The sequence below is a fragment of the Paroedura picta genome, chromosome 9, assembly GCF_049243985.1.
Source record: "Paroedura picta isolate Pp20150507F chromosome 9, Ppicta_v3.0, whole genome shotgun sequence".
Taxonomy (NCBI): domain Eukaryota; kingdom Metazoa; phylum Chordata; class Lepidosauria; order Squamata; family Gekkonidae; genus Paroedura; species Paroedura picta.
In genome coordinates this window covers 36,603,037-36,729,488 of record NC_135377.1, presented here as the reverse complement: position 1 = coordinate 36,729,488, position 126,452 = coordinate 36,603,037, and the positions used below count along the sequence as shown (strand labels likewise).

At 42.2% G+C, this 126,452-nt stretch overlaps 4 protein-coding genes across 16 annotated transcripts in view; 1 reads left to right on the top strand and 3 right to left on the bottom strand.

The window, feature by feature from the left end:
- Window positions 1-8,769: 8,769 nt before the first annotated feature.
- On the bottom strand, window positions 8,770-46,863 carry PLAG1 (PLAG1 zinc finger). 9 transcript variants are annotated; one of them, XM_077352370.1, is made up of 7 exons: window positions 46,601-46,863; window positions 26,810-26,886; window positions 26,389-26,455; window positions 26,068-26,178; window positions 20,187-20,290; window positions 15,323-15,681; window positions 8,770-14,818 (listed from the first exon to the last, which is right to left on the bottom strand). In XM_077352370.1, the coding sequence occupies exons 6-7, from the start codon at window positions 15,562-15,564 to the stop codon at window positions 13,555-13,557; spliced, it is 1,506 nt and encodes a 501-aa protein (XP_077208485.1). In that variant the 5' UTR covers window positions 15,565-15,681; window positions 20,187-20,290; window positions 26,068-26,178; window positions 26,389-26,455; window positions 26,810-26,886; window positions 46,601-46,863; the 3' UTR covers window positions 8,770-13,554. The 9 variants fall into 9 exon arrangements, with proteins under 9 accessions (XP_077208485.1, XP_077208483.1, XP_077208480.1 ...); XM_077352368.1 differs by lacking the exon at window positions 26,810-26,886 and having other exon boundaries at window positions 20,128-20,290; XM_077352365.1 differs by lacking the exon at window positions 26,810-26,886.
- Window positions 46,864-47,017: 154 nt separating this feature from the next.
- Window positions 47,018-56,784, top strand: CHCHD7 (coiled-coil-helix-coiled-coil-helix domain containing 7). Of its 3 annotated transcripts, XM_077352375.1 has the most exons (6): window positions 47,024-47,219; window positions 48,525-48,615; window positions 50,091-50,132; window positions 51,340-51,456; window positions 53,886-53,984; window positions 56,412-56,784. In XM_077352375.1, the coding sequence occupies exons 4-6, from the start codon at window positions 51,403-51,405 to the stop codon at window positions 56,514-56,516; spliced, it is 258 nt and encodes an 85-aa protein (XP_077208490.1). In that variant the 5' UTR covers window positions 47,024-47,219; window positions 48,525-48,615; window positions 50,091-50,132; window positions 51,340-51,402; the 3' UTR covers window positions 56,517-56,784. The 3 variants fall into 3 exon arrangements, with proteins under 3 accessions (XP_077208489.1, XP_077208490.1, XP_077208491.1); XM_077352374.1 differs by lacking the exon at window positions 48,525-48,615 and having other exon boundaries at window positions 47,018-47,219; XM_077352376.1 differs by lacking the exons at window positions 47,024-47,219; window positions 48,525-48,615 and adding an exon at window positions 48,448-48,471.
- Window positions 56,785-69,843: 13,059 nt separating this feature from the next.
- Window positions 69,844-105,438, bottom strand: LOC143844759 (epidermal retinol dehydrogenase 2-like). Its single transcript, XM_077352364.1, has 8 exons — window positions 105,292-105,438; window positions 100,206-100,320; window positions 97,560-97,904; window positions 94,403-94,534; window positions 79,425-79,524; window positions 77,194-77,338; window positions 74,254-74,379; window positions 69,844-72,215 (listed from the first exon to the last, which is right to left on the bottom strand). Exons 3-8 carry the CDS (start codon window positions 97,878-97,880, stop codon window positions 72,122-72,124), a joined length of 918 nt encoding a protein of 305 aa, XP_077208479.1. The 5' UTR covers window positions 97,881-97,904; window positions 100,206-100,320; window positions 105,292-105,438; the 3' UTR covers window positions 69,844-72,121.
- Window positions 105,439-114,807: 9,369 nt separating this feature from the next.
- LOC143844758 (epidermal retinol dehydrogenase 2-like) overlaps window positions 114,808-126,452 on the bottom strand; it is a 17,590-nt gene continuing 5,945 nt past the window's right edge. For 2 of the 3 annotated variants that reach the window (XM_077352362.1, XM_077352360.1), the window contains 4 exons: window positions 125,358-125,457; window positions 123,996-124,140; window positions 123,606-123,728; window positions 114,808-119,123 (listed from right to left, as the gene is read on the bottom strand). In XM_077352362.1, coding sequence (XP_077208477.1) covers window positions 119,015-119,123; window positions 123,606-123,728; window positions 123,996-124,140; window positions 125,358-125,457 — 477 coding nt within the window. In that variant the 3' untranslated portion in view covers window positions 114,808-119,014. The remainder of the gene's footprint in view (window positions 119,124-123,605; window positions 123,729-123,995; window positions 124,141-125,357; window positions 125,458-126,452) is intronic. The other variant, XM_077352361.1, reaches the window with a different exon arrangement.

Genomic DNA, 126,452 nt, shown 5'->3' with positions numbered 1-126,452 from the left:
ATGATGTACTCTGCATACAAATTAAATAGGCAAGGCGACAGTATACAGCCTTGCCAAACTCCTTTCTCAATTTCGAACCAATCAGTGATTCCATACCCGGTTCTCATTGTTGCTTCTTGACCTGCATATAGGATTCTCAAGAGACAGATAAGATGCTCTGGTATTCCCATCTCTTTAAGAACTTACCACAATTTTTTGTGCTCCACACAATCAGAGGCTTTAGCATAGTCAATGAAGAAGTAGATGTTTATCTGGAACTCCCTAGCTTTCTCCATGATCCAGCATATGTTGGCAATTTGATCTCTAGTTCCTCTGCCTCTTCGAAATCCTACCTGTACTTCTGGAAGTTCTCGGTCCACATATTGCTGGAGCCTAGCTTGTAGGATTTTGAGCATAACTTTGCTAGCATGAAAAATGAGTAATTGAACTAAAATGTGTGGTTAAGTACTTAAGATTGCACTGCAGTACACTTTGCATTTATGGTTAAAAAGCTCCAGAAAGAACAGTGTTTTTCTATGAACAGTTAAATAACATTTAACATGTTATTTGGGAATGCAACTCATGCAAACATCAAAGTTTTCTTTTTGCAACTTGTACAGTTCAGACAACATTTCCTGCAAAGCAGAGAAAGAATTACAGGACCCAATGTGTGACCTTTAAACAGCAAGAAAGTTGTTGGATTGGGGGTAGGGCCTCCCTGGGGCAGGCTCGTAGGTGGCGTAGGGAAAGAAGCAGGGCCACCGCATCTTCGATGAGGTGGCCCTGCTCCTTTCCCAGGGCGTGGCCCTGTGGTGCTCCCCCCACCCCTGGCGGGCCCCCCAGTCCCCAAGGAAGGTCCGTAGGTGGGCAGGACTCACTGCACAGGGAGCACACTGGAGCGCACCTCCAAGAACGGGCCAAGCAGCCAATGGGGGCCACTTGGCCCTTGAGTGCCACTCGGAGGGGCGAATCAGGAGCCACTTCGCAGCTCCTGATTCCCCCTCCAAATTTTTATCACAGACAGGGCCTGCCCACTCTCCTTCCCTATAGGGCTTAGCGCTTTATTTATACCGCTCCGCTGGAGCAGTGTAATGCTTTGTGTATGGCTGTCTCACCCAATCACTATATCCATCTACCGACCTTTTGGTGCTTCCCTGAGGGAAGAGACAAAATCACCTTCTTGCATTCTGTTTTTGAAATGGCACTCAAGAGGCTTTTGAAATAAACAGAATGTTTACTTGAAAGAGGAAAGGTCAGGTGGAAATGGGTACAATGTATAAGGTGAACAGAGGTAGCTCTGCATTCATACAAACACCAACTGATTTATTGCCAACAAGTGTTTGGCAATTCAACAAAACTATTCAACAAAACAAAATTTATTTCCTGTGATAATGAACCTTATAAGATTAGGGTAGTATAGAGATCCAATAATAAATAAGACTCACAAAGACTCATATCCATCAATATGTCGATGACACCCAGCTCTTCCTCCTGATGGTAGGCCACCCTGACTCTCCCCAAGAAACATTAGCCAGCTGCCTGGAAGCAGTAATGGGATGGCTGAAGCAGTCGTCAGAAGCTCAACCCTTCAAAGATGGATGTCCTGTGGCTCGGCAAGAAAGGCCCAAGCGAGGAAGCGAGCTTACCCACCCTAGATGCAGTGCAGCTATCAGTGGCCCACTCCGCCAGGAACCTTGGCGTGATTCTTGATGCCTCCCTCTCAATACCAGCCGTGCATTGAGGTCACAACAGTAGCACGGCTGGCATTCTACCACCTTCACCAAGCCAAACTACCAGCGCCCTACTTGGCTCTGGAACACCTAGCCACACAGATCCATGTGACGGTCACCTCTAGGCTGAACTTCTGCAACTTGATCTACACAGGCCTGCCCTTGATTTTGAACTGCAAACTGCAACTAGTCCAGAACACGGCCGCCAGGGTCCTCACAGCAACACCTCAGAGGTCCCACATTCAGCCCATCCTCCAGCAGCTGCACTGGTTTCTGGTTGAATTCTGGGGCCCATTCCGCACAAGGTTCAATGTGGCAAATTGCTTTCGGAAAGAAAAACAGAATTTTAAATAGTGGAATTCAGTGTAACACATACCTGCCTTTGTAGTGGAATCCAGTTGCCTTTCAATCGTTTCCCACAGGTTTCCGGTCTCGGCAAAAATCGCTAGAAAGGAAGCAATTTTTTCCATGCTTTGTCCCACCCCTGGCTGTCAATCAAACAAGCAGCCAATGGGCGGTTGTTACCATGCTCCGGAAAAGCCCCTTTGCCTTTAAGAACAGTTAAAAAACACACACACACACACACACACATTGCAACAAATATGCCTTGATTCCTTGATTCCTCCTAACGTAGAGACCCATCTAGCTGGCAGCTGGCCTGTGAGCTGCAGATTCATCGTTGCCATGCTCCCCTGAGTGAAAAAAAAAAATCCCCCCCCCTCCGTGCATGGGCGCGATTTTTGGCCGAAAATAAAGGGAACTTGCAAATGGGGCTGTGTTGTGCTTGGTGACTTGAGGTGAGATTTAAAGCAGCTCTGTGGAGGGACTCGCTAGGTGAATGAAGGCTCGCCGGTTCGTTGTTCTCTGCTTGCTCTGAGAAAAAAAATGGCGATCGCTTCGCCGGAAGTTCAGAGGAGTCAGGGGGAGGGACTTTGCTGAAACTGCAACAATAGTAACACAGAGAACTTTTTCGAAACTGTTGCAGATTGTTTGCAAGAGTTAAGCGCTTTCCAGAGGGTGAATCCACTTTTTGGGATTTTCCTGGAAGCGCTACAATGAAGCGCTTTTAGCGGGACTGTTTCAGGAGTGTGGCAGATTGTGTACGACATCATGCATAACTGCATATTAGTAGTGATTACAATTTGCCACACTCCTGCTACATTAAACTTGTGCGGAATGGACCTGGATCAGACTTAAGGTTCTGGTTATCACCTTTAAGGCCGTACGCCGTCTGGGCCTAGGGTACCTAAGGGATCGCCTCTCTGCTTACACCCCCCAAGGAGCCTTATGCTCTAGCACAGGGGTAGTCAACCTGTGCATGAGCCCCTGCCAGAAAACGCAGGTTGACTACCCCTGCTCTAGCACTTTCAACTTCCTGGTGATCCTTGGCCCCAGGGAAGCTCACTTGGCCTCAACCAGGACCAGAGTTTTCTCCAACCTGGCCCCCACCTGGTGCAACAAGCTCCCAGAAGAGATCAGGGCCCTGATGGAACTTGAACAGTTTCACAGGGCCTGCAAAAGAGAGCGCCTCCACCAGGCATTTGGTTGAGATCGACATGTGCCATCACTTCTCAAATGTCCTCCTCCTGAGCCCCCTCCTGTGGCACCCACCATAGTTTGCCCAACCCATTGGGCTATCAGTATGAGTTAATTTAACGTTTCCCACATTTTTCTATTGTTCCATGCTGCTTGTTCTTTCACTTTGTTCATTATTGTTAATCTAAGTTATCTGTATTGTTTCTGTTGTTTTATGTGAACTGTCATGAGCCTTCAGGGAGGGCAATATATAAATATAATAAATAAAGTTTTAGTCAAGGTATAAGCTTTCATATGCAAGTACATTTATCAGATGTAATGTGCTTGCACATGAAAGCTTATCATCACTAAACACTATAAAGTTGAAGTTGCATGTGGCCAACTTACTCCCCACCAGATTGGTCCTGGGAGTATGCTGCCAATAGGAAGATACTACTCTGCCAGTAAGGGCCAATCAGTTCAAATTGTACTCTGCCAATTAGGGCCAAGCAGTGCAAATTACACTCTGCCAGTGAGGGCTAAGCAATGCAAATTGCATGAATACAACTCAGTCTCTACCTGATTGGCCCTCCCTGGGAACATGTAACCAATAGTGAGAGACACTCTGCCAATGAGGGCCAATTGTTAGGCTTATCTGTCCTCTTCTTGCAGTGAGGAAGGATGTAATGAGAATCCAGTGACTTAACTTAAACATAATCTAGTCCCTACTGAAGAACCTCTTGTGGTGCAGAGTGGTAAGGCAGCCGTCTGACAGCTTTGCCCATGAGGCTGGGAGTTCAATCCCAGCAGCCGGCTCAAGGTTGACTCAGCCTTCCATCCTTCTGAGGTCGGTAAAATGAGTACCCAGCTTGCTGGGGGGTAAATGGTAATGACTGGGGAAGGCACTGGCAAACCACCCCGTATTGAGTCTGCCAAGAAAACGCTAGAGGGCGTCACCCCAAGGGTCAGACATGACTCGGTGCTTGCACAGGGGATACCTTTACCTTTACCTAGTCCCTACTGTGTTAAGTGGTAATGTTGGAGCAAGGGCAATAGCAACAGCTGGGCAGAAGTTAGGAGACCAAGGATGAAACAAGCTGGGGAAAATAGTATTGTAATCCCAACAATTACAGAAACTTAATTAGTACTAAATCATGAAAGAACTGCGAGTTGAGGTACTCAATTTCTATCCAATGTATGAAGATTAGATTAGTACTACTTTAATTAATGGCTATAAAGAATAATGGACTAAAGGAATAAAGGTAAATTTCTTCACTAATGAATTTGGACAGTTGCCTAGGTTCCAAGTTTTCCATGCGAGGTTATGCTCTAGACAAATCATAGTCAAATCAGTCAAATCTGAGGTTTGGTGATTTTTGAGAAAAAAAGTGATTCAATCAGTGTTCAGGAAAGCAAAGCCTTGGTTTTGGGTAACTGGATATAAAAATTATGTACTTTAAATGAAAAGTCCTAGTGGGTAACCATGTAGTCTGCAGCAGAACAGCTAGATTCAAGTCCAGTAGCACTGGGGGGGGGGGGGGGATGATTTTTTGGAAGTCTTTCTCTACTGACTCTTGAAAGACGAGGTGTTAATGAGACTCAAATCTACCTGTTCTATTAGAAGAGTATTGCTAGCACAATATCTGGAAGAACAGTATACTTGTTTTTGTATGTTTAACTTAAATGTTGTATGTTTGTATGTTTTGTAGGTTTTAGTTAGATGACATTATACCCCACTTTGAGCAAAGGAAAAATAAGGCAGAATACAGGCTGGAAACCTCAACTGAAAACAGCCAAAATAAACTAATGTTAGGTTATATTCTAGAAAATGTTGGAAAGATCTAGATTCCGTTCTGCAGCAAAAGTTTGTACAGGAAAAAATTAGTCCCAGATATCATACAGTCATACAATGTACATATAATAGTATGTCAAGGTATAAATATCCAAAATAAATGAATTGGACACCTGTTAAGAATAAATTATGGGGAAAGTTTCTAAGAAATATAACAATTTTTCATGTGAAGTGGTAATCTTTTATTGTATTGTGGAAGAATCAAGGATAAGTGAAAGGTTTTCAAAATGTTGGAGCCGACACTGACAATATTTTGTCCATGGTGTTTAGCACAACATTCTGAAGTTCTCAATGTCTGCTTTAGTGTTAAAATGGATAGTAATATGATGTATCTACACAAGGGGGCAACCTTGTTATCCAAAACTGTTCAGGATCAGTTTTGACACACACATCCTTTCATCCTTTCTATGTATTTAAACTGAATGTTTATTTAAAAGTTTTTGAGAAGCCATTTCAGTGTATGGTGATGTACTTGATGCACAAATAATGCACAGCAGCAGTATGTAATAAAGCCTTTCTCAACTTTTACTGTTGAGAAACCCCTAAAAGTGATGTCAGCAGGACAAACTTTCCTTTCATGCCATCAGAAGTAACATTACCCAAACACTCCTACCAGACGTGACATCACCAGGCCTCTCACACAGTTCAAATAGTGATAGCACAGAAATATTTTCATGATTTGTTGACATATCTGTTCATAGAGGAATCCAAAGTCTGGGCTTCTCCATCCACTTATTATCCAAATTAGCTCATGATCAAGCTGCATCATTAGTTAAGCAGCGGATACAAGACAATCGACGTCAACTGGACCTGAGTAAAGCTCCAACTTTTTTGGCCCCAGTTAAAACAAGATATGTTCTGGCCCCTGCCACTGATCTGTTTCAGTTGGTAATAAGCAAAAAGGGGTATTTACCCTTGCAAGATGCTCCGTCTTGCCTTCAGGTCTTGTAGAGGGTCGCTATAAGAATATTCCCCTTACACTGAGACAATGTTTTTGTGGGACTGGTGAAATTGATACAAGAGAGCTTATATTGTTCCATTGCCCTGTTTATGTAGACATTCGTAGCAACTTGATTGAACCACTCCTTAAAAAGTTGCCAGAACATCACGATGAAGATCAAGCAAAGAGGCTGCTAAGTGATGAGTCCCCCCAGGTGACAACTCAGCTGGCTAAGTTTTGTGCCGTCGCCATAAAAATCCGACACTCTAAAGTAGCATAATTGCAAGTTCTATTTTATGATGTTTTAAATTGCATTATATCAAATGACCATATTCTTTTGTTTTTTTATGTATTAACCTCATACAACTTGGTCTGAACGACTGTAATAAAGTTTGAACAGAACAGTTCAAATAGTGACAGCACAGAAATATTTTCATGATTTGTGGACAGAACCATATCTGCACTCTAGGCTACCAGCTTGCTCTTCTTCACTAAAGGAAGCCTGCAGAAACAAGACTGGGGCAGACCTATGCTGCTCAGTTGCACTCCCCACCCATGCCAGAAACAGCCAACGCAGGACTATGCTGTTCCATCACCAATGCCAGAGACTGGTCGAGGGCATATGCTGCTCTGTGCCCCCATCCCTCCTGCGCCAGAAACAGAGCCAGGGCAGGCCTATGCTACTCCCCCCCCATTAAGTTAAAATGAGAGTACTTACCTCTCTGGACTCCAGTTGCTATCATATACAACAAGCCTGTCATTTTGGTAGCAGGGGGTGGGTTGACATATATGGTCATATCACCCAAGAATTATTTTAAAATATTTAAAAAATATTTTTAATTAACTCCCACCCCATCGATGAAATCCTCCCAGGGCTGCCACAAAATCCCATAGTTTCACAAAACCCTGTAGTGTAGCACTTTATGTACCTCCTACCTTTTCCCAGTAGTTTCTGCATGTATCATGGGCATAACTAGTATCAATGGAAGAGTCTGTAGTCCAACAAAAGGTATAGGGACAGAAGGAATGTATTTGTGGATATTTGGCAAAGTTAGAAGCAGGTCAGTTTCTCTGGAAAACCACTAACCCACCATTACTGATCTTTCACTACAATCTAAATCTGGGAACATTAGGCAAGTACATCAAGTTTGCACACACAGGTGACACACTCTCAAGGCATCTTGGAACATATCCAGGAATCCTTTGCAATATACAAATAGGGTTATAGAATCATAGAATATAATCATAGAGTTGGAAGGGGCAATACAGGCCATCTAGTCCAACCCCCTGCTCAACGCAGGATCAGCCCAAAGCATCCTAAAGCAAAGCTGGCTGCACCGATTGGCCCTATTCCAACTTGGACAGCTGGACACGTCCCACCCCCTAGGCTGTTTCACAAATATATAGAGGAACAACAATGGATAAGGATAAAATTTTAAAAAAATCTGCACAGCCAATCAAGTTTCCAATCATGAATCAGGTCCTGCTGTGCAAAATCCCAACCCATTTTCTAAAAGGATCTGGTGGCCAGCAAGAAAAATGACAGAGGGCACTATGGTGCCCATGTGCACTAAAAAGCTGGAACACCCTTGTTCCAAAATTGTGTTTTAGTTAAAAAGTCCCAAAACAGCATAAAATGAGCATTTTAAAAATGAGAAAGATTTAGATACAAAAAGCAAATGAGGAACTAGCAGGAAAATAAAATGGTACACACCCATGGCCCATTTCTCTGGAAGTCTCCATTGAGAAGATTGATTGGCTAGTACCTATATCCCTTAAAGTAGCGATCCCCAACCTGTGGGCCGCGGACCATCGACTAATTGGAGGTGGGCCCCCCCGGCCCTTTACAACACACTTCGGGTGTCATTGTCTCCCATCACTCCCAGATGGGACTATCTCGTTGCAGAGAAACAAGCTCAGGGTTCCCATTGATTTGTCATTGACATGAGTTAAAATTTTCATGAAAATAAAATGTTCCTTATGTTCATTGTTGTCACGTGTCTGTATCTTATTTGGAAGGGATGTTTAAACATTACCATAGCGATCAGAGAGCGTTAGGGCAGTGGTTGAGAGTAGAGGAGTAAACTACCCCACCGGGCCTCAGTAAAATTGTCAAGCGTTGAGTGATCCCCGGTGATAAAAAGGTTGGGGACCACTGTGGTCCCCAAACTTTTTATCACTGGGGACCGGGTCAACGCTTGACAATTTTACTGAGGCCCGGGGGGGGGGTCTTTTGCCGAGAAAAGTTGCCACCACCTGAGCCCCTACGCCATTTGCTTTCCTGCAGGCGCCCCTGACTTTCCACTGCCTGCTGGGGGGCACTGCCGGCAACAGCTGCGCAGTGCCACACCAAGGGTGAGCCCCAGGAATGATGGCCACTGGAGAGCCCGCAGCAGAGTGGTAGGGCAGGTGAGCCCGCGGCAGAGCAGCCCCTGAGACAGCAGCTGGGGAGGAAGACAAGGAGGAGCCACGACCCAGTACTGACTGATCCATGGACCGGTCCCGGTCTGCAGACTGGGGTTTGGGGGCCGCTGCCTTAGACCCTATTGCCACAGACTTTGTTTTATTGACACTTTCATCTAGTTTCAGAGGGGGACAGCATCTACATTAGGTCCAAATTTAGGGCAAAGATTTCCAGTTAATTGCATCTTTAGATTAGAAAGTTGAAATACATTAGCATGATATATTCAGTTCACAGTCTTTTTGTAATATACCCACCATGTAATTTCAGACATATTCTGTACATAACTAAAACCGTTCTGTAGTTTTATTGATATTTTGTGGAGTTCACATATTTCTGTACAGCAAACATAACACTGTAGGCCACAAGAAGCTGCAGCACTATTGTTTAATAGCAGCAAGTTATATTTTTATCAGAGTATGTGGACAATAAATAGTCTGTTTCTTTGGATATGAATGTTTAAAATGAATTTCTGCTGCAGCTTCATAATGTGATAGCTAATTTACAGAGCTTATACACAAAAATATATATGCAATCTTTTGTCTATATTTTATACAAATACAACAGTAGTTTGTGAATACATTTCAAAGTACATATACATGATAAGCAACTCAATTTCCCATATCACAGGATAGTAACTTTAAATGAAATACACAAATTCATTCTGGAATGCATTTTTTTCTATTTTTGACTCAAAATCTGTGTCGTCAAATATTTTAGCACACAAGTCCAAACATTCCACTATCTACAAATATAATTTCAGCAATCCCAGTAAGGTTCAGGTGTCTTTCTTTTTACAATGTTTCCTAGTCTGTCAGTATTCAAAGGGCTCTTAGAAACAAGCATGCTCTTCACTTCACACTATATTAAAAGCCCCCTTTCCATTTCCCATCTTCTAGTTTTGAGAATAGTAGGCTTATCTGGGTATAAATTTGCATGTCCAAGTTTTTTTTCTGTATTTTCTTTTGTATTACAAGTGCATATGAATACATGGTGGTGTACAAAAATTCATTAATGACAAATTAAGTCACAGTATAAAAATATATCATACATCTATAAATCTAGTATAGGCCTTTCTCTATGGATAAAAATACATCAGTCTGAATGAGACAGGGAGGTCTGTAGCACCATGAGAGGAGTTGTATCCCACGTTACATTAGCAGCATGATCCACTATAATGATTCTGCAGGAGTGTTTCTGAGAAGATAAACATTCATTCCGGTTCAACTGTACCACTGAAGCTTATACAGAAAAGTGTTTGCATGCAATTAGCAACAGTTTTGTGTCGATTTTAGGGTTAAATAACTGATAAAAAACATAGCATTCAACACAACCACCCTTATTTAATAAGGGTTATAAGGGACTATATGATATACTTTTTAATTACTATGACATCACTCCAAATGGTCTTCTTCTGTAATGTCAAATGGGTGGCTTTGAATTGTATACTGACAGGATGCAGATAGGCAGCTGAACCTACACAATATACTTCATAACAAGTAAGTATAATGTCTAGGCTGCATTACTAAGAGGCACATCATTTTTAGCTGATAAACCAGTGTATGAGACAAATAATTAAGAGCTTAATCCTTCTCTTTACTCTAACAGGCACAGGACAACCCTATGTTGAATTCCACAGCAGCATAATTATAGTAGGACATCAAATCTTTAAAATACTGCATATCAAACATTCTGAAAATTGCAATCCTAAGCACTCATTTGGGATGTCCCATTAAACTCAGTGTGACTTCTGAGTAAACATGCATAGGAATGGGCTGTAAGGCTGAATTCCTGTGCCTAATGTAATTCCCACTGAAACACATGGGATTTACCTAGCATTAGTGGGCATACAACTGCAAACTCTAAGACTCTTGAGTATACATTTAACAATGGTTAATTACTTTTAGACTTGTATTAAAAATGGCAGTAGAAAAACAGCATAATTTGAAATATGTAAACCTAGGGAAGTCCACTGTAAAACCCTTTTAAAAGACACACTGGTTCTGTGCAATATAGCAAATTGATACGAAAACACTGCAAGATGTACCTGTTTAAAATTACATTGTTTACCATTTTGTACCCAAAGCATTATATTAAAGGCCCACATATGTCATCTAATGGCACTTGAACAATTATAATAAAAGATTTTATCATAGAAAGCATAACCTGTAAGAAATTCTCTTTTATAAAAGGTTTAGGTTCTCTTTTAAAAGTGCTATATCTTGTATTATGTGTAACAAAGAAGTTGATCGAACTTTAGTTTAACACATACACACACACAGGCACATACTCCTCAACAACAACAACAACATTGGCCTACAATACATATAGAGCTCACTAGGCAAAAGATCCTGAAAATATGTACTCTTAACATTCATTATTAGCTTAATAAAGCAATCAGGTTGGCTCATGTTTTAGTCAGTATATGGTTTCTGAAAACCTCTACTGCCAAATGAATAAATCACTCTATTCCACAATTCACTACTAATAAAACACAAGCAAATTATATATATATATATATATAAAATATATTTTTAAATCCATAGCAGAAATTTAGAAGTTGCAAAAAATGTGGTGCATGATCAGCCAGCACACGCCACATTCCACCCTTAAGAATCAACCCAGTAACTATAAAACAGGCTTTAAAAACTTACATTTTGAAGCTGCCAATAATGACTGCCTTAATGATAGCCATAAAGCACTAATATGTAAATACTGCCTACACTATCAAACTGCTTCCACATACACATACATCCTACTTCAGTGGTGCATACACAAGGTGTAGACAACTGCTGAAGTACTAACTGAATGAGGTTCAATATCTTGTCTTGAGGTCCCAACTACTAATTTTAAGTGCACCTGTCTAATTAATCCCATCTGACAACCTGAAAGAACTGCCATAATAATATGGATCCATTAGAAGTATTAAAGAGTACTGGCAAACCTGTTTTCTTTTTCCTTTTAAATCAAGTTAACCAGCAACTAACACTGAAAAGATAACATTGTGGTAGCGTGCTTCATACATACCATTCCCTGTGAAATACTATAAACAATGTAGTGGTAATCCTCTATTGGAAACGGAAAGGTTCCAAACAAGTTCAATTCACTTCTGAAATCAATGAAATGCGTTTTTTAATACTTGTACAAAGGCATTTCTACGTGAATTATACATCTGTTTCAGTGACTGATAAATGGGATAATGAAGGTCAATCCCTCAGGTGCTGATTCTGTAAAATGCTGAATATGTTCAACATCTACAAAAAGCAAATAAGGAAGTTTCATTTCTTCATGAGATCTGATTCCTTTGAAGAAATAAAGCCCTTCTATCCCTTCTAGGGAAAAGAAAAAGAAAATGAGAAACATCCAAAAAGATTTCCACTTTTTTGCCATTTGAACCATGATGTAGCTTTATAATATTTCTAATAATATTATTATTCTGACATCTGTTCTCCCCCCTTAAAATTATGGTGCTAAAATGCTGGAAAGCAATATTGAACAAATCATTCCACTAAAGATACATTTAAGCAATCTGTTTCATAGAAACTAAAGGAAGCAATCATGCAGCAGAGCTAAAGTCTACTTTGAGAAAGTATTCTCACAGCATATTGGAGCAGCCTGCAGAATTTTGAAAGGTATTTTCCTTATTAATACATCCTTATTTTAATGCCTTTGGAACACAAACATTAGAAAGTTACTATTCAGTAATAAAATTTAAATACATTTCAGTATAAAATAGTAAAATCACACCTGCATATGGTTCCTACAGTAAAAAAGTAGGAACTAATGATACAAATATTGGGAACCAAAGTTCCTTAAATGGGAATAACTTTTGTTTTTGTGAAGTATATTTATTTTAACCACTTTAAACCTTATACTCATTCATGCAAATGACTGGAGATATTTATGTCTTTTTAAAATTCATCCTAAAAGTGACAAGACTAGAATGTTACCAAGTTATAGCAAAACTACATTTTGCACTTAGATATCACAGTTTTTCCCTCTTTTGGTTATCAGGGGTAGGAAACATAAGAGGATCTTTTGAAAAGAAACAGCAATTTGACATACAGCATGAGTAGTCATTTTGTCGTTACTTTCCTAAATACCCTAGTATTTCAGATAAAAGTGGCATAAGCAATATGCTTTTACTTCACTCCTAAGAGTCCTGTTTTTTAATTCTTGGCAGTGACAAAAATCACTAACCAAATACCCAGGTGTAGTAAGTATGATCACCATCTAAGCTGTTGCTTGGGGTGATATTACACACCAGATACACAACTCAAGATATCTGCTTCAATGAAAATATGGAAAAATGGATTTCCAAATTTACATTCATTTTCTAAATGAAGGATAATCAAATGAACAAGATAGGAGCTAATTGTTCTGGCTAGACATGAGCACATCTTTGAGTGCCAGTTGGTAAAAATGAATATTTAAGGTGAAGAATAATGCATTCTATAAAATAATTATAAAGTGTTGAGATAAAACATTTCTGCTTCAAAGGCAGCTCTTAATTTTGCCTCTTGTTAAACTTAAACTTGCCAATCAGGAACATTATTTTTGCCAAATTACAATTGCACTTAATTTATATTTCTTCCTTTGAAAACTTTTGCAAAAATAATAGGACCAGACCTTTTGATGTCTACATATATATGCTGCACAATTGTAATACAAGAGTTAAATTTTTACTGTTAAAATATTTAAGGTCACAAATAAAGCAGAGGTTTTTCTGATTTTTTTCAAATCAATGTTTTGTTGCTATTCTTAGTTATTAAAATAGCCACCACTTATTGACAAACAGAATTATCTATTCTTAATGAAAATTTAAACAAGGGATACATACATTTGGTGGGAATGGTTCCATATTTAAAAGCATGGGTCTATTGGCAGTGAAAACTGATAGTAAACATCCATGAAAAAACACATTCAAAGTATTTTAAAAGTTAATTTGAATTTCTTACTGGCTTAACGTGATTGGTACTGTACAAAAGTAGATTTACAATGACATCGTAGGCACTACATTAATAAAGTCACCTAAGGCATTTCTACAAATAAACTGTTGCAAGGCTGGTTTTTCATCCTATTGGAAAGCTTGATGAAAACGTGGTAGGGTTGTGGTTGTGTTTAGACTGCTTGTGAATGCTGCTGACAATGAATGTAAAGATCCAAGACCTATACTATTACTAGGGTCTTGTGGATCTTGTGCTTGTGGAGGCAAGTGAGTCATAGAAGAATGTGCCTCCTCTTGTGTGTAACTCATTCCAAGATTTCCCACAGAAACAGAAGGATTAAAAGGAGGTCCATTGACTGGTATAAAATTGAACAACTGAGAGAAGTCCAGTGATGGGGTGCTTAGAGATTCACTAATGGAAACAGAACTTTTGGAAAGGGAAACATCCCCAGATCCATCATCTAGAGGCCCTACTTGGGGATCCAATCCTAATTTAGATGAAGATGCTTGAGAATCTTGTGATGAAGAAGGCATACCACTTTGCAGTTCCATTAAGTAACTTTCAATTTCCCCTTTCAATGGTTGCTCTTTATCAGTCATAGAAAGCGTATATGAGGTAGAACTGAGTGGATATTTTAGAGAAAGCTGGTGAGAAGGATGGACAGACTCCATATCTATTGGACAAGGCATTCCTAATGGTAATGATGTGGCAACCATTTGGTGAGCAGAAGCTGAACTCTGCATTGACTGAATTTGAGTGTTGTAAAGGTTTAATTGCAAGGTGTTTGTAAATGGCTTTGATGTCAGCTCACTGGAAGATAAAGACATCACTGGAAGCAGCTCATCCTTTATAGGCACAGAAACATTGCAAGTAAATGGGTCTAGAAGGTCCATCGGCTCTGTTTTGACCTTCAGAAGTTCTTGGTTGTGACTTTTCTTCATATGCCGTGTTAGGTGATCCTTCCGGCCAAATCTCTGCGCGCAATATTGACACAGGAAGTCCTTTCTTCCAGTGTGCACTACCATGTGTCTTCGGACATCCTTTCGGGTGTAAAACCGACGATCACAATGTTCACACTGGTGCTTTTTCTCCTTCACTCCACCTGATGATTTGCCTGCATGAGTTTTTAGATGCTCCAATAGCACCCCTGTGCTTTCAAATGTCTGCAAACATACTTTACAGGTGAGGTCACCACTTGTTGCGGCATGCAAAGCCAGGTGACGCTTGAACCCAAGTTTTGTGTTGTAGTTCTTTCCACATTCTTCACACTTAAAGGCCTCTTTATTAGGATTATGTGTATGTAGGTGATTCTTTAGATGATCTTTTCGATGAAACATTTTCTCACAATAATTACACTTGTGGGTTTTCTCAGGAGAATGAGTAGCCATATGCCTTTAAACACAGATATATTCTGTAAGTAATAATTTTGATCAAAAGGTACTTGTGTTCAATTTTAACAGTAAATATTAAACTAAAAAACTGTCAACAGTACATTTAGAGGAAACATGTCACTACAGATACTGAATGTCATACCTAAATATAATAAATCACAAACCGTTTGATTTCAAATGACATTTTAGTTGGAAGATTTTATGTTAATTTAATGGTTAACTGTGAATATTTCATTTATGTCCATAATGAAAATGCACATTCCACACAAACTTGCAACAAGTTTATACAAATGAAAAACTTTAAGCTTGCTTCTTTCAAAATAGACACAAAAACTTCAAAGATATTAGCATATAAAACTAAGCACTGTAATTTATAATACTATGATCTGATGTCTAAATTAACTCCCTGAAAATCAACTGATATGCACAGAGATATATACGTTTACAAAGCTTAAAATGGCCAACAAACTATAATATAATCTGAAAAATAAATAGAGTTTAATACCTTAGTAATTTGTACTTAGAAACAAAGGCCTTGGTGCAGTCTTGTTGTGTGCACTTGTAGGGCCTCTCTCCTGTGTGAGAGTATGAGTGAACCTTTAATTTCTCAACACTGTTAAAGGCCTTGTCACACAGTTGGCAAGGAAAGTTTTTTCTTGGTTTGGATTCACCACGCTTACGTTTCCCTGAAGGGACTTTCTGGGTATCTCTTACTTCTGACAAATCACCAGGAATGACAGTGGCCATCGCAGCCTAAACCAGGCCTTCTTGTTGGACACTTGGGAATTGCCCAACTCCACTAAATGATTTAGCTTTAGATGGCTTCTCAAGTTTCATGTGGTCGTTAAAGAAAGCAAAAGGGGACTGGAAAAAAAAATAAGAAACAACTATTTGTAACTACACTTAATTTTGAAGTTTACTTGCTAAGTGATGCTTTTGATTAAAGCTTAAATAAAGTTAGGTTCAGCTGGTCTAATGTAATATATTTAGGCTCTTTTAAGCTGTCTATCACAGCTCAAAAAATCACTGCTCAGATTGGACAGATCCACATGTGCCCTAAAGTATACTTTTCAGTTTTCTGTCAGGTTCTTGGGATAAGGTAGCAACATTTCAGGAGCTTATTAAATCTATAAAAACTAAAATAGCTGTGTATATATTTTAGCAAATATTTTCAATAGTTTTCTAAAGATCTGTAGCAAATTTAATGTAACATGTCTAAAAGTAAAAGTCATGGTTTTCAGATAAAATTTCATTAGAATAACTACTTCTACATCTTACTTAAGAGGGAGGAAAAACCACTGTGGAATCTGGATAGACTGTAGCATGAAACACGTACATAGTAGTGAAAATGAATGCCAAGTTATACAGTCAGCAAGTCTTGTTGTACAAGACTCTGAAAACAGTAGCAAAGCATGCATACATACAAGTTCTTCTTTTCTCTGAAAAGGCAGAAAATCAGGGAGAATGTTTCTAGTCATATCTTATGCCTTTTTAGATGTTATTCTAGTTTTTTAGATACAGGGTTTATGTTGTCTTTAAATATGGGCAGGCATTCACATGTGCAAATCCTTCAGCTGGTATTCCTGACTGGACTGTACCATTTCTTTTTTCACAATATGTAAATGTCCCTAGTGCTTACTGAAACAATTGAAAAATGATTCAGACAGTTTAAAGTGCTTATTCCCAAAATTATCTGGCTTCGGTTCCTAAATAGTATCACTATTATGCAGTCTTCTATCTCAAGAGGAACAGTCTTCTATCTCAAGAGTATTTCAAATATTAACATTTGTGACTAAAGATAAACATAATCAAAAACTATGAAGAAAACAGACTGGAAGCTAGATTGATAGAATGAGAGAAGGCAGGCTTAAGCACAAATGCACCATAGTAGAATTGAGGATAGGCAGCGTTCAGTTTCTCTTATTAGAATGATTACTCCAAATACTGTAAGGATCTTTTGAAACAAACCCTGTAGTCCCATGAAAACCTGGTTGCAATCCCAATACATAATTTTACAAATTAATTTATTTTTAAAGATATTGTCTTAAAGCCAGTCATCCAAAGGCAATAAAGTAAAATCTGTTTTCTGGGGGAAAGTCTGGGTTTTCGGGTTTATAGGAATTTTCAAACTAGCCCAACCATTTCTTTTTTTCCAATTCAATCCCCTGCTAATAAAAATATTTTGATCTCCACATTATGCCAACTGTTTTCTAGATTAACTAGGTAATATGAAAGATAAGATTTATAATTATTCATCTTGCCTGCCTTGAGAAAAGTGGCTGTTATCTTCCTCATACAGCTTTATCCGCACTAAATATTTTACATATGCTATCTGCACTTAAATGTTTATCCATACAATCTACCTACATGTCCTAGTACATTTTAGCCTTTTTTAGAGTCAGCAAATAGCTTTGCTGAATATGAATCTCATAGAGGTTTGAGGGAAGTAAAATGTAAATTTCATCACTAAAATATATATTTTGTAGAAAAAAATAAACCTAAACGTTCTTGACAGAGGTGTAGGGAAAGGGAATAATGTTGCTTGTATGAATGAAAAATGGGGGAATGCTCATGTAACCCATTTTTCAATGGTATTAATAGAAAAGCCTGATTATTAATTAGGTCAGGGATATGCAATCATTTTGCCCCAGAAATGCATATCTACCTGTGAATATGCTGGTATGTCAGCAAGGAAAAATAAAAGGTAGGTGGGGGTTGATGGGAATTCTTGGCCAGACATGCTTGAAACAACATAAGTCCCAGCCATTTTGTTAGTCACAGTTAATACCAGGAAATAATTCGCAGTCATTGTAAAACAGGTTTACAAATATTCATTTAGCATTAAGTATGATAAACAAAATAACTGGTGTAAACAAAATAGTAGAACAAGGGTTGTTGTGTTGCTCACCTCTTGAAAACTGAAACATGATTCAATACTAGAAGTAGTTTTAGTTCTTATATGACACTTTTGTCTACCAAAAGGAGTGTCAAAAGCAGCTTACAGTCACATTCTCTCTCATCTCCCCACAACAGACACCCTGTGAGGGAGCCCTGATATTACTACTCAGTCAGAACAGCTTTATCAGTGCTGTGACAAGCCCAAGCTGTGGCTAGCTGCGCATAGAGGAGGAATCAAACCCAGCTCACCAGATTAGAAATTGGTGCTCTTAACCACTAAACCAAGCTCACTACAAGCCTGCAGTCTTAGTTTAATCATATTTCCTACAAGGCAGATTCAGGTGGGTGGCCGTGTTGGTCTAAACCAGCCTTTCTCATCTCAACCTTTTTACCATTGAAAAACCCCTGAAACATTGTTCAGGCTTTGAGAAACTCCAGAAGTGGTGCCACTGTACAGAAGATGGTTGGGAAGCATAGCTATGTATATGCCCACTGGGGGCCCCTCCTCATTCCACCCCCTCCTGACCCATCAATGGTTTTTTTGGGAGGTGGGGGGGGGCAGGTTGACATGACCATATATGGTCATATAGCCCAATAAATGTTTAGCAGATTTTAAAAATATATAAACAAATAACTCCCAACTATTTGGAAAACCTTTCCAGAGCTATCAAGAAACCCCAGGGTTTCATGAAACCCTGGTTGAGAAAGCCTGTTCTAAAGCAACAGAACAAAGTTTGAGTCTAGGTCTCTTAAAGCTGCCACAGGACTCAAATTTGTTCATATTTCCAACAGCATACAATTGCCACTGATATGTTACCTAACGTGTGAGGGATGGAATATTTGCTATTTCCTACTCATTGATGACTAAATATTGTACAATGAAGTGTAATATCTGGAAAGGCTATCTTCTGAGATATTTACTGTGGAATCTCCTACAACAAATAAGTAACTTGCGAATGCTTGCTGGGCTGTCTACAAAGGCTTAAATGAACTGGAATGTTGTACCTGTTTCAACTATTCATTTATTATTTGATTAACAATCCAAGCAATCTCGAGTAATTCTAAACAAAAAAAGCAGATTTAATTCCTAATTTGCTATTTTATTGCTGCCATTCATACCTTTCTAGCTAATGAAAAAAGTATGATAAAGTGGAAATTAAGAAGCAGCACAGAAAAGCCCATCTTACCTCAAGATTTATTATAGGTTACTACAAGAGTGTGCAGCGCAAAACTGTGAGTTAGCAGAGGGAGAAAAATCAAACACAAAGTTTACAAAAATGCTTCACAGATCAGGAAAAAGCATAATTTTAAAGCCACATGATGCTTATAGTGTTTCAATTTCTTTGAGTGACAGTTGGCACCCTCAGGCCTTTAAAAAGTGATATCACCTAAATTTAATAGTTTATTTTGCCTAGTCATGGAGCATAAACACTTTTAAGAATTAGTCTTTCAATATTCACCTTTATGGTGTTGAACAAACTGTGTTAAACACAATCTCTAAAAAGAATCTTAGGGTAGAATTCACTCTTACTTTTCTGATATGAGGCAAAACTAGTTAATATGAAGGACCTACAATGTTCTGATATGCCTCGAAAACAATTAAGTTGTATCCAATCAGCTGTGTATGATGGGCTTTATGTATGTATACATGATTCCCCCAAGTTGTGGCCCTTCCATATTTCATGCTATTTTCCTCACCTTGAGCCAAGAGGAAAAGTGTACAAATATATTTTAATAATTTTGTATGGGTTCCCCAAATAATAACTTTTCAAGTCAGTGGAAGGAGGAAGCAAGAAAGATGTGTTCTACAAGTGGATCTCTCCTTACTCAGGTTCCTATGAACTGCTGCTAAGCTTTTCATCTTTAGAGCCCATTTTACCATGAAGGAAATGAAAAGACAAAACATAAACATAAAACTGTTTAGGATAATTGTGAGCAGCTGCCCTCACACCCTAATTAAATGTAATAGTGGCAGGACCTGATCTTAAAACTGGGAGCACAAATGGCTACATTAGGAAAGGAGCATTGGAAAAGCTTGGATGTGCACATGGAATATAACACACAGTCCTCTGGATTCTAGCTGTTTTAATCTTTTTCTACTAGTCCTACCTGAATGTCTCAATAATGCAATTTATCATTTTTTGAATATCAAGACAAACTTAATCATCTGTGGATGTACAGGCTGAGCAATGCAGACAGTGTTTGTTTTTTAACAGTGATGCTCAAATATTACAATTCTCAAAGACCAGCTGAAAAAAAAATTGAGTAACAATACCTATTTCCTGCTCAGCATACTTTCAATTACTGACATATGTTCTATCACAATTATAGAATGAATGAATGAATGAATTATATAACTTTACAAATTATTCAGTTCTATATTGCAAAACAATTCTTTTATATATTTTATACCATTTTAAAGGGTGTTCATACTCAAAACAGATTTATGGTAGCCTCTGCTCAGTGCACACCTGGTGATGGATAATGAAGAAAAACCTTCAGATTTTGGTCTTAACCAGTTCCATTGACATGTCTAGGCGCAAACCAAAATCCAGAACTTCCCATTTTTGCTGATCTGAAAAACAAATAAGAAGGGACTACACATTAGTAAAAATATTTGGCAGATGTCAATGCAGAGAAAAAACATCCATATTCACATGGTTTCACATTTGCAGAACTAAGCATGGATAACTAGAATGATAGCTATCATTTGGATTCTCTACATGTAGATAACAGGGTATAAGAGCTATGTACAAAAAAAGGACTAAAAGCCAGTAAGCAAGTAGAAGGGAGAAAGACATAATGCTTCACTACTGGTGCCAATAGTGTTGTTTGACAGTCCACTCTTTGTCTGGGCTCATTCAGTGACACAGTATTCAGATTACTGGCACCTGTAAGAGGAGCTGCTCTGCATATAGTTTGGATTCCTGGATGGGCCCAGAAGACTATTCTGTGATGTGATTCCATTGTCTGAGAGCTAGGAAGGTGAAATGACAGATCACAACAAATAATCTATTCCCAATTTTACTGGCCTCCCTCTCTCACTGATTTCCAGTTTTCTGTGTATGGAAAACAAGAGCATGCACTCAGCATAACAGAGTAAATATTTGTCTATTAAGAATAGCTTCCCATTTTAAATAATTAATTCATATAAGCAAACAAAACAGTTAACCAAAGAAGGTGGTAAGAGCAAACATTCACTTGACTCCCAACATTGAGTGTGTGATCTGAAACAGGAAAAGAGTGAAACACTGCTTTACCTTTTCTAATTCCATTCATTCAAATACCAATATATTGGGGTTTCCAATATAGAGACATGGAGTTACTTATTTTTGCATGGAACATATAGTTTAGCTGGATCAGAATTTGAAAGGTAGACAGAAAATTATTTCAGTTTAAAGTATTTACCATACTAAGCTCAGAACAGCGTACATGATTCTCTCGTCCATTTTTATCCTCACAACAACTCTGTGAGATAGGTTAGGCTGAGAGAGAATGGCTGGCATTAGGTTACCCCTTAACCCCACAAATAGGATTTTCAACCCAAGTGTCCCTGGACCAACATTTTAACCATTACACCACATCAAAAGCAATATTTATTGTGAATGTGACAGTTGTGATAAGTTAATCATGTTAATTTTATGGGCATCTGAGATTGAGATGTGCCTCTGAATATCTTTTGAGTTAAAAAAAATCACTTTTGTAGTACAACATATGGAGTTGATAGTTATAAATATTCTTCAGAAGTACACAGATCTTACAAACTACACATTACAAATCTCTGGTTCTTACTCTTGAAACAGGACTCATTTCTATGACCGTTTATGCACTGGGAACTTCACTGCCCCAGCTCTGGTGGAGGAGCACAAATCAGGGGCGGATGAGGTGCACAGCAAGCAGCCAGGCCTATGTAAATCATGCAAACTGTATCATAGCAAATTGCTCAATGCGTGCTCCAAGGGCCAAAAGAGCTCTGCAAAGGGCCCTGGCCCCTTCCTCTGCCTTTTCCTTGAAAGTCATCAATACTTTTGTGGTCGCCTAGTAATGGCCACTGAGGGCATCTATTTATGAAAACTCTAGGCAGTCTTCTATTATGGGGTGGGTGTGTTTAAATCTTGGATGTATTTTTTGTTTTAGATTTCAGATTTTTTTTTGCAAGATGGGATTTTCTGGTCCCAATCTCCAGATTTAAGTAACCACAGATGGGGCCATGTTGAGAATTAAATATACTGAAGACAATGTTATTGAGAAATAGGCTCTATTAGAACACATGAAACTGTTTGATACTGAATCAGTTCCTTAGTTCATCAAGTTCAGTATAGTCTAGTTCAGTGGTTCTCAACCTGGGCTTGGCCGGGGGGAGCACCATCCACACAACAGCCTTGTGGGGTAGATCGAGAGTGCTGGTCTGTCTGGATCAGCAGAAAACAGCAAGATCGGCATGGTGGGAAAAGAGGCAGAACTGAGAAACCCTGGAAAAATCCAATTTATATACAATCGTGAACAATGGATCTTCATGCCATTGGTCAGTTTCGGTTTAATTTCTGTGAAAGAACACTTGCATAATTTTATGGTTGGGGGTCACCACAACATGAGGAACTGTATTAAAGGATCGCAGCATTAGGAAGGTTGAGAGCCACTGGTCTAGTTAGACTGCATTGTCTTTCACATTATCTACTTCTTGATACTTTTATTTGGAGATGCCAGAAGCTGAACCTGGGACCTTCTGCATGCCAAGCAAATGCTCTACTATTGAACCATGACCCCTCTGCACTATATGCAATAACATAAATCTGCAATACATGTACCAGCCAACCGATAACATAAATCTGCAATACATGTACCAGCCAACCGATTTCTCCCATTGAGGTTTCCAGAGCCTCTCTTAGCTCATTCTATTCTTTCTCCTGGCCTCAATAACCACATGTGAGAGAGCTGCACCACTGCTCATGGCCTTTGTACACCACTAGCTGAGGTTACATTGCTCTGGTTGAGCCAACAACTAACACTTTTCTCCTACTCCCGTAAAAAGAGACAGCTATATATTTGTAGGATTCTGTTCTTAAAAACAGAGTATGATTTCTATCAGAACCTTTTATATGATCCTGATAATTAAAAAAAAAGGTTTAAAGGACACACTGCAAGCAGAACCCCTCATGAGCAACTGAAAATAATTGCTCTTGACAACAAAGGCTGCAGAGGTCACACAAGGTAGATCCCCCCTCCCCAAGTCTTGGATATATAGTAATAGTGGCAATAGTGTAGCACAGCACAGCGGACACATATTTTACTCTATGAAACCTCTTTTAAAAAGAATCTTGTTTTTTAAAGGGAATCTAAGAGCAGCAATGAGTCTAGCATTTCTTTCAAAATATACTATTTTAGAAACCTGACAGAAAGTAACATGAACCCTTTTTGCTATTAACTGTAAATTTCTCAGTCCACGACCACAGAATGCTGATTGAAGAAAGCTATGAACTGGAGTGTCTGGGAATGTGAATCAAGTTCTACTAACAGGACTTGCTGCCTCTCTATTTATGCAGCATCCCAGGTGACTTATGTAGCTCCACCCAAACCATCTTAAAACTACAAAAGTAAACCACATGCCAACAACACAGCCACAATATTCAACAACTCAAGTTTTTAATCCTAATAATCTAGATTTTAGTCCGATTGCCAGTACATGAAGACAAACTGTTAAATACAAAATTAAATCAGGGCATTTAAATGATTTAGAAGCCAAGTCTATAACTTCCAAATTAAACCAGGGCATAGAAGTAGGGCATAGATTTAGAAGTAGAATAAGTAGAGCATAGATTTAGAAGTAGAATAAATAAATAATTGTGATCAACCAAGGACATCGTTTTAGGAAATCTGTTGCTTTTGACATATGAAATTATAGATGGAAACATGACAATTTTTCTTTATGTACTGATTTAAAGTTGCAAATGACCAGTATATCATCCCTAAGAAACTGTGTCTGATAATGAGTGCAAACAGTCCCTTATGCCAGAACTGCCACAAGACAGTACTTCTTTCTATAAAGTGACAGGCCTATCTGGTAGCCTGAATATTTTGGAATATGATCAAGAAAATGATCAATAAGATAATGAAGACAAATTGAGTGCTCCAATCACAGGAAGGATGGCAGTAAAAGAAATATTCTTCTCCCTTTCTATAGCATATCGTTAGACTGAATAGCTTCCTGCTCATTTGGTCATGAACTTTTCACAGTCTAGCATTGTAATGTAATATTTTATCTATAGGTCACCATATTTCACTTCTGGCTAATAAATATGGAGGCAGAGAGCTATCACGTTTGCTATCAAAAGAAATCAATTACTGTTGAGTTCTGCAATATTCTTGCTCACTTTTAAGGTGGTACTAATCACCTATCAAGAACTGATTTAATATATTACTGTAGCAACGAGGATAAATTATGTTTCCACACTACACTAATGGGAAAAACCAAACATAACTGATCATGTTGGAGGGCAGGAAGAAAGATGAAGATAATATACAAGATTATAAGCTTAATGAATACTTATATATACAGTATATTGTCGCAAATCTTTATAAATATTTGATTAGCCTCCCAATGTAGACAACAAATTAAACATTCAAGCAAAACTCCAGGAAAAATACTACAATGCAGAAGTATACCAAGGATTTGATGGGTTTACTCCATATGTGTTCCCTAAAGACAACTGAGAACCACATGGGTGTCAATGCTGTTGTGCTGTGGTAGAAAGAAGAATTACTGAGGTAGACTGCCTCAGTAGAACACAAGCTGACTGGCCAGCAGCTATTCATTTTACATATATTATTTACCAGGTTGGAGAACAGAAATGTTCAGATTAGCCTGCCTGCTTGGGTTAAAGACAACTAAACAAGAGACACAATGGATATGAATATGTAAAAAGAAAATATTGAGAAGATGGTGACAGTAAATTTGGCCTTGCTGCACATCTGAACTGGACCATCCTTTTTCAAACAATGGCCAGTCACTGGAAGCTCTCAAGTGATGTGAAGGTCATCCCCTGTAGTTCATCTCAGCACTTGGCACTTCAAGGCATACCATCTCTGATTATGGCACTGATAAACATAGCTTCTGTGGGAAGAGCTGGGATGCAGCAGATACGAGGAGCTGAGAGGGGCTTAACAGAATTTGCAGCACCTCCTGCCCCACTCATAAACATATATGTGTTGTATAATTATAAACAATTCATGATTAGGCAAGCCCTGTCTTTTCACCAGCCACAGAGCAAGAGAATAAATTAAGAAAACAATTCATACCACAAAGCAACACTGTGACCATGCAGTCACAGGGGAACATATGGTGCAATCAGAATCTTCCACTGGCCCTGGTAGTGAAATCTTACCATATGTACTAGAAGCAAATGCACTGTACAGAAACTGTAGCCCTGGAACAGTGCAATCTTAGCACCACCTGAAGTATCTGGTTCAAACCTTGGATGTGGTCACCCACCAATGAGATGCTATCAGCACATAGGGGCACCTGCAAAATGCAGTCAACACTAGTGGGAATTCACTTTTCTCTATCCCTGTCCTTCGTTCATTAGGATGTAATAATCTCTTCTTGTTTATTATCCCACTTGCCTCTCTTCATATCAAGAAGGATCATCACACCAGCAGTAATCAAGAAGATTGTAACATCCAGTTGCCTACTACAGGACAATGGAAAATCTTTTATTTCCCTTTTAGCAACATCTCCCTTTTAGCAAGTATCTTTCATTCTCAACAAAACAGAGGAAGTAATAAGTGGAGGCAGAGAAGAAGCTCAGAAAGGTTCCCCTTCCCCTATTTTATCCTACCAACAACCTTGTGAAATATGTTGGGCTAAGTGAAAGTGACTGACACAGGGCCTCCCAGTAAGCTTCAGGGCAGAGTAGGTGATTTGAACCCAGGTTTTCTGAGTCATGATCTAACAATCTAACCACTAAACATCACTAGTTCTCCAAGGAACCTTTCTCTGCCAATCATCATTAGCACACAGATTCAGCTGTAAAACAGTCCAAACTTTTATTAAACAGCATTAGGAATGGAATTCTGTAAAAAAGACATATTAATAGGGTTGCCAGTCTTCTTGTTTTCTTATTCACATTTATTTTCATTGTTTGCCTCTCATGGGATTTTTTTTCCAAGTCTTCTTGTTTTGGCAGCACTCCTGTGCCTTTGAAACCTGTTTGACAGACAGGATGATAAGAAGCACAGCTTTCCTTATCACTGTATGTTAGGGCTGGCTTTACTGGATACTTGTCCATAAAGCAGTTTGAAAGGGTAAAGAAACCCTGCAACAACAAGAAAGATGGCAACCCTGCAGAGGAACACCTGGATGCTCAATGGTAACTGCAACTGCTGGTCTTGCTGTAAGGCTCGCTCAAGTTCTGAATTACACTGGAAGTGGGAAAATCCTTGCCTCTGCACCAGTTGGAAGGTTGCCTGCAAACAGTCAAGGGAGACACAAGGACAGTAATGAGTAATAGTGAGCAGCTGCAAGAAACAGCATCTAGGTTTAGATCCTCAGCTTGTAGTAACGTCAACTGAATAAGCAAGTGATACTACCTAAGCACTCTTCCAACTCTCATACCTTATTTCCCTCTTCCCTTGGGGTTTCCCTCACTTTCACCTGTAGTCTGAAACAATACTTACTTCTGTAGGGAGCAGCAGTGGAATTCTGCCTGTAATTTATGAGGCTCCATGTGTCCAGGCTGTATTCCTGCAAGAGAAAACAAAGGCATACTGAGAATTTGGCTTGCAGTAACAATGGTTGGAGTGAATGGTGCTCACCCACAAAGGTGGCTGTGTTCCCTGTAGTCTTTACCAATGGCTGGTAGAAGCTTACCTGTATATGGTGTTCCTTGGGCTACAGTCTCCCTCACTTTTTATATAGAGCATACTTACTTTGTGCCCCTGTGTGGGAGATATTGCTAGCAGCTGCTGAAGAAGGGCTGTTAAGCCAATCATGAGTTAACTCATACTGCAAGGGAGATATGGGAAACACTGGCTGAAATCAAATCTGGAGACATGAAACTGCTTTTCCTGTTTATTTGTGTGGTAAAACTATGTTTACCTGTTTTTCCCTACATCCCAAGCTGGAGCAGAAATTTCTGTTGGCTTGTGTCTTGAAGTTGAATACCTGTAATGGTTCTGAGAAGACAGGTGTTAATAAAGCCTTCCTGTACTTTTATTAGATTGTTTCCAGTTTCCTTGTTCTCTAGTTCTGTAACTAAGTTTTACTGCATTAATTGTTGTCAATATTATATGGGCCATTTGCACACGCACACACCCCAATCCTGCAATCCTCTTGAGCCTCAATGAGAAAGGAGAATGAAGTAAATGATAATAGTCACCAGGCTTGGCTGTTTCATCGAAGCAAGGAGTTGACATTGACAACAACAAAAACAAGTCTTTATTTTTTCTTAAGCAGAGCATAATTCAACCATGAACCAAAATAAGCCTCCTCCCATCATGTTCCGAGTTCAGAGTAAAGGTCTGCAAAAAAATCACCTTTGATGCCATATTCACTGGCTCACCTAGAACATGCATTTTGATATTTCAATTTCAGACTGTTACCAATAAAGCAGTTTTGGAAGATGTTTAGTTAGCGTGAATAAACACTTTGAATGGTGCCCAGGAAGAAATAGGAAAACAGTGTAGATCTTCTAGCACAGATTTGGTGTGATCCCTGGAATCTATCCCTGAAAATAGCCTAGTATTTGAACCAACTAAAGTTTCTGAACCATTTTCAAGTACAGCCTCATATATAGCATAAAATAATCTACTTCAGATCAGAGCATGAATCTCTAGGGACAGAACATTTTCAAGGAATGGCCATAGCTGGCAACCAGCCAGAGCTGATAAGAAGTGCTACATGCCCCAGAGAAGACCTAACCCTCCAACCAGACCCCCCCGCCCCCACACACACACCAAGAGCACCCCTGTATTTAGGACTTCCACAGATTTGTGGGATGAGGTCTTTTGCATACTGGTAACACTTAAGATCCTTGGATGATCTTTCCCAGCAATTACATATAGATGCTAAATATTATGAGGTATAAGATGAAACAATATGAGAGTCCCCGCAGCATAAATGCCACAAGGCTAAGCAGCATTTCCTCATCATCAATGAATAATAACTGAAGAACAATGCCTCCTGCTTCCATCCTAGCCAGACTCCCCGAAAGACACCATGGTGAAAGCATCAGTCAAGATAACCAAGCCCATTTCTATCTCAAAGTCAGGCCTGAATCCAAAGAGAATAGCGTGTAGACAATCCACCTCCTCCAAGATCATCTGAAGTTGTGTAGCCATTACCCAATGCAGCAAAAAATGGAATATCAGCCAGCCTGCAGTAGTTGTTTAGATTGTTTGGGTTTAGAGATGCCTTTTTCAGGAGGGATTTCACAACCACCTCTTTCAAAACTGTCACTACTACACCCTCCTGACAGAGGCAATAGCTCCTGGATTCTGTCAACCAACGCAGTCTGACATGATACTATTAGCCATGATGGGCAAGTCTGGATGTGGGGGCCACACATTTCGAAGCAGCTTGTCCACTTCATCAGCCCTCACCAACTAGGACCAGACTGTATTCCAACAGCACACTGAGATTAAATCTGTCCAACTGTCTAAATCATGGTCGATGCAACTAAAATTGCTTGTAAAATGCATTGCAAAAGAATCACAGCAAGCTTAACCAACAGCAAGCTTAACCTCATCTCTCATTACTGCTAAGCTTACACAGGACTCTTTGATAAGGTACTTTTGTTAAGGTGGTTTACTGGGTCACCATTTATCTACCTGTTCGTTCACTTACTCAAAGAACTTCAAAAGGCTGCTGAAGCAAATTTGGTGTAGTGGTTAGGAGTGCGGACTTCTAATCTGGCATGCCAGGTTCGATTCCCCACTCCCCCACATGCAGCCAGCTGGGTGACCTTGGGCTCACCACGGCACTGATAAACTGTTCTGACCGAGCAGTGATAGCAGGGCTCTCTCAGCCTCACCCACCTCACAGGGTCTCTGTTGTGGGGAGAGGAAAGGGAAGGAGACTGTAAGCCGCTTTGAGCCTCCTTCGGGTAGAGAAAAGCAGCATATAAGAATCAACTCTTCTTTTCCTTCTCCTTCAAGATTTTCCTCATCGAAAGCCATTTTGATTTCTTTATGTGCTTAATAATTCTATCTTTGATTGCAGTTTCTATTGATTTGCCTGGAACTGTTTTGTAATTTTCAAGTTCCTCTATGAACCACTATCTAAAAATTGGTCTAACATTTGCTACCCTTCAGTCTTCTGGTACAGCAGCTGATTATAGTTAAAGTTGCCTACACTGGTTAGTAGATCAACCACTTACATTTGTATTCCATTAGAACCTCAAGTGAATGCCATCAGGACCTTGACATTTATTAGTTCTTAATTTCTCTAATAGATCTAGAAAAGCATCTCTTGTTATCACAATTTGGCTCAGTTCTATAGACATGAAAATAGTTGCTCGAATCTTGGTACATCCCCATACTTTTCACAGTGAACACAGATGCAGTAAACTCCTTTAGCTTGGCTACCATGTCCCATCTTCCTTTAGTCATTCTTTTATTCCTTGTTCAGTCAAGCACATAACTTACTACATGGCTGATTTCCTGCTCCAGGTATATTTAAATAAATGCTTATCAGACCCATTCTTACAGACTTGACAGTATCTTTCCTGCATTCTATTTAAGCTTCCAATAATGTGGTTTTAAAAAGCAAGCATCTTCTAGGAATCTCTTGAATTTCCCTTTCATGTTCATAATTAGTCCTTTAATTTTTGTGAAATCCCCTCTTCTGAAAATAAATGTTACTGTTTTGGATTTCAGGAGTAATGTTGAGCTTAATAGCATTGAGGTTACTGTTCCCAAGTGGTGAAACAACATCTGCATCTTGTACTAGCTTTCCAGTTCTCCTCACAAGACAGTATCTTTGAAAAATCTATAAAAACCAAGCATTCTATTAAAACAAGATAATTAAACAACAGCAGAGGAACTGTCAGTATAGCAGCGGGATCATACTAGAAAGTCCCTAAAAGCCTCCTTTACACACCTCTATTAAAAAACCCTGAATGGTAGTCCTCAGGAAACCTTGTATTGGACAAAGTGTGCATACATACAAAAGCTTGAATAAGACTCTGCTGCGTTTAAAGGCGCCACTGGACTCAAACTTTGTTCTCCTGAAACCTGTATGTCTTCTTACAGAGTCTAAGACAGCCTTTCTCAACTTTGTTACTGTTGAGAACCCCCTGAAACATTCTTCAGGCTTTGAGAAATTCTAGATGTGGTGTGATCATGCAGAATATGATTGGGAAGTATACATGCCCACCCAGGGGCACTCCCCTTACCACCCCCTCCATGCCCATCATTGGTCAATTTGAGGGAGGGGTAGGTCGACATGACCATATATTATTGGATCATCCAATAAGTGTTTAACAAAATTTTTAAATGTATTAAAATTAATTAACTCCCTCCTAGGGCCATCAAGAAACCCTAGGGCTTCATGAAACCCTGGTTGAGAAAGTTGGATAGGTCCACAGATGCAAATTGACAGACCCTTGGCTCACAATGTTGGAAGCTACATTAGCCAGCCTTGTGAAACAGGAGCCACCCAGGATTTGTGCGTATTTGTTGTGGCCTGGAAATTTCTGCCCACTACATTGGATCTCTGGTATGTGGGGAAAGCAGAATAAATGCCTAAAAACAGCATTTTAAAATTTATTTTTGTAATAGAATGCTGTTTTTTTAATAGATTTTTCAAAGATACTGTCTTGCAAGAACTGGAAAGCTATAGGAGTTGAAATATATGTTTACAAATATACATGGAAGAGAACAAGAAAAGCACCCTGATTCAGTCTTGCTCCAAAAGAATTACCTCCAAGCTATTTCTTGCCAGTGGGTAGCAAGGCAGATTTGTTTCTTCTCCACTTCACCATTTAGTCACCAGCATGCAGATAGGCTGTACCCGACACCTAATCACCATCATCCATCAAAACCCATCAATTCTAATTTAAACAAGCATCTTCTAACCATCAGTGCAGATTTAAATAGCATTTTTTGCTATTATGCAACCGAAAAGCCTAGAGGAAAAATACATTTTGAGTTTTTGAAGAAGATTCTTACAACGAAATAATAAAATTGAGGGTATTTATAGCTGTCACATTTTCATGGAATTACCAATGGCAGGCATTGGTAGAAGCTGAAAATTGGTTCCCTAGTTCTTCATTTGATTAAAAGGTACAAATTACCTCATCTTGTTTTAGGTTGTTGCTGGACAGTTCATACGATTGATGCCATAAAGCAGCCTACCCTTATTACAAATTAGTTCTAGTACCTAAGGCAGGCGTTCTCAACCAGGGTTACTTGACAACTCTGGAAGGCTTTCCTGAATGGGTGGGAGTTAATTTTTTATATATTTCTTACATTTGTTTAACATTTATCAGGTGGTGTGAATCTTGTGATGGCCTATGGCCTAGTGCAATAAAGTTTGACCAGGTGGTATGATCATATATGGTTAAGTCACACACACCCTCCAATGGCCAATGATGGGCCTAGAGAGGATGGGAAGGGAAGGGGCCCTAGGCGGGCATGTATGCAGCTATGTTTCCCAACCATATTCTGCATGATCACGCAAGCTGGAGTTTCTTGAAGCCTGAAGAATGTGCCAAGGGCTTCTCAATGGTAAAAAAGTTGAGAAAGTTCTGCTTTAGAAAGCTGGTCTTCAACTGCTTAAAAATATGAACAGCAAAACCCACATTACTACAACTAAGAGAGAGGAATTTCATAATAGATGACGTTTTTTTAAATCCAGGAATTTACATGACTATGCTTGATATGAAGGATAGTGTACAAACCATTTCTTGGTTTTAAAAAATCAATTTGATACTGCCCAATAATTGTCACAAATATTTTCATTTTAATATTTTAATGTCTAAATTTGAGATCCTAAACAATAAAATCTACAAGATATATTATTGATAGTGGAGTGCAACAGGATTCCCAAATTTTAAAAAGCTTAGAAAGTCAAGCTAATAGAATGTAAAGCTTTCAGTAGTGCATTATTCAAATATATCCCCATACACAGAAAACGGAATACTATGATTGTTCCCTCTATTTGAAAATATGGAGGGCATCCTTAATGGATGAGAACCTCTCACCATTTGAAGAGAAAAGAATGCACAATTTCCCTTGACTAGTGGCAGGAGGTCTCCTTCTCCTTCAGCAGTTCAAATACTTCCAGAATCAACTGATAATTAATCAACAAAACAACCATATAGAAAAACTAATTTTAAAGGAAACACTATTGGATAATACAAGATATGAAGAATACTTCACTGAGCAGAATGAAAGGTATCCTGCAGAAGGCATCAGAGGAGATATATATTTAGCATAAGTTGGATAGGATCTTCCTGATGATTTTCAAGTTATCTTTTCCAGTATCCTGATTGGTTCAATGGGATACTTTCTAATTCCTCCCTGCTTGCCTCCAGAACAGTAGTTGAACAGAAGACAACAGTTATTATAGTTAGGTCTCTCTTTCTATACATAATTGTTTCTCTTCATAACTAAAACTATTTTATTCCTTAAGAGTATGGTGCTCCGCCCTCTCTGCATATTCAAACTCTGCCAACAAAAGTGAGGTCAGCTTCTTTATAACACATTACAAAGGTTTAGGCATATGCCCATGCTGTTAACTTCAGTCAAGATGTATGGCAAATAGCTTAAGCTATGTCATTACTGTACAAGGATAAAAAGTACATTTGTGTGGAAACTTTGCTTGAGAATCGTATTAAATATGAACAAATTCTGAGAGACATATACTTAATAATGGCTAGTTTTCTGCTTTCAGTGAAAGGCTGTGAATGAGGAGTCAGACTGCCTGAAACCAACTGTCTTCTGAATACATAAGCAAAGTGTGCCAGTTTGCACCAAGACTGCTGTTTAGAGAAGGCAGCCTGAGTAAAGAGGGGGGGAAATGATCTCTTGGTTAAGAGGCCAGCTTTAATCTGGAGAACCAGGTTTGATTCCCCACTTTCCCACATGAGGCTTGCTGGGTAACCTTGGGCCAATGATAGTTCTCTCAGAACTCTTTCAGCCCCACATGCCTCATAGAGTGTCTGTTGTGGGGAGAGGAAGGGAAGGCCATTGTAAGCCACTCTGAAGATTCCCTTGGGTAGTGAAAAGTAGGTTATAAAACCAAATCTCCTTTGTTCAATGGTAAAGCTTGGAACTGTTAACTTGTTCTGGCACATAACTCAAACAATTTCCATAGCATGGAGATAGGCTTCTACCCAATAAGTGTGTTTATTCGATCAATTGACCCATATAAAAGATACATCTGCAGAAACTGCAACCATCAATGATAAAAATATTAAGGCAATAAAACAATGTTAAAACAATGCATTGTCGGAATCAAATGTAATGATATTGAGGGTAGGGGGGAAAAGGGTGAATGTCTGGTGTAATGGGATAGTAAAGGTAGGATTAAATATTTTCGGATGCCTTCATAAAACGGACAGTATAATAAGATATGTGAAATTGCCTCAGGTCTGGCAGTATCACAGGGAAGAGGAAGAAGAAGAAGAAGAAGAAGAAGAAGAAGAAGAGTTAGTTCTTATATGCCGCTTTTCCCTACCCGAAGGAGGCTCAAAGCGGCTTACAGTCGCCTTCCCATTCCTCTCCCCACAACAGACACCCTGTGGGGTGGGTGAGGCTGAGAGAGCCCTGATATCACTGCCCAGTCAGAACAGCTTTATCAGTGCCGTGGCGAGCCCAAAGGGACATAAACTTAGCTCCAACGGACGATTGAGATACCTGCCCTCGAGGGAATCTACCCAATAAGAGCATTGGACTTATCAATCTTCTCCTGTGGGAGAATGATGGTGATATGCTGATACATCTGAGTATTTCATTCCATAAGCCCTGGATGCTGAAAGTAGGTTGAGTTTTCCATCTACAAAGAGATGGAAACATTCAGTCCAGAGAGTTCTCCAGCTGTCAAATGATTCCCATAAAGTATACGATGTCTACCTTGTATAGGAAAAAAGTCAGTGGACTCTTATAATGGACCTGAAGCACAATTTAGAAACTGAAGACACTAGTGAAAAAAGAATACAGCAAATTCAACATAGGAAAAAGAAAGACAGTATAATCAGAACAGAATAAGGCTGAACAAGGATCGGGCTAGAGGAGATCTCTGTTTTGGTTCAGGTAGGTCTCCTGAAATAACTTCTGATCTTTCAGAGGACTACCTGAATAAGAGAGAGAGATCAGGAACATTTCTATGTATAAAGGTTTTTTTTTATTCTTGGTCTCAGCCAAGATGTGCTTTAGCATATCCCTAAATACTTTATTCATCAAGAAGAAGATGTAGCTAGGTAAGATAAGCCCAGTTTTTTTTTTAATCACAGGTTATAGTGGCTCTAAAAGAATACTTAATTGAAGCCAAGCAACCATCATAAAAGTAAATGCCTGCTCTAGACTATGAGTATAGCTCCTCTACTTTCCATTGAACCACCATTCAGCTGCTTGCACACCCACATCATTTAGGTTTGAGACATGAAGGCTGAAATCACAAAAGATGTTGCTTCTGCACTACAGTTTATGTTGTGATCCATTGGCTCCTTCAATGAACCTTTCCAATCCTTCAGAACCACTGCTCATGATACTACTGCCACTACTAGGTACAGCTGTAAGATTTTCATACTTTGCTAAAATTGGGTATAATGTTTTAACATGGCCAATATTAAATTTGTTAACAAATGTAAGGACTACCCTGAAAAACACCCAGAACAAAAAAAAAAAAAAACACGTGGCCTGTTCTCTTTGACACATTTGAGAGTTTTGAGAGATTTAGATGACTCAAAGAGTTCTAAACCCTTTTATTGCCTTAATGTGAGAAAGCTTTGTTAAGAAAGAAGGCATCTGTGGTGAAAATGAAGTGAAAATGAAGCTCTTCTTCATCAGTTATTTCCACATCTTCCTTATCTGAAAGTAATTACGGTAAGCCTTCCAAATCCATGGGAATAACCTCATCTAAGTCAGTATGCATCGCAACAGTAGACTGGGCTTTCCTAGATTACATATGCTTTCCTTGATGATGCTCTAGGTGGCCAGGATGGCTTTGCTGCCCCCTACACGCCCTGACTGGAAATTGTGGCCAAGACCAATCTTGCTTTTAAAAAGGCACACAGCCTCATTGGCTCCTTTGGAAGAGATGATAGCTTTGAAAGGCCTGTACCTTAAGCAATTACTCTCTATGCCTGCTTTAGTAGCAATCAGCTATTGCACAACAGTTCTATCATTTCCTGAAGCCTAGGCAGAAACTTTGAACTGGACCAAACTGCTTGTTGGTCCCTAGAAGAGAATAGCTCACCTGCTATTTTTGGGCAAAGATCATGCAGGTCTCAATGAAGGCTTTCTTCACCCTCAAAGTCTGAGACCGGCAGCATGCAGCATATACTGTTGTTTTGGAACCTGGCCAACACACACTTGGTTCCTAGCAGAAGAAAAATTAATTCTTCAATGGCAAGTATCAACCCTCTCTAGTATCTCTTCTGAGAATCAATTTTCTGCCATCAACTTGGCTGCAATGACAGGCCTTTGAAATACCAATGGAAGAATAGCCTCCCCCCCCCCTCAAGCTTAGAAGAACTACAGCACAATCTACATCAAAAGTATAATGCGTATTTACTAGCCTAGCATTCAGCCATGAGATGCCTTTAAAATCAGGGCCAGGAATATCTTTTCCTATTCCACTCACTTAGTGTAGTGGCTAAGGGTTAATTTCCCCACTGTTCCACGTGCAGTCAGCTGGGCGTCCTTGAGCGAATCATAGTTCTTAGAGCTGTTCTCATAGAACAGTTCTATCTGAGCTCTCTCAGCCTCACCTACTTTACAGGGCCTCTGTTGTAGGCAGAAAGGTGTTTATATGCTGCTTTAGAACTCATTTGGGTAGTGAAAAGTGAATTATTGGGGTGGGGGGGAGAATAGTTCTGCTTTTTATTTTGTAATATTTAGCCTAAGGAAAAGTTCTGGGAAACTCAAAAAGCTTTGTAAACTTGTGCATCAATGTAATCAGTCCCAGTAACTGTATTATATGGACTATGGTGTGATTTTCGCCCAGTATGGCTACAAAGTGATTTAAAGAAACTTGTTGTCCTGACTTCAGTGAAAATCCAATCCAGCAAGGTAATAAGATATGCCAAGCAGCTAATACATATGGTCCTTTACTTTCATACCCATTGCTTTTTTACTCTACTACCCATGTACTCTGATGTGGCTTTAATCACTAAACTGAGCCATTTCCACACAATATTTGCCCTGTATTTGGTGCTGTTGGGAAGCAGGCTTTTTAGTAGTTCCCCACAGCAGACTCACATGCCCAGTGAGGCTTCCCTGGCTTTCTCCTAATCTTTCCCAAACTTGCTTTGTTCCCAAAGGTTTTCCAGGTCCTTCCCACGTGGCAACCATTTCTACCACAGTGATCATTTCCTCCCTGACAACAATTTCGCCCCCAAATAAGGAAACTGAATATCATGATACAGCATTCTCTGAATTCCCAGCTTTCTGTCTGCATTGAAAGGCAAGAGGATTTTTTAAAAATGAAAACCAAGAATTCAGAGAACCTGTTAAAAATATAGTTATAACAATATAAAATTTATAAGGACTGGTGGCTTATATGGAAGAACTCCCAGTGTGTGTATGTGGGGGAGTCGTGGTTTGAGAGGACAGGAAAACTAATTGGGATATCTGCCATGTGGAAGCAGCAATAGAGAAATTACACATGCCCTCTGTTTTCAGAAAATATCTCAGAGTGGGGTTTTTTTGCAATGATAGTTTTTTTCCCACCAATAGCACTTAGTATGTTTTAGTGATCTTGATTTTTGTTAATACTTTTGCTTTAAACTGCCTCAAGGAGGTCTCTGGAGAAGCAGCATATACCGTATTTGCCGGTGTATAAGACGACTCCCCAACATTTCCACTCAAAATATAGCGTTTGTTACATTACATTACAGTAATATGGGCCACTATGGGCAGCTATGCCTATCCCAACTGAAGTGCACCTGGTGTATAGGACTATCCCCCCCCCCCCCACTTGGAGGCATGTTTTTCAGGGGAAAGCAAATACAGTAAATAGATTCAGGAGTACACTCAACAAGTAGTATATTTGGATTTTGCCCCCTTTTTTCCAGTCCTGCTGTTCCTTTACAAGGTAAGTAACCAAATGTAAGGAAGACAAGTAAACCAGACTATTGGTGTTGACTTTTAAATGTTATATTTATGCAGTGAACTGATATCCAAAATTATGTACAATGGCAATAAAATGATGTATACATGTAAAACTTAGAAATCAGAAATGTAAATATAAACATAAGAGGAGACATCTCCCATCAGGTAACAATTTCTATTAAAGCTCCATTTAACCTAGAATGACCTAGAATAGAAAGCTGAGATTGAGTCACAAGTCTCCCAGCTGACAGTATTCTCCAGTGATGCTACTTTCACTGGCTTGTGTAGTTTTCACATCCATAAAGGCCAAGCTAAAACAACTCTAAGCATTTACTACTACCTGAAAGTTTCAGATGTACACTTTTTGTTTAACCTTCCCAGCGTATTCAAGCAGAAGAGAAAGAGGCCCTTGCAGCTGTTCTAGAAGCTTGAGCATCTGTTCACCAATTGGCACATACTCATTTGTGGATTACATTAATCCTGGTCTTTATTCTAGCAGCTGTTTTTATCAGGTACCAACAGCATGTCTCACTGCAGTTTAAGACGGATCATAAGATGTTGAAACTACTCTTTGAATAGTTTTTTTTAAGAAGGTTCTGTGTACCTTGATAAGTGTCATTCTTATTTTTAATTGATATTAAAAAGTAACAATACTACTATCAAGTTTGGGGGGGATGTAATAAAGTCATGATTTTTACTGTCTTGCTATCATTTTCAGTAAATACATTAGAGACACAATCTTATGTATATGTGAAACATTTCCAAAGATGCAATCTAATTCATGTTCAAAACGTAATACCAGAACAGCTCTTGGATGGACATGTTCAGAAATATATGAATTCTGCAATTATACAAACACACACACACACACACACACTTCCCCCCCCCCCAATGCATGTGGGAATATTGTTAAAGAATACTGTACTTAGTCATGTCAGGAGCTTCTTGTATGCAATGCCACACAAAGACAGAAATATCACTATGGAAGTATCTTTTTACAGAGAAATGACTGTATTTAAATAGGCATGCTTTCTATCATTTATACATAGCATGAAAGCTCTCTTCTTGACTCTACTGACACTTCTTAAAGAGCCACTGGACTTCTGCTTCATTTTGATCCAATAGATCCTGTCAGACAGTCTCCTTTCAGAAGCATATCTGCCCCCCATAACATCTACAGCAGGGGTAGTCAAACTGCAGCCCTCCAGATGTCCATGGACTACATTCGCTGGCAGGGGCTTCTGGGAATTGTAGTCCATGGACATCTGGAGGGCCGCAGTTTGACTACCCCTGATCTACAGTCTTCGCTGCAGCAGCACTCACCTTTTAGAAGGGTATTGCATTGGGTTAGGTTTTTCGGAAGCTGATTTTTGGTGTTGATTTATACCTTTTTGATTGTGGTTGTCTGTTTTTTAATTTTATTGGTTTATATTATTGTACTTTGACTGTTTTTTAGGAAGCCACTTCTTGTAATACTGCAAATTAAATAAAGCATGACTTTAAGATAAGTCAGTGTCAAACACTTCAATCCTTGCATTCCAGGCAGGAAAAATTACCCAGGTGGGAAAATAGTTTTCTCACATATAGTTAGTTTTCTCACATATAATTATCTCGCATATAACAATATGGACAGCACTATTTGCAAACTGTTTGTCTAGTTTAACACTGCCAAACACACCTATGGCATTAAGGGGTATAGGCTTTATAAGACAAAATATGTCAATCTTTACATCAGACTTTCTTCTTCTAAGAAGCGCTAATATTAAAAGTCTGAATTTCAGAGCAGTACCTGGATTGGCGAGATCCAAGCTGACAACTTCCACTTGAATGGGTGACTGCATAAGGAAAGTTGTATTTATACCTGATTGCCCAATTGTTTACTTAACAACTGGACTTACAGCATATGTCCACAACTGTGTCAGCCATGTTTAAACTCTTAGAAGGAATGCAATGATTATCAGATTCCTTTAGTTTCTTGCTGAGATATGTGTTTTACTGTAGAAGTAATGAATACCAACTTTTTGGGTGGAAACCATTCTCTGTTTTTCCTAACAAAATTTTCATACCTGTTGCAGAACTACTATATATTTTTGATAAACTCAGGTGTTTCATAAATTTTTGATAATTCAGTATCAATTTACAAGGTTAACATTGTTTTAGACAAAAAAATAGTACAAATTAGTCAGAATTGGAAAATTGAAGCATGAATTAATAGTTTAGAAATAATACTTATTTACTAAAGGTCTGATGGAATACCACTCCTATGCATTCCAGGAGATGAGAAAACTTATGTTGGAGTACATTTTGTTAGTCAAGGTGCTATTGCACTCCTGTTTTGTTTTCGATCCTGTGTACACCTCTTGCTACAAGGTGATACACTAATTATTGAACATATTTCCTGATTAAACTAACTGTCTAATCTGTATCTTATTGGCTCTAACTTTCATATTTTCTTTTTATTCTTAAGCAAAATAAAGACCCTGAAAAACACAGTCTGAGAACATAGAGCTGAATTTGCTTCAATAAGGAGTGGCAGATATTCACTTGCCCAACAAGTGAAATAAACAAAGCAAAAAAGAAAAGAAGGCCTAAACAGAGCAAAGCAAAAAGAAGTAGCATAGTAGATTGTAATTAACACTGCAAAAACTACATCAATTGTTAAGAAATCAATATGAATATAACCATATTCTAGGGGTACTTCAGAACATATAATCTCCATACTCAAAGCACCATACAATACAACTGCTACCTTTAAAAAAAATCAGCATATCATGTAGCATAGTCATGGGAGGTTATAAGAACAATATCAAAACATGATAAGCAAAAACAACAGTTGAGAATGATGATGAAGCAATTCTTTTCTCCACCCTGAGAAGTAAAAACAGGGCAAGTTACAAAAATCACAATGTCATTTAACATTGAAGGCTGCATCCAACTACTGTTGTTTCTTTGCTGCAATTACAAGAACACAGTCACTTAGCAATTTTCCCTTTAACCTGACCAAAGCAAGTGCATAAGTTATTTGTTAGGTTGAAGATGTTGAATAAAACATCCAACTGAGCTGGAATTTTTTTACAAGGAAACCATGCCAGAGTTGTTCTTTAGCTACATGGTTAACAGTTTTGTAGAGTCCCTAAAGTACAGCAATTAAACTTGTATTATCTGCACAGTCTTCCAACAAGAAATCAGGATTAATATCTGTTTGACTAACAAAAAGTTTAGCTCTGAAAGTTTCAGATCGTTTTGTTCACATTTATCTCACTATTTCCTTCAATCTGTAGCTAAGTTCTCATGCAGAGGCAAGTAATACCCATGTCTTAAGAGTACTAAAATGAAACTACGGTTTAATTAGCCTGTGTCCATCCTTTTCAAATTATAGAATCAATCTAAAAATGGAGGGGGCATTCTACCCTTTTAGTATAATAAAATCATATATAACCGGTTTTGTCCAAAAAGGAGTACTTTAGTAACAGACAGTTTATCATAGATTAGTATTTTTTTTGTAAAACAAATCCCCATTCTTTTAAAATAGAAAGATTCCATAGAATTATACCCTGACAAAATATATTTGAATAAAAATACTATAATTCTTCTAAATTCTTTTCTTGGTCACCAGTATACCACTAATACATATTAAATGACTTATCTTTAAACAGTAATTTGACATATTTTTATATTATTAGGATTTGTTAGTTCCATAGACCATGTACCCTGTAACACAAGGTTAGTTCCTTCTATTTCTTAAAAATGTTACTGCACAATATTGCAGCCATCATCTACTGATCACACACAAATGTATGAAGATGCTGTTACATACATAAATTAATATGGAATATGATTATTTCACTTCTCAAAAAATGGAAAGCACATTTCATAATGCAACATTTTGTTAATGACAGATTATAAAATAAATATAAATATAAATAAGAATAATTTCCTAATACAGATTACTGAATTACAACACTTAAAACAGAACTTCAATATACCAAGAAATTCCGAACAGTTAGTGTCTCCTGGCATTGAAGAATAACATTTAGTTAAAAGCAATGATTATTCATAATTATTAATGAACTCTTGCTCTATCAGCGCGAGTCAGTTTTTTAAAAGCTAGCCCAAAATACTTGCTAACTGGATTTCAAAAGATATTCTCCACTAAGTGACACATCTGGTAAAATAAGTGCCATCATGATTAGATCTATCTTTTTAAGATACTTCTTTCCACATGATACATCTAAATTTCCATAAAAACATCTTTCTTAGTTATCCTTCACTATTTCATGTTTCTCTGTCTTGGCACTTTTTCTGAGAATACTTTCATTATACAGAGATACAAAGTAATGAAGTTGATTCACACAACTTGTTCTCCTCCTGTAATATGCTTGGTATATCTAGTTATAACTCGATCTCTAGACTCATCAGAAGAACTGAACAGGTGTCAAAAGGCGCATATATACATGCAACATACTACATATATATATATATATATTATATCAGAGTTCATAACATAATTAAGATCAGGAGCTCAACTAAATATGTTTTAAGAGATAACCTTCTGTATTTACACAAAATATACCTCAATCCAAACTGCAGTATTCACAACAATCTCATAGTAATTTTTAAAATAGGGAGGGCAATTAATACATTAATTGTATTGATAGAGGGTGCCCAAGAACATATCATTTTAGATTACAATGAAATTTCACATGTTAACTATGCCCTACATAAGAAATAGCAACAGCATGGATAGCTAAAACTTAAGATACTTATCAAACAATTATGTGTAGGAACAGACAAATCCCACATTGTAATTATGGCTGCAGTTGCCCTGTGATTGTATTGCTACACAGCTACAGCCACACAACATCTCAAACAACTGTAATGTATTTAAAAACAAAATTTTTCTGGTAATCATAAAAAGAATTCCACACATCACTAGAAAATAGTATTTGACTCTCTAATGAGAAGTCACATATTCTATCTACAAAGCTAAACCATTTACAAATCAAGCACTAGACCTTAATTGCAGGTTTTCTTCCTAAGAGAGATATTCTGTTACAAAGATATTTTACCTGGTTAGTGCAGTAGTCTTTAATCATTTGTTAGATTTCAAACACACATTTTATGTGTTTCAGTACAAAATATACACTGTTAGCATACTTGAATGGCTTTAAATAGTTCTCAAACTTTTTTGTAGTTTGTTAAACCTGGCCACATATCATTAAATCCTTCTACCAACCCTAGTACAATATATTTGCATATATGCATTCAAAAGCACATTCTCATATATTCAGACCTTCCATTATTATGGTGCACTTCAGGAAAGGTATGACTGCTATAACCTCAAAATACTGTGTGTGTGCATGCATGTGTGTGCACATGTTTACAAAGAAATTTAAGACATTTTAAAGTCTTGAAATAAAAACAGATGATAAAAATCTATTATACATTACAAGGTGCAAGACTAATTTAGAACACGAATCAGACAAATTTAAGTTAGCATATTAAAGACAGCAATTCCAAGCTTCTACGCTAACATAGTAAAAATTGTGGGGTTGTAAGGACACCATTTTGACAAAAATATTTACTAGTAAGATGACTATTAATTAAGTTCCACACACACCAGATGTTAGCTTTAAATAAAGGCAAAAAATGTAAAAGCTATATTTAGAACTCAGAGGCTTTGTTTAGTAGTTAAACAAGCTCAACATCCTACGGTAATTTGATCAATAAGACTGAAACAAGAAGTTTTTGCTTTTCAGTTGTGGATTTTTCTCCAATAATGGAATTTACCTAGAATCTATATAAGTTCTTAGAACATGGTTAAAAACACTTTTAGAAGTCTATACAAATTCATAATAGTTTGATCTCTGAAAACATTGTGATTCAATGTCTAATAATCATAAATTAACTTGGTAGATTAGAAAGTGTTTTAAACTGTTAACTAGATTTTCAGTACACAAAACCTTCTTTGCCTGTATTAGTTATTAGTCCATCCCTTCTTCATCTTGTAAAACCAGTCAGATTTTTAAAGATGCCGATCTTCCATAAAAAAGAGTGAGAATGTAATCTGGTTTATCCTTTTAGGAAAATGCACTTCTTCTCAAAATATACTTGCAAGACAACTAATAATTCTGGATCTTCAAATACAAGTCATACAGCTATCCAGATATAAAAAATGTCTACAAAAGGCATACTGTAAGTACCACTAGACCTGATGTGGTACTCTAAAAGATTCAGCAGCTTATGCCACATGGTTGATGAAGATGTCATATCTACAAACACTAGTTATTCAAGTGACATATTTAAAATATATGTAGCATAGCCCGGCCATTTCTAAGTCTGTTAGCTTTCAGAAGTTAGCTTTCAGAGGCTTTCTAAGTTTCTGTTAGCTTTTATCATTTAAGTCAAAGTAGGGACAAAGGCTTATGGTGAAAGCGAAGAAGTCTTTAACAACAGCAACAACAACAACCTCCATGCATATGATTCTATAGTGTTAATAGACAACCTCTCACCTAATGAAATCTTTTTTAAGTTACTGGAAAACATGTTTTCTTGCAGATCTCAAACTTCAAAATAATTCTGTGTTGTATAACTGTACAACTCTTTTCCAAAGAAGATGCAGGTAACATGTAAACACAAAGTAGTATGGCTGAACTCCTATGCATCCTTAAAATTTATGTCCCACTGGTCTCTGTGGAGCATACAGAATCAGCCTGTAAATGAACTGGATAACAGCAAGCTAGATTTGTTGGGTATATCAAACAAAAAGCAAGTACAACTGATGAAATTCTTCTCAAAATGCAGTCCATCCTTCAGACTACCTGCTATTTGAGACCAATTTAGATTTCAATCTAGGTACTGTAGGAGCAAATGACTTTAATGAAAATGTAATTGTGCAAATGATCCGATAGCAGTCATTTTTTTAAAAGTAGCATTATACTCTCCAGAAGCATTTCAACAAACATGTAGACTACAAATAAACAGACAAAGTTTCATATCACAAAACACAACAAAAGCTATCATGGATATTTTCTGGAAGCTGACCCCAACAAAACAAAATAACCTCGTGCCAATCAATAAACATCAGACACATTTTTTAACAAGTTTGCTTTTATTCTAAATCTCATGTATCAAAACCAAGTCCAGGGATGCTGTAACTATACCATGGCACCCTAGTTGTTTAAATACTCTAAGTCTGGCAGACTTAAGGTAAGCTTCAGCCTGTGCTGTACTCAGACCCTTTATTTTAAAAAGCCACAACAGAACACTATTCCTGGGTTTAAAATAGGTATTTATCAGTTAGGTATTTATCAGAAGACCTTCAAACAGAAGCTATGCACTTATCCATGCTTACAACTGCTTTAAATTTACGCTTCAGGGACTACAGGACTTCACACATTGCTTTATGGAATTCAGAACTAACAGGACAATAAATTTGGTACCCACCTGAATCTAACAGGACAATAGTACAGTTTAATACTAAATAGCACTAAGCAATCAAAACTCAATTTCTAGGCTTCAATTAAATTAAAACACTGCAATTAAATTACAAAAAAACAAACTGAAAAAGAGTTGTTAAACATACCCCCCCCCCCAAAAAAAGAAAAGAATGCTGGAGTTCAAAGGTTTAATATCTCAGGCAAAGGGGGAGGGGGCTATGAATATTTCCATTTAGTAGCCCCAGTGACTTTACATAACTCCACTGCGTGTAGGTGGAAACTGAATGGCCTTCATCTTCACATTCTTACAAATCCAAGACCACTGGATTGATATAGCTAGAGATTATGCATAGGTGAAGACAGTGAGAAGAAAAGAGGCACTGTCTCTTTAAGATACCCTGCTCTATCGCTGATCCCACGTGGAAAATAACATCCCAGCACTTTCTTACCAACTTCAATGTGAAGTAAGACGAGGCATATTTTTTATACATATGGGAACACTGGAGATTATTTATGAAAGTCAAACAAGTGAAATAACCACTCCAGAGAAGTCATCAGCTCTCCCCCAAGAACTAGTGACCTCAGGATGGTGCACTTAAAAAGAAATCTCTACGGCACATTGCTTCAAGTCCATGCTTCTCTTAAGAACGCATTCAGAAAAACAAAACAGAAATAACCTTGGGATCGATAGGCAACAAAGGTACACCATAAACCAGAACATTTACTCTTTTGCTTTACACATCCGAACTACAACCGGAGAAAGGCAGTACACAGGTATTACATTTCCCGCCACCTTCCCCTTCTTCTATTCGCCCCCCCCCCCGAACACACACTCTCACACACACGAACAAAAGACATGAAAGTAAGGTGCAAATTGGCTAATGCATCAGTTATCTTCTCTGCAACTGCTCCACGTTGCCCCAAAGTTGTGTAGCTCGTGCATTCCCACCTCCCGCCACCATTCAAGGGAGAAGGGGGATTTTCACGTTCTCGCATTGTCGGGAACGAGCTGCAAAAAGGGCTTTTGCCTTTCCAAAGCAGTCATCAACAACAAAAATAGGCATCAATATTAACTCCTTGCTCTCTGAGAGTTTAAAACCCGACAGAAGAAGAGGCGAGGCTGAGCCTGATCTTCTAGGAAGAAACTGGAGACCGGTTTTTATTCTGGGTATTTTTGGAGAATTTTTTGGCTATTTTTTATTGAGTTATTTGCCTCAGTTCTCCCTCCATTTTGGTTGTTTATGATACTGACAACAAGCTGTCCCTGCGCTCTCTCCGGATCTCTCCTGCTTTCAGTTAACGAAACCCCCCCGCCCGCCGCGCGCCTCTCCCCGATGCACCCCACCCGCCAATCCGGCTTGCCTTCATGTTCGACACCCCACACAAGGGGAGAGGCGAAAGCCTCCCGGGCCGGCCGGAGCTCGGCAAGCAGGCAATTCCGTTTCTTTGCAGGGTGGGGAAGAAAGGGGGGAGAAACTTTTGTCCAATAAAAAGAGCGAGGCGAAGGGCGCTGCATGCCCCAAAGCGGCTCCCGATCCCCCTCCCGCCTGAGCCAAGGGGGTCCCTGGCACCCGCGCTGGAAAGCGCAGACCCTCCGCGACGTTTCTGGCCAAAATGCGCCCGGTTTGGCGCCTCGGGTGAATTTATATTAATTTTCTCTCATTTTTGGGCACCACGGGCTCTAATGTCTTCCGCTCCCTTCTGGCTGCTACCGCGGCTGTCACTGGACTCGCAGCACAGACGCTGGAGCGGAGCGGGAGGGGGGGGGAGACACACGGCGAGCAGAAGGTGGGAAGGGGGCAAAGCCGAAAACTTTCCGCCAAAGTTCCTCCGAGCCCCCCAGCCCCTGCGCGAGGAGGAGGAGGAGGAGGCAGCACGCGAGAGGAGACCCCCTTCGCGCAGCCCTCGCCAGAAGCCCAGGGCAGGGGAGGGGAGGGGAGGGGAGGGAAAGGGAGCCTTCTTTTGGGGCACTCTCTAACTTCGCGCTCCGGGACCCGCGCAAGGAGGGCGGCGGAGCCCCGCGGGACAGAGATGGAGCCGCACAAACTTTTCCCCCGCCGCCGCGCCGCTCTTTTCGGTCCCCCCTCTTCCTCCTCCCCCTTCAGAATTTAAATAACCCTAATATTTCCCTGCAGAAACCCGGCGCCTGACTCCCAAACCCACGGCAGACTCACCGCGGGAGCCTCAGCATCCCCTCAGCGCTCTCTTCCCGCCTTTTACGGGGTTCTCCGATTTTTCTGTAATTTTTTCCCCATATTTCGGGCTGGACGCGGCGGGCCTGGAAATTGTTTGCTTTCCCCTCTTTCCAGCAGCCATTGTAGTGTATGCGCTGCGGTGCAGCTCAGCCTGCCGCACACGCCGCGCCCACACCGCCTGCCGCCCACACGCGCCGCGGGTTGGACACCTCCCCCTGTCACTCAGCGCTCAGGCCCCGCCCAGGCGGCGGCCCCTCTCGCCCTGACGGCTCCTCGGGTTGGTCGGAGGAAACGCCGCTCGAAGAAGGCGGAGGCGGGACCCGGCGCGGATAGGCGAGCCTAGCGCGCCCTCGCAGCTGTCACTCCAAGCGCTCGGGCGAGATCGATTGGGTGCAGGCATTGTCGATTTCGGTCGGGTCGCGGGGCCCATAAGTGGGGTAGGCTGCGCCGCTTATAAGGTCGCTGCCCGAGCCGTTGACGTCTTTCGAATTGGAGGCGAGGGTTCGGGCTGCTCGGCAGCTGGGGTCGCGGCGGCCGAGGGGAGCTGCTGGGCGCTGACCTCGCCAGGGCCTTCCGCGCCTGACGGAAAGCCCCAGGGGTGAGTCCCCCCCCACACACACACGAGGCGGGAGGGAAGGCACTTCACCGGAGTCTGGAGAGGGGCCGAAGGGGCGGCGGTGGGGAGGCCCAGCCCCGGGGGGGGGGCCGCCTGCCTGGAGGAGGAACCTTTGCCAGTTAGCGAAGCAGCCCGTTCGGTAGAAGCTGTGGGCCCGCGAAGCCCCGGTGGGCGGCTAAGTATGTCGCCCGTGGCTGCCCTGCTGTCGTCCTGCCCGTCAGGACTTCCTCCTCCTCCTCCTTTTGCCCTTCCCGGCTGGGTGTCCTTCGGGGTGGCGAAAAAGCTCTCGGGCGAGCGAGTACCTGAGGAAGCCCTCTTTTTTTCCTGCCTTCCAGGAACAACAACAGACAGAGGCAGCTTCACTTCCCCGTGGGGGCAAGGAAGATGTGACCCCACTTGGCTTGATTTGCACTGATTCAGTACTTTCGATCCACCAGCAGCTTTGGCTTGAAGTTGGGGTGGGAAGGGGGCGTTTAGATCTCAGCTCGCAAGCAAGAGGCTTCCTCTCCATGGTTGGCCCCTTATGCACACGTTGGGTAATGCACTTTCAATGCAATTCAGTAGATTGTCCTGTTCCACACGGAAAAATCCAGTTGCAAAGTGCACATTGAAAGTGTATTACCCAACGTGTGCACTGGTTGCCAAACTTACCTTATACCTTCAAGCTACCATAGTGAGTTATGGGGAATACAACATATCTGGCATTTGGAGGGGCTGTAAACCTCCTTGTGGGCTTCCCAGGAGTTTCTGCTTGGCCACTATTGGAAAAGGAACGCTGGGTTAGAGCCTCTGGTCTAGGGGGGGCTGTCTTTATAGAGCATCATCTGGTCTAAGGGGAGCTGATTAGTTATTGCTGTATGCAGCAAGTGAAATTTTTAACAAACATCAGGGCTGGCTGCATGCAGCAAGTTTGGAGTTCTTCCAGTCATCAGTATAAATAGTTCTTAGGGCTCTGTGTGGCCTTTGACTTCCAGGAAACAAATGGTTCTGTGTTGACATCCTCCCTTTTTTTAGCTGTTTTGTTAAAAAGTTAAGGCAGATTCCTCTAAACAAGAAGTATCTTCTAGGGAGGGTAGTTATATTTCGATAGTTGATTTTGACCCAGCCAGCTTTCTCTTTTAGTGTAACATACTTTATCTCTTTTCTGCAGTTCCTGTCCCATTGCCCACTCAGATCCACAATCCCTATCTTAGTCTTTTAGGTGGCCAAAGGGGACCTCTTCCTTACTTTTTCAGTAGGTGAAAAGCTGATTTGATCCAACTTAATACATCAATATTTTCTATCCAGATATGAAAGATACAGACTGTCAGTGTGAATAATAATGAGAAAACTCCTGGGGCTATTACTGTCAGAATCTTTATCAGGAAGAATGAGATAAGTAGGTGGCTAATTTATCAGTACCAAACTATGGATTCAAAGTTAGTAAATGATACTTGTGTGTGACTCAGTGTGGTCCTATCATTTCCCATGGTAGGAAATGAAGCCTTTTCTTAGCAGGACTCCAGTGCTTTTTATCAGTAAAATGTTTTTCTCAGGCTATGTCTTTTCCCATTGTACATTTTGAGAATAGGGGAATGCAGTGGCTTTCCCACGGGTGAAGGCTTCCATGTGGAAGCAGCCTAAACTTTCATGTCAAAGTTTACTTACTGCACAAAAACAGCCTTGTAGGTTTCAAAGCTTCTGCCATTGCTGACATATTTAATTACTGTCAAAAACAGGTGAAGGCAGCAGGAAATATTCTGGTAGGTCTAAACAGAAAAAAAAACAGCCTGGGGCCAGTGGTTGTAAGAAAACTTGTTGTCTGCAAGTTAGTATTAATGGGTATGTTAAGAAATCAGATTTTAACATATGAAAGCACTCCAGACAAGTGTTTGGATTTGATCTCATGTCCATAGACTTAGACATTTCACTAAATAAAACAATTGCTCTAAAGGGAATACTGAGATTTGGTAATGAGCCATGGACAGTCTTTAATTAAAAAAAAAACTTGCAATGATAGTCACCAAATATTAGTGTCTCCTTAGCTATGAGATTTGCATTGCAATCGTAAGCACAGTTAAACGGTTCTAAGGCCATTGACTTCTTTGAATGCAGAAGAGCATAAATCTGCTTTGGATTGCAATATAGATCTAATAATACTGAACAGAATCCATACTACTGCTATGGCTGTGTGGTTACTTGAATGGCTTAAAATTAAGTATTTCACTTTTTTACTGATATTTCTGTTATAAATTTAGCTTTTTCTAGACATATTTTTTATGAACAGTGTAAAGCAAATAAAGCAGTATACATATGGATGATACTTTGAAATGAAGTGGAGAATGCCAGGTTCTCAGACATGGAAATACAGTGTGCCAGCATCTAGGAATCTGAAATATTCTTCCAATTCTATTTATCCATAATGTGTTAGAACAGCATGTGCTTTGCACATGGGATTTAAAAAGGCTACGATTGATGGTACAAAATCAGGCTTATATATTATTACTCAGTTAAATATTCTCCCACTCACCCCCGAAAATCTGTACTGATGATCCCATACACTTTTTTTGAAGAATTCTTTAAAGACAAACAGATTCCCCTGAAAGTCTATTGACAAAATACGTGAGGATTTTAAAAAATATTTCACTAAGTAATAAAATGCATACTGCATCATCAGTCTTGTTCTTTTTTTATCTCCTGTGATGGATGTGGCTCCTTATTCTCTTGAATTGCACATGAACAGGTGGCTGTTCTAAAGACTATCTTGGACTGGTTGTACATCTTAAGGAAATTGTATGTCTACTATGGCAGAGTTACTTGCTGGGAAAAGACCTGATCATTCCTGAAACACTGCTCTGTTATTTCTCTTTACAGTTGTGTAGCTTGCACTCAGAAAGAGAAGCAAAAGGATTTTATGTAAGTACCTATTCTTAAAGTTTATATGAATAGGTCTCTCATAGGGAAAAAGGGACTTACAGTTTAACACTTACAACTAAGCCCTTCGGGTCAAAAGAACAGTTTGAGTTTCTAAGGGTTGATGTATTGGTTCTTTTTTTGCTAGTGCTCTCATGTTATCTGAAAGCTAGGTGAATGCAAGGTCTCAGAACAAGAGAAAACTAATTGTTATAAAACTCAGAGAGCCCTATTTCCATGTTAGCCAAATAAGTACAAGAAGGGCTTTGCTTCCATTGTTAAAGGGCTCATGGACTACCCAGAAGTAGCTGCACTTCCAGTTTTTAAACTGGTAATCTAGAATTTTTACTAGAAAGAGTAGGATGCCTAAAATACTTTAAACTGTGCTTTAAAACAGTGGTCCCCAGCCCGCGGGCCATGGCCCGGTGCCGGGCTGCGGCTCCTTCTCCCCCCCCCCGAAGTGAGAAGCTTGCCAGGCCGCGAGCAAAGCGGCCGCCAAAGTGGCTAATTAGCTTGCGGCCCGGCAAGCTTCTTGTTTCGGGAGTGGGGGCAGAGAAGCTTTGGCGGCCGATTTGCTGGCAGCCGGGAGGGGGAGCCGCGGCTGCTGGCATGGCAGCGGCACAAACGCGCATGCGCGGACTGTTGCGCACGCACGTTTGCGCCCCTGCCGGTCACAAACGCGCGTGCGCGGCAGTCCGCGTTTGCGCTGGGGCTGCCGCGCGTGCACGGGCCCCTGGGCTGCCGTCTCCCCCCACTCCGGAGCAGCGGTCCGCGACAGCCGAAAGGTTGCGGACCGCTGCTTTAAAATATGTAAATAACATTCTAGAAGAGAAAGTATTTCGCAAAAGGTTTCTTCAGTTTTTCTTGAAAATGTCAATTCTTGGGTGGAAAAATGACAGGAGTGTTTTCCTGAATTTTCTAGTCATTCACATTTTTGTGTGGTACCTAGAACCAGTAGCCCAGATAACTAGTCACAGGTGGATATGCTAAAGGTAGTTAGCTATCCAATGTGTTAAAAGTGGCTTGCTCCCCAAAGTCATGGAAAACTCCTTAAGTTAAGAAGTGTATGAGGATATTAAATGTTAAATTTCTTGATGGAATTGAAGGCACATATCTGCTTTCTAAATATTTGCCACTTTTAACATGGTATTTCAATAGGAAAGCAATGGGTTAAATTCTAACTAAAATGGATTGTGGGTTTGTTTTTTAGGAAACTTGTCAAAGCCACCTTCTGGTAGCTGTTTTGATTTTTTTTTAAATACCAAAAATCCTCATGGCCAAGAAACTGCAGCGACTTCGAGACGATGATATTAATCCCTGTATATTGGTAAGCAACTGAACAATAATATAGTAGATTCAAGTGGGTAGCCGTGTTGGTCTGAAGCAGCACAACAAAACAGTGGCACCTTTAAGACCAACAAAGATTTATTCAAGGCATGAGCTTTTGAGTGCAAGCACTCTTCCTCAGACTAAGAACTACCATCATGACAGTGGGAATATAAAGTTAATTCTGTTAAATTAATAAACTGTGTCACAACATCCAAATACAGCCATATGACAATTCTATGCTAAAACAGCCAATCAGTCCTCTTGAATTCACAAAAACATCTTTAACCATTCCTCGCGGAGCGGATAAAATAAAAGAGTAAGGGCTCCGTTGGTGGGCCCTGTCCGGGATGCGTAAGGGTGCTGATAGGCCCCTTCCCCCGATTGGATCCACCTGATTCGTCAGTCAGGCGCGTGGCTCACCATTGGTCCCTTGCCACCGGACTGACGCTTTGCGCCTCCCGATCCGCCCCCCTCCGCGTTCGCCAGCATACGGCCGCCCCCGCCATTACCTGCCTCCCCTTGGCCAGGGCAGGTCGCCGCCTCCGAGGATCCAGCGACGGCGGTAGTGGCGGCTGAACCCGCCAACAAGACGCCTCCCCGCTACCCTGCACACGGAGGAGCAGCCCCCGGACCCGCTTGCCGCCAGTCCACACACCAGCAGTGCCGCCGGCAGCACCGCACACTGCCACCCGCTGCCCACGCACCCCACCTGCCGCTCTACACCCGCTGCCCACGCCGCCGCCTGCCGCTCTACACCCTCTGGCCCTGATATACACAGACATCAACAACGGTAGGCCGCGGCGCGCCCGTCCAGCACGTGGCCGAGCCGCTGCGGGAGGCTTCCAGGCCGCCACGTTCCCTGCCTCGCCTGCAGGGGGGCCGCGGGGAACGCTGCCAGCTGGCCCGAGAAGGGTCTCACATCCGCTAGCGCCCGCTGTATTTAGGAGACAGCGGGCTTATTTACTAGTAGGAGAAATAAAACTGTCTATGTTAGTGACTAAGGGCTTACACTTAACCATTTGTTGCTTGCCCCATCTGTCTTCACCCAAGTGTGAAACATTCCTGCAAGTAGAAGCTGAGTTGGCAACTATCTTGTCCTCAGACCATAGGTTTTTTTAATCTGACTATGCATGCTAACCTTGTCAGTCAGTAACCTTTTACTGGCATAAAGCTAACCTTGTATCCTAACTCATGTATCCACATTCCTCACAATTTATTTTAATTGGGACAATGGGACTGTAAGGTGATGTTAGTAATATATAATGTAATTTTGAATTTAACTCTGGTCTCAGGACAACTACTGGGTAGTATTAGGGCTACAGATTAATTTGTTTTCTCTTTGAAACAAGTGAGTCTGCAGTGTTCACATGATGTACTACCAAAAGAAAGTTAATGGGATTTCTTTTGAACCTATAGCTTAATGCTTGCATTATAACTTTACACTGCTTGTTAATTTGTAAGTTATCAGGCATTTTTTTCTTAGTGTACTTTTTCAAAGTTGACAAAAAGGTCGACCATTTGGCTTGCAAAAGATATAGTCTTAAATAATGATCAATGTGTTCTGTGATCAAATAATGATCAATGTGTTCTAAACCACGTTGGTTGTCTCTAGAGCTGAAAATATTAAATCATCAAATACTTTAGTACCAAGTAGGATTACTTGTATTTTACTGATGCAACTGTCCCAGTCTTAAGATGAAATATTAAGAATTGAATCTTCTCTGTTTATACAACTATATCTGTTAACTTGTAAGAAGTTCTGCATTTTATTATTATACAATATCGTTTTGACTTGTTTAACATATAAACTGGTTATATTATATGCAGTACTTTTATTCAAACCGTGAAGTTTGCAAATAGAATATTTTCAGTTATGAGCCAACACCTGTTTGCTCTTATTTCTGTACAATAGATAGAAGTTTGTTGGTGTTTCATAAATATAAGCTTCTTGACCCAAGTGTCCCTCCATTCCTTTCAAATACAATAGAAGAGCTAAATATGCATTCAACTGAAGATGTGGTTTGTTTCTAAAATTCCATTTTAAGCCGTTTTAGAAGGATAGCATGGCATTAAATTACAGCTTATTTAGTTTAAGACATTTTCATGCAGTCTCAGGATGCCCTGTCTGTAATTTAGATGATCAAACTTTGACCCTGAGTCTTAAAAACTGCAAAACACTATGAAATCCCGTCTCAGCAAGCCTTCATTTTCAGCCTATACCCAGGATGTTTACTCAGCCATATATCCCAGTGAGTGTAGCACAATTTTTTTATATGTGCAGGGATAGCAGTCTTGGCGTTCAGTGCATTTCACTCTGCGTGTACAGCATTTTTGAAAACTGGCGAACATTTTTGGTATGATTAGTGAAATAAAATTTGATCTTTGGTCTCCGTTGGCTTTTCAACTGTAACTTTTTTTGTATTAAAGGAAACAGATGCTTCTAGAAAATGCATGGAAGACAATAGCTACAATAGGGATATGTGTACCGTCCATTTTTTAAGATACAAAGGCTGCAGAAAATTTTGGGTAAGTATGCTTGATAAATGTTCCGCATTAATTGCACTGTGATTATTGCATACATGTACTATTCATACAAGAGACTCTTGTGGCGCAGAGTGGTAAGGTAGCAGACATGCAGTCTGAAAGCTCTGCCCATGAGGCTGGGAGTTCAATCCTAGCAGCCGGCTCAGCCTTCCATCCTTCCAAGGTCGGTAAAATGAGTACCTAGCTTGCTGGGGGGTAAACAGTAATGACTGGGGAAGGCACTGGCAAACCACCCATATTGAGTCTGCCATGAAAATGCTAGAGGGCGTCACCCCAAGGGTCAGACATGACCCAGTGCTTGCACGGGGGATACCTTTACCTTTACTATTCATACCCGGACATTCATTATCATTATGGTAAATGACTATATTTGAGAGTACATTGAACAGTGAAAAATATTGCACTTAAATTTAAAGTGTCAATCTAAAGTGTCAATAAAGTTACCGGGGATGAGCAATAGGGTTGTGAGTGTCCTGCATTGTGCTGGGGGTTGAACTAGATGATATTCTATTATTAATTACAGTATGTGTTAAGACCATAGAAAAACTTTCATGCCCTATGCTTTGCAGTGTAATCTTAAATTGAAGACTAAGCAGAATAGTTTTTAAAACTAAATTAATAATCATCTACAGTATATACCAATGAGCTATTTAAACCACTTAAACCAAATATATATTTGCCAGGTATGCAAACTAGATTCTATTCAGTGAGGCTGTGGAATTTAATGAGTTGGTTCAATCATAACAGATAGTCATGGTTGAATTAAACTAATCAAAACTAATTGATCATCTGGACTTTAGAGTACAGACCAGAATCTCATGCTTGGGAATGAAGCTTGTTTATAAACTATGGTTTATAAAGTATAGCATCTTGGCAATCCCATCAATGCTTTTTGCCCACCCCACCAATTTAGGTCTGATTGCCTTCCCCCCCCCCCGTCCCCCCAAGCAGCACATTATTCGCACACCATTTGAGGATGTTGTTGACATAGTCCTTTGCTGCCCAGTGGCAGGCGTTCCATTATGGGAAAGAATAGTTTTTTGCCATATTAGGTTTTTTCTATTGGTTGTTGTTTTAATGGGGTTTTATTATTCTGTTTTTTCAAATCTTCTAACCCACCACGAGTTGACTTGCTGGGAGTGGCAGGTAATAAATGTAATAATAATACCAGTAATAATAGTGCTATAATAATAATAATAGTTGTTGTTGTTATTATTATTATTATTATTCCATGGGAAGAGCAGCTCACAGTGCAACCAGTCTTCCATTACTCTCGCTAGAATAATTTCTACAATATGGTATAGTTTTTAGCCATATTTTTTAGCCATATTTTAGCCATATTTCCAAGATACATTGAGCACATTATCACCAACATAGTTACATTCACAGGGCTCATGAGGCAAGGTAGGGCAGCAGCTCAGTCTCCAGCGGGGAGGCAGAAGAATTAGTGTCAATGCGGAAGCAAAGATTTTCACTAGTCATCCATCTGTAAGTTGATCCATGGTATCACTAAACAGTTGAAATCAAACATGATTTTGTGCTGTGTCTGGGCCGGTGCACTGCAGATCAAGGGTTGGATAACTACTGAAGCCTGCCAGGGTGTAAGTTTTTGCAGATATCATAAGTTAAAGCTCTTGTTGAATAGAACTAGCCAGAAATTCTTGCTAATAGTTAAACATTATTTCCCAGGTTAGCTCAGAAAGGAAATTTTCAGGCTGCTATTCTAATAAAAATTAAAACTGAGACTTCTAGATGCCAGTGCATCTCTGACTGTTCTCTGGCAGTAAAGTCAAATGATTTATTTATTTATTTCTTATATACCACCCTCCCTTGCAGCTCAGGACAGTTTACATAGAACATAGGAGAACATGAGGATGAGTACATATAATTCAATAATATCAAACTGAAGTAGCAACAGTGGTTTTATAACAGTTCAGTAACTAGTGGTAGCAACTTTAATATATGACTAAGACCCCAAAAGTTGGTCAGTTCAGGATTCAGTTCAGGGGGAGGGGTTATGGGGGGGTCCAGTAGATGTTGATTCGGTCAACTTCAACTAAATGCCTGGTGGAAGAGATCCATTTTGCAGGTGCTGCAGAACTGTTAGCAACAAATATTATGGTTTTCTCTAGATGCTTCTGGAACCATTGCGAACTGTAGATGATGAGCAGCCTACTTGAACTTCATTCTGTTTTTAATTCTTGATATTTTTCTCAGTTTTATTCCAGTCTGTCTTTGACATTTTCATGGCAAAATGCTCAAGCATTGTAACTTTCTGTTTTAGCAAAGAGATTTTCTTCATGCAAGTAAATGTATTTTGGGAGTTGGATACTAGAAACATTAAAATTAAGTTGCTAAAAATAAAATTGATTTAAATTGGTATTAACATATGAGTTCTTGTATTACTAGAATGCGATTGTGATGCAAAGAAAAAAGGACAGAATAAAGCCAGAAATGCCTTCAGCAGAAGAAAGAAAGCACATCCTGGAATCAATAGAAAGAATACCATATTGACAGACCAGTGTTACAGGCTTTAGAAGTATGGAAGTTTTACTGTGAATAAAGTGTTCTGGAAGGAATATTGAAAACTGTCATTAGAGTCACAAGCTCTTCCTAAATTCTCCTATATTCACTATTATTTTGAATAATAATTTAGGCTATTCCCTCTACAAGCTGTTTATATTGCAATTAAAGCAGAAATACGAAGTTTGGTTCTGTCAGAATGAAGAGCTTTGATGTATGTGACAGAAATCCATTAATAAATTCTGACCTTTTTATAACATTGCTTTCAAAAAATTCTTAGTGATGAAAAGATGTTAGCATGTTTTGCATCTCATGCTCCCATAGCCAACAGCAGTTGGCCAAAACAAACTAATCCTCTGCAGCAACCGTGTTGAAATCAATGGCCTTGGACCTGAATGAGTATACCCTTGAACATTAATATGCACACCTATGAAGCTAAGCCCTCACCTGGGCAATAGCCATGTCAGGCATGAGAACTAGCTCTTCTTCTCCCCAACATAGGAGGAAGCGGGTGCTGGTAATTGGGGATTCTCTACTGAGAGGGGCGGAGACCAAAGTTATGTTGACTGGATTTGTTTCGAGAGGTATGCTGTTTACCTGGTGCATGCACTGATGTCACAGAAAGGCTGGAAAGGCTTGCAAAACCTTTTATCCCTTCCTCATTCATGTGAGAACAAATGATACTTCCCTTTGCAGCATAGAGCACATAAAAAGACTATGTGGCTCCGGGGGGAAAGGTGGAGGGCCTGGAAGCACAGGTGATGTGTCTGGTGTTCAAGCTGCCTTTCCCCCAGCTGTTTGGACTCAGCGGCTGGAAAAGGAGCAGTCTGAGCTGTTTTTCTGGCTGAATCTGGGGAACAAGGAGTTAACGGAGGAGCCCACAGACTGCTGGAGAAATGACTGTGAACCCATTTTTCCCACCTCTAGACTCCAGCAAACTTTCCAGGAAAGGGAAAAGGAGAGGCTGGATGTGGCACAAGAGGATGAAATGAAGCTACACCCCATCTCAACCCTTTAGCATCTCCTGTGCCTGCTCCAACACAGTATTTCTACTCTGAGTCCTTCACATGAGGTGGCTTCTGTGGTGCCCACAGCTGTTGGCATGGATGCCTTTATTTCTTCACATTCTGAAAGCATTTTCAGAAAATAGAAGATTGTCCACAGTGCCCACTGTGTTGGACTAGAATCAGTGGAAGGAAAGCCCTGAGTTGTCTCTCAACATCCAATCTCAGGAACCATTTGAAGAGGCACTACCAGGAAGTGCTGCTTCAGAGGCAGAGAGAAGTTGGTGGGGTGGCTGTGTGACTGACAGCCAGCCAAGAGAATAGTTGCTTCCAGGTCTCCTGTAGGTAAGGAACACTGAGCATCTCTGACAGATGTTTAATGAGGATAACATAAGTGTGCCAAAGGATAGGCAGAGCAGAGAATCACCACATTGGCAACAGGATCACTTTAGAGGAACAGCTCTTTTCTATGTTGAGAATGCTGGGTTCCACAGGCTGTTCCAAGTGCATTTGCAGCATGACCCACTTTTACCTGGTGGTGAAGGATGCTCTAGGTTTGCATTCTGCAGGCAATTCTGGATTGGATGTTGTGACTTGTGATTTCCAGCATCTGCCGCAGAACTGCCAGGCCCATACAAGCCACTTCTTTCACAGTGTGAAGGCTACAGTTCTGCTGGAACCAGAAGCAGGTACTTATAGGCATGCCAGAGTAATGCCTAATCAGTGACATCAGTACTTGTGGAAATACACCTGTACCATACTTAAGCATCTGATGGAACAGAAGAACATCAAGTCTTTGGTGAGGCATGTTATCAGAAGCCTTTTGAAATTCCAGCTATATAATGTCCACTATTACCTGCATGCTTGTTCACTTTCTTAAAGAACTTTCTTAAAGAACTGCAAAAGGCTGGTGAAGCAGGACTTCCCTTTGCGGAAGCTATACTGGTTTTTCCTCAACAAGTTTCATGGAGCAGAAGAATGTCCCGCATTCATCAATGAGATGTGCCTGACTCTATCCCAGACAGTGAAGGGCCATAAGGCTTTTAAGGAGCTCACTAGTGCACTCTCATCCGACATAGCAAGATTGGGTCCTATTTTTTCCCTTGATCTGCATGCTTTGGGAGAAGTTGGCCACTTTCCTGGACCCAGGTGCAGGACATCATGGCTTGTAAATAGAAATCACTTTTAAACTATGTCATTGTTGTCATCATCATTGTATTTATTTCCTGCCTCTCAGCAAGCCATCTCATGGCAGGTTACACAGTAAAAAAAAAAACCACATAAAAACACAACTCTGTATCCCCATTAAAATTATGCACATGAGTGGCTAATGATGATGTCATCCGTTCAGTCATGTCTGACCCTTAGCAATTCTATAGGAAAGTTTCCACCACACAGCATATGAACACTAGCTAATAGTGATGTATTTCTTATGATCTAGGTTTTATATTTAAGTTGCACTGGGAATTTTACTTTTGATTTCCTGGGAAGGGTAGTTACATTTATAAATATATTACGTTAGTACCATACAACTGGGAGCAACACTTGGATCCATCCTATTTTCCTGTAACCCTGCATCTTACCTGCTGGAAGGGAAGTTTGACTAACACCATTCTTAGCCTTCCTCAGTATCCCCATTATTACTACTGCTTCCTTGAGTTTTTCTTCTTGAAGTCCCTTCCATGCAGAGTAATAATAATAAAAAAGTTCCTAAGCTTTCTTGGATGTCCTCTTGTTTTATGCATGGTGACTGCTGAGAACTTCAAGCCTTATCTTAAAGTGTGATTCTGACCCAGTGATATAACACTGCAGTGGAATGTCAGGAGCAGCCCTTCTCCAGGCAGGAGGCAACATTACTCACCCAATAGGCACCAAGTTCAAATGAGGACGCCATCTGTGGTGTCTACATTGCTCCCAAGGCATCCTATCATTGCAACATGAGAAAAAGGAGGAAAGTTTGTGGGAAGTAAATGAGCGTGAGACCAGTGTGGGTGGCCAGGGAAAAGGTAACTCTCCCTAGTACCAGGAGTGGTTTTACTGGTTCCGGGGCCCTGGGGGAAAAGTTCACTGCCACCGTCTCCTGTCAGGACGAGCAAAAGGTGGCACACGCACACCCCGACCCTATGTGATATGAACAGGAACTACTGGTGAAAGCCAGCTACCTGAGCCCTGCTTGAGATGTTATGAATGACCTCAAGCTGCTCAAGTTCCAGAGAGGGAAGCTGGTAGTGGGAGTTTTCTCTCAGGAAGCTGGGGCTGCAGACATTCACTTCTTCCTGCAAGTGCTGTTGCCCATTGCCTAAGACATACCCACCCCCCCAACCCCCCTCTTGATTTCTCGCTGGAGACCTAGATCCTTTCTAATACATGTGAATAGCTAGAAAAGTAATGACAATGTGACTGGAGGAGTCCATTCCTTGAGCAGCTTAGCTGGCAAGGGTTTGTCTCCTCAGCTGCATTCTTTCTCCTTACAAGTTTAAAGCATACTGTCATGTCCACATAGGAACTGAAGGCTTAAGTAATATGCCTATATTGGTGGCAAGCATGATCAGCATTCCCAGGACCCTTTCACCATTCTCCAGAGTCCTTGAATTCAACAACTGATGCAGGCCAGATGAGAAATGCCCTACCTACTTCATAGCATAATTGTTGTGGGTAGAGGGAGGGAATGGTGTTTGTAAGCAGCTTTGGAACAGGGTAGTGAAAGCCAGGATATAAAAACCAGGACCTTTTCCACATGTAGGGATAAAACATGCGTGGCCTCCAGCTCGCAAACGAGATTGTAAAAGTCGCATTTACAGCCCTCCAAACGGTGCATTTGTCCTGTGTTTCTTATCTGCCGCCTTGTACCTTTTCTCCTCTGGCAGAGAAAGCAGAAGAGAGAGTAGCACAGACTTTACTTACCGCTCCTTGGCCTGTCAATCTTTGGTGTCAACCAATCCCCTCTCAGCAGAGGTGTATAGGTCTCAAATATGTGCCTGATGTGCAAAAAAATTTTTTTAATCGACACATACACATTGCTATGCGTGAACACCACAACATTGAAGCATTGCCTTGTCCTACATTATGGATTAATTTTTTTGTTTAATTTTTTCTCTAGGAAATTTTCAATTTTTTCCCTAGGAAAAAATGGGGAATAAATTTTCTAAAAAAGGTTATTAGTGTTTGGTGTACTACATTATGTGTATGTGTGTGTGTGTGTGGGGGGGGGAGGTTAAACCAAAAGTAGTCCTATTCTCAAAAAGTTCACATTCTTTAAGAACTTGAATACCTCAAATTTTAAAAGCCTTTTTTTATTTAAGAAGAAGAAGAAGAGTTGGTTCTTATATGCTGCTTTTCTCTACCTGAAGGAGGCTCAAAGCAGCTTACATTCACCTTCCTATCAGGTGACTGATATGTAAACATCAGTTTGAGCTGGCATTGCATTATAAAACAGAATAGTTATAAAACAGAATAAAGATAGTTTTTAGTTATGAAACAGAATAAAGATGCTTCATACAGTCCTGGTCTGCTTACTCAATGAGACTTAATCCCAGGTAAGTCTGCTTAGCATTGCAGCTTGACTTGTATTAATTATATTCATGCTACAAAAACATACAATGTTGCAATAAAGTGTTCCTGGTCAGAGAATGAATAGTGGTTCTCCTTGTGAAAATACACACACCCACAGTAATTTGCCCTACTACTAACTGGATCATATAAATCTCTAGTTGTGAAGAAGAAGAAGAAGAAGAGTTGGTTCTTATATGCCGCTTTTCTCTACCCGAAGGAGGCACAAAGCGGCTTACAGTCGCCTTCACTTTCCTCTCCCCACAACAGACACCCTGTGGGGTGGGTGAGGCTGAGAGAGCCCTGATATCACTGCTCAGTCAGAACAGCTTTATCAGAGTCGTGGCGAGCCCAACATCACCCAGCTGGTTGCATGTGGGGGAGTGTAGAATCGAACCCGACTCGTCAGATTAGAAGTCTGCACTCCTAACCACTACACCAAACTGAAAGGGTGAAAAAGCCTTAGGTGGAATACACCTGTGTTCCAGGTGTATGTGAGGACAGTTCAAGACAGATTGGTTTTTCTCTGGTCAAGGAAAGAGCACCTCAATGTATCTTCAATTTGTTCATGTCCACTAGTTACTATGAGTACATTCCATTTTGTAAATTATTTTAGAAATTAAATGAAGAAAGCATTACGATGGAATATTGATTGAGTGTAATTAGATTCTACAGCTAGTTTTTCAAATGGGGACTCAAAAAGTGGCTTACATCATTCTCGTCTCTTCACTTTTATTCTCCACAACCTTGTGAGGTAGGCTATACAGAACTTCCATGGCACGAGTTATAATTCAAACCCAGTTCTCCTAGATATTAGACCAACACTACTACTAACCACAGTAGCTGAAAACAATTTCTCTTTCATGTTCTCCCCTTTCCCTGAAAAAGTAGCTTGGAAAGAGCTGTCTTATGGGCTATAAACTTCAACACAAGAAAAGAGCATGAGATAATTCACTGCTTTTGATTCAGGGACTGATCTGGTATAATTTGGGTATAAAATGTCATAGGTTTTGCTGCCCATACAGTGTGAAAAGTGTAAGATATGACTATGAAATGCCTAAAAATATCAGTATTGTCTTCTAGTAATCTAGTGTATGGTTTCCCCACCATCCTGCCAGATGTCTCAATAGTGATTATGATATTTCTGATGCTGCTTTCTGGCTTGGTTCAGACACTAAAGAAGAAGAGTTGGTTCTTATATGCTGCTTTTCTCTACCCGAAGGAGTCTCAAAGTGGCTTACAGTTGCCTTCCCTTTCCTCTCCCCACAACAGACACCCTGTGGGGTGGGTGAGGCTGAGAGAGCCCTGATATCACTGCTCAATCAGAACAGCTTTATCAGCACTGTGGGGAGCCCAAGATCACCCAGTTGGCTGCATGTGGGGGAGTGCAGAATCGAACCCGGCTTGCCAGGTTGGAAGTCCATGCTCCTAACCAGTACACCAAGTTGGCTCTGTGGAAGTCTTCAGACAGTAGTCTTCATACAGTCCACCACTTGGAGACTATTGCTGCCCAACTATATTTCTGAAATGATATGAGAGCTGTTGGTTCAGCATTTTAATTTTGTATACAGAAAGCTAATGGTTGAAGTTTAATATTTCTAGATCAAAACTCAGCCAAGTGCCAAGTTAAACATGATCTTTTGTGTAGGCAAGAATAGACTGCTGTATCTCCATAAACAAGAACAAACTAATAGACTGCATATTTTAGTTTCTATCAGTTGTGAAATCTGTAACTGCAAAATTAACTCAGAATTAGGCCCTGTCTTTCAGGGTTCAATTCACATTTTCGCATTAGCAGATATTAGACTTTTCCCCTCTTATTGAAAATTGCATCAACTTAATCAGATTTGCATGAACTTTGTGAGTGTTTTTTTTCGAATTACAAGTACTGTACTGCTCTATACCTTTAGTAGATTTTCCATTTTCTTAATCCTCCCAATTCAAGATACATTCCTATAGTAAAAAAAAAAACAAAGTGAAAAGTTAAACATTCTTTCTCAAATAGCGAAGATAATTTTCTCCCATCTTGTTGGTATCAGTAGTTGCTTATGATTACCATGCTCCAGAAAAGAAAGATATATTATGGGGTGAGAGGCGAATACTGTGGAATGCAAAGTTCAGCATTGGACTTTTGAACATATATACATTCTTCTGGTTCTTCCATCATTTCCTGGTTACTGAAGCTGGAACAATGCTTCCTTTTGTTGCCAATCACATGGTTTTCATTAAGAGGGAGCTTTGATTTTCACTGAAAAGCAGAAGCATGCATTGAGTAAATTGGAGGTATTTGCAAAGTTCAGATACTCCCTTTATCTAAGGTCCTAGAAAAAGTAACCTTCTGAGGTAAAGCTTGTAAGAGCGACGGCATTTCTCAAGATGAAATCAGTTTAATTTTCTAAAATAAATATTCTTTGAGGTTTTCACTACTTAGTTGCAATATTCAAATAACTTCTTGACATTGCCAATTTGCCAGTATTGTAGAGACTCTACAAAGTGTTTTGAGGACTGTACCTCTAAGAAGAAAGAATGGACTAAAAATAATCTTTAGTGATTTAATTGGATGAGCTGTGAAAAAAAACCCAGAAAGCTCCAATGCCAAAGTTTTGAGACAGTTTCAGAATGAAGGGTGTGTGTGTGTTCATAGCCCTGTGCATTTAACAGCAATAACATTTTCAGATATTTATCAGGTGAATTTCCTTCACAATGTCCAGTACATTTCTATTGCAGACTATTGTTAAAGTCAAAGGAAAATAGCAAAGATGGTTTCTATCCATATCTCCATGAACTATGTGATCAACTTGGGTCCTTTGTAAGGATGTTGTCGGCCGATATTCTAATTACACTGTACTCACCACCTTCAGTGCCAGTTTATACATATCCTATTAAAAGCCTTTCTTTTAAACTTCTCGAGAGTACAGGAATATTTTAATAGGGGGTGATCAATTTTTCCTTTTTGCTTTGTAGCAAAAAATGAAACAAAGTCAGAGGGCAACCATAAAGTTTGTGGGTGTTTGCAGGCAAGAGCTTACTGTGAAAAACAGGAAGATGCGTGAGGAGTTCTCCATACTTCCAGGGCCAGGTACCAGGAGCCACAATTATCTTTATGTGTCCTGATTACTGTTAGAAATAGAATGCTGGACTAGGAGGATCTAGAAGCTATGTCCCAGTGTTAGAGCAAATGGATGCAAATGGTCTCAAGTTAAATCCCTAGTACCTTCAGTTTAAAGAACCCAGATCCGACGTCGAGGTATGCTTTCACCCCGATGTACATTAAACGTGAGTCGAGTTGATGGATGAAAACCCTGGCCTGTGAGGGACCACATCTTGCTGGAATAGAGCAGGCAATCTCTGGGGAAGCCTGAGGAAGCAGGAGGCAATCCTTCACTCAAGATACCAATCCTTTGATATATTCAGATCAAAATTGAGAACTTTTGGTAACTATATCAGTCTGCCTTTGGCCACAAAAAGAGACTTCCCTGTTTCTATTAGTAAATCTACTCTGAAAACGTTTCCCACATCCAAAGCCAATCAAAATTTTAAGTCAAATGGAAAAAGGACCTTTTCATGTCATTCCTCCCTGTTCTATAATTTAGGGGGAAATCCGACTTCTGAGTCTGCCTTCCTGATGTGTCTTGAATGCTTTCTCAGGGTCCCTTCCTTTGCTGAATTGTTGAATTTTTGCTGGACACACGTTTAGGCTGAAGCTCCTATCAGCCTCCCTCAAATTAGCTGTGTAGCTCACATAAACTCAAAGAGTTCTGTCTCCTCCTTGTGGTAAGATATGCAAACAGTAGGTAAAGTCTGAACCCAAGAATTTGTTTGTTTATGAATCTCAGTTTCAAGATGTGCTTGATAGGGGTGCCCTGAAAGACTTCGGTCAAATCAAGTCAAGTTTATCAAGACCAGGATGCAGAAAAACCTTTAAGACTTCAGTCAAATGTGTTTTTAATAGCTATCAAACCTAGGATAAGTAGATTAATGTATTTGTTAATATTTATGCTTGAAATGGGAAACAGAGAGCCGGTGTACATGCCATACATGTTCTTCTATATATATTTTAAAATTGTTGTATCATTTCTTTAAAAGTGAGCAGTTTTTGAAGGGTTTTTATATTGATCTTTGATTTTTTTGGGGGGGTATTTTATTATTATTCTTTTTCTAAGTTGCTCAGAGCACTGCTCTGCTAATGTTCTGATAATTCTACTCTCTTGTTCTGTCCTGCACCATAGCAACCTGCTATGTTTGGTCTGTACAGCTTTCAAAGGCACAGGAGCCCTGAAGCATCAAGGGAACAGCTACCCCACTCACCTGACTTGCATTCAGAAGTCCATTCCTGATACTAGCATTCAGTATTCAAATTGCTTCAGATTGTTTCACAGCTGTGTCTTGGTTTTAATGGTGTTTGGTAGACAGTTTCCCCCCACCTCCTCCTTATCTCTCAGCTCAGCTGTTGTCAATATGGGACTGACACTAGGAGGGTGCTAAGAGAATGTCCCAACAAATTTCCTCCAAGTTCACCAGCATCCTGATCACTGCTTGTGTATGATAAACTGTGAAGGCTATACGGCTGAGGGTGGAGAAGGGTTGCTGTGATGAATAGCTGCAGCTCTGGTAATGAACTTCCTAAATGCAGTGGAAAGATGGCTATTCAGAAAGATGCTAAGCAAAATTATTGCAGTTTGGGACAGCCAATCAGCTTGAGCAACACGACCCAAAGTCTGATGGTAATAAGCCTCCGCTGTACCGAGGACTTCTTCAAGTGCTATCCACTAATTAGCCATATCCAGTGCTTCTGCTGGAGGTTCAATGCATACTAAGCTCTAGGCCTTGTTATTCATCCTTTCTTGCCTCGTTATATGTGGCTGGGATATGAGGCATACCCTACTATATCAGGTGTCGGTTCTACTCTGGTTGACCCCATTAGATGTACATTATGTATTATCCTGTTGCTTTTCTGCATTTTCATTTTCCTGTTTCTTCAGGGGTTGTGAGATGGCATTCTGTTCCATGCATATTTTGTTCCTTCTAGTGGTCTGATATCACATTGATTTATGTTAAGCTTGTCTCTCTGCAGATTTAAACTGCAGGTTTTTATGCCGGACATAAACCGATGTTATATCAAATTGACCACTAAGGGCAGCAAAACATACAGAAGTGGGGTGGGAGGGAAATCCCTGAAGAAATAGGAACTTGCAAGTGAGGAAAACAAGAATGTGGAAAAAACCCTTGTGCCTGCAAACTTGAACATTCAAAAAGGTGCTCTTATTGATTTGAGCTTTGTGTAGGAAGGGCATGGTTTTTCTTGTGCCAGGTGGGAGTTCTGTGCAGAACTGTGGGAGGCATGGTTAGAATGGCAAGGCTTTCACTTTTGCAATGAGATTTGTTTGCAGAAAGAACTTCCATCAGCAAAACTCCTAGGGGATCAGTATTTACAGTGTGCCTGCATCTTCCTTATCGCAGTGTTCTATTTCCTATTTGCCTTTGATGTAGTGGTTAAGAGTGGTAGTTCCTAATCCAGAGAGTCGTGTTTGATTCCTTAGTCTTCCACATGCAGCCAGCTGGATGACCTTAGACTAGTCACAGTTCTCTTAGAGCTGTTCTTGCAGAACATTACTGTTATAATTCTCAGCCCTATTTATCTCACAGGGTGTCTGTTGTGGGGAGAAGGTGGTAAAGGTGTTTGTAAGCTGCTTTGGGTCTCCTTCAGGTAAAGTGGGGTGTTCAAAATAACACTTCTTGTTCAGTGGTGTTTGCATCCTCACCCTTTGCCCAGGGCTCATAGATTTTAAATCAATACTGATTATGGTTTCCCCCCCTGAATTTTTACGCAGATTGAGAATCCTCAGTTCAGTTCAGGTTTTGATTCGGATTCTTGAATTTGCCCGACAAACAGCTGAACCCTGGAGAGAAATCTGGGGATCAGCTGTGTGTGTGTGGGGGGGGGGGCAGTTCAAACCAGCAGATCAGCAGTTTCCTAGGCCCACATCACTCTCCAATGGCTGAAGCTTCAGGCAGGAGAGGTCTGTATTTGGTGAGGATTTCTCTTAGGTAACTATGCATGGGATTACCACAGAAAGATACAAAACCCAGTTTTACAGCCAATATTTCTTCCCCTCACCTATTCTGGGTCTGAACTATCATTTCACATGCCAGAGAGTGTTAGCTGCTGGTAATTGAAGTATTATAATTTTCTTTGCATCATGGAGTTCCGGCTTTTTAAACTCAGTCTGACACGATTCTCCTTATTACAGACCCACCCAGCCTTTTGTCTCTGCAGGTTTAATAATCACAAGCATCGTTTTCATACACCAATGAAAAAGTGGGCTGGATCCTACTCAGCACCATCATTCATTTTTTGCTTACAGGAACAGATAGCTGAGAAGCAAACAAAGATTACTACAGGGTTCTAATTTCAGAGTGAGACCTTGGAGATATATCAGTGTTCGGGTATACAGTGAAAACCCATAAAGGAGTTTTTAACCGTCTATGATGGCCCTAAGCTTGAGCTGTTACAACAGAGTAACTGGACGGTATGTCTGTGAAGCACTTCTGTATATCGGCATAACTAACATGCATCAATTTATGATGCAACTAGGGGCAAAGCCTGTTGTATCCAAGAATCCAACGGGCGCTAGAGCTTGGCAGTGGGAAGAGGAAGGGGAGGAGTTGTCCAGTCTGTAAGGGCATGGGGCTGAACGTGTGTGTTGTGTGGGAGGTTGTGGTGGCATGGTGGCAAATGAGGGTATGGGTGTGGAGATATGGGTGTCAAGAACCTGTGGTGTGGAATGTTCATTGATTGTGGGAGAGGACTGATCTTTGGGAATTTTGGAATAGTGGTTACAGATGATCTTCCAGAGCCATGTCCTCAGATATGTGAAGGGAAAAATCAGACTGGAGACTCTTCTTAGGGGAAGATTAAATGGCAACCAATTCCTCCCAGTTCTACGTCATTTCCCTTCTTGTGTGAATTAGGCAACATTCACCGAAATGCCCCTCTGCCCTAATACACATGGGGTAGTCACAGTACACAGGTGTCCACCCTGTTCCTTCTTCTCCCATGTTTTCACTGTTGGTAAAATGTTATGTGCCCACATGCTTCTTTCATGGTTGCTCCTTAGAAGAACGGATTTTTGTACCCTATTGCTTACTACCCAAAGGAGTCTCAAAGCGGTTTACAAACACCTTTTCCATTCGTCTCTTCACAATAGTCAACCTGTGAGGTATGTAGGGTTGTGAGAGATCTGAGAGAACTGGGAATGGGCCGCAGTGACCCAGCAGGCCTCAGGTGTCTCAAAGCATTTTCCAATCGTCTTCCCTTTCTCTCCCCATAGCAGACTCCACATAAGGGAGGTGGGGTAGCGAGCCTCACAGGGAAGCTGGCAACCCTAAGAGGAAGACTCTGTGCACAGGAGTCTTGACCTTAGTAAGGTTTTTTATACTGTTTTTTTTAATTTGCCAGGCCAAGGTTATTTGCCAGTTACTATTTCAGTTACTATGTGTCTCCAGACATTTACTTGTTCTCGGTTTACAATTTCAGGCTGTAAATATTTATTTAGATCTTCCTGCACTTTCCAGACTCACAGGACTGATGCTGGTCTGCCTGTCTGCGCCCCAGAATAGAAACAGTTGCTGGTAAGGGCTGGCCATAACCCATAGGCCAGGAAGGACAGTCCAGCACCATTCCCTACCAACTGCAGGCAAAAATGGCTCATATGAAGGCTGGACTCTGAGGCATTGTATGATTTTGAAGTCCCACCTCCAAACCTCCAGCAATATTTCCAACCCAGGGGTAGCCAACCTACAGGTGTGGCCTGGAGAGCTCCTGGAATTGCAGCTCACTTGCAGAGTATAAAGATCAGCTCCCCAGGCAGAAAGAGCTACTTTGGACAGGGTTGTGGTAGAGAAGAAACATTTAAGGCTTCCCACACAGGTTGTTGTTGAATTGAAAGACTTGAGGCCTACTGCACAGGGTTGTTGTGCAGATGAAACAGGAGACAAAAGAGCCAGTTTCCTCTGCAGAATAATGCTGTGCAGTGGCCTCAAATCTGCAGAGAGTTGCAAAGAAGAAAGACACAAGGCTTGGCTGTGTCTAACCTCTGGGCAGAGCAGTATTTTAAGTGATTTTCTGTGGCTTCCCTGTCAGGCAATTGTTTGGCAGAAGGGGAAAGTCCCCACCCCCCTCAAAAGGTAGGCCCTCAGTCTCCCCTGCGTTGCTCTTGGAAAGGCCTCCTTCCCTCAGTCAGGGCCTGTCAGAGGTTCCTTCGCAGCAGGCCTGAAGTGGGGGGGGGGAGGGGGAGCACTCTGCAGCCTCCTGCCAGCTCTGTCAGGGTTCTGAGGCAATTTGCAGTTGGACATGACAGTTAGGACAGACTTGGGGCGAAAAGGGCTGGCACAGCATGTCCAAGCCTCTGTTCTCATCCCCCTTGGCAGCCCTGCTGACCTCCTCTCCCTGTAGTGGTCAGGAGCAGACTGGCAGCCAGACTGGGATGGGTGAATGGAATTTTGGTCTATCCTGGTGAGGGGCCAATAGGAAGGCACTTTGCACGCCTCCCCATTGGCTGCTCGGCCCTGGATAGACACTTCACGGCTCCTGATTGGGCCCTCTGAGTTTTTATCCTGGACAGGGCCCACCTCCCCAGGTGGCCTTACCCTTTTATTTAATAGGAGCGGTTAAAGATGCAGGCTGATATGTTGGTACATGAACTTCATGTTGGTACATGTTTGATTTTTATATTAATTCCAACAATAATTGTCAACAGGACCTGTAAATGAACCTTGCTTATTTATTCCTAGCAGTATGTCTATTGTGTTCACCATTTCTATAACCCTACAATGAGAAAAGTAAGACAAAATGCAGGTTTTCTACAATAAAGTATACCATAGCCATAGGCTGAACATTATGATGAATAGTTAAGTAATACTACAGAAGCAGCCCTATCTTGTAGTACACTGTACCTTTGTATTTACTTAAATATAAATCCAATTATAAGACCCCTCTGTGAGTACTATCAATACTAGTACTATACACATAATAAATATTCCCAAAGTGCATTATTTATTTAAATTCTTACTGTTATTGAGTTTGTTGTTTTAAAACCATCTTAAAAGAATTAAAAGAATTAGTTTCTATCAGTTGTCCTCAGTGTGGTACCTATGGTAACCATAGCGCCTGTCAATGGGTTTCGTTTTGCTTCTTTGACAAAGCATTTAGTTTCCAAAGCATCTTCTTGGATTTCTTTTGCTTTGAGGGAGTTTTACAATAGCTCAGAGAACCACCATTCAGAAGCAGCTTCCTCCATCACATGATGATGTTTGGCTTGTAACTTCTCAACATCCTGTGATTGTATAGCAGCCATTTTGTAGTGGCACTGGCCATCAATTCTCAAAATTTCAGAAGTGCCCATTGGCTGAACAGGATTGGTGTTCTCTGCTTTAGGTTGTTTATTCATATATTAGGTCTATGTTAGCTGTTACTAAATCAAGTACCAGAGAGCTGGTTCAAGTCCAGATGGACAAAATCTTGTTTTGCCAGGTGGCACTGGTCAACACTATCTGCCATGAGTTAGCTGTTAAAAGCACTAAATTATCCAAAAGAAGTGGTATAAAACATGTGGAACTATTGAATTGGATAAACCATCTGTATGTATATGTCACACTAACAACCATAAATTATAGCAAACATTGATATAATTTTCATAAAATATAATATACCAAATCTGACCATGATAAAATATTTAACCATATACAATTCAACATATCCAAAAATATCAATTATTAGTATACTAGCTTTAAAGCCTGTTCCTAAGAACAGGCCTTGAAAGGGTCCCCTCCCCTGGCCCCTGGCCAGGCAGCTTAAAGTGGCTTTGTACACAGCTCGCAGCTGGATCAAGTGGGGTGGGCGGGGGCTGGCCAGATCATTAGCAGGCCCGGGACAGAGCTCCTTAGCAGGCAGTCAGCAGGCTGGGAGGCCCTTATTAGCAGAGCCAACCTAGCAGGTCAAGAGGCCCTCATTAGCAGGCCCTGCCTAGCAGGCTGGGAGGCCCTCGTTAGCAGGCCCTCCACCATGAACCTTTGCCCAGGACCCTCTCTCCATATCTGCTGCCTGAGAGCAAAGAGATTAGAGTCCAGGGAAGGAGGGCAGGGGCTGCAGGGGCAGGGCCAAACAAGATGCAGCCAGCTTCACAAATATATAGAGGAACTATGGATAATCATTAAAATGATTCACTCTCTCTCTCTGTTTGAGCCAAAAAATACCAATAAATATACCTAATCCAAACTTCTAATAGATTTCATGGTTCAATAATCATTTCAAATATGGATCAGAATAGTCCCATAAACCTGAAAAACAATGTAATAATTCAGATAATCCAGTATATATTGGGATCAAGAAAACCAATAAATATACTTACTACAAACAAATTAAAGGATCATTTTGGTCTTGGTAATTTGCGTTCTTGGACCAAATGCAATCCAAGGTCGCACTTTAAACTAGGGAGCTTTAATTATAATATTCTTGAATTTGAATTCTGAGTTCTGAGAGATGTGACTATTGTGGGATGCTCTAGACTTAGGCTATGGTAAAATGTTACATATTCTGAGAGATTAGCTCTGAGGCAACATACTAATAAATAACTCTTACAGAGTCATAAAACCTGTAGACAAGGGAGGAACTATTGTCGTACATCAGGGATCCTCAAACTATGGCCCGCGGGCCATATACGGCCAACTGAGGATGTTTATTTGTTTAATTTGTATGTAAAAAGACACAGCAAGAAAAGCCTACTAACATCCAAAAGACATTTGTTCCCATGAGTTCAATGATTAAGTGTAATAAAACGTGCGAATGCATAAACACACACACAGAAAATATAGACGCTAAATCTCATGATAGACAGTTTTGGTTAAGGTCAGCCAAATACCTCTACCATCAACCTAACTCGGGTTCACCAAGGAAAAATATCTGGCAAAACAGAGTCCCATACAGGCACTGAAATTCAGATTAATATTTCTGAAGAAAAATTAGTTTTTTTTAAAATTGAAGATTTATTTCTTCTTTCCCCGGCCTATGAAGGTATCCATAAAGCTGAAAAATCCAACAAAATCTCCAATGGCTTCTGACATTTTTGAAGGTAGGAAACTAGAAAGAGGAATGAAAATAGAGAGGATATTAGTTCTATAAAACTTAACACTCAGCCTAGGTTTTCAAAAGCTGCATTGTTAAATGCTCTACACCAGGGGTAGTCAAACTGCGGCCCTCCAGATGTCAGTGGACTACAATTCCCATGAGCCCCTGCCAGCGAACACTGGCAGGGGCTCATGGGAATTGTAGTCCATGGAAATCTGGAGGGCCGCAGTTTGACTACCCCTACTCTACACCATTCCACTTCTTAAACCTTCACAGTTTTGGCCACAGCCTTGTCTCTTGCTGATTCAATAGAATCTTGACTCAATTCTATGTGTCATTGCAGCTACCTTCTCTGTGAGCTGTGGATAAAGCCATGCCAGGAAGATGTTCATACCAGGTTTTTGAGGATTTCACTGCCATCACATACAATAAGCAAGCAAGGAAACCCAGTCAACCGAAAGATAGACGATGATAATCAAACTGACAGTTTTTATTGATTGATGCCAAAACGGGTGCCGGTGAAACCTCATTTTCAAACTTACTGTCTTCCTCAGTGGCTACAGGTATACAGCTTTTAAACACAATTCTCTTAATCTAATTAGAATAAGAGATACAAACGTTTTAAGGTATGCAGCATCTGGTTTGTAATGTACTTTATTACTTATTGAGATGGTTATGACAATGGCATATGGAATTTATTATATATGTAGCCACTGAAGAAGACAGTAGCTTTGAAAACGAGGTTTCACCAGCACCCTTTTTGGCTTCTATCAATAAAAATTATTCAAGTCAGCTGGATTACATATAATAAGGCAATAATTAATATTTATGAATGAGTTTCCCTTTATAACTGCACACAAATTTCCTTTAAACATCAAAGTCAGTGTGTTGTAGTGTTAGGATGTCAAGCTAAGACTGAGGATATTCTAGTCCAAATCCCTAAGTCACTTTGGACCAGTCATCTCTGAGTCCATTCTGCCTTCACTGTAGTGAAAAAAATGGAACAGGGGAGAGAAGACTAGTGTGATTTTCAACAGAGCTTCCTGGACAAAGGCAGGAGTAATGTACTATTTGGTACACTTATGGCTTTGACTTGCAGACAGCTTTATGTAGGGCATTACATAGTCAACAGTTTAGCAGGTCTTACTCAAATCATTTAGCTGCCTCATAAGGGATGGGCGCAATCCACATTTTTGCCATTTACAAACCAAGCACAAACCAGGAGGTTGGTTCACTAACTGAATCTGTTATTTTCAATTTGTGATCCATTTAACATTTAAACCCCTGCTTTCTGTTCCCCATGACTTTTTCAGGGAGTGGAAGGGAGGGCTTTAAAATAGGGTTGGGCACTTCGGCACCCAAAGCGGCCAGTCTCTCCCGCTGTAGCCAGTGTCACGGGGGGTGGAGGCACAGGCATCAGCCTGCCGGCGGGCACACACACAGGTGCAGAACTCTGCGCCTGTGTGTGTGTGCCCACCGGTGCTCTGATGTCCGCGCCTACCTTCCCCCCCCCTGCAGTGTGGCACTGGCTGCGCTGCGAAAAACAAGCGGCTTCTGGCACCGAAGCGCCCAACCCTAGATTTAAATGGCTCAAAGGCCACAAGATGCTGCCGGGAGCAGAAAGCAGGGGTCTAACTAAATTGCCGAGTGGTATAAATGGCAACTGGAGGTTCCCCACCACTCAGTTGTTTGTTGTGAAGAACTGAGAGTACGGGTTTAAGCCTTTGCTTTTTTCCTCTTCAGAAAATAGCACAAACACTATAAAAATTAATGAAAACCCAAGACAATTCTTCAGTTTGCAAACACTGCTTTGCAAAACACAAACCAGCCAAAATTTGTGACAAACTTTAGTATGTCAGCCAGTTTGTGCCCTATGCATGATATAATGTGGCTGGATGCAGCAAGTGATCCACACAGGAATCCACAAATTGTTAAGGGTTCATCTCTTGATTATATTTTGTTTCATAGGTGACCTTAAAATTATTGCTTAGGCTTGAAGCAAGAGAGCAGCACAGGAGATGGAATTAAAAAAGCAGAAAATTGCTCTTACTATTTCAGGTCAAGTAAAAAGGTTATGGATCCTGGTATGATCACATAAAACTTCTCCTTCAGAACACTGGTCACAATTTTCTCTGCTGTATATTCTGGCTTTAGAAACGGCATCAAGCGTGGGAATCTGGAGAAAGATAACCAAAACTAATGGCACAATAAGTAGAAACTGGAAAACTTGCACATTCATTTCACCCCCATCCCCCTCTCCTTCAAATATCCCTACATTGTACCAAGATCCAGAAGTCCTCACTAGCAGAATTAAGCTGTATGAACTGCCTTATACCAAGTTAGATCATTACTTAGCTGAGTAATGTCAACTGACTGCCAGTGGACCTCTATTGTTTTAGGCCAGGGGTTCTCAACCTTCCTAATGCCACGACTCTTTAATACTGTTCCTCATGTTGTGGTGACCCCCAACCATAACATTATGCAAGTGTTCTTTCACAGAAATTAAACTGAAACTGACCAGTGGCGTGAAGATCCATTGTTCATGATTGTATATAAATTGTTTTTTTTCCGGGGTTCGTCAGTTCAGTTCTGCCTCTTGTCCCACCATGCCAAACTCCCTTTTTTCCGCTGCTCCAGACAGATGAATGCTCTATCTCGATCTACCCCGCGAGGCTGTTGTGTGAATGGCTCCTCCAGCCAAGCTGCTTGCCCTGCCGCGACCCCTGTGAAAGGGGTCCCGACCCCCAGGTTGAGAACCACTGGTTTAGGCAGGGAAGAGTTTTTACCAATCTGCTACCAGAGATGCTCGGACTGAAGATCTTACTGTATTTTTATTCTTTATTAGCTCAACTAGGTGGGACCTCTAGATCTCCTGGAATTACAGTAGGAATCTAGACTACAGATATCAGTCCCCCAGGAGAAAATGGCTCCTTCGGAAGGTAGGCTTCATGGCATTATATGCCACTGAGATCCCGCCCTTAATCACACTCTTTTCTTACCAGGCTGTACTCAAAAACCTCCATGAATTTCCCAATATGGAGTTGGCAACTCTACCAAATAGTTGTCAGACCTCAGGAGTTAATCAGGGTCAGCTGCAGTCAGACCTCAGGAGTTAATCAGGGTCAGCTGCAGTCAGACCTCAGGAGTTAATCAGGGTCAGCTGCAGTCAGACCTCAGGAGTTAATCAGGGTCAGCTGCAGTCACTTAGTACTGCCTCCACTAGTCTCTTGCCTGGAATGCTCTGTGGATGAGGGTCACAATGGGTTGGTTTATACTCCACAGCATCTTATTTTTATTTATTCTTCAGATATAGCAGATATCAGAAAGACAGTCAGTATGTTGACATAATTGATAATGGGGCAAATTATGGTGCACCTTGATCAATATTACTTTTCAGTTGGTGCACACACACAGGCACACAGCTCTGCGCCTGTGCATCAACCGGCATATCAGCACGTGTGCCTGCCCCCCCTACTAAACAGCTGATCGGACGGCCCTTTAAATGCTTTCTTCCAGACCTTCCCAGGTTGCAGAGAGTGAGCTTGAGCCTCTTTAAATGCTCCCTGCACCCCCCTCTGAAACTGTGGAGAAAGTCATGTCTTCTACCATGAGTCCTCTGAAGAATCTTCTGCTCTCTGCACAGTTAGGCATTTTGCAGCAGGCCCTTTTGGTAGCAAACAGTTTGCCTCGCTTTCACTGAGTCATTTTTATCATCTGTGTCAATGTTTTAGTAATATATTTCTCAAGTTCTTTTTTGGCTTGTCTTTTTTCCCAATAGTTTGCAATTACCTCATTATCTTAGGGATTATTTCTTGATATTCTACTCAATGTATTTAAACCAAACATCTCTCAGTCTTTATTTACTTCCTTAGTAAAGTTTAATAGTCATGGTTCACATTATTTGCTTTTTGAATATTACAGCCACAATGCAGCCTTGCATCTTTTTGCTGAGACAAACCTTTACTTTTTCAGATAATTACTGTTACAGGGGGGGGCTTAAATACAAATGAACTAAATAACCTTCAGAGCTTAAATGTACTTTCAATCCTGGTTGACATATGTTTCAGTCTACCAAAATATTGTAACTCCAACTTTAGGAGTTCTTTGAATTGGCCTGATCCCACTGTCACAGCAATCTACTTTATTCCAAAGCTAGAGCATATTGTTCATTTGATTAATTTTAGTGAGAAATACTGATTTCCATTTGGAGCAGGCTTTCTCAGACAAGGTTTCATGAAATCCCAAAGTTTTTTGATGGCCCTGGACACATTTCCCGAATGGGAAAATTAATTATTTTCTATATATTTAAAAAAATTGTTAAACATTTATTGGGTGATATGACCATATATGGTCATGTCAACCCACCCATCTCTCCCCAAATGGCCTGAAAGGAGGGGCCCTGGGTGAGTGGAGACAGCTATGCTTCCCAACCTTATTCTGCATGGTTGTGCGACTTATAGGGTTTCTCGAAGCCTGGAGAATGTTTCAGGGGTTTCTCAATTATAAAAAAGTTGGGAAAGGCTAATCTAGAGTGATTGTATCTGAGCCTCACTTCTAATTCACTGATTCTCTCAGCAGTCATTCTTTCTCCCTACAACCATCACTGGAGTCTCAAGGTGACTCTCAATTTCCCCTCTCCCACTCAACGTTCTAACATTCAAATAGATGTTTCTACAGGTCTGACAGTCAAAACTCAGTTACAGGGGCCTGACATGACTTGAAGAAGAACAGGATAGCCCCCACCTAGGAAAGCCTTCCACTTTTTAAAGGGAAGCCTTCTATTTAATGGCTTCCTCAACTCTACTCATTAGCTTGTAAACACTGCTTAATAACCATGCACTACACTGGCCTAGAAACAAGATTTCTACCAGAACACAATTATTCTGAGTAGCTGCTGACAATGACTTGGTTTAAAAATTACTGAGTCCTCCTATATATACAAAAATATTGTAAGGCCATATGCATACATTGATGCAAACAGTTTACTCACTTTGGTTTACAGCCTTCAAACATCCCTGTGGAAATGAAATACGGGCAGATAATTGTGGTTTTAATGCCAGTCTTCCCCAAGTGCTTCAGCTCTGCTCTTAAAGACTCAATAAAGCCGACAGCTGCAAATTTACTTGTACAGTAATCTGTAAAATGAGAAGGATGCATGTTAGCAGCATAATACGTATCTCTATCAGGATATTAGAGACTGGCTGTCAAGTTCATTGTTGTTTGCTTGTAAAGACTCTGCATGCACATAGTGCTATAACCATCCCTGTTTGTTTAACCTTTTCAACAGTGCTGTGCGACAGAGCTTTTTACACACTGGAAAGTAATATGGACTTGCCCCAACCCCACCCAATAAAGCTTGTGGCTCAATAGAAGCTCAAGCCTTAGACTCTCTTTTACTACCTGCTAAATGGAAAATAAAGGATGAGTCTAAAATAAAACAGACACAGACTTTCCTCTGAAAGAAAATGCTATGTTGAAGTAGGGTAAATGCAAGACATTCCTAACCCACCTTGCCATCATTTTTCTTCTGCCCAAGCCATGGATCAATGAATAACCTGCCTAGCCTACATTAGGCTACACTTTTGGCATGGCCTTTTCAGATGCTGCCCCTAATTATATAATTTCCTATAATTATAATTATATAATTGGCTGTCCAAGTTGGAATAGGTCCAATCAGGGTGCAGCCAGCTTGGTCCTGATTGGTCCTGCCCCTGTGGCTCCTGCCCTGGACATTAGCCTCTTTGCTCTCAGACGCCTGGAGCCAGCAGCAGCTAAGGGGAAAGGTCCCTGGGCAAAGGGTTATGGTGGAGGGTTTGCTAACGAGGGCCTCTTGGCCTGCTAGGCTGGGCCTGAATGAGGGCCTTTTGGCTTGTTAGGCTGGGCCTGCTGACGATGGCCTGCTGACTACCTGCTAAGGAGCTCTGTCTGGGCCCTGCTAACGAGCTGCCCAGCCCCCGCCCACCCCACTTGATTTGGCTGCAAGCTGCGGCCCAAAGCCAACTTAAGCTGCCTGGCCAGGGGAGGGGACCCTTTCAGGGCCCGTTCTTAGGAACGGGCTTTGAAGCTAGTAACATAAATAAAAACCCACGAAGTAATAGAATACTGCAGCAAAATACAATCCTGATAACAAAGTTATATCTTGTTTTACTTTTAAACTTAGCAAAAATATTCTTGTGAGAAGCACATGAGAAATCGTTTGTGACTGATAAATTATCTAGCTGAACAATTCCAGCAAGTAAAGTTTCCTATGGAATTCTGAGGCTGTACACTTGATCCTTTATCCCCATTTTAGAAATGTAAAAGTTTCTAGCAGTGCTAGGCTTCTTCACAGGTGTCCCAGACCAAAACTCCTTACTGATACTATACCTCTTCCCACTTTTCCTCAAAAACCACATCTCCCCACAATCTTTTTTTAAACTCAAAAGTCCACTCATAATAAAACAAAGTAAGAGGTATATATAATTGTATTTGTGCACATGTATTCCTTGTTATTTTGTCCCAGTCCAATGTTCAGAACTATAGGAAGATCATCTCTTAGAAGTGTTCCTTTTGGTTCCATGTCTACATGAGACTTTTTAAAAGGACTTCTGGCACTTCATGCAAGAGCCGGACATATATTACTTGGTGAGTTCATGCCCAAATTAAACATAGGCTATAAACTGCATTTGTGAAACCCCAATTTACCCTTATAACACTGCAAAAAAATATTTTATCCATGGTTCCTCTATATATTTGTGAAACAGCCTTGGGGGTGGTATGTGTCCGGCTGTCCAAGTTGGAATAGGGCCAATCAGGGTGCAGCCAGCAACGCTGGACGTTCCTCAAAGACATGCCAGAGACAGAGACACACAGAGCCCTGCCAGACTGCACATGAGCCCTCAATTTCCTCCTATCACTCCTGCTGTGAGGGAGGCACAGATAGACAGAGATCTGCCCCAAGCTGCTGACAGAGACACAGAGAGAGTCGCCCCTGCTGTGACGGAGGGGGAGAGAGACAGACAGAGAGATCTGCCCCAAACTGCACACCAGCCCTCCTTCCCTCCTAATTACCTGCTAGGCCTTCTGCTGCAAGGCACACCAAGGGGGGGGGGGGGAGAGAGACACAGAGAGAGAGATCTGCGCCTGCCGGTATCCCCTGAGTCCTAGCGCCCATTACATTCCTGCTTGCAATGGGTTTTCTTGCTAGTTCCGTTTATAAAGATGCATCTTCTGCATACTAACCTGTTAATCCGCAACATCCAATCAAACCACCTGCACTAGCAATAGTAACTATGTGCCCATGATTAGCAGCCATCATTGCTGGAAGAAATGCCTTGCAAGTCTATGAAGAAAAACACAGAAGTATGAAAACAATTACAAATAAAGATGTAAGAAAATGCACACTACTAATGGGCAAAAAAAAAAAAAAGACAATAAAAGCTATAAAGACTCCTGTGAAATCACACCTCAGATATGATTCTACCAAGCCATAAACTTACTTTCAAGCTCTGTTGATACCACTTATACAGCAGTTGCAATGATCGAATCTTCAGGACCGCCTTTTCCTTTATGCCCCCCAAAGAATGTGAAGATCAGGCAGCTTATGCCTGCTTCGGGTTCCTGGCCCCAGAGAGATAAAAGTGGCTTCCACCAGGGCCAGGGCCTTTTTAGCCTTGGCCCCAGCCTGGTAAAACACTCTGCCTGAGGAGCTCTCTGGAATTTCACACAATTTTGGAGGGCCTGCAAAACTGAGCTGTTCTACCAGGCCTATGGTTGCAGCCAGGCAATGATATCATGAAATGATGGTCTCCCCACTTGAAACATCTGCCAAGAGGACTCCTCCAAACCCTGACAAACCCCAAAGGGAGACAACATTAGGAGGCAATCTTTAATGAAGGATCATTGTTTAGTTTCATGATGTATGCTTTTATGGGATGCAGAGAGCTTAACTGAATGAGCCCAGAAAATGCTGTGTATTACATTTTGTGAACATCCTTATTCCCCTATACTTGCTGTTTTCATTTATATCCTGTTGTGATTGACTAGCAGAGCCTGTTTGGCATCTGGGGCTCTCCCATGGCTTGGGCAGGGAGGGTGCCAGGGTGCAGGGTTGCTGCAGAGGATGAGCAGGCTCCAAATGGATAGCTAGGATCATAAAAAGAGGAAGCAGCAAGGACAAAGGATGTGGAGGAAGCAGAGAAAAGGCTGACAGCAGCACCATGGGTAGAGGGGTAATGCTTGGAGGAGACAGCAAAGACTGCACAGCCATTGTGGGAAAAGGCAAATAGTAGTACTGAGGGCAGCTGCACTGAGCAAAGGAAAGGATGCCCAAGAAGACAGGAAAGTGAGTAGGGGAGCAGCAGAGACTGAGAAATGAGGAGGAGGGGGGATGGTGAACCTCAACACTGGCAGTAAGGATTCTGAGACAGCTATGGAATTGCTGCCTAAGACAGCAGGTCTTGTTATGAAGGGTGGAGGATTTTGGGGACGGGACTCAAAGGACTACTCAGGGGTTTCTGGATCAGGGAAGCAGCAGAGGAAAACTGAGTTGGGAGGTGGGAAAGAACAGAGGTCTGAGGCTTCGTGAACAGAGTCACTAGGGGATATTTGCTCATTTGGGGAGCGCTAGGAGGAACATCCTGGATTGCACATGGGACCCCCTGATCTGAGACTCCATCAACCATGACAACTGCCTTTCTCCCTCATAGGGACCAAAAACTGGCTTAAATCATTGTTTACCACTCCATTTTATCCTCAACACAACTTGTATGTGAAATAGACTATGCTGAGGGTATTTAATTGCCTAAAGCAGGGATCCTCAAACTTTTTAAACAGGGGGCCAGTTCATTGTCCCTCAGACCATTGGAGGGCCGGAGTATAGTTTAAAAAAAAACTATGAACAAATTCCAACTCTGTGCTCCAGATGAGCTATGTGTCTACTATCCCAGTGCCAGCTAGTGACAAGACCTCGTCAACTTACCTGCTCTGACAAAATGTGAGCTCCTCCACCCCCCAATGCACTGGCTGCTACACTTTCAGGCAGTGAGCTAAATTTGGGAGATCTGCCTGCAATTATTAGTCCTGTCATGGACTTGCAAACTGCTCTGAATGCAAAAAGCGGTTGCAGAGGAGTTGGTTCTTATATGCTGCTTTTCTCTACCAGAAGGGGTCTCAAAGCAGCTTCAAATTGCCTTCCCTTTCTTTTCCCCACAGCAACCACCCTGTCAGATAGGTGAGGCTGAGAGAGCCCCGATGGTGCTGCAGAGGAACAGCTTACAGTGCTATGGAAAGCAAAGGTGACCCAGCTGGCTGCATGTGTAGAAGAGTAGGGAGGGATCCCCAGCTAGCCATGTAGCTGTCGGGCCACCTGATCACCCCAAAATCCTGGCTCAAGAGAAGCCCTTGGAAAGCATGCCTGCAAAAGCTCATGCAGCTGCCCTCCCAAAATGTTTCTTCCTGCTCCCCATATTGAATGTCCTGGCTCTTGAGAACCTGGGGGGTTGGGGGAGTCCAGCTCCCCTGCATCCAACATTTGCCCTAAAGGATCCAGCAAAAAAAGAAAGAAAAACAGAAATAAAAATAAAAAGGGACGGGGTGCCCAGTGGCTGCTGGATCCTGCTCTTAGCAGCTGTGCCAAACTTCCAATCCCCCTTCCCTTGCAGCTACAAAGTGGGGGGATGTGGAATCTAGCCCACCCTACAGTCACCCCTATGGAGCAGTCCCTCAATGTCCCCAGAAGCAGGGGGGGGGGGGAGATTTCCATGAGCCTAATTTTCATGGATCCAGCTGCCCTCCCAACTGCTGCCCAAGAAGAGCCACTTCCCAACTCACCCTCTCCTGGCCGCCAAGCGTGCCTGTCCTGAGTTGTTCCGTGCTCCTGATGTCTCTCCCATTGTGCTTGATAGCCTGTTGTGCTTGATAGCCTGTTGTATGAATTAGGGTGGGGTGGCAAAAACCCCGTAAGCTGACTGGCTCAAAGGGCTATACTCTGCTCTTCCCCTGAGAGGACCACCTCAGCCTCAAATCCCTTCTCCCCCCCCCCCCCCCCGTCTCTGCACAGCTGAAAGAAAAGGGGAGGGCAGCAGGCCCACTTCTGCACTTAACCCTTTATGTCAATTGAGCCTGTCGGGTGGGGTGGGATGGGGTGGGGTGAGAAACCACGAGTCTCAGCTCTGCGGAGCCAAGCCAGCCACTCTCCTGGTGGCTGGCCCTGGCTGGGCTGCACCAACACTCACCTGCTACCCACTGCCATGAGCCCACATCTCTGAAAGAGCTCTGCACTGTGGGCTAGCAACACTGTCGCACTTGCATTCTGCCGGCACTAACACGGCTGGGCGCAACGCACGGGCACTGCCTGAAAGGGGGAGGAGTGGGGCCCAAGCCCTGTGAGCCCCACCATCTCTGAGGCTGCTGCTCTGCTCTGAGGGAGCCTCTGGCTCTAGCCCCCCCCCCCCCCCCCGTGGGCCATCAATCCCCACCAACAGCCAGGCCCGGAGGGGGGGGAATGGCCTCCTACCTGACCTCTGCCACCACAGAGAGCAAGCTGCTCTCCATGGCGTCCTGGGCAAGAGGTCTGGGACCCGCACACATGGTGCCTTATATAGGCTCCTGGCTCACCCTGATGGGTCTGGCTCAACCTGATGCCGTGCGAGCTACGAAAGTCATCCACTGCAAAGCAGGACAGGCAGCAGCAACAAAAACACCCGGTGGGCCAGATAAATGCCCTCGGCGGGCCGTATGTGGCCCCCGGGCCGTAGTTTGAGGACCCCTGGCCTAAAGTCACACCCATCAAGTTTCCATGGCAGAGTGGGGATCCAGACCACCCAGATCCTATTCTTCGAACCACTACAGTATACTGGCTATATCAGGACATAAATAAAAGCACCTTTTTTCTCCTTGTTTTCCTCATGCTTCATGTGAAGGAATGACAAAACATTTCTAGGCCCAGGCAGTTTTCCAGAAGGAAAAACTCAAATTTGATCATAACTATAGGCTGCTGTAAATTCCTGTCCATGTACTTAAATAACTGCATTTAGAAGCCACTTGGATTCAGTCAGGTGGAGGTTGGGACAGAGATCACACTGGTTTAATTTTGTATCATGCTTTGTTGTTGTTAGTTGTGAAGACAATCACCTCAATCGCTCCCAGCATTAGGCTCTTCTCCAGGGAGTCTTTCCTTTTCATGAGGTGGCCAAAGTATTTGAGTTTCATCTTCAGGATCTGGCCTTCTAAAGAGCAGTCAGGGCTGATGTCCTCTAGGACTGTTCGCCTTGTTCGTTTGTTCGCCTTGCAGTCCAAGGGACTCGCAAGAGTCTTCTCCAGCACCAGAGTTCAAAAGTGTCAATTATTTAACGCTTGGCCTTCCTTATGGTCCAAATTTCACAGCCCTACATTGCAACGGGGAAAACCATAGCCTTGACTAGACACACTTTTGTTGGCAGGGTGATGTCTCTGCTTTTTAGGATGCTGTCTAGATTTGCCATAGCTTTCCTCCCCAGTAGCAAGCATCTTTTAATTTCTTTGCTGCAGTCCCCACCTGCAGTGATCTTGGAGGCCAGGAAAATAAAATCTATCATAGAATCATAGTATAATAATAGAGTTGAAAGGGACTTCATGGGTCATCTAGTCCAACCCCCTGCACTATGCAGGACACTCACATCCCAATCGCTCATCTACTGTAACCTGCCACCCCTTTGCCTTCACAGAATCAGCCTCTCCATCAGATGGCTATCTAGCCTCTGTTTAAAACTTTCCAATGATGGAGAACTCACCGCCTCCTGAGGAAGCCTGTTCCACTGAGAAACCACTCTAAATGTCAGGAACTTCTTCCGGATGTTTAGATGGAATTTCTTTTGAATTAATTTCATCCCATTGGTTCTGGTCTGTCCCTCTTGGGCAAGAGAGAACAATTCTGCTCCATCCTCTATATGGTACCCTTTTAAATACTTGAAGATGGTTATCAGATCCCCTGTCAGTCGTCTCCTCTCTAGGCTAAACAGACCAATCTCCCCCAACCTTTCTTCATACGTCTTGGTCTCCAAATCCCTCATCATCTTTGTTGCCCTCCTCTGGACACGTTCTAGTTTGTCAACATCCTCTTCAATTGGGGTGACCAAAACTGAACACAGTACTCCAAGTGAGGCCAAACCAGAGCAGAGTAAAGCGGTACCATCACCTCCCGTGATCTGGACACGATAATCCATTTGATACAGCCCCAAATCCCATTTGCCTTTTTAGCCACTGAGTCACACTGCTGACTCATGTTCAATATCACTACCTCCATTTCTTCCCCTTCTATTTGCCAGGGATTGAGAGGGCCAGATACCATGATTTTAGTTTTTTTGATGTTGAGTTTCAAGCCAACTTTTGCACTCTCCTCCTTTACCTGCATCAAGAGTCCCTTTAGTTCCTCTTTGCTTTCTGCTATTACAGTGGTATCATCTGCATATCTGAGATTGTTAATATTTCTCCCTGCAATCTTATTCCCAATCCGTGACTCATCTAACCCCACCTTTTTCATTATGTGCTTCCGCATGCAAGTTAAATAGGCAAGGCGACAATATACAGCCTTGCCAAACTCCTTGCTCAATTTTGAACCAATCAGTGATTTCATGTCCGGTTCTCACTGTTGTTTCTTGACTGCATATAGGTTTCTCAAGAGACAGATAAGATGCTCTGGTATTCCCATCTCTTTAAGAACTTGCCACAATTGTTTGTGCTCCAGATGATGAAAGGCTTTAGCATAGTCAATGAAACAGAAGTAGATGTTTTTCTGGAACTCCCTAGCTTTCTCCATGATCCAGCATATGTTGGCCATTTGATCTCTAGTTCCTCTGCCTCTTTGAAATCCTGCCTGTACTTCTGGAAATTCTCTTTCCACATATTGCTGGAGCCTAGCGTGTAGGATTTTGAGCATAACTTTGTTAGCATGAGAAATGAGTGCAATGGTGCGGTAGTTTGAACATTCTTTGGCATTGCCCTTCTTTGGGATTGGAATGTAAACTGACCTTTTCCAATCCTGTGGCCACTGTTGAATTTTCCAAATTTGCTGGCATACTGAGTGTAGCACTTTTACTGCATCGTCTTTTAAGATTTTGAATAGTTCAACTGGAATGCTGTCACCACCGCCAGCTTTATTGTTGCTCAGACTTCCTAAGGCCCATTTGACTTCACATTCCAAGATGTCTGGCTCCAAATCAGTGACTACCCCATCGTGGTTATCGGGAATGTTAAGCTCGCTCTTGTATAGTTCTTCTGGATAATTTGCCACCTTTTTAAAATCACTTCTGCTTCTGTTAGGTCCCTACTATTTTGGTCCTTTGGGGTGCTATCTTTGCATGAAATGTTCTCTCCATAGCTCCAATTTTCTTGAAGAGATCTCTGGTCCTCCCTATTCTATTGTTTTCTTCTATTTGTTTTCACTGTTCATTTAAGAATGCATTCTTATCTCTTCTAGCTATTCTCTGGAATTCTGCATTCAATTGGGTGCATCTTTCTCTTTCTTCCTTGCCTTTCACTTCCCTTCTCTCCTCAGCTATTTGTAAAGCTTCCTCAGACAGCCATTTTGCTTCCTTGCATTTCTTTTTCTTTGGGATGGTTTTAGTTGCTACCTCAGTACAGTGTTGCGAACCTCCGTCCATAATTCTTCTATCAGATCTAATTCCTTAAATCTATTTGTCACCTCTACAAGGTCTATTTATTTATATATTTACTAGAAATATAGCCCGCTGTAAAAGGGATACAGCGGGCTCTAGATACATACAGTCTGTGTTGTCCCGCGGCGACGGCTCTCGTAGTCGGCTCCGTGTTGCTAGCAGTGGCGGGGGAGGCAGGGAGGGGCCGGCAGCCGCGCGACTGCCGGGGTGTTTTGCAGCGGCCCGACGCTGCGAGACACGGCCCGATGCGGCGAGAGTCAGCCAGCTAGCTGAGGCCGCTGCCCGAGGGAGTCCTTGGCAGCCGCGCGGCGGAGCGCAGCTGCTGAGGGCTTCCTCGGCCAGCAGCCTGACGCTCCGCGCGGCTGCTGGGGGCTCCCTCGGGTAGGCGGCTGACGCGGCGAGAGGCGCTTCGCGCCTCTCGCCGCGTCAGGCCAGGAGCAACTGCGAGCCGCGCTGTGCGCGGCTCGCAGTTGCTGGGGCTGGGAATCGGAGGGACCAATCGGCAGGCGCAAAGCGCCTGCCGATTGGTCCCTCCGATTGTCTGTCCTGAGGAAGGGTCCAACCCGGACCCTTCCTCATCACGGACAAATCCCACCTCAAGAGTCCTTAACGAATTATTTAGTCCGTGGCGCCCGTGGCGCCACGGGCGGTTTAAAGATTTATATTCGGACTTCTATACCGCCCCTCACGACCAGTCGTCTCAGGGCAGTTTACACATAAAACCAATAAAAATGCAGCATAAAAGCCTTAGTTATACAAAACTAAAAAACACAGAGATTGCACACATGGGGAGTTTTTCCACAGTTTTGGGGCAGCAATTAATCTCCAAACTCAGACTGATTGACTCTGGGCAGGCTTAGACACCTACTGGGGTTCAGTTGACAACCTGTTGGTTGTTTTTGATCAGAAAGCCGATTAACTGATCTTGTGTTCACAACCTGTTTACGCCATTACACAGAGATAGTCTTGTTGCATCAGGGGATCTGAAGCAGACGCCCAGTTGACTCCCTGCTGTACATCAGAAGCTCAATTTCAGCTATCTTTACTCCTGGAAAAATAGCTGAAAGCGGGCTTCTGATCTATACACAGCTTTAGGGCAGATGGCTGTGTCTAGGCAAATCACAAGCTTCTGATAAGTTCTAGGTTCACTGTGTTTGTACCTTATACTGACACAAAACTGGTGAAGGGGTTTGTATCAGAGCTGAGAGGGGTTTCTGGTCTGTGCAGAAAAATAGTTGTATTAGGGCAAAGTTGAGACACAGTGAAGAAAGGCCTCATATGAACCAGTTCAGTGTGTCAAGTTCATAATATGGTAGAATGCCCCCATCAATGTACTAGGGACACCAAAATTGGTGCAGATCTCCATCTGACTCTCTTCTACCTGCCCTCCAGGATTGGTGATAATAGAATTTCTAGAGTCCAAGTTATGCCCCCCTGGAAGGTACCCCCACCTTCCATTGACATGATGGCTTGAAGTCCTGAGTCCAACCCTGACCCCAGTCCCCAAAGCATGCAACAACATATGTAAACATGGTGGCTTGAAGTCTCTTAAGTCCCAAGTCCAACCCTGGGGTGCTATGACATATGTAGTCATGGTCTCTTGAAGCCCCGAGGCCACCTCGGACACCTGTCACACCTTTCTCCAGCAGCAACAAAATGGGGTACACTTTTTGCAGGTATCTCTGATCCTGCCTGCCTCAATCATAGGCCTGAAGAAACATCTCTGTCTTACAAGCTCCATAGAGCAACTTAAAGTTCTGTAGGGCTCTGATCTCATTCAGCAAAGCATTCTACAAGACTGGGGCCAGAGCTGAAAAGGCCCTGTCCCGCGCTGAGGTAAGTTTTATTTCTGTAGGGCTGGGTAAACAGAGCATATTATGGTCATTAGACTTTAATACTCTTGGGGGGAGGGAGCATAGTGGGAGAGGTAGTCCCATAGATACAAGGGTCCCAGACCAAAAACTGGCAGTCTTCAATCAAAGGTTGGATACACACTTTTCTTGGATGCTTTGGGCTGATCCTGCGTTGAGCAGGGGGTTGGACTAGATGGCCTGTATGGCCCCTTCCAACTCTATGATTCTATGATGATAATAATCTGGCCAGCAGCAAAATTTCCATGCTTGGGAGATAAGAAAAAGATTCTCGCTGTTATTGAAAACCTATCTTCTCCTAGCAAGGAGAAGACCAACAAGGTGGATCAGAAGCTAGCCTTCTCATGAGTTCTGTTATCACAGTCCTATTCAGGAGCTGTTCACTTTGTTCTGCTGGAGCTAAACAAAACTATGTTTGGGTCATAGTGTGATCATGAGCATTGAACATGGTATTTGTTGAACAGGCTGACTGCACAGTTTACAGTTGGTGTTAGATTCTATGATGGCTCGGCTTCCCCAGATCATTAGGGCTCTCAAACAACAGATATGTGAAATTGTTGGAATAAAACAAATACATTCAACATTGTTAAAAGCTTGTTCACTTCTCAGAGCTGAATTTATGCACAAGCTACAAACTACAGCTTAGGGCTTCATATTATGAGGCGCCTTGAAATACAAATAAAATCACTTGCCACTTTTTGTTCATGCCGTGGGACATCTTGACTTGACCACTCAAGGTCTCATCATCTCTTAATCCAGTCCTAAGTATTAAAACTGCTGGAGTTACGTACATGCAGTGCCAAGTACTGAGCAGAAAGACTCAGAATGGGCTCTGCACAGGAAATTTCATTAGAACCTTTGTTGGAGTCCACAGACATGTAGATTGGGATGGGCTAGCAGATTTTGCAGAATTTTGTCCATATTGTCTCTTAAGGTGAGAACACAGATTCTAAAGTAGATTGGACCAAAGTTGCTTCATTTAAGGGCATTTAGTTCAGAGTGAGAGTGTGTATTCAAACTACTTCCATTTTGAATCCATTTGTTTCCATCTTATTTTCTGTACAACTATATCACAACAGTTTCTGTGTTGCTCAAGAGCCCAAGGATCAAAGGCATAACAAAGGCAAAGAACTTGGATCTCTGTTAATTGATTATACAGTCATAATTTGAATTGGGGGCTTGCAGGAAGGTAGGGAGGATTTTCCCCTTCACCCTCCGTTTGGTTCGGCAAAATAAATCAGGCCTTTCCATATTGTTAGCATTTTGAAAAGGGGAAAAGTTTGGTTGAAGAAGCAACAACTCTTTCTTTTCAAACTGTTAGTAACAGCTTAGGGAGCTGGTTTCAGTTTGCAAAATTTATTGAGACTCCCTCCCTTCATCCTGCATGGCCTCAATCCAAATCATTGCAGAATTCATAATTTACTTTCTACACACTGAAGTCAATTATGATTTCTGTCAAACAATTTTTGGCCTTAATACTGCTAAGGTAAAGAGGTTATTTGTTTCAGTGAGACAAAGAAAGCAAATTAAGAGTGTTATACTTGAAAGGTTCACTAGGAATTCTTGAGTAAATTTCCAATATTTAATAAAAAGAGACATTTAAAATAAGGCATGCCATACTTCATAAGACTACTTCAAAAGAGCTTTTTTAAAAAGAAAAAGATGATTGTTAAAAATATGTATTTTTCTATTTCCACTACCCAAAAGTAGAAAGGGAACTCTAGATGAGTTCTATTTGGGAAGGATGATGGAAGGTTCTCAGAAGAATGACTTCTCTTAAGAACTTCCGGCCACTGTTGCAGTTAAAGATGGAATTCCTGGATAGAGTCTGTAGTAGAGATCTGGAAAAAAAAATCTCATGCCTTCTGTTTTTGCTGATGGTGCCCCCCTGTGGACATTTACAATATGAAGAAAAATCTAGAAGTAGAAAGGTGGAGTATACCTCTTCAAAAACATGCACTTACTTTGTATGTGCATCATAAAATAAGGAAGGGGAATAAGAAAATAATATGGTGAATCACAATAACAAATGTTTGCAATCCTTCTCAATAATCGTCTACCAGAAAAAGCTTAAAATATTTATTCAAAAATTCTTCCTTGTTAGGATACCCAATACAGTTTATCGAAACATAAACATGACCACAGGATTGGAAAAGGTCAGTTTACATTCCAATTCCAAAGAATGTTCAAACTACCACACCATTGCACTCATTTCTCATGCTAGCAAAGTTATGCTCAAAATTTTACAAGCTAGGCTCCAGCAATATGCGGACCAGAACTTCCAGAAGTACAGGCAGGATTTCGAAGAGGCAGAGGAACGAGATCAAATTGCCAACATATGCTGGATCATGGAGAAAGCTAGGGAGTTCCAGAAGAATATCTACTTCTGCTTCATTGACTATGCTAAAGCCTTTGATTGTGTGGAGCACAACAAATTGTGGCAATTTCTTAAGGAGATGGGAATACCAGAGCATCTTATTTGTCTCTTGAGAAACGTATATGCAGGTCAAGAAGCAACAGTGAGCAATGAACTTGGTTCAAAATTGAGAAAGGAGTTCGGCAAGGCTGTATACTGTCGCCTTGCCTATTTAACTTGTATGCGGAGCACATCATGAGAAAGGCGGGGTTAGAGGAGTCACAAATTGGGATCAAGATAGCAGGGAGAAATATCAACAACCTCAGATATGCAGATGATACCACTCTAATGGCAGAAAGTGAAGAGGAACTAAAGAGCCTGTTGATGCGGGTCAAGGAGGAGAGTGCAAAAGTTGGCTTGAAACTCAACATCAAGAAAACAAAGATCATGGCATCCCACCCTCTCAATTCCTGGCAAGTAGATGGGAAAGAAATGGAGATAGTGTCAGATTTTATTTTCCTGGGCTCCAAGATCACTGCAGATGGGGACTGCAGCAAAGAAATTAAAAGAGGCTTGGCCAGGCTGCGCCAGCCCTTTTCGCCCCAAGGCTGTCCTGACTGTCATGTCCAACTGCAAATGGCCTCAGAACCCTGATAGAGCTGGCAGGAGGCTGCAGACTGCTCCCCCTCCCCCCTTTTGAGGCCTACTGCGAAGGAGCCTCTGACAGGCCCTGACTGAGGGAAGGAGGCCTTTCCAAGAGCAACGCAGGGGAGACTGAGGGCATTCCTTTTGGGGGGGGGGGACTTTCCCCTTCTGCCAAACAGTTGCCTGACAGGGAGGCCACAGAAAAGCCCCTTCTCACTTAAAATACTGTTCTGCCCGGAGGTTAGACACAGCCAAGCCATGTGTCTTTCTTCTTTGCAACTCTCTGCAGTGTTGAGGCCACTGCACAGCGTTATTCTGCAGAGAAAGCTGGTTCTTTTGTCTCCTGTTTCATCTGCACAACAGCCCTGTGCAGTAGGCCTCAAGTCTTTCAATTCAACAACAACCTGTGTGGGAAGCCTTAAATGTTTCTTCTCTACCACAACCCTGTCCGAAGTAGCCCTTTCTGCCTGGGGAGCTGATCTTTATACTCTGCAGGTGAGCTGTAATTCCAGGAGCTCTCCAGGCCACACCTGTAGGTTGGCTACCCCTGGGTTGGAAACATTCCTGGAGGTTTGGAGGTGGGACTTCAAAATCGTACAATGCCTCAGAGTCCAGCCTTCAAATGAGCCATTTTTGCCTGCAGTTGGTAGGGAGTGGTGCAGGAGTGTCCCTCCTGGCTTATGGGTTATGGCCAGCCCTTATCAGCAACTGTTTGTATTCTGGGGCGCAGACAGGCAGACCAGCATCAGTCCTGTGAGTCTGGAAAGTGCAGGAAGATCTAAATAAATATTTACAGCCTGAAAGAACAAGTAAATGTCTGGAGACTCATCGTAACTGAAATAGTAACTGGCAAATAACCTTGGCCTGGCAAATAAAAAAAAACAGTATTAAAAACCTTACTAAGGTCAAGACTGCTGTGCACAGACAGTCTTCCTCTTAGGGTTGCCAGCTTCCCTGTGAGGCTCGCTACCCCACCTCCCTCATGGGGAGTCTGCTATGGGGAGAGAAGGGGAAGACGATTGGAAAATGCTTTGAGACACCTGAGGCCTGCTGGGTCACTGCAGCCCATTCCCAGTTCTCTCAGATCTCTCACAACCCTACATACCTCACAGGTTGACTATTGTGGAGAGACAAATGGGAAAGGTGTTTGTAAACCGCTTTGAGACTCCTTTGGGTAGTAAGCAATAGGGTACAAAAATCCGTTCTTCTAAGGAGCAACCATGAAAGAAGCATGTGGGCACATAACATTTTACCAACAGTGAAAATATGGGAGACAGAAGGAACAGGGTGGAACCTGTGTACTGTGACTACCCCATGTGTATTAGGGCAGAGGGGCATTTCGGTGAATGTGGCCTAATTCACACAAGAAGGGAAATGACGCAGAACTGGTGGGAATTGATTGCCATGTAATCTTCCCCTAAGAAGAGTCTCCAGTCTGATTTTCCCTTCACATATCTGAGGACATGGCTCTGGAAAGCTCATCTGTAACCACTATGCCACAATTCCCAAAGGTCAGTCCTCTCCCACAATCAACCAACATTCCACACCACAGGTTCTTGACACCCATATCTCCACACCCATACTCTCATTTGCCACCATGCCACCACAACCTCCCACACAACACACATGACAACCCCATGCCCTTACAGACTGGACAACTCCTCCCCTTCCTCTTCCCACTGCCAAGCTCTAGCGCCCGTTGTATTCTTGGAGACAACGGGCTTTGCCCCTAGTCTTATATAATGCTCCATTTTATTCTCACAACAACCTTGTGGGGTAGATTAGGCTGAGAGAGAGTGACTGGCCTAATGTCACCCAAATGAGTTTTCATGGCAGAGGGAAGATTTGTACCAATTCTCCCAGATCCTGTACGAACATTCTAACCACTGTATCAGCTGGCTGTAAATACTTTTATTTAATTAATTTATATCTCCACAATGTAGTCACAAATTGGCATATTATTCTCCTCTCCTCCATTTTATCCTCAGAGCAACCCTGTGAGGTAGGTTGGCGGAGAGTATGTAGCTGACTCATGGTGGGGATCTAGATCCCAGTCCAACACTTTAGAAGAAGAAGAAGAAGAGTTGGTTCTTATATGCCGCTTTTCCCTACCCGAAGGAGGCTCAAAGCGGCTTACAGTCGCCTTCCTTTTCCTCTCCCCACAACAGACACCCTGTGGGGTGGGTGAGGCTGAGAGAGCCCTGATATCACTGCTCGGTCAGAACAATTTTATCAGTGCCGTGGCGAGCCCAAGGTCACCCAGCTGGTTGCATGTGGGGGAGCGCAGAATCGAACCTGGCATGCCAGATTAGAAGTCAGATTAGAAGTCAGCACTCCTAACCACTACACCAAACTGGCTCTCTTTAGAGATAGAGATAGTTAGAAGTACTTTAGAGATAGTTAGAATGCTTTCAGCAGTCCATCTACATATCTAATGGCCAATGATTGGTCCTTGAATAGATAAGTTAATTTGCATAGTGGAATCAGCTGCAAGCTACAAAGACAATGGTATCCCCAAGTTTATAGAAAAAACTTAGATGTGAGGGGAAAACCCTAATTTTGTGTAACAGCCTTATCAAAGTTAATGGCAAAGTCTGTGAAAGTGCATATGTTGCCAAGAAAACACCAGGAATTCAGGCAGCATTTGAGGTGGCACTAGACATCAGAAAGGCACATGAAAACACAATAGCAGAAGCAACCACCTGCAGTGGAGGGAGCAAAGAGGAAGAAATAAAATTTCTCTTCCCCAGATAAATCTATGCAGGTTTCATTCTTGTTAAAATAATTATTAGATTGATTGTGAAGGTTGGGGTTTTAAATGACATTAGACTAGAGGTAAAATAATACGGATGGGGAAGAAATGGAGGTAGTGACAGATTTTATTTTCCTGGGATCCAAGATCACTGCAGATGGGGACTGCAGCACAGAAATTAAAAGACGCTTGCTCCTGGGGAGGAAAGCTATGGCAAATCTAGACAGCATCGTAAATCTTAAGACATCATCCTAAAAATTTAGGACCGCATCCTAAAAAGCAGAGACATGCATTAAAAGTGCTAGTCAAGACTATGGTCTTCCCAGTTGCAACGTACGGCTGTGAAAGTTGGACCATAAGGAAGGCCGAGCATCACAGAATTGAGGCTTTTGAACTCTGGTGCTGGAGAAGAATCTTGCGAGTCCCTTGGACTGCAAGCCAAACAAACTGCCAGTCCTAGAGGAGATCAGCCCCGACTGCTCTTTAGAAGGTCAGATCCTGAAGATGAACCTCAAATACTTTGGCCACCTCATGAGAAGGAAGGACTCCCTGGAGAAGAGCTTAATGCTGGGAGCGATTGAAGGGCAAAAGAAGGGGACGACAGAGAATGAGGTGGCTGGATGGAGTCACCGAAGCAGTCGGTGCAAGCTTAAATGGACTCTGGGGAATGGGAGATGACAGGAAGGCCTGGGGGATCATTGTCCATGGGGTTGCGATGGGTTGGACACGACTTTGCAACTAACAACAACACCAACAACAGACAAATAAAAGGCATTTTTCTCCTGGAAAACTTCTGAACTTAACTGACTTTGGGATGACAGATATAAAATATTAGAAGAAATAAAGAAAAAAATTAACTTTACTAATGAACAAGTACTATGATAATATTATCTACTACTCAAAACCTAACTCAGATTCAAACGTTATCATATGTCTGTTACCCAGATGTTGGCCATTGTGTTCACTTCCATAGTTTTCTCTATCAGTGGATCCGGACAGTCGAGGAATCTCTTTCCAGTTACAATTCCAGCATTGTTAATTAGGATACTAACATCACCAACTTCCTTTTTAACCTGTAACCAAAGCCAACAAGCAGAGTCAGTACATTCTGAGCTATGACAACAGTGTGTACTTAGAATTATACGCTTAAGAACTGCAACAATTATTTCCATAAAAAGACTCTGCAAATAATGAGTTGTACACATCTCCACATTATTAAGGGACTAGAATTTAAGCCCGCTGTTGCTTTTAGACAGCGGGTGCTAGAACCGAGCTGGGAGGCTGGTCCATGGGGCTGGGGAAGGCTCGGGTGGCTTCTTTGGGGAGGTGGGGCTAGGAGCAGGGGCGACGGCTCCCCATCGTGGCGTGTGGGCAGGGGCGTGGGAAGCGTCATCCAGGTGGCAGGCCCCTCGGCGAGCAGGTGGGTTCGTGGAGCGGTGGGAGCAGGTCTGGGAGGTCCCCACGTCATGGCGGCAGTGGAGTGAGGGCAGGGAAGGATGGGGGCAGGTCAGTGCTAGGGCAAGGGGCCCATGTGGGCCTGCTGATTGGCCCCTCCTCTTGTCAGTCCGTGGCCAAGGGGCCAATCGGTCCCGTTACTCATCACGGACTCAGCCCACCCCTACTGGCCTTAGCCTTTTATTTATACCGCGGAGCAGTTACAGATAGTTGTCCCAATGTATCATTTTGCCTAAGACAGTCCAGTAATTTATCACATTATCATACACGAACTGCTGTAATATTTTGTTTTTTATGTTTTTACCTTAATATATGGTTTTAATATTGTAAATTGCTTTGAGACCTTTTGGATAAGCAGTGACTTAAAACAGCTAATAAATGTAAGAATTGTGGCCCTTAAAATACTGAAGATAGCAATACTGCTGTGTACTTATAAATATACATATTTTGAGAAGCAAATTTATAGTCACAGTATAAGGCTGTCTTTGTGAGTCACAGTATAAGGCTGTCTTACCATTTCTCATATAAAGGTTTTGCAAACAAATGTGTGTGTGGACCTGCTCCTACAACTTAAGTGGGAAAGGAGGCTTCTGCAGGAAGCGAGTGTGGTTAAGCCACCGTAATTCTCCCTTCATAATAAACTGATGGGACAGAAGCAAGGAGCTAGAGCATACAAAGAAATTCTCCACTGATAAAACGCTTCTTCAATGCCAACAACAACAGACTTAGGTGTGGAGGAGGGTGGATAACTGGCTGTCCCATAGCTTTGTTCACACCCCCTTCCCCCATATCACTTTTGTTATGAAGGAGCATAATTTGAGTCCTAAAGGTAAAGGTATCCCCTGTGCAAGCACCGGGTCATGTCTGACCCTTGGGGTGACGCCCTCTAGCGTTTTCACGGCAGACTCAATATGAGGTGGTTTGCCAGTGCCTTCCCCAGTCATTACCATTTACCCCCCAGCAAGCAAGCTGGGTACTCATTTTACCAACCTCGGAAGGATGGAAGGCTGAGTCAACCCGGAGCCGGCTGCTGGGATTGAACTCCCAGCCTCATGGGCAGACAGCTTCAGATGGCTGCCTTACCACTCTGCGCCACAAGAGGCTCTCACTTTGAGTCCTAGGCCCCACCAGAAGATAATGCCTAGTGGGGATATGCAAAGGAGTTCAGACTCCATGTTTCTCTGTTTTAATAGGCATCCCTGTCCACTTTTTGTGCATTTGATAGTGACCTATGGCTCTGCTGCCACCTTTTGCCAATTGCTCTTTGGCAAATGACTGGAACAACTTAGTTACCTCTCTGCAATCTGAGCTCACTTTAGTAATAGTTTTGTATTGCCTGTCAGGGGGACAGCACATGTGCATACATACAAGATCGCCTTCTCCTAGCATTGTCACCCTTTCCCTTCTGAAGCTCCCCAGAGACAGCAGCATCAGCTTTGGCACTTGCTATGCAAATTGGTTATCAGCACTGAAGCCTGCAGCTTCTGGATCTAAACTGAATTTGACAGTCAAGGGGGGATGGTGCTTTTTAATACAGAGATTTGCATACCCTGAAAATAAAACAAAATTTGAATTGGTTCCTAATACAGGCAAAGTAAAGATATTTTATTGAGGGTTACTAGAAAAAATTGTTTTAGGGTCTTGGGTTTTACTGTTAGCATGTTTTCCATATGGACCAGGGGTAGTCAAACTGCGGCCCTCCAGATGTCTGTGGACTACAATTCCCAGGATCCCATGCCAGCGAATGCTGGCAGGGGCTCCTGGGAATTGTAGTCCACGGACATCTGGAGGGCTGCAGTTTGACTACCCCTGATATAGACTATGTTCAAAATTGGTGACAGGAAGGACAACAACAATTTCAGTAAATAAGGCCAGAGCATGTGATGTTTACCACAAGAACACTGCCAAAACTACCTTCCTCAACATGAGACCCCATTCCTGATCTGTTAATACCATTATATTGTGCATTTCCACATACCTAATAAATGTTTTTGGAAAAGACAAAGAAATTCCTGGCCTGATGGTGGTCGGAATCAACTTTACAAATAGTTATGTACATTACAAGGGCGTCACTTATCATGAATGTGAGTTTTCAATTTTTAAAAATGACATGCTATTTCAGACTAATATCACATGGTTGACTAAAAAAATCCAAGTGCCAATATGGGTGATATCAGACAGTCAAGTCCATCCCCTATCCAAAATGTCACCTGAATATAACCCTGCAGTTGCATTTGTATTTGTAATGTCTTTGCTTCTAGTAATAACATACTATACTCTGGTGAACTTTAAAGAGGCAATTACACGTGGAATGCTGCCAAAAGCATGCAGACAGTAACAAACCAGAAGCAAAAGGAAGTAATGAGCCATTAAAACATGTCATGTCCTGTCCTGGCATATTAAACACTTAAGAGATGCAAGAGTGATCTTTTTTCTGTATCTGACATCAGTAAAAGGTTGGCAGCATTGTAATGTCCTGGTGGTTTCTTACAACTTAAGCAAAGCATAACTTTATAATAAACAGTAGTTATTACATTTTCACCTATTGAGTTCTCAATATGCTGCAGCAGCATACGTGGAAGTGCTATTAAATTAGGCAAGACAAATGAGCAATAATAAAGACAACCTGTAATCAAGAATTACCTGATCTGCCACTCGATAAATCTCCTGCTTCTTGCTACAGTCACAGATGTAGTCATGTACTCTCACACGCCCATTTTCTCTGGCAAGTCTGGCTGTTTCTTTATTCCCTTCTTGATTAATATCCCACAGAACCAAGGTGGCTCCAAGCTTGGCGAATTTTAAAGCCATAAGCCTTCCAATTCCACTTCCAGAGCCAGTTATCAAGACTATTTCACCAGCCACACTCTTCTTCCGTACAGGGATAAATAATAAAATCAAGGATTCCAGACTCAGATAGAGTAACTTCACAATGAAAAGAAGTGTTTCCAGGAAGAAGTTCATCTTACAGAAGATGTTTCCAAGTAGCTGTGCAAAGAGAGTTAGATAAATTAGCAACAAGAAATGTCAAGTTTAAAGTTTTAGGGTTTAAACGAGCATGTGGTTGAGGCATGTGGGTAGCCAGCTGCATTAAAATAAAAATTTGATACAGTATCACCTAGGGAAAAATATAAGTTATATTGTGCAACTCAAATCCTTTTGGCATCTATACTATAATACGCTGTCAAGGCTGCCCAGATGTGTCCTGAAAAAATTGTTCCATGTCTTGAACCTGAGACCCTGGAATAAGCCCTTCTGTTGATATCATAACTAAGTTTGCCCTGGGTTTGGAACAGTGAACTCTCAGCAATGCCACCTTAATGCTAAAATAGGCTTTATTGTTAAGAAAGTAAAGCAAAAGATGTAAAAATAATATAGTTCCAGTTGTATTGTTACTGCCATGGAGATTGTGATTTTTGAGGGTTATGAGCGGGATTGTATTTTATGATGTTTTTAGGATTATATTGTATTCTATGTGATTTTATTGCAAACTTCCACTAGTCAGCTTGCCGGGAGCAACAGTATACAAATTCAATAATAAACAAACAAATAAAATAAAGTATGATTAAAAGTTTTAAAAGGTCCAAAACACCTTGTTGTCTGTTTTATCCAAAGTACATTCCTGGTGATAATTATCTATCTTTGACTACTTTAAAAGGGGAGGCTCACTAACTGGCCAGGATCTTTTCATCCATTTGTGAGCCATGTCAGAGACTAATGTACTAGTTACTAAGCAACTGAACAAATTCTTTTTTTGCACTTAATACTATACACAGTTATTTCTTTACTGTATAAAGAATAGCAGAGTTCAGGCAATTATATATATGCGGGTTGCAATTTTAAAAAACTCCTGAGAAGTGACTTGCAAACTCATAATGAGCTCATGGCCCCAACCTGGTCGAATGAGCTCCTGGAAGAGCCGAGAGTCCTGCGGGAGCTTTAGGCATTCCACGGGGCTTGCAAGACAGAGCTCTTCCTCCAGGTCTCCAGTTGAGGCTCGAGCATGGAAGATCAGATCTTTCTGCAGTATTGCTGTGGTTGCCAATGAGTGTCTCCCTCTCATGTCCCCTGCAAGTTGGAGCCTAGGTATGGGCCATGACACATGTCATACAGGGGAATCGGGGGGGGGGGGGGAGGGCTTCCTCATTACCAGCCAGGAGTCCATATCCATATCCAATTGGATATGGGGTGTTTGCTGTGGATTCAAGTGGCCGTATCCTTCAGGTCACAAGCCAGAGTATTAGTGGGGGACATGACATATTGCATCCAGGAGAACTCTATGGGCTTATGTCTTTGTCTCATTTGGTGCTGCCTCTCATTCGTATTGCAGCCAAAGTGCATGGCCATTCTTTTCAAGGAGCTTGTCGTGGGTTGTGGATTTAAGTCTCCAGCACCAGTACCACCCAATATCATCGGGAAAGCAGAGCCCATGTAGGGAGCATGAGTCTGACATAGAAACTTGGGATTTGAATGTGTGTGAGAGTCCCTTTTCTCTAGAGAAGGTGATGATGGCACATTGCCATTCCCACCTGTGTGGTCTCAGGGGTTCAGTTTGTGCCACCTCACCATATCCTTCTTTTCACTACCCTGTCCTTAACTCCACAATGTTCTCCTGGTTTTCCCTCCACAAAGGTGAGACCAGATCAAAAGAACAAAGGGTGGCTCCAGCTCAAACCTGTTGCCAGCAACCAGCATGGCTCTGGAATGGAGCATGTGACTAGACTGAATAAGAGGTACCGTTTCATAGACTCCAGAACCCACACTTAACATCTCTGTGAGAAGCATTTTCCTGGGGCCACTTGTTTGGGGGCCTCTAACTTGGACCCCCTCAGTCCAATTGTTACCAAACTTGATGGTCAAGTAGAGGAGAGACATCTTGAGATGCTCTGTGATTTCAGAGTCTATAGGGACCCAGGGGGCCGTCCCCCCATTTCCCAAACTTCCTAAATGAGTTGGCAGAGTGGCTGGGTTCAGGACATGTCCAAACCCAAACAGAGTTTTCCTGGTTTGTACAGATCCCTACAAATGAGATTGATATATGTGGAGAAAATGGCTTGAAGAAAAAAAGGAAGCGAACCAAAGAAATGACTGGCAATAAGGTAAAGTGTGAGAAACAAATTCACAGAAGATTTAAGGATAAGAATTGCTGGGATGTTTTGGGCTTTATACGTGTAGAACAGCTAAGCCTAAATACATTAACGTAAGCAATATTAACTGTAGTATTTTAAATACAAAATGTGGTGTAATGCACTACTGTCAACAACATATAAAGCTTTTGGAATTGCTTGCCTTGGTTTCCTGCCTGTCACAGAGAACGTGGGGAACCAATTAGGCTTCGGGTTCTTCTTGGGATACCTGTTCTCCTCCTAAGAGCTGCTGTTTGACACTGGCTGAACTGCTTGACCTGTGGAAAACAAAGAGACAGAAAAGCTAAAATAAAATGAAAGCCAACAAACAAAATCAAACATGGCTTAAGGAGAAAAGCAAACAGGCCCTGAGACAACTGCTGGCCAAGAGAAGAAAGGGTTGCAGGCTGCAGCAGCATGACTCAGAAACATCAGAGGAAGAAGGATGGGGATATTCTCTGAATGGAAGAAAAACAGGGAGAATGGTCTGATTGAAGAGACATAGCCAGTTAGATTGCAAAGAGAAGAAAGGAAAAATTTACATATAGGCTTGAAAGAAACAGCAAAATCTTGGTAACACTTCACTAGTACATTTATATTATTAATCCATTATATACTTCCAACCAGTCAAGATACCCATACTCAAAAATGTGTCTCACTAATTTTAAATGTTGAAATATATTCTCACTCCAATTCCCTTAGGCTAAAAACAGCTTCACAAGCAAGTCTGCAGTTTCTCTCTCCTTTTTAAAATTATTTCTCCCTTAACCTAATCAAACATAATTAAGAAGTGCAAGTATGACACAAGGATAATCCTGCTCTGAAAACATTCATTACTGTGTGTGAATTTGATACCAATTCCACACAAGTAACCTGCCCCTGGACAGCCTCAGGTTGCTGGTGGGTTTTAGAGCTTCCTCTACGTGACATAATTTGCATACTGAGATTGTCCAGGGGCTGGCTCAAGTTTGGGCCAGATTTGTGTCGAGATGAAGGAAATCACCAAAACTGGATTTGCCACTTTTTATCTTGCTTCACATCAGGGAGCAAACACAGGCAAGCCTGTGAGGAGGGAGAAACACACAGTCCCTGCTGTGTTTCGCCCACCCTCGCTCCCGCCCTCCCCTCTCCACTTCCTGCTCGAGAATATATATATTTTTAAATGGTGCAGTCCGCATTACTGTAGAACTACAAAGCTACCTTGCCTAAGTCAACATAAAATGTTCCCGTAAGTGACCATGGTCCTTTAGGGATTGGGCAGGCAAAACACAGTCCCATTTGTGTTTTCTGGCTGTGGGGGATGAATGGGGAAAGGGGAGGTGCATGTGATGAAACAGCCCTCTCCCGATCAGCTAGGCACCTCTTTGTTTTTAAGCCTTGCTATTTATGCACAATCACTCTTCGGGGTCCAGTTACCATGTCCAACTTCTCACAGCTCTACCCAAACATAAATAGAATCTGAAACACCACAAATCCCCAAAAGGGGGGGAGGGATGCTTTATCGTTGTGGCGTTACCAGCAACGTGGAAGTGTTAATTTTTAAAATTAAAAATACCTTCTACGTTGTGGCATTACCATTGTGGTGAATATTGCGCCTCTACGCAGAATCAGTTGAAAAGTTGGACAATGAAAAAAATGCTCACAGGAAGAAAACTGATTCATTTGCAATGTGTAGGAAGACAGGCCATGCCCACTCTCCACCCACTTAGCCCTTAGTGAATTATATAACAGCTCCCACTGTTACAGATTGTTTATATTTTCATATGACAGTATGGCATAATTTGGTACAACTGAGTTAAATGACTTTACTAGAGTATGATTCAAGTGGATAGCTGTGTTGGTCTGAAACAGCACAACAAAACAAAATCAGAGTCCAGTAGCACCTTTAAGACCAACAAAGATTTAATCAAGGCGTGAGCTTTCGAGTGCAAGCACTCTTCCTCAGACTATGAACTGACCATACTAGCATATGTGATATATACTTTGGCAGTTCATTTTATATTTCATCAACATTACTTAACGTCACTTTCATAATTTTCCTAAATTACTAATTACATTAGTACTGAGAAGATTATAATTATATGCATATTTTCTGGACCTCTCTTTACTCAGTTTTTCTTAATCCTTGCACTGCCCGCCAAAGTATTAGCAGGTTGAGAAAATGATTCATATCAGTTCCAAGATACACTGCCTTCCAGAGACAGCTCACTTTTTCTTCTGGATAAACATTCCTTTGTATAAATCAGATTTTTTCAAGACTGCCTACATAACTTTCCTTATTAATTTCTCTGGATCTGGAAGAGACCCTAAATACTATTTGACCTTTATGTCAGTTCTTATTTTTAAAAAGATCTAGACAGAGCAATCCAATCATTTTAGGCTCATAGCTTAACTCTTCACTGATGACGCAGGTTTGATTATTTTGCAGAAATCATTGATACCAAACAGTCCTTAATTTTAGTAGGCATGTGTCATTGCTACATGGTTTAGTGCTTTCCAATTTAATCCAGTTATACATAATATATATGCTCTCTCCATTGGTTTGGCTCTTCAAATTTGGCTATGGATAGGCAGCAAAGCTAGACTATTCAAACAGCTTTTTGATGAGCTGCATAGGTCTAGTCCATGAATACCACCAGGTACTCAGCACAGTCATCAAATGCTTGCCTGAGTCACAAGTACAAAATTAGGGCATTAAAACTTGATGCCAGAAAAATCCAAATTTATTTGCACATATATACAAGGCACACATTGCTCTCTCACAATGAATTCCAACCACCAGCCAACTTCTGAATGTTAGAAATCTTGTATTGCAACAGTGAAGCTGGCCAAATCTTACTACAAACTTGAAAAAGACTCCAGGTTTGCAAAAAACAAAGCAAAAAAAAAAGTGAAATTTAACAATACTCTGGTGTATTAAAAAAAACAAAAACAAACATAAGAAGTTGGTTCTTATATGCTACTTTTCTCTACTCAGTCTCAAAGTGGCTTACAATCACCTTCCCTTTCCTGTAGCTTTAAAAAACGTTTAAAAGACTCCCTCAGTGACTGTTGCCAAGCAATCATAATATCCCAGGCTTCAGTTTCTGTGAGTAAAAGACAGAGGCAGGGCCATTTCCAAGCTTACTTTGGCCTTTGGGGGCAAGCTTACTGGAACCAGGCCTGTGGTTGTGGTTGCCAGCTACAGGTTGGGAAATTTCTGAAGAGTTTGTGGTGAAGTATGTAGAGTGCAGGGTTTGCGAACAGGAGAGGCCCCAGTTGAATACAATGTCACAGAGTCCACCCTGCAAAGCAGCCATTGTCTCCAGGAGTACAGATGTCTGAAATTCAGTTGCAGAAGTTGGCAGCCCTAGGCTTGGCACCATCATCAAAATAACCTGATACCATCTGACTTGCATCACTCAGCAAAGCCTGATTTATATAAGTCTGTCTGTAGCACGTCCTGCCAGACCAACCCAACTTCCTTCTCTGACTGAGTGATGGGCTTGCTAGATTCTGGAAACTCAGTAAAGTTTTTGACAAGGTTCCCTATGATGTTCTGATGGGTAAACTGGAGGACTGTAAACTGGAGTTTTGGATGGTTAGGTGGATAAGGAACTGGTTAGAAAGGAGTAGTTGTCAATGGTGTTTCATCAGATTAGAGGGAGGCGAACAGGGGAGGGGGGTGCCATAGGCTTCAGCACTAGGTCCAGTAGATTTCAACATTTTGATTGATGACGAGCGGGTGAAGGGACTACTCATCAAATTTACAGATGATCCCAAATTGGGAGGAGTAGCTAACATCTCAGTTGAGAAAGAATTCAATGTGATCTGAATAAAATGTTCTACATCTGGGTTACAAAAATGAGAAGCGTGCATCCTGGATAAGAGGTACACTTCGGTGTCGCAGAAATCTTAGGATAATTATAGACTGTAAACTAAATATGTTGAAACTCAACATCAAGAAAACAAAAATCATGGCATCCGGCCCTCTCAATTCCTGGCAAATAGATGGGGAAGAAATGGAGATAGTGACAGATTTTATTTTCCTGGGCTCCAAGATCACTGCAAATGGGGACTGCAGCAAAGAAATTAAAAGACACTTGCTCCTGGAGAGGAAAGCTATGGCAAATCTAGATAGCATCCTAAAAAAGGAGAGACATCACCCTGCCAACAAAAGTGCTTTTAGTCAAGGCTATGGTCTTCCCAGTTGCAATGTATGGCTGTGAAAGTTGGACCATAAGGAAGGCCGAGCGTCAAAGAATTGAGGCTTTTGAACTCTGGTGCTGGAGAAGACTCTTGCGAGTCCCTTGGACTGCAAGGCGAACAAACCAGTCAGTCCTAGAGGAGAGTGGGAGAAAGTAGGCAGGAAGCTGGGAGAGAGAATGGAGTGGGAGGCCCAAAGAGAGAAAAAATGATGGGGGTAGGGAACAGAACAAGAAAGAAATACTGATGGGATGGGGAGGCAAAAAGAGGAAGAGAGGAAGAAACAGGCATGGGGGAGAGAGAATAAGATAAGGGGTGGCAGGCAAAAGAAAGAATGTGAGAGAGCGGAAGAAGCAAGGTTAGAGGAAATGCGGTAGCCCTTCTCACAAGTTTCTTGTGAGTCCCCACTTGTGATTCTTATCAGAGATTTTATCCTCGGGAAGGCCAGTAGTAAAGTTATCCTCCTGCCCTGCCACTTTCTGCAAAGTAGGCATACACTGTATCTAAGCAAACAAATAGCTGTCTAAAATTCCAGATGGACTCCATTTCCCCCTGAAGTAGTGAATGCCTTGCCCCGCCCCCCCATTTATAGACTCTCCAACTGCTCCGAAAGGTGCATAGGTTACTCTTTACAAGTCATTTGAACGGTGATCATTTCCCGATTCTGCGGCCTCCACGACTGCTTCACTCCAGTCTTTCAAGCGCTTGTTTTCAATTAATTAGCTCTTTGCTGCTCTTCTACCAATATCAGACGCCAAGGCGGCTAGCAATTTGTTTGAAAACAACGCAAAGCATGCCAACCAGGACCCACGTTAAACAGAAAATATGCAGCACAACAACCAGCTTACTATCTGCCTTCAAAGTCTCGGGAGGCTACACGATGCAAACAGAAACTAATTCCCAACTGGCCATTTCAGGGTGGAGACAAGAGCTCCATTAAGTAAACAGGAGCTTAGCCGCCTTCGAGAAACAGTCCGTTCTGCAACGCTCCTCCTTCAGCCACCCGAAATAGCAAGCGCCAGACCTTTACCCACCGATCGCGCACCCGCGCTTCCCATACTAACCCTGTCCACACTGCCGGCAGGCTAGAAGAACTCCGCACTGGTAGGAATCCCACCCCGCCGAGCACTTAAGGCAAACTGGTCCTGGCCAGGCCCCTCCGAGGACCTCCCACAGAAAAGCACCACCCCCAGCACCGGCCTGCCCTCATGGCGCGTGCGCCAGTGCGAACAGAAACGGCGCGATGCAAACGGGCGAGAGGGAGGGGAAACGGAGCGCTTTCGTCTTCGCTTTCTCCGCCGGCTGAGGCTAGCAGGGGTCCCACTCTAGCCCCGGGGCGAGAGGCCGCTTTGCAGCCCCTCTCGCAGCTGGCGACAGCGGCACTGATGCCAGAGAGGGCTGCGTGGCGTCTTCCGTGAACAGCGGCGCGGCTCCCTGAGGCGACAGTCGCCGCGAGCCCCGTCTCGTGCCTCCTGCTCTGTGCCGAGCTAAGTGGCTGCTTTATTCTCCTAGTAATGGGCAGTCAATTGGCCTCGCCCGACACACTCACCGTGTTACTCTCGACTCCAGCGTGCCGAACACTATTCCGTAAACTCAAACGACCGATTTGCTCTAAAGCGCCCGGTCTCTGTACACACGCAAACTGGAGAATAGTAAGGAATGAAAGGAGGTGGGAGCGCCTTTGACCGCCCCATCTCCCTCTCAAGCATTTTGTGAGCAAGATAGTTTCCCCCCTCTGTCTTACCACTTCCTCTCACATTTTTTGGCCTCTCTCCTGGAGCATAGTGAACTCTCACCAAGTAAGTTGTTTGAGTCCCACTTTTTGTTTGGTTAGTTCAGGGGTAGTCAAACTGCGGCCCTCCAGATGTCCATGGACTACAATTCCCAGGAGCCCCCTGCCAGCGAATTGTAGTCCATGGGCATCTGGAGGGCCGCAGTTTGACTACCCCTGTTAGTTTATAAAAGCACAGGTTCTCCATGTTCTTTGTTCATTCCCATGATAGTCAGAGGGATTTTCTTTACATAGGAAGGCTTCACCCTCCCCCATTATCTACTTAATGAATGTACATGCCTCGTACGTATATTGAAAAAAAATCCTGATACAGTTTTTTCAACATTTAAAAGCATACAATCAAAAATCTGTTTCAAAAACCAAATATAATTGTAATAACGTAAGGAGCAGCAGAAGATGAATTAGTTATTAACCTTTATAAAATATCAGAAAACAAACAGGAGATAGTCAGTGCAATAACAGAATATGGTAGAAGATGGATAGTTGTTCAACTGAAAACAAATGGCACTGATTATATATTATGGTCAGATTTCTGTAGAGGACAACCCATAGACGAAGTTTAGAAAGGCCCTATTTTTAGCAGACGTCAAGGGCTTTTCCTCACATTGGTTATGCCTGCTGGATGGCAAAGTGCGATAGTTTATCGCACCTCACAGGCCCTCCACACCTTTGAGTTGTCTTACCATTTACAGGCAGCTTTTTCTTCATCTTGCATTCCTTTCTCGCTGCCAGAAAAGCAAGAAGCAAGAGCAATAAGCTTTAATCTTGCCACTGCCTGCTGCTGCCCACCGCTTGCTGCTGCCTGGCGCTTCCTGGCGCCATCGCCAGCCACTGTCACTTGCCGTTGCCACCACCAGCGCCTGCCAGCACCGCTTGCTGTTGCTGCTGCAGCTTGTGGCAGCTGCCACCGCCTGCTGCTTCCCGCCGCCACTTCCGGCTGCCGCTGCTTTCTGCCACTGCCACTTGCAGTGGCAATCAACCAGGGGACCCCCAAGAAGGGGCCAGGCGATCTCAATTGGGGTCGTGACCCCTAGGTTGAGAACCACTGCCCTAGAGGGTAATTTCCTGCTGCTCACAGTCAAAAAACAACAGCCTTTGAAAATCCCAGGGAGTCCCATGAAATAGTACCCACCAATCTCCATGGAAGAGGAGTTATTGTACTGGTCTTCCTCTGCCTGTGGGGAGACCTGCTCACTGGCTTTTGCCAAGGGATGTTGCCGCCGCCTGAGCCCCTGCTCCACTTGCTTTCCTGCTGGCACCCCTGACTTCCCACCACTCACTGGGGGACGCTACCAGCGGCAGCTGCGCAGTGCCACGCCGAGGGGGCGCTCCAGCCATGGCAGCCGCCAGAGAGCACCAAAGGTGAGCCGGCGGCAGAATGGCAGGGCAGCCCCCGGGGCAGCAGCTGGGGAGGAGGACGAGGAGGAGCTGTGACCTGGTTCCAACTGATCCATGGACCGGTACCGGTCTCTGGACCGGGGGTTGGGGACAGCTGGTCTAAGGCACACTGGGCCACGTGGTAGGTGAGAGCAAGGCAGAGGAACAAAGGCATAGGCAGTCCTGCCTAGCCCCTGAGGAGAAACAAATAAGCATATAAATGCCTGCCAGCTGTCAAAGAATAAGGCAGCCCAACCTGCAACCCTGGTGCTCCATGCTTACCTGAGCCTAGGGGAGTTGGGCAGTGGAGACTGGCCTCCTCCTACCGGTTGGATTGCATTGAGGTTCAGGGTGACCATCTCAGTGTTCTCCACCTCCACTTGGATCCTGGGACAAAACCTTCCAGTGGAGGGCCCCTCATTGGGATCGTCTTTCTGCTGCTGGCCACTCTGCACTGGTGCCTACTTACTCTTTGTGAGCTTTAGGCTTCGGACAACCCTTTTGGGCCACCCATCACCATCACCCTCCCCATATCCCTTTGGATATCAAAATAGGGGCAGGTAACAGGAGCAGCTACGGATTGCCTGTTGTGGTTGAGGCAGCAGAAGTATTCTGCCCTCGTGGTCTTTGTCTTGAACTGACACTCCAGCCCGGTCCTATTGTGGCCAAGAGCCCACATCCGAATGGCCCCCTCCTCGAAAGCCTCCCGGTTCCTCTGGGTGGCATTAAAGGCATCATGGATCTTCACTTCTGTGAAGATTGCCAGTAAGCCCTGTATCTCCGCCTCCCTCCAACCCTGCCACTTGCCTGGAAGCTTGATGCCTGCAAGGAGGACTCCATCTCAACCAAGGAATGAAAGGCAGAAGATGGCTGTCCAGGGGAGAAGCTTGTTTTTTTCTTGCTTCCCGCTTTGCTCTGAGAATGGGAATTCTCGATTCCTGATTGGATTGGGAGCATGGCTGGCCACATTGATTGGCCAGATGGGAGTCACAAGTGCAATTGAAATCTTGCCAGCAAAGTTTCCTTTGCCCACTGATCATGCAGTCGCGCTATTCAATTTGCGAATACGTGTTTAGCCGCATTTTTATGTAAAAATGAAAAAAAAAACATATGTGAGCCAAACAGAGACGGTACTTTGAAAACAACTTTTGATTCATTAGCTGACTGTTTGATAATGGCAAAGCACTCACACTTTGGGGGGCACAGAGAAACTTTGAGGGCGTTTCCCCGCATACCCAATGCAAATATTGCTTTGGCAAAGCTTTATTGATTAACTAGGGGCAAAGCCCATTGTATCCAGGAATACAATACTAGAGCTTGGTGGTGGGAAGAGGAAGGAGAGGAGTTGTCCAGTCTGTAAGGGCATGGGGTTGAATGTGTGTGTTGTGTGGGAGGTTGTGTTGGCATGGTGGCAAATGAGGGCATGGGTGTGGAGATATCTGTGTTAAGAACCTGTGGTTTGGAATGTTCATTGAGTGTTGGAGAGGACTGACCTTTGGGAATTGTGGCATAGTGGTTACAGATGAGCTTTCCAGTGCCATGTCTTCAGATATGTGAAGGGAAAATCAGACTGGAGACTCTTAGGGGGACATTACATGGCAACCAATTCCTCCCAGTTCTGCATCATTTCCCTTCTTGTGTGAATTAGGCACAGACACCAAAATGTCCCCCTGCCCTAATAAGCATGGGGTAGTCACAGTACACAAGTGTTCACCCTGCTCCTTTTGTCTCCATTTTTTCACTGCTGATAAAATGTTATTTGCCCACATGCTTCTTTCAAGGTTGCTCCCTAGAAAAAGAGCTGGATTTTTGTACCCTGCTGTTTACTACCCAAAGGAGTCTCAAAGTAGTTTACAAACACCTTTTCCCTTTGTCTCCCCACAATAGTCAACCTGTGAGGGATGTGGGGCTGTGAGAGGTCTGAGAGAACCGGGAATGGGCCGCAGTCACCCAGCAGGCCTCAGGTGTCTCAAAGCTGTTTCCAATCACCTTCCCTTCCTCTCCCCATAGCAGACTCCCCATGAGGGAGATGGGGTAGAGAGTCTCACATGGAAGCTGGCAACCCTAAGAAGAGGTCTCTTTGTGCACAGCAATCTTGACCTCAGCTGGCAAAGATCAGTTCCCCTGGCAGAAATAGCAGCTCTGGCAGGTGGTATTATTCTGAGCTCTCAGCCCAAAACTTCACACTCCCCATGTTCTACCCCTCAAATCCCCAGTATTTTCCAACCTAGAGTTGGCAACCATAGTAGGTGCAGCAAAATCTCATTAGTGATCTCATTATCTTAATGGATCAAGCATGCCTGGAATAGGGAGTTCCTTTTAGAACAACCTGCTGATGGGCACCTCTCCTTGCAGGTCTTCTTCATTTCCCAGTGGGTTAATCTCAGTATTTCATCCATCCAGATTCCAAAAAAGCTGTTGCATTTATTTCACCTGATTACTGGAAAAAATTCCATCAATAAATTTCCTTTTATCAAGAAAACCATCCGCTACAGCCCTAAAACATATTAAGCAAGTTGGAAATGAATCTGTCTTTTCTTACTGCCAGTGGCAACAATGAGTCAAGTAAGTATGTGGTAAGTGAATGTGAACCAACACAACTTCTTGAAGATGAATCAACAGCATGGTAACTGTTTCTAAAGTCCTATCTAAGTGAGGCACTGAGTAATCAGTAGCTGCCAGTTCTATTGCCAGTCTTGACCAACAGGTGTCAGCGTTGTTTGCCAAACATTAAAAGAACGCTGTGTGCCAGCAGCCAATTATATCTGAACATGACAAATATTTTCAAAACTATGTTCTCATCCTAGTTCTGTATCTAATAAGGTAGTCAACTGCCACATAACCTGCTGATAGTTTAGCATGAGTTTCATTTTCCATCATAGGTTCCACAGAAGGACTGTAATCAATGTGGATTTTGCAGGATGTGTATCAGGTGAACTAGGAGTTGTAGATAAAAGTCACTTCCGCTCAGAAATTAGTCTGGAACCACCCAACTCAATTGGGAAATTATAACCGAATTATATAAACCACTACCTTTACTGCAAAGCTTGGTCACCAATAGAAATATCAGGTTGCTTCACCCTCTACTTTTCATTATTTCTCAGTTTTGAGGATGGGTTTTGCCCTGCTCCCTCTCCCATGCCTTGTCTGAAGGTCCTGCCATCTTTTGAACTAGCTCTGTTAAGCTGTGGCTGTTCTGAATAGCTGTTGCTGCCTTGGAGAGAGCTGGGCCTCTCCCTGCCCTATCTCCTGTTCAGCCAACTTGTGGAGAAAGTAACCTTCTTATACATTGAACTAGATGCTTCCCCCTGGCTCAAGTTGCCTCCCCCTCCAGGGCCTAGTCTGCACACAATAGATAATGCACTTTCAATGCACTTTAGAAGTAGATTTTCCTGTTCTGCACTGGAAAATCCAGCTGCCAAAGCACATTGAAAGTGCATGATCCTTTGTGTGCAGACTAGGCCCAGATTTCCATGGACAGCCTTGTTGTTTCCTACTAGGTATAGCAGCCCGATTCTTGCTCTGGACTGCTAGTTTTTCTTCTGTAGGCCTTGCCCCTTCCAAAGCTCAGCACAGGGAAAGTGTATCACTGTCCAGATAAGGGTCTAGTAACCTTCTGGTCTCTGGTGGGAGTGGCAAGGCAATGGAGATGTGGGTCTTCATGGACATGAACAAAAAGGCAACAATACCATTCCATATTATTCCTAAAATTTCTTGTGTCACCTGTATCAGCTAGGCTAATCTGTCATTTCTATATGGAAAGATGGTCACTGTTTGATAGGTAAGCATACAGCTGTGAAAAGACACATGGAAGCAAAATAAACTTATAATTACCAAGGGCATTCTTCAAATAAATGCTTGGCCTAATCCTTGCAATCAGCAATAGTAGAGTCAGTATCTTTGAGTGCAGTTTCACAGTTAAAATTTTGCCACTGGTCTTCCACATACTTAGTTTTAATATTTTAATATTTTCACTGGAGAACACAAGTTGACGTCATTGATTACTGTGACACTTCCATAGGGAGGAAGACAGGGCCAGAAGTGGCTTGTAAATAAGATTTAGTAGTGGGGACAAATAGTTTTATAAATAGATACATGGCTAGGGGTTCCAAAATGGATCCACAGCCAGACACAATAGGTTTACTTGGGACAGGGACAAGGAAACTCCTTTTGTGTATCTTAAGTAAAAGGTAGAATTGAAGCATTCTTCAGATTGGAGCAGAAAATCATGTGCTTTTAAATCAATAATCAATGTTTATCAATATAATTTTCTAGCAGGCCCTCTTCTAACAATTCCACTATCTATTTTTTAAAACTTATTAGGATTTTCTACAATTTTAGTGTAGTGTAATTATACTGGGCTGGATGAAATGCACCTGAGAGTGCTCAAAGAACTTTCCGGAGAACTTGCACAGCCCTTGTCCATCATCTTAGGGAACTCTTTAAGGACTGGAGATGTCCCGGAGGACTGGAAGAGAACAAACGTTATTCAAAAAATGGAGGAAGGATGACCCGGGAAACTACAGACCAGTGAGTCTGACCTCTGTTGTGGGGAAGATAATGGAGCAGATATTAAAGGGAGTGATCTGCAAACATCTGGAGGACAATTTGGTGATCCAAGGAAGTCAGCATGGATTTGTCTCCAACAGATCCTGTCAGACCAACCTGGTTTCCCTTTTGGCCAAGTAACAGGTTTGCTGGATTGTGGAAATTCAGTTGATGTCATTTACTTGGATTTTAGTGAAGCTTTTAATAAGGTTCCCCGTGATGTTCTGGTGGATAAATTGAAGGACTGCAATCTGGATTTTCAGACAGTTAGGTGGTTAGGAAATTGGTTAGAGAACCGCACTCAAAGAGTTGTTGTCAATAGTGTTTCATCAGACTGGAGGGAGGTGAGTAGCGGGGTACCTCAGGGCTCAGGGCTCGGTCCGGGACTTATTAACATATTTATTAATGATCTAGATGAAGGGGTGGAGGGACTACTCATCAAGTTTGCAGATGACACCAAATTGGGAGGACTGGCAAATACTCCGGAAGACAGAGACAGAGTTCAATGAGATCTGAACACAATGGAAAAATGGGCAAATGAGAACAAGATGCAATTTAATAAAGATAAGTGTAAAGTTCTGCATCTGAAACTTGTAATTCCAGATCTCCTGATCTCACCTGGAGGTTGGCAAGCTGAGCCACCAAATATACAGAAAGTACATTCAGTATGGAACAATTCTCTATATATACTGAATATATTTTATCAAATTGGTTAGCTAAAAGAAATTGATTTTTAATTTATGAAACAAAAATCTATGTTTGTTCTAAAGCTTTTGTTTCATCTTGGTTTTCAGTCCAAGGTTTGCTCTGCACTTTTTCTAGCTTTAGTTTCCTCTACCCCCAAACTGAAATGTCTCAACTTCTAGCAGAAGCATTAGAAATCTGGAAGCACATATGGGTAGGAATGAGTTTATGTGACTGGCCCTAGGGAGGGTTCCCGACTTTTAAACTGGCCCCTTTATCTACTTCTTTAGCGTCAGTTTATCTTCAGCAATGATCAAATAAAACTATTTTCTGCTTCTGCTGCCCATTTCACTCTCTATTAAAGTAATACGCCATTTCCCCCAGTCCTTTCCAGATCTCCATGTGGGTGTGGCTTTCAAATTCTGGGCAGTCCTGGGGACAAGTGAAGGAGAGGCAATTCTTTTACTACCTTAATAATAAAAGTGTGAAAGGTACCACCCTACATTACAGTAACCTCAGTAAGCATTCATAATATGCTGATTAGCCAAGGTTGATTAAATAAGAAGGTATCCGCTAATATCTGTAGGATTCTTGTCTGTGTATATGGGAAGAAGTTAGATAAGGATCTCTATGTCTCATTTAGTGAAAATATGTTTCACAAAGTGGTAAATTTGGGTTTGTGGGTCACCATACTGCTGGTATACCCAGATACCCTCCTTTTCAGAAGCTAAGATTGGCTGGTACTTGGTGGGAGACCACCAGGGAAGACTTTGTAGAGGATCGTTTGATCATTTGCCTTGAAAACTCCATGGGGTTGCCATAAATTGGGTGCAATTTGATGGCAGTTTACACACACCCAGTATTGAAATAATATGGATTGCATTTTGGCAATAGCTCAATATAGAATGATACCAAATGCATGCTTTGATTTCCAGATCTGCAAGTTAATATCAATAAAATAGAGAAGGAAGGGGGCCCTTGCTAGACACAGTAAATTAGCTGAAAGGAGGAGTAAAATTCCTTGGGACAAGTTCCTTCCCAGTGTGTTTACTCCAGCTGGGCTTAGATTTGGTTTCAGAATCTAACTGGTTAAACTCTTAAATCACCTCTTAAAAAACTGACAGATGGGGGGATATTTGCAGTGTTGTTTGCTGCTGAGACAAAGGTCAAGCACCCTTTCTCCCCTGGAAGCATCCCCCTGTCTTAGGAAGAAACCACAGTCAGGGGATTCCTTTTTCATGTCCACTTCTACCCAGAGAAATGCACCCCTAAATAAGGACTGAAGATAGTTTTAAAGTCACTGTTGAACATTTTGCACTTTCACCTATTTCACAGGCCACAATTATGTGAGGTCAGTGCTGAGGACTTTGTTCTCTCAGGCACAGGAGTCTTTCCACACTTGCTATTGGACTATTTCAGTAATTCAGAGGACTATTTTATGCTTATCCATTATCTCAGACAAGCTCAGAGTTCAGTGCAGAAAAGCAAGTTTCCATAGCACTGCTATCTGTTTAGAGAAGTCCATAGTTCAGTGCAAAACATAAGTTTCAAGGGGAACTCAAGTTTCATCTTCCATCTTTTGATTCAGCTCCACATTGTTGTGTCTTATAATAATGCCTCCAGTTTAATTCCAAAATTCCTTTATTGAATCAATAACATTAACAACTTCATAGAACGCAACACATAATTGCATAAAACACACTCAAAGCTTGCGCTCTTTCATCCTTCAGCGAGAAAGAGCCACTCTCTTTCACCCATCCTCTCTTTCTGCCTAGCCATTCTCGTCTCTCTCACCCCCCCCCGGCCCACCGGCAACCTTTCCCAGCCCTCCCCTCCCCCATGGACCCACCCCCTCCCGGGGAGCATGCCGCTCACATCCCTGATGTGGCGCCTGTGCTTCCTGGCCCACCGGCCACCTCCCTTGGCCCTCCCCCTCCTGCACAAATCCACCCCCTCCTGCGGACCTGGCCCGCACGCCGCTCGCATCACTGACACAGCGGCTGTGCTTCCTGACCTGGCTGGAACCTTCCCCAGCCCTCCACCTCCCCCATGGACCCCGTGCCCACCCTCTGCCATCCACCCACACCCACCCAACCACCCATCTCTACCCCGACCTATTCCCCCTCGGACCCCCCCAAACTCACCCCCCTCGCCATCCCTTCCCCCTCCTTCCCCTCCATCCCTTTACTCCTTCCTGCCTGCCTGCCTGCCTTCCTCTCTCACCTTGCTGCACCCACCCACTGCCCACTAGCGCCCGCTGTATCTCTTTTACAATGGGCTTGCTTTCTAGTCACATTATAAGCCGCTGCTCTTAACCACTACACTAAGCTGTAGTAATTGCCATTGTCTTAAAGAGGTTTAGCTAGAACACAAGCAGAACAACTGTTACAGGAGGATGGTGCAGGTCTTTTTTTATTTGCTCATTGTCTGTTATGGGATTCTTTCTTTTAAATTTGGACCTTCTGGCCAATGGCTTCTCAGAGAAATCCCAGGAGGGAGACAGGTGTTTCCTACATGGAGAGGTGATTGTGTGGTTAATAACATTTGCAATTTGAGAAGGTAGGAATGCTTGTCTTCTGTGTTCTTTCTCTCTGTGTATGTGTGTGGGGGGGAAGGGAGTGCTACACACACCCCTGTCCTAAGCAGCTCTTTACTCCAGATCTCTGCAGTCTGAAGAGGAGCTTTCTTTCTGGGGTTCTCCAGGTCCCACCTGGAGGCTGACATCCCTGAACAGTGGCAGGAATGCTGGCTTCCAGCTGGGACCCGGAGATCCCATTTCTAGGGTTTCTTGAAGCTTGAAGAATATTTCATGGGTTTCTCAATGGTAAAGAAGTTGAGAAAAGCTGACAGAGGCAGTAATTGAGAAACCCTCTGTGTAGGTTTTTTTGCCAACCAATGTTTTCATGATTGAATGTAACATACAACCCTTTTTTATTTACTTTGATATTGAACTGAACTGAAGAATGTACATTATATCCTATTGTATAGATTTTCAATTTTGGAATCCCTTGAGAAAGTGCTGCTTAGCAAAATGCATAGGGAATCATTAACGAATGCTGCTTATTAAAGAAAAAAAATTATTATTATTATTATGTTATTATTATAATTTATATACTGTCCTCCCCTGCAGCTCACACTGGTTTAAAATAGAAGTTTTTCATAATACAGTACAATGAATATTTGGCACATATAACATTTCAAAATGGTGGGATGTGTAACAATAAAATATTTAATACAACACTTGAAAATTAGAATATTTCAGCCCCACAACTCAGTGGTTGTACATTGTTTGCTTTTCTGCAGTTTCAAGTTTTTCCATCTACAAGACATAGTTGGTGGTGGAAGGGGCCTCTGGGATCTGATTGGTGGAGTTGCTTCACTAGCCTCAACCAAAAGCTTGGTGGAAAAGCTTACATTTTGCAGGTCCTGTGGCATTTTTTAAATTTCAGATGGGCCCTCATCTCTTCTGGGAGCTCATTCCACCAGGTGGGAGCCAGGACAAAGAAAGCCCTGGCTCTGACTGAGGCCAGGAAAACCTTCCTGGGGCCAGGGATCACCAACTTTTTGTTGAGCATAATGTCTTCTGGGGGGCACAGGCAGAGAGGCGGTCCCTCAGGGACTGAGGGCCCAGGCTGCACATGGCCTTGAAGGGTGATTACTAGAACCTTAAGCCTGATACAAAATTCAACTGATAACCAGTGCAGCTGTTTGAGCATGGGCTGGATGTGAGCCCGCCAAGGTGTTCCTGGGAGAACCCTGGCTGCTGCGTTCTGCACCTGTTGTAGCTTCCAGGTCAGGGATAGGGGTAGGCCCATGTAAAGCAAGTTACAGAATTCCAGCCTATTTATTTTTTAAATTTATTTATTTTATTTCTATACCGCCCTTCCATATGGCTCAGGGCAGATCACTGTGGCTAGGTGTTCTGGGGCCAGGTAGGGTGCTAGTAACTTAGCTTGGTGCAGGTGGAAGAACACTAGCCATGCTAATCTTGTGATCTGTTCCTCCATGGAGAGGGAGGTGTTGAAGATCATGCCCAGGTTCCTGGCTGAAGACTCCTTGTCTATCTATTGGCTATGCTAGCTTCAGTGGTTTTGTATTACCATATAGGTGTCCTTTGGTTTTATTACTATTCTGTATTTTTCACTGAGTCCCACCCTTCTGTTTCTGTAATTACAATGTATGGGCAGGCATGGGCCAAAAAAGAGGAAGAAGAGTTGGATTTATATCCTGATTTTCACTACCCAAAGGAGTCTCAAAGTAGCTTACAACTTTACCTTCCTTTCCACACAACAGACACCCTGAGAGGTAGGTGGGGTTGAGAGTTCTGAGAGACTGCTCTGTGCAAGCAGCTCAAGCAGGACTGTCACTAGCCTGAGGTCATCCAGCTGTCTGCATGTGGAAGAGTGAGGAATTAAATCCAGCTTGCTAGATCAGAAGCTACCGCCCTTAACCACTACACCAAGCATAGCACAGGGCAAAGCAAGCCTCCATGGAGATCAACAGGCCACTCCTAATTAAATCAGTTTTTGGATTCCTCCTCCCTTCTTTCTGTGTCTTTTCAAATGATCTAATTATTCCTGTTCCAATCAAAATGCTAAGGATCCTGTTAGATCCAAGTTAGATATAACTTGGACAAAAGCTGAGTCAACTTCTGTGGAGTCCTCTCTTTGAGGACCAACATTAGGCTGCACATGGGAAACTGGAGGCCAAAAAATCATTTTGTGTAAATGGAAGTTTTTAAAACAAGGGTCATGCATGCCTGGATGATCGAGAGAAAACTGCTTGATCAACTGCCCCCCCTTCCCCTTTTATTTCCCAGCTCCAAAAAACACAAATGGGACTGTGTTTTGCTTCCCTGATCCCAAAAGGACAGTGAAATAAAGATTATTTTATTTTACCTTTGACAATGTAGCTTTCTGGTCGTGCTGCAAAATGGACCACACCATTAAAAAAAAAAAGGAAGCAGGAAATGGAGAGGAGAGGGTGGGTGTGAGGGCAGGACAACGCTACAGAGTCTATTGCACCTTTCCCCTCCGTATGGGCTTGCCTTTAGTTGCTCACTAGTTGCTCACTGATGGTATGCAAGATAAAAGTGGTAAATCCACTTTATGCGATTTCCCTCATCCAGAGGCAAATCTGGTCAAAACTTGAGCCAGCCCCTGGACAGCCTTGGAATGCAGTTGATATCATGTGGAGGGAGCTCTAAGGCCCATTATGCACGGCCGCCGAAACTGCGATTTCGGGTCACATGGAAAACGCGGAGGTGGAAGATGCGAAGCACACCGGTTATGCACGAGGCGGGGCGCGACGGCGGCAAAACCCAGAGTAATCGATTATGCACGCGGCGATCCTGGTGCCACTTCTGGTTGCGCCCCGGTCACCCGGAAGCTGCGCTTTCTTCTGCGTTTCGCTAACGCGGCTTTTTCGGTGGCATGCACCGAAGCTGCGGCCGGTTGCAGCCGGCACCGTGCGTTATTGGTGATTTTAGTCACCGCCATTTCACCCCGAATGTGCATTATTCCCCCCGTACATAATAGGTCTAAAACCCACCAGCAACCAGAGGCTGTCCAGGAGCAGATTTCTCATGCAGAAATGATCTAGACTCTCTCTCTTTCTGGATGAGGGACTTTCCATTTACATATGTCCATTCTGTGGAGGAAGCAGAGGGTACTGAGACGTGGGTTAGTGCTGGCATTGAGATCTTAGGTATAGACTATGCTGCTGTGTCAGGCTTTTTACTTGAAATGAGATATGGATAACAGTTCACTATTAAATAAAGAAAAATATGACAAAAAGACCTTAACTTCCTTTAGTAGAGATCATCTATGTGTGTATAAAGATTAAATGTTTATATAGCAAGAGAAAGACAAAGAAGTTACAAATGAATATTTAAAAAAGACCAGGAATTAATGACACCAGTGACCAAGTTGTGCTATCGAAGTAAGAAGCTTGTTATTAGCATAGGATACATTATTTATGGAATTAATGTTAATGCGCCATATTAAGGTCTAAAGCAGCTTGCAGTATCATTCCCCTTTTTCTGCTTTATCCCCACAACAACCCTGAAATGCAAACAAGACTGAAAGATAGTGACTAGGGTTGTATGTGGCGGCGTCAGAATCGACCATTCCAGGCTGATACAGCCAGCGCTGCAGGCTGCGTGTGTACGCTGAGTTACGCACTGGCGCCCTCACCTCCCCCCCCCCATGGCGCTGCATTGGCTGTGTCGGCCTGGAACAGCCGATTTGGATGCCACTGCACATTACCCTAATAGTAAGTGGCCTCAAGTCATCCGGTAAGCTTTCATGGCAGAGAGAGGATTCAAACCTGGGTCTCACAGATTATAGCCTGATGCTCTGAGACTACAATACCAGGCTGGCTCTGTATCAGTCATTTTTGTTCCTTTCCTTAGTTCTGTGACCTTTGTAGTCAGCCATACTTTCGTACATTCCGGAATACTCTGCAAGAAGGAAAAGTGCTTTTCTGGGAAGAAATCTGAGGAGGAAAAAAAACCCATTTGAAATACTTATACTCCACATATCCCAGATTTGCTCTAGCAGCATACTGTTAGATGGTGGGTCAAGGTGGCTTACAAATGCTGGTGCAATTCAGATCACGTTTAACCAAGAAGTAGATGGTCAAGTCTTGTAGTTATGCCTGTATTATTGAAATCAGCCTATCTTGTGGCTGTGAAATGTTATTGTATGTAGATATGCTGATGATACTATTTTTTTCAATTTTTTCAATTTTTCAATTAAATTACTCACAATCAACAGACAATCCCCAACAAAAATAAAACAAAACCCCAACCCAACTATGTAGCTTCATCAATGTTTTGATACCTTGGCCACTCAACAATTGCAACAGAAAACAACACCCTCTTTAAAAAGAACATCCAGTTGTCCATAACAACACATTTGTTCCCAGGAATCTACAAGGGAACCATCCCATGAACAGGTTTGCCCCAAGGCCATTTTAAATGTGGACACTGTGAGTGTTACAACCTAACTCAAAATATTTAATGGTTCATCAATCCATTTGACAAAAAAGAATATGTAAAAGATATAGGTGTGTCAGAACATCTGACTGTTTTGCTGTGCAACCCATACTCTGGAGAAGAAGGTATGAGCCAGCATATAAAAATCAACAGACGGCTTGCGTTTTCGCCTCCGTCCCACCCACCTGCAGAATACAGCAACATCCTGACTCTCATTAATTAGAACTCACAGACAAGAAGTCTCATCTTCAAACCTTGTTTTGGCACAGCTGAAACTAGGCACAATTATTGGGACATTGTATTCTGATTGGATCAAAATTGATAAAGGAGTTCGGCAAGGCTGTATACTGTTGCCTTGCCTATTTAACTTGTATGCGGAGCACATCATGAGAAAGGTGGGGTTAGAGGAGTCACAAATTGGGATCAAGATTGCAGGAAGAAATATCAACAACCTCAGATATGCAGATGATACCATCCTAATGGCAGAAAATGAAGAGGAACTAAAGAGCCTGTTGATGCGGGTGAAGGAGGAGAGTGCAAAAGTTGGCTTGAAACTCAACATCAAGAAAACGAAGATCATGGCATCCAGCCCTCTCAAATCCTGGCAAATAGATGGGGAAGAAATGGAGGTAGGCTATGGTCTTCCCAGTTGCAATGTATGGCTGTGAAAGTTGGACCATAAGGAAGGCTGAGCGCCAAAGAATTGAGGCTTTTGAACTCTGGTGCTGGAGAAGACTCTTGCGAGTCCCTTGGACCAGTGGTCCCCAACCTTTCTGAGGCTGGGGACCGGCAGGGCGATGCGCGGCCCGGCCCTGATAAACTCTCCCCACCCTCCCGCAGTAAGAAGCTTCCCGGGCCGCAAGCTTGCGGCCTGGGAAGTTTTTTACTGCAGGGGGGGCGGGGAGAGGGAGCCGCGGCCTGGTGCCATGGCCTTCGCGGCCCGGCACCGGCCCGCGGCCCGCAGGTTGGCGACCACTGCCTTGGACTGCAAGGCGAACAAACCGGTCAGTCCTAGAGGAGATCAGCCCTGACTGCTCCTTAGAAGGCCAGATCTTGAAGATGAAACTCAAATACTTTGGCCACCTCATGAGAAGGAAGGACTCCCTGGAGAAGAGCCTAATGCTGGAAGCGATTGAGGGCAAAAGAAGAAGGGGACGACAGAGAATGAGGTGGCTGGATGGAATCACAGGAGCAGTCAGTGCAAACTTAAATGGATTCCGGGGAATGGTAGAGGACAGGAAGGCCTGGAGGACCATTGTCCATGGGGTCGCGATGGGTCGGACACGACTTCGCACCTAACAACAACAACAATTCTGTTGTGGCTCCTTAGGAAAATTGTCATTAAAATGATAAAGATGGGCAGAAATAAACGAAGAAGAAATGGTGACTCTAAGGAGGAAGAGTTATTGACAGCCAGTAAACAAAAGAAGATTGATGATTATTTTCCAAATAAAGACATCCGCCTTTACAAAATACCAATATCAAATCACTATGCAGCTCTGGCAGAGAAAAGATGTCAGGATTATTTTATCTATCTCTTCTATGTGTATGTAATAATAATATTTTAGTAACTAGAAGTAAACCCTGGTGCATTCAGGAATGCACTGGGCGCAAGGTAGGGGCGTGGTTTGGGGGAAGGATTTAAAGAAAGCAGGCACAGAGAAGCATCTCCCTGAAGCCAGAGTGGGGGGCGGTTAAAGTGACTGGCAGGGCCTCTAAGCACAGGGAGAGGTGTTGGTTGGCTTTTTGGCCCCAATGGTTCCCTGCAGACTGCAGAGAGGCTTCTCTCTGCACCAGAGGTGGGGGGGGAGGTCTTGAACCTTGTATTTGCACCCAGGGGTGGAGGCTGAAAGAGCCAGCCAGCATCGCTCCCCATTGGGAAAGACACTGGCCAGTGCTTTCCCCTGTGCTACCCCTACAGGAGGAAGAGAGGCTTGTTAATGGTTCAGCATTGTTTTGGAGAAGAGTGACAAGTGGAGTATCCCAGGGATCTGTCCTGAGGCCTGTGTTGTTCAACATATTTATAACTGATTTGGATGAGGGATTAGAGGGAGTACTTATTAAATTTGCAGACAATACGAAACTGGGAAGGGTAGCAAACACAACAGAATCAGGACACAGGATAACCTTGATAGGCTCGAAAACTGGGCTAAACTGCATAAAATGAAATTCAATATGGACAAATGTAAAGTTTTGCATTTAGGTAGGAAAAACCATATACACCAATATAGGATGGGGGAGACTCGTCTTGGCAGTAGCATATGCGAAAAGGATCTAGGAGTTTTAGTAGACCATACATTGAACATGAATCAGTATGTGGCTAAAAAGGCGAATGGGATTTTGGGCTGTATCAAATGGGAGTATCGTGTCCAGATCATGGGAGGTGATGGTACTGCTTTACTCTGGTTCAGCCTCACTTGGATTACTGTGTTCAGTTTTGGGCACCCCAGTTGAAGAGGGATGTGGACAAACTGGAGCATGTCCAGAGGAAGGCAACAAAGATGGTGAGGGGTTTGGAGACCAAGACATATGAAGAAAGGTTGGGGGAGCTTGGTCTGTTTAGCCTGGAGAGGAGACAACTGAGAGGGGATCTAATAACCATCTTCAAGTATTTAAAAGGCTGCCATATAGAGGATGAAGCAGAGTTGTTCTTTCTTGCCCCAGAGGGATGGACCAGAACCAATGGGATGAAATTAATTCAAAAGAAATTCCGTCTAGACATCCGGAAGAAGTTCCTGACAGTTAGAGCAGTTTCTCAGTGGAACAGGCTTCCTCGGGAGGTGGTGGGTTCTCCATCTTTGGAAATTTTTTAACAGAGGCTGGATAGCCATCTGACGGAGAGGCCAGGCTCCTTGGCCCCAGCAGCACCGCCACAGAGCATAGGGAGCTTTCCCACTGCGCTCCGTGGGGGTGGGGGATTTGTCCCAGCGCTCTGAACGTTCAGAAGGCTCCTGCCAAGCTTGGCTGTCTCTGAAGCCTTTCAAACGTTTAGTACATTGTCAGAAGTATGAATCACAAATTATGTATACTTTTTATAGCTTGCCCATCCCTATTATTTCAGGACAGGAGAACATATCATAAGGAAAACTGATTTAGATGGTGAAGTCAGTACTGGTGGAAAGAACTTTTACAGTCTGCTGATGACATGATATTGCTGGCTGAACATACTGAACTCTTGAAATCACTACCATTGATGTTGAAAGCAGAAATACAACTGAACATTAAAAAGATAATAGTAATGACTACTGGGGAATTGCACAATTTTAAATTAATCATGAAGAAATTGAACTTGAGATTTTCTATCTCTTGGCTCCATAACCAGAAAAGAGGCTGCCATCAAGAAATTAGAGGGAGATTGAGGATGGAAATGGCAGCCACAAAGGAGCCTGATAAGATTCTTAAATGTACCTGTAGTGAAACAATGGCTAACGTAATTAATTTTGCTGCTCTGAAGTTCTGGTTGAGGCATATGACTGCAAGTAGGCCTCAAATAGATCTTTCTGTGAAACTAAGTGCTTTACAATTGAGATGGTCTGACTAGAGAAGGAACATCACCCAGAGGGGTGTTTGAAGATTTAGCCCTCCTCAGGGTTGATGCCCTGACAGTACCAATGTGTCACTGCCAACCAAGATCATGATAATACGGAAACTGAATTTGATTTTACATCTTAAAATGTAATAAAAGGTAAAGGTATCCCCTGTGCAAGCACCAAGAGTCATGTCTGACCCTTGGGGTGATGCCCTCTAGTGTTTTCATGGCAAACTCAATATGGGGTGGTTTGCCAGTGCCTTCCCCAGTCATGACCGTTTACCCCCCAGCAAGCTGGGTACTCATTTTATGTAATAGATCAAATATTTAAAAAAAATATTGCAGCTTAATGTGTAGACATCTCATTATTTCTTTCAACACACACCTTTTAAGAATATCCAACAGTGCTCCAAGTAAGAGTAAGGAACTGAGAGAAAAGACATATACTTACACTTTTAGAACAACAAATGCCAAATTCCGTAATGGGAACAAATAAAACTTGTCCTTCCGAATACCATCCACAATTGCTCTGCCAGCATTCTCTACATCCAAGATTGGAGGAAGACAGGACTGTCTGCAGGGGGAAAAATACTCATTGGACAAGTATGAACACTTTGCCTGGATCTAAAGAACTGAATTAATTCAGGTCATTCCCTTTTCCCCAGGGTGCATGACTAACTTCTCTTGAATGTATAGATAGGTTTTCATTTCTCATATTCAAAAAGAAAAACTCAAAATCCCAGTAGACATCTATAAAGTAGCTCTGTGTCTTTACACAAAGAATTGTCAATAAGGTTATTGAATTCTAACTTCTAATGAATATTAAAAATCCAGGACTCACGTTGTTTTTATGCCAAAAATTAAATCTGTATTCACAAAATATGGACAGACAATGGTAGTTTTAATGCCTTTCTTTCCTGCAGCCTGCAGTTCAAAAGCAATTGTCTCCATAAGTCTAATTACTGCTCCTTTGCTTGCACAATAGTCTGAAAAATAGAGGGAGAAAGAGGGCAATTATAAAAAGTATAAAATCCTCTGGACACAGTAAAGTGTGGCTGAGAATGAATAAGGCCGGTAGTTTACGCCATGCGTCAAAGGCCCATCAATGCTCATGCACACCTGTGAAGGCACACACACCATCAGCATCAGGCACACAGGTGCCTATTTAAGGTGCCATATGGAGGACCTCGACCTCTCCGCTGCTGAATCACCACCTGAACAGCTTCCCTCCTGCCCACCCTAGTGTTAATTGGTGTGCATTATGTTTTCAGTTATTGTTATTGTCACAGATACCGTTTAAAGGGGCACAAGAAAGAGCCTTTGGTCCACGGTACCAGTTTGAGCACTGGAGCCCTGAGGTTGGGGGGGTCTCAAGAGACCAGCTCATGAACAGGCTTGGCCTTTTCCAGCTGGGAAGGCCAAGAGTGGACAAATGAGGTGGATGACCATTGACCATTACACAGAAGGAGGGGCTCCAGGTACAAGGCATCTGGCCTCCTAGCTGGGAAGGTGGACCTAGGGCATAAGGGGAGCCCAGGACACTTGCTTTAGGATGCTTTGGGCTGATCTTGTTTTAGCAGGGGGTTGGACTAGATGGCCTGTATGGCCCCTTCCAACTCTATGATTCTATGATTCTATGACTAGTAGATGTGTTGCTTGGCTCTTTCCTTGTGCCAGGCCAACCCTCTGGCTACAAGGTGTTGGGTAAAAATAAAGCTGTTGCCTCGTTATTGCCCCAAAACTGAGTCACGTCTTGATTGGCATCTATGTCATCCTGCCAGTCAATTCTTTGATAGCTTTGGATGTGCGTGTATTGTGATTTCCAATTTTGCCCAAAGATTTTCTCAAATCAAAGGCCTCCTTCAAATCCACTAAGGCAGCATATAATGTGCCCTTTGACTGACAGACATATTTTTTAATTAGGTAGTCCAGCACAAGGCAGTGATCTAATGTAGAATGCCCACAAGCAAGTCCCCTTTGACCCCAAGTGAATGGGAGCAGGAATGCAAGTTTGCTTGAACATCAGAAGATCCTTTAGCTATGTGGTTATATTTTACCTGAAATGTACTTCCACAAGTTCAGACATCTTTTGATTTTCATGAGTTGATATCTAGTTATTGTTAAGTACAATATATCCAATCAGAACATTTGTAGTTTCTCTATTGTACTGCATGGATAACAAATAGTTCCAGAGTATACTGACCTGAGAGTTTATTGACTCCAGTCAGTGCTGCTTCACTTGCAATACTAACTAAATGTCCACGGTTACAGGCAATCATAGATGGCAGGAAGGCTTTGCACGTCTGTGATACAGATATAAAAGTCATACTATTAGGCACACTTTTAATAATTTCTGATTTTGCTACAGAAATGGAACAGGGCTCTCTGTACAATTACATGCACAGTATTCCAACATTGTAGATAAGTATGCAGATATACATGATTAGAATCATTATGCCATGTTAGTTTTGAATTGACAGTTTTAAGACATTTGCTGTTTTTAAATGTATACCTATTTTCATAAATGGTGGACTTTCTGGAAAGCAGAACCTACATCTAGAAATGGTCTTAATAATATATGCATATCATAAAATGGAATCCCTCAGATCTGACCCCGAAAACAGTACATAGTTAAGTATAGCTAAAGGAAAACATTTGAGTAGATTCAGTTCCAAGGTGATTGGATTTTAATTACTTAAATAACAAAAAAGTGGATATAAACTAACATTTTCCATTATCATTTGGGTACTTCCTAAATAAAAGCATTAATTTATTGTCAGCTTAAGAACTGTTAAAACGAACAGAATATTTATGCAACTTCAGCAGATACACTAAAAATTTCTGTAATTGACTATATTTATTGTTTTAGAGAATGATATACATCACACTGTTTTTATCTTATATTCTAACTAGCTTCAAAGCCCGTTCCTAAGAACGGGCCTTGAAAGGGTTCCCTCCCCTGGCCCCAGGCTAAGGCAGCTTAAGGTGGCTTTGGGCTGCAGTTCCCAGCTGGATCAAGTGGGGTGGGTGGGGGCTGGGCAGCCCGTTCGCAGGCCTAGTATAGAGCTCCTTAGCAGGTTGTCAGCAGGCCGGGAGGCCCTCGTTAGTAGGCCCTCCACCAGGACCCTTTGCCCAGGGCCCTCTCCCCTTACCTGCTGCTGGCTCCAGGCACTGAAGCGTCTGAGAGCAAAGAGGCTAGAGTCCAGGGACGGAGGCAGGAGCTGCGGGGTCTATTCCAACTTGGACAGCTGGACACATTCCCCCCCCCCCCACACAGGCTGTTTCACAAATATATAGA

Coding starts and splice junctions, on each gene's coding strand:
- PLAG1 (XM_077352370.1), bottom strand. CDS start 15,564: ATGGCCACTGTCATTCCTGGTGATTTGTCAGAAGTAAGAGATACCCAG. Junction 14,819..15,322: donor TCTAAGTACAAATTACTAAG/GTATTAAACTCT, acceptor CTGTGTTTAAAG/GCATATGGCTACTCATTCTC.
- CHCHD7 (XM_077352374.1), top strand. CDS start 51,403: ATGGCCAAGAAACTGCAGCGACTTCGAGACGATGATATTAATCCCTGT. Junction 51,457..53,885: donor ATATTAATCCCTGTATATTG/GTAAGCAACTGA, acceptor TTTGTATTAAAG/GAAACAGATGCTTCTAGAAA. Junction 53,985..56,411: donor AAGGCTGCAGAAAATTTTGG/GTAAGTATGCTT, acceptor TTGTATTACTAG/AATGCGATTGTGATGCAAAG.
- LOC143844759 (XM_077352364.1), bottom strand. CDS start 97,880: ATGAACTTCTTCCTGGAAACACTTCTTTTCATTGTGAAGTTACTCTAT. Junction 74,380..77,193: donor TTTGAAGGCTGTAAACCAAA/GTGAGTAAACTG, acceptor ATCTTTCTCCAG/ATTCCCACGCTTGATGCCGT. Junction 72,216..74,253: donor TTTTTACTTGACCTGAAATA/GTAAGAGCAATT, acceptor TCCTCTTTCTAG/TTTCCTACCTTCAAAAATGT.